Source organism: Alligator mississippiensis, chromosome 12, assembly GCF_030867095.1.
Source record: "Alligator mississippiensis isolate rAllMis1 chromosome 12, rAllMis1, whole genome shotgun sequence".
Taxonomy (NCBI): Eukaryota; Metazoa; Chordata; order Crocodylia; family Alligatoridae; genus Alligator; species Alligator mississippiensis.
This window is the reverse complement of record NC_081835.1, coordinates 27506686-27650864: the sequence shown is the minus strand read 5'-3', so window position 1 is coordinate 27650864 and position 144179 is coordinate 27506686. Positions and strand designations below refer to the sequence as shown.

The 144179-nt window shown below is 43.4% G+C and overlaps 2 protein-coding genes and 1 long non-coding RNA gene across 4 annotated transcripts; 1 reads left to right on the top strand and 2 right to left on the bottom strand.

Moving 5' to 3' along the window:
* Window positions 1-23329: 23329 nt before the first annotated feature.
* On the bottom strand, window positions 23330-84854 carry WNT7A (Wnt family member 7A). Its single transcript, XM_006267460.3, has 4 exons — window positions 84095-84854; window positions 83413-83639; window positions 64803-65074; window positions 23330-26968 (listed from the first exon to the last, which is right to left on the bottom strand). The coding sequence occupies exons 1-4, from the start codon at window positions 84163-84165 to the stop codon at window positions 26489-26491; spliced, it is 1050 nt and encodes a 349-aa protein (XP_006267522.1). The 5' UTR covers window positions 84166-84854; the 3' UTR covers window positions 23330-26488.
* Window positions 84855-91103: 6249 nt separating this feature from the next.
* On the top strand, window positions 91104-127236 carry FBXW12 (F-box and WD repeat domain containing 12). 2 transcript variants are annotated; one of them, XM_014596597.3, is made up of 10 exons: window positions 110489-110689; window positions 111343-111380; window positions 114209-114372; window positions 115857-115978; window positions 119449-119658; window positions 121372-121536; window positions 122956-123163; window positions 124552-124733; window positions 124819-124946; window positions 126915-127236. In XM_014596597.3, the coding sequence occupies exons 1-10, from the start codon at window positions 110600-110602 to the stop codon at window positions 127012-127014; spliced, it is 1407 nt and encodes a 468-aa protein (XP_014452083.1). In that variant the 5' UTR covers window positions 110489-110599; the 3' UTR covers window positions 127015-127236. The 2 variants fall into 2 exon arrangements, with proteins under 2 accessions (XP_006267520.2, XP_014452083.1); XM_006267458.4 differs by lacking the exons at window positions 110489-110689; window positions 111343-111380 and adding an exon at window positions 91104-91197.
* A 632-nt stretch (window positions 127237-127868) lies between these two features.
* On the bottom strand, window positions 127869-142346 carry LOC109285097 (uncharacterized). Its single transcript, XR_002092764.2, has 3 exons — window positions 142264-142346; window positions 138384-138436; window positions 127869-132107 (listed from the first exon to the last, which is right to left on the bottom strand). It is a non-coding gene; the product is annotated as an uncharacterized LOC109285097 (long non-coding RNA).
* Window positions 142347-144179: the final 1833 nt, after the last annotated feature.

Below are 144179 nucleotides of genomic sequence, written 5' to 3'. Positions count from 1 at the left end.
CACTGGCTAGGGAACCCCAAGAACGAGGAATCCCTCTGCTCCTTTCCCCCCTCCCATTCTGAAAATAGCATTCAGGGTGGGAGGGGGGAGTGGCATTGCTACCCAGACTAAACTGCAGGCTTGCAGCTAGCAGCTGGAATCCCCAAATCCCAGACCCAGGAGCAAACCTCTGTTGGGTCCGGGGGATCATTGCAACTCATAGCACTTCCTGCAAAACACTATGAGTTGTAATGGGAAGCTGGTGTTCTGTCTGCACCCAGGGAGTGTCCCACTGGGAGCTTAAGGCCAGGTACAGACATTACACTTTTACAGGTATAAGTAATCAGAAACTGGTCTATATCCAGACCAGAACAGAAGTTCATCACGTGTAGATTGGTTTAAAGATGACTGAACCCAGTCTAAGATTTGTCCGTCCTACCAAAAAGCAAATATGTGTTCTGTTTGCTACTAAACCACTTTAAAAAAACAGTATAACTTGGATGGATTCTGCCTCAGGCTTTTTGAATGTTTGTACTTAGCCTGAAAGTTTCTAGAAGAGAAAGAAAAAGGGAGGAGGAAGCAAGCAAGCTGGGGAGGGAGCAGTTTGCTGCAGCGAAGATCCAGGCTGGTGTTCTAGAGCCAGAACAGAAAGAGGCTCCCCTCCTAGTTTCTGGGAAAGGAGAGAGGGGTTTTGTTTTCTTTGTTTGTTTACTTAAAGATTAAACTTTGTTTTGAAGAACTGGTCAAGGAGCCCATACGGGAACAAGCTCTGCAAAAGCCAGCAGGCTTAGACACTAGGCCTGTGTGAATAGGGAATTATTTGATTTGGGTTCAGATTCAGCCGATTCGGATGCCAGCAATTTGATTCAGAGCTCCGAATCAGTTTCTCGTTTCAATTCAGCCGAATTGGCTCCGAAGCTTTGGAGCTCATTCAGAGATCTGACCATAGGGTATAATGGGGAATCAATTAAATATCTATAACTTTGTTGTTTTTTGTCTGATTCAGATGAAACTTGCAGGACTGGTAGCCTCTGTTGAGAGCATGAAGTCTACCAAGGTGCAGGAGTTTGAGGGAAACTGCATCCCAAATCCTTACTTGTGTGTGTTAAGCCACAGCAGGGTCAAAACCACAGGAATGGTAGCCCCTGGTAAGGCCACACAGTCTGCCAAGTTTCAAGGAGATAGGTGCAGGGGTTTGGGGGAAACTACATGCCAAGCTGCTGACAGGCAAAACTCATGACATAGATGACCCTGTGTGTGTTAAGGTGCAGTAGGGTGAAAACTGCAGAGATGGTAGCCCCTGGTGAGGCCACAAAGCCTGCCAAGTTTCAAGGAGATAAGTGCAGGGGTTTGGGGAGAACTGCATCTCAAACTGCAGACAAGCAAAACTCGTGACATGGGTGTGTGTTAAGGTGCAGCAGGGTGAAAGCCGCAGGCCTGCTAGCACCTGCTGAGGCCATAAAGCCTGCCAGTTGTCAAGGAGATCAGTGCAGGGGTTCTGGGGCCCTGCACCCTTAGGCAAAACTTGTGACATGGGTGCTTGTGCAACTGACTGTGTCTGTTTTGGGGCAGTTGATTGTCTGTATTGATTATTTCCTCTCCTTAGTCTGTGGTTTTGTAGGCATTAATCTTTGCTTATTAACTTGTTATCTAGTAGCTACTACCTAGCTACTGTGTATTGAGCTGGTCCCTGAGTGAATCATGATTGATTGGTAACACAGTAGCTTAGCAGCCAGGCCTGCAGCACATGTCACGAGTTTTGCCTGTCAACAGCTAGAGGTGCAGTAAGTGCATCCAAGCTTTTTCCAAAATGGTTTGCAACCTCAGATTTTTGCCTGATCTACTACCATTCCTATATTTGCAGGTAGCAGTGATGGTCCATAGAGCTTTTTTCATCTTCAGCTATCCAAAATGCTAGTGCACAACTTGGGACAGACTTTTCCTGGCCTTGTCACTCTCCAGGTGGCCTGAATGCTACCCCAAAGCCAACTCAGAAGTAATGAGCACATAATATCTTCTCTGGAACTCGTTTGCAGGCTTCTGCTATTAATGTTATTACCTTAGAAATCGCTCTCACCTTGTACTCCAGTTTTCAAGTTAGGAATAGTTGAGATGCTTGTGTAGTTGCTCATGGTAAGGCACAGAACTGCAAAACCTGAACTTGTGCAAACTGAGTTTGTCACCCTGCAGAGTGTGATAGTAGACACCTTTGTCTACCAGAGTTTTGGCTTATTTTTTTCCTTCATACTGATAACATGAGGGCATTCTAGCTGCAGGCATTTTCTTGGTTGTGGTAGTCTGAATCTTCTTTCATCCTTGAAGACAATGATTGTGGTCCCAAGATAAACACTCTTCACTCACTCAACTAGTCCCACTCATATCAATGCATAAATGAAGGCTTGCAGAATTAGACTAATTTGATTTTCCAGTCTTTCCATAAATGATTTCAGAGGACTCATAACAGACAGAAAAACTGTCCATTAGGTTCACTGTGTAGCACAATTAACTTTGGAAACGTCAAATTCTTTGTCTGTTGAAGTTCTCCAAGTATTTGCAGTGAGTAGACCTGTTAAAGCAGAACAAATACATGAAACTCCAGGGCTGAACTCTGCTCATGAAAAGAAAGAGATTACTGGCTAGATTTCAATGGGAGAAACTCAGAGATGCCTTTGTAATGTAACTCCTTATTAATGATAGAAACTGAAGAAAAGGAACGTATTGCAAACCACAGAGAGTAACCAATATGGCACTTAAATATAAATGTAGTTTGTGTTATCTGTAACTGAAGAAGGTCATGGAATCTATGATTTACAGTGAGAGCCTCCAGTGCCAACAAATTAGCATCAAAAGCCCTGGCTTGGCATACAGAGAAGGGCAATAACTACAGCATCTGCAAACTGCTCCACAGAGCTGCAAACTTAGGTGAACAGCCTCTTCAAGATTGTGCTCCTTTCACTAAAATGGCCTGGCTCCTGATCACAGACCTTAATGTACCTAAAAGCAGCCAGCTCAGTCTTAAAATCAAATAACAAAAATGGCAATGCCAAGCTAGCCAGTGGGAAACAGAACCGATGCAGTGTAGGCATCAGTGGAGTTGCTGCAAAGAGAAGTGGGTAAGTGAGGTTCCAATAGTGTTTTCATATTTGGATGCTTCTTTGCTTTTAGGACAAGGACAAGAGCAAAGTGAGCCCCAAGGCAGCCGGACTTTTGTGAGGGAGGCAGAAAAAGAACCAGCACAATGTGAGAAGTCTTAATTGCTTCTTCCCCCTTCTGAATAGTCTCAGGGAGTGCTTGGGGAATTAAAAAGGGAAATGAAAAGATTGCAAAATTTACTTCAGTGTCTTTGGATGGTGGGTTTTTTAATGTGTAAGACTGAATGAAGTAGGGAGGAGAAATGTAGCAGAGGAGGAGCTCCACAATGTTCAATCAATCAGCACCTCAACCCCAAACTAATCACCTAAACTATACTTTTTAAGCTCAGCTACATGTTTTTCCTCCTTTGCGTACAATTAAAATGACTCTAATAAATTGTTTCTAATTTAAATATTGCTCGGTGCTGAGTACAGCATCAAGAAAAGAAGGAAGAGGTGGGTGCCTTGTCCAAGCAGTTCAATCTTAAAGCTTATGAATACAGCCCACTGTACTCATACCTATCTACACACGCAATTAGGGCAAAAAAATAAATTCTGGCACAGTTTGTGCCACACTTTATTTGTTTCAAGTGCAACATTTACATTTGTACCCAGGACTGCAGCACGATGAGCCAGAGCAGAGCAGCCCCGGGCTGGCAGGGGGCCTCAGGCGTGAGCTCCAGGTTCTGGGTGGCCGCAATGGGCAGCAAAAGGCCTGGCTGGGGCATACGGATGCTATGGTGTGGGGCTAGCCACAAGGCAGCTCCCACACTGTAGTATCCTCATGCCCCAGCTAGCCCTGGACACCATCAACGCATGCGCTGCAGTGGCATAAATTACTCCTCCACAGGATAGTACTTGTTCCAGACAGTACTATCCTATGGTGGAGTTAATTAATTTACTGTACCCTAATATTAACTCACATGTAAACAGTGACACTTTACTACTGAGCTAATTAGTCAATTCAGCAGTAAAGTGCACGTGTAGATGCACCCACTGACTGATTCTTATCAGTACAGACTAAAGGTGTGGTGGGGATGTTAGGAGGCAGCGATTGTATTCAACTTATGCTCACTTTATGATTCATCTTACCCCTTGAGCCAACTGGTTGGTGCCTGTGGGACACAGCTATAGAGCTATCATTTTTTTTCATGGGAGCAAGGAAGGAACATTCTGTGCAGACTAATTTGCTGCAGTGTAAACCATCACAGTCTGTATTTGCAACACTATTAGATCACAGCAAACCAATTTTCATCACAGTAAGATAGTACTGTTAGGGGCAGGACTGTCTTATAGCGGCAAAAATAACTGTGCCCAAATGCACGTGTAAGCACTGACCCAGGTGAATATTGCACCCTGTCAGCCCAGGCAGCAGGGGACCAGACCCCTGCCTGCCACCTAGACACATGGCTCCACTCTTTGGGCGCTCTAGTGCCCCAGCCAGCCCCTCTGCCACCCAACATTGTCCCCCAGAGCCTGGACCTTAGCCCCAGGAGCCTGCTGCCATCTTGGGCCTGCTCTGCCTCAGCTCAAACAGCTGCTGTCCCAGGCACACTTATAAATGCTGAGCCCAGGAACAGTTAACTCTGGTGCATCATATCACCTTAATGGCACATGTAGATGCACCCAGGGAGGACAAGGAAGTGGAATTCTACCTGGTATTTTTTATGGGGACATGAAGAGAAAGAAGATGCTTTTATCCTTCTGCATGTGCCCATCACACATCCTCATGGCACAGCCAGGAAGTCTGGCCCTCCAGTCACCTGTTTTAACAGTTAATTTGTGGGGAACTTAAATATATTTCTGTTTGTTCCTCCTTAAGCTCAACAATAACACCAAGCTTTTGTATTCAGATGTGACTCAAAAAGAAAAAGAAAAACCAGAGTGATCAGGTCTCATTGAAATAATTATGTTTGTCACAGTATACTCCTCAGGAAACAGCTATGAGCAACCTTAATAACAAGATGCAGTATTGCCATTTGACAGGCAAAGCAGTGTCATTTTATGATAGGACAATTGATACAAGCAGGATCAGTTAGACAGAGAAAATCAAATAAAAAGTGGATTTCCATAATCTCATGTTGGAATAAAAAGGTTTGCTCTAAATGAAAGATTCAGCAGAGTTTTTTTAAATATGAAAGGCTCAACTAAAAACAGTAAAGTTGGTATATCCAAATATAGGCGATCATAAAATATTAGAAATGTAGATTTTCTAACCGAAGATCTTATAATTGAATCAGACTACTTGTAACTATATCAATGACTGATAAGTAATATAACCTACTGTGGTTAACATGTAGGTTTTAAAAGATTTTAATTGTTGGGAAGCAGGGTAATTCATAATTTTGCAAATAATTCCAAATGGGTATTTGGCCATGTTAACAACTGGATAGGTACACTCATACTTATGAGAACCATTTATTTTGGTCAATTAAGAATCAGAAGTTCTAGCTTACAGTGCACATTTGGGTATCTTAAGTTTCTTGTAATATTATTTAGGGACTTTTATGGGTGAAATTCATTCCTTTGTAGAAGGCCATGACACGAGCTATGCACTCCTTAAGCTTTACTCAAAGCTTCATTACTTAGTTACCATTGTCATTAGAAATATATTGGGAGTAGTCTGTTGCTATCGCCCCTCACAGAAGTGAATTTTATCCTAAATGGGCTATATCTGCATATAGTGGCCTGTGCCCACTAACAGTATAAATGCAACCTTTCTTATTGACCTCAAGTAAAGCAAGGTGTAGCTTATATGTTATGTTGTGTATTGTGCACAGCAAATGTCTATGTTGTGCCAGGAATGGGGTATTTAAAATCAGTTTAAAATATATTTGCCAGGTTGCTTAGTGTGATATAAATGTTTTGAAATTAAATGTACCATTTAATATTGTAACTCTGTAAATCAACCTTTGAATGGCCTATTAATCATAATACATTGCATTTCTACATTGTGTATTTCCTCTCCATTTTAAATACTGTCAGGCATGAAGTCACACTTCCTTACAGCAACTTGTAAAAGTTGTAAATATTACTAGTGAAATTTGATTAGCAAATGCAACCATATTTGGTGTTAGCTATGACCTATGGGAGATTTACAGCCTAGAATCATTTTCTATGAAATCAGAGTTTGAATTTTAATGCCTTTTTAGTTCTTGTTACAAGTGTATTCTTCCTGAACTTGTAAGTGTATACTACCAGGGAGGAACCAATGTTAAAATACATCTTGTGATTTTGGCAATTCTGTTTTTGTACATCTGGTTGAGATGTGTTCACAGCTCCATTTCTGAGCTTTTATATAAGACTGTAAATGCTACTAGTTGTTGGATTAGACACATTCCATTGGGTGGAGATGACCTTAATAAGGTTTATTTTGAGGCTGTACCACTCCTTAGAAAGTTTGCTGTGGTGGTGATGGGCTTTACAGTGATTTGCCTACCTAGGAGCTCAGCAATGGTTTCTCAATACACTTATAAACTCATACAGTGAAAACTACAGGCAACCTAAAGCTTCTGTTTTATAGGTCTTAGCCCTCAGAGGCACTGCCTGTCTTTCCCCCTCTAGTTTTCCTGAATCATATAATGTTTTCTGCAAACTGATGGGAAAGCTAATAGATACCTTTTGTTGCTCTCAGGCTTGGGAAATACCAAAGGGGTGTCAACACATCACCCTATGGTGATGTAACAATGCACTATATTGCTGTACAGTATGCGATGGCAATGTAGTGATCATGTGTGTCTACATGTGTTTGCCAGTTACATCACTGTAGTAGCATACTCCCTGGGCATAGTGTGCCACTACAGTGATGTAGCAGCAAAATTTACCCCTGCACCATGAACATGGCACAGTAACCACACATACTGTGCCATGCTTAGTACTTCCAAAGAACAATGCCATAGCAACATCACCATACAGCAGTGTGTAGATGCACCCCAAAAGTATTACAGAAGCCATGAAGCATGCAGATGTGATATTGATGCCCAGTGTGCAGCATGTGTAACTTGAAGTATGTAAAGAATATTCCAGAGGAGAATTGATGGAAATAATGAAAACAGTAGCATTTGGTCCAATGTGATCCTGTCCAAAAGGAAAAGAATCCCATTTTCACAAGTAATTTTACAGGCACCCGTAATAAAGACATCTTTGACAGGGGTGATGGGGTAGAATCAGGCAAAGTATGCCATGCATCTGAAAACAAAAATCAATCCCGCACTCTTCTCCTTAGTTCAGTAGTTCTCAACCTCATTACACCCAAGACAGCTCTCATAAAATGCCAGGTCTTAGTTTTCACTCATTTTTGGACTACAGAAAAATAATAGAGGGCTCCGGTTGCAAAGAACTCAGAAAGACCACAACGGATCGGAATGATTTTGACATAATGAATTCCTATTTGAAATCTCTGAGCACATCCAAATGAGCATGCATGTGTGGTTTGTGACGCCACAGACCTGTCTCCAGTGCCACAAACCTCATGCACTGCACATGCAGGCATTTGCTATGCTGCTAATTTGCAGTGTGGCAGGGTTTTTTGACACCAGGAGATCCTGGTGTCAAAAAAACCTCACCAGACAAAACTGGGACAGTGCATGTGGTGGCACTGTGCATCACTCAAAACCGGAGCCTGACCAGCCAGAGCCCAGGTGCTGGCCCTAGCCTCCCCTACTCCACCTGAGACAATTTGCTGCACACCAAACCACATGTGCACGGGCATTCCCCAGGGACTAATAGCAGCAGCACAACTATGTGCTGCTGCTATTTGTCTCTGAGGAAACGCACGTGTGCACTCATCTGGAAATGCACTCTGAGTTTATGTTGTGAGTAATGTTTGCATACCTAGTGCTGTCCTGTGGGGTCAGGCCAACTCTCAGGATCTCAATATTGTGCTGTTAGACAGGAGGGTGTGACACAATTGCACATATACAAACACACAAATCAATTAGGTGCATACACACACACACTACCAGCTCAGGCACATACATATCCAAACCAGCCTAGGCACATGCATACCTATCACCAATTCAAACACATACACAATACACCAAATTTAGACAGAATCAGTTACCAACACCTGCACATCCAATACACATACATGGATTACTAATTCATATACCATACACACACAATACTATCTATATATGTATATATATATGTGTATTCACTAATTCACACACATACCACCCACCTACACATACACACAGATGAGTTCCTAAGTTGGGTGTTGTGATGTGTAAGTATGTATGTGTTTGGTGTACTTGGGATACCTGGGGAAAGGTTAAGGTAAGAAAGTAGAAGTGTAGGGAGTGAAAGTTGCTAGGAGTGAAAGTCACCTGGACCGGGATTAGAACCAGTAGACTAGAGGGGCCTGGACTGAAGAACTGAGGCTCGGGGGTAACTTTAAGTTAATTGATCTTAATTGATTAAAAGACAACACCCAAAGCCTACAGAACAGGGGAGCGATGCCGGCACAGAGGCTGGGACTGGAGCCAGAGCTACGGGGGAGCTGAAAAGGTAGGTGGGGAGAGGGAAAATAGGACCAAGGGGAAGTGTGGGTGTTAAAGAGGGGCTCTGGGTGTGGGGAGCCAGAGGATAGCTCCAGGGCAGCTAGAGCTCATTTATCCAGGAACCAATTTACATGGGAGGGGTACGTGACTCATACAGTTGCAACATGGGATGCCCAGGCAAAGGACACAAGATGGAGGCTTGACATATAAAATGGAAACTTGACATGACTTTGGTTCACTTACAAACACAGGCCTAAACCATACAATATCCATATGAAACAATAAAAATCAATATGAAAATGATAATAATACAATATACAACAGTAAAAATCAATACAAACCTAATAATAATAATACAATATAAAACAGTGGTTATCCAAAACCAAAAACTTGCCACTAAAATAAAAATGTTAAAGCTTATCCTAAGTCTGAGCTCACTTATACTTATCTATAGGGAATAGAGGGGAGAGAAAAAGTCAGAAATGGTTGGGGAAAGGGAGGGAATGCGTTTTAAAATAAATAAAAAAAAGAAAAACTGGGGGGTTTGCTACACTAGAAGTGCTAACATTGTGTGGTACCCCAAAGCAGTCTTGAAAGGACCTCTAGACACCCCAGCATACCACAGTACCCAGGTTGAAAATCACTGCTTCAGTGTCTCAGATTTGACAAGCAATTTTTTGTAGTACCTAAGGGTAACAGACTAGTACATCAGTCTGCCCCACTGATACAGGCTAATGGCTAATTAGTTTAACATTCTTTTACTTCCACATACTGGATTAAGTATTTAAAGTTTAGGTATATCAGGATGCTTTCATATGTTCCTATGTCTGTATTAACTAATTAATTATCTCATATTCTACATTTAGCTCTAACATTATTTATATTCTACTGCACCCTTGCATGCAGACACAATAAATGTCATTCTGCCTCGGAAACCACTATTTAATCTACCAGGGATGAACCTGTGAAATGTGTCCTCCTATCTACTAAGGTGATTTTATGCGTTTTTTTTCACTGAATTGCTAATAAATCTTTGAAATAACCATTCTCTAACAGAATTCTATGGGGCTCCACTTTTAACCAACCCTGCTTTCAGGCCACTTACTTCTCAGAGTCCTTTATCAGCTCTGACATGGTAATGCCAAAATGGTGAGTGGTCCAAGGTGACAGTGTTACAATCTCATTCTTCATCTTGTTTTATGCTTTAAGAACTCCATTTTCCCCAGTCCTTGGAGAAATTTGTGTCTTCCCAATGACTAGGCAGCATGGTTTTTAGCAAATGTTTTAGGCTCACTTTATTTTATGAACTTAATGGGCAAACTACAGCATTTGCACTCACAGTAATGTGTGATCTTAATGGGTGAATGGCAGTGAATTGTGAGCAAAAACTAATGAAATTGGTGGAATCTGTTCACTAAAATTTGAATTTTGAGGTAAATGCTAGGTTAACAGCCATAATTTAAACCCGGTCAAACAATTGGTCTTCAGGAAAAAGAAAAAGCACCCTGTACTGGTGAGGTAAGGAAGCACTGGCTCAAGGAAGTAATTATATATTATGTGGAAAAAGTCAATTTAAGTGCTCAATAATTTACTTAAGTGGTTTACTTGACTGATGTGTTGTCTTGACCCAATGGGGCATAGTAGCAGACACTAAGTTATGGCATAGTTCCAGCAAAAACAGTGGTCATCATTGTCCAACATAAATCATTAACTACTATCTCATTCCAGGTGTACACAGGTGCTTTAAAAAAAAAGGTGATAAAATTTATGTTTGTAAACATAACTCTGTCAGAACTAATCCTGTTTTGGGCAGATTAAGATGTTGTCCATGCCTCCTTGGTTAGGGAGTATGCATTTTCAGGAAATAATGACCCAAGAATAGAATTAGGTTTTAAATGGCAAACCCTGGATGGCAGGGTTTTGGGTGGTTATTTTTTTTAAATACTGGGCAACCATAAAACAAATTGGTCTGTTTGCTGAAATCTGTGTGCTCCACTCACACAAATGAGAGCGAAGTGAAGAAATCAATGTTGGTGAAGGTCAGGCAGACACTGAGCAAGCATGCTATCCACTGGCACTCATCCCTGGTTCAAAAAGGCTCAATGCCTGAGCCAACTTCACCACTTTCCATGCTCTCCCTTGACTCCGGATCACTATCAGATGTTAGTGGCTTCTTAAAGGTGTTCTTTGGACTCCTACCAGATTTCATACAGTATTCTAGGAAGAGAAAGAGATTTCAATTTGTAGCCATGACAACAAGGCTAGGAAACACCAGCCTTCTCTTTGCTTACTGTACCTGTGATACACAGAGCCCTTTGACTTGGCCTTTTGTTCTATGTACCTTTTCTAAGACATAAGTGAATTTAGTCTGGAGAGCGAAACACTGATAACACTAGCTGTAGGCCATATTATGTTCTCACTGATGTAAATCCAGAGAAGCTCCATTAAAATCAATATTTATTTGCGATTTACACTAGTATAACTGAGATCAGAATTTAGCCCACAGTTTAATTGCTTTATTATGTCTGCCAGTATTCCTGAATCCTGCCCTGCAGTAACTTTGATGTGTCATTACTGTGTTTTCATTGCGCTGAGACTATCAGTTGCAGCAAAGCTTATGGTATTTGTACTTTAACTGCCCAAATGGGAACTATAGTTTCACAGTAGTTTGGGGTCAGAAGGGACCTGAACAGATCATCTAGTCTGACCCGCCACCACTGGCAGGAGCACGTGCTGGGATCACACAACCCCAGACAGGTGTTCGTCCAACTTCTTTTTGAATTTACCCAAGGTAAATTCAAACTATGACGAGACCAATGAAGTATTGATCTGAACCCAGAAATGTTTAAGTGCTAGGCATAGCAACAGGCTAGTAAGCTGCTTGTTCTATCAGATCTTTGCCTTATATCTTCTCTTATATTTGTGATGAGGTAGTGGGTTAGGGTACTCTGGCATTCAGGCTTCATTACAACCTACCTGGGTAATACTTGGTGAGAGCATAAACTGCTATTATAAACTTATGAAATTCAAATAATGCTTAAAGCTTCAATAAAGGAAAATATATTCCTATATATCTTTCTTCCATTAAGCTTTTAAAAATATAATTAATGCTGTGCTACGATTCATATCTATCTGTGTATGCAGTTATACAGCTAACATCGATAGTCAAGATCACCTAAAACCTCAGGAAGGCCTTTCTATTTCAGGTGTAATAGATTAAACCAGTGGTTCTCAACCTTTTTAGACTCAAGAGACTCCTCAGGAAATCCCAGTTCTTATCTTTCACTTATTTTTTGGCTAGAGAAAATAATGGAGCAGTTTTTCTGTTGCAAAGAACCATGGGTGACTGGTGCCGCCTTAGTTGGGGGGGCACGTGCCCCCTCCCAGCGATCAGTCAGCGACTGGGAGGGTGTCTCTCCATAGCTGATCTCACTGACCAGAGGGGTCTTCCCACGGCCAATCTCGCTGACTGTGGGGGCCCACACCCAATCACAAGATGGCTGATTGCTGCAACCAGTCACTGCAGCCGCTTCCAGAACTGGTTGTGGCCGCTTCTGGGAGTGCAACGGCACTCCACTCCCTGGCCAGCACTGGCAGGGGGGCACTGGCGCTCCCACTTCCCCCCCCCCCAGTGCCTAAGCAGCAAGCACAGCCAGTCAGGGGGTGCACCAGCACTCTCAGGAGGTGCACATGCACCCCCGTGCACCCACTATGCATCACTACTGCAAAGAAGTCAGAAAGCCCACAACAGATCAGCATATTCATCAGCATGAAGCACTCTAGATTCCTATTTGAAATTTCTGGGTTTATCTTGTGAATCATGTTTGTGCACCTAACACTGGGAGCATCTACATGGGGCACTACTGCGTAGTAGTTATTGTGCATTTATTTTGTACTTGTATAAGCAAGAGTTACTGTAAAATAGCACTGCCAAATGCTGTTTAAGGGACACTACTACATAGTAGCCTAATACTACTGCACAGTAGCATCTTGGCATGGTTTTTGGCACATGATGCCATTGCACAGTAGTATCAGGCTATTGTGTAGTCAGCATCTTGTGTAGATGTACCCACTGTGTGACAACATCACTCCTTGAAAGGATCTCAAATGTCCAAGGGCGCTGCAACACCCTGGTTGAAAAATCACTGGATTAAATATGCCAAAGCTTTGTGGACCATCTCAAGGCTTTACTATGTACATGGTAAGAGCTAAAAGGTACCTAAACACCCAGTAGTTCGTCCCACACAGCTTCCAGATTACATTGACTTCTCAGTATTTTCGACGAATAGTTGTTTTACAAATATAAACAATGTTGTGGTTACAATATTGCCCTAAATAAATTGCTTAACATAATGAATCTTTTTCATATTGTCCATAGCATTGAATAATTCATAGTGTCATTCATCACCATTCATACGATCTGGCAAAGTAGGTTGTTGCCTATGAAAGCTTAAGACCCTCTGAACCAGCTATTCTCGAAGGTACCACCCAGCAATGCCATCTGCTCAATTTCAGAGTAACACAGCTAATATCTTTATTCATATATATTTTAATTCTCACCTATTTTTATTCTTTTCCTGACTCTTGGTATTAACATTTTTGTATTATTCATTAAGTGGGATCTCTATGGCTAGCTGAGCTTCAGTGGTTCCTGACTACACTTTCAGTCAGATTTTTGCCTTCCCTTTCCCTTGCCTTCACATGGAATAATACATTTCAGCCCCAGTGTGTCCTGGCCTAAGATCTCTGAATGAAAAGGCAGAATTCTGCTATTGTATCAAAGCTGCAGTGACATACATATTTAAAAGTACCTGTCGCAGGGCACCTCAGTGCCTGCTCCTAGAGAGGAGAAACTGCCAGGGAGAGAGAGAGAGAGCCCTGGCATGTCATAACAAGCCCAGCTGAGGGTTGCCAGGGTAACAAGCGCAGCTGCGGGTTGCCGGAGCAACTAAGGGGAGCCAGCTGCCTGTAGGGGGCAGGGCCTGGCCCTTATAAAGCCCAGGGCTGAGGCCAGGCTGGCAGTTCTCTGCCAGCAGCCAGAGAGGCAGGAGTTTCCTCGGCTGAGAGATGGGTAGAAGCCCGATGGCCAGTACAGCTCATGAGAGCTCCGAAGGTTGGAGTAATGGTGCTAAGTTATAGCCAGGCGGCTTACTTTGTAGTGGCTAGGTGCCATAGGTTTTAGCTGTAGCCAGGAGGCTTGCAGTATGTGTTGTGGTTGTTTATTACACCGGAGGCTTGGGTGAGGCTGTAGGGGTTGGAGGAGGCCTCATAGGGACCCCAGACAGTGTGGGGTGCCCTAGCGCCAAGAGGGCGCAGTGTCCTCATACGGGAACCCCAGTGGTATGGGGGCCCCAGTGCCTGAGTGAGGGCGCAGTACTTTAAGGGGGAACCCCAATGGTATGGGGACCCTGGTGCCAGTGAGGGCGCAGCACCAGTGCAGGCGCAGCTTACAGTAAGGCGCGCAACCAGTGGGTTGTGGGCGGGGAACAGAGACCCCGGGTTGTGTGCAGGGTACGTAGACCCCAGCCCCAGAGCGGGGCAGCATTGAGAAGCCCAAGGTGGGCACGGTGAGCCCCAAGGAGAGGGGAGCACCACATTGGACTATTGAGAAGCCCAAGGTGGGCACGGCGAGCCCCAAGGAGGGGGGAGCGCCACATTGGACTATTGAGAAGCCCCAGCATGGGCACGGCGAGCCCTGAAGAGGGGGAGCGCCATAGTAGGAAGCCCAGGACGGGCGCAGCAGACGCCAGCAAGGGCATCACTTGCGGGGTGCATAGACCCCAGCCCCAAGGAGGGGCGATTTACTGAGGAGCCCAAGAGGGCATAGTAGACCTGGGTGAAGGCTAGCACTGCAGAAAAACCCAGGACAAAGGCAAGGTGCTGCGGTTGTCCCCGTCAAAAGGGGATAGCAGCGCGATGAGCCTGTACCAAAGAGGGTAATAGTGCGGTGGGGCCAAAAGACCAGTGGCTCGACAGGAAGTCCCAGATTGGACAAGAGTCCCAGTGAGGGACATTGTGTTAGAGATCCCAGGAAGGGGCACTAGTGTAGACACATACGGGGAAGGCCCAAGAGTGGGCTAGATTATAGAAGAAGGGCCCGGAAAGTGGGCGTGCAGATACACCAACATCTATTACATCTGTGAGGCTTGGGGCGTGGTATTAGAGGTGGTAGGAGCCACGCGTAGCCCATAAGACTAGGGTGACCCAAGGCACCCATGGGTGCAGGATAAGATCCACGAGGGGTCCAGGAGTTTACGTGCCCAAGGAGACGCAAGGCAGCCTCCCGAATCTACTGAACATCAAAGACGTGGCGGGCGAGAAATAGAGGGTGCCCTTGGGCCAAATTGGCATGGAGGAGGGCCTTAAGGAGACCACGGCCCTCCTGAAGGACCCCGCCGTGACAGTACCATTATATTTATGATTTTTACAGATTGGTTGCTTAGAAGTTGAGCCATTTCATAAAATGAGACATTAAACTTCTTTAATCTGAATGAAAACCCTCTCTAAGGTGAATTAATATGGTAGATTGTGTCTTACATTATTAGTCCCTTAAAAGTATGACTATCTGGTAAGATTATGTTCAGAGGAACACATAGTATAACATGGTTCAACTCTTGCTTGGGAGCCAAAAATAAGAAGAGAAAAATAATTCATAAATCACTTGGAAAGTGTAACAGATAAAATGAATTGGTAATAGCATCATTTTATTTTGTGGAAAATCATGGGAATTGTCTGGTAATATAATGAATTAATTTATTTTAAAGAAGGAAATTTTTCACTGTCCTTAGGGAGTTGGGTGCCACACGTGAATTCTCATTAGCAGTGGTGGGCAGACTGTCCCTTAACCCAGTTAAGAGGAGATGAGCAAAACTTCCCTTGTTATTAGGAAAATTCAACTCCAAACTTTCTGGCTCAGGCCCTTTTCTAGTTTTCTTTAACAATGGCTAGTTTTTGCCAACATTAGAGGTATGAGCACACTTTTCCTTTGATATATCGACCAATAATTTTCCCTGCATTATGTATAGTTGGTTACTAAATTATTTTTTCTGCTCTTCACGCATCACTCCTGTGTCACTGGGCATAGGCATCAGATACCCTTCTATAAAGGAGTCCCTGTCCCTCTCAAACACCATAGCAGTGTTTTTTGCTTGAGGAAATAAGTTTCCTTCTTCCAGATAACTGCTTTTCTATAACTGGCATTACGAAGCATGCATTGGAGTAAAAGTTTCTATTGCCTTCCATAGGAGCTGGTAGTAAGAGACCTTATCTGACATCCATACAAGATATACATATATAGTACTTGGTTCAGCAACACCTGGCATCAACTTGAAAATGGACACGTTCATTTAAAAGAGATGGAGACGGACAGAAGAAAAAATAAAACCCTTTTGGCAAAGGACCTCTGTGTAAAACCCAAAACAATGCACAGGAAAAGTGGAGGGTAGTGGTCATGTCCAAATGCTGCAGACAACAAGCTGCTCAGTGGAAAGTGTATTTGTTCTTTCTGTTCAGATCTCATTATTTATTTTCTCTTTTCTTCAGACCTTATGTCTTAGTAATGAATTCCAGGGGGATTTTTGAAGCCCAGTGATATCATGGGTTAAACCTCTTCTCTACTTTTTGAATGTAAATTCTTTTTGACATTCTTACTTATTGCAAAGCATTGACTTTTTTCCTACAACAAAACCAACCGCTATTTGGTTTTGCATAGTTAACATTTTGCTAATGGGTAGCCAAAATTCTCTCAGCAGCTCAACAACATTTTCTAAAGCACACTGGCGTTGTTGTAGCAACTGGTGGCTGATCTGTGAATAAAGCAGATGTCATTGTGGCTGAATAAAGAGAGAACAATCTATCACCCAGCTACTACCACTCCTTCTGCCCAAACAAGTCATCAAAATGACAACTTTGGTACCGTAGTCATCAATTAAGGTCAATGTATCACCTTTACACATCTTGTTATTATAAACTGATGTTATGCTATAAATGTGAAGAATTTCTCAGCTGCTTGCCACTGGTTTTCTCATGGAGGAAGTGAAGATCTGCTGAGGCCCTGACTGTTTGCCAGCTTCCTTTTAGGCTTTGATTGATTTTGTACTTTCATGCAAACTGGTCTGGCCTAAATAAACACAATGTATATCCTGAGAAGTTTTTCTCTTCAGTGTTTAATCTGAATTCAGTTCATGAGGCTTCCAATTAGAGGTGGGCAAGCGTTGAAATATTCTGACTGGTACCCAAATTCAGTACAAAGAGGGAGACAGAAGTAGATAAATTGCCTTTCTAACTTTTCAAAAGGCTCCGATCCAATTTTTTACTTGTTCTCCAAGTCTCACCATTTGTGTGTTCGAGCAGACATGCCTCACATCCTCCTCTTGAGGTAACAGGGAAGAGTGGGCAGTTTGTGAATAGAGAAGTGACAGAATTTAGTACTTCCATCGTGCCTTCCATTTTGAAGAGTTCTTAACAGTTTTACATATCTTTAATGATGTAGCCTCACAGTAAGCTTGTGAGGTAGACAAGCAGCATTGTTCCCATATTATATTTGGAGAACAGGAGCCATTGTGCCTAGTTTTGGCTTACCCAAAGTCACTTGCTGCCAATGCTGGAATTAGTACCCAGACCTCATAACTTATAGGCCTGTTTGTCCTGGTCTAAAGATATTGTTGAAGATGTATTGAAAGGGGAATTTAGACTAGACAAAATCAAATGTCAAGGTTTTATGGCTTCCCCACACAAATGCTTAATGAAGATAGCATTTATTAATCATTATATATTTAGGTTTTGGTGAAGTCATTGTAAAGTATGAGTATCCTATTATCTCAGTTATTGGCATGTTAGGCAATAAGTGAAAGGAGAGCTAAAAAACAAGAAGTCTGAACGTCTGCTTTTAAGTCTCAACATCTATCTATATCTATAGATATAGATATATATAGAAGGGCACAGTCCATCTGTCTGGGTGTCTGTCTGTCCATAACGCTCTTTAAATGTGAATAGCTTGAAAACTGTAAGAGAGAGAACATTTGTGTCTTCAGAGAAATTTCTTTGCTAAACCTTAGCATTTGTTTACTGACCATGTCAGGATGATCCCAGCTCCCAGAACTGCAAAAAAAGTCAGGGGCCAGGGCTGTTTCTACTGAGCTCCTCCTGGGAGAGTGCTGGGAGCCTGGTGTGGCAAGGAGGGCAGAGGGAGGGACCAGCTGAGGAAAAGCAGGAGCTGGGCAGAGGCACAAGGCAGTGGGCAAGCAGCAGCAGCCCCATCCCAACCCCCAAGAAGGGAAAGAGGTGCTCGGGGTGGTACGGAGGAAGCCTTGGGGCGTGGGCAGCTGTTATGAGACACAGAGCTCACCTGCCCTTGCCCTTGCCCTTGCCCTTGCCCAGCAAAGAGGCACACAGGCAGCAGCCGGGCAGCAACTCAGAAAGAAGACTTAGTCCTCGTGTGGTACAATGGACTAAGAGCTGTTAACAGCCAGAAGTGATTTCCAGTGTGTTCAGATTTTGTCATCTGTGTCAGGCCTGTCCATCTGGTGGTCCATGGGCCACATATGTCCCTTGAAGGGTCAGTTTGCAGCCCTGGACTCTTACCTGGCCACCACTCTCCCCATTGCTCCAAGCTTCCCTTCCCTTCTCCAGCTTTTGTGTCCTGCCCTGCCTCCTAGGTGAGGCAGAGCAGTGCAGGGGCAGCACAGGGGTGCACAGGAGGAGTGGGGAGGGAGAGGATACTCATACAGTACAGTCAAGCACAGCAAGCAGGCGAGAGGTGGTATGCCTGCATGCATGCAGCACTGTCAGGGAGTGCACCTATGTGGCCTGGGAAGCACATGAATGTGCATACACACACCCATCCCCTTAGAAGCTGGACAGCCCTGATCTGTGTCAAGCTCTGTCTTGTATCCCTTCGGTACAGAATTCCAGCCCAACACAACCTACAAATATTTTTAATTTTGAAACGGCAAAAATGGGCAAGTGAAATCATCTTTTGATTTCATTATGCCCCACAGGCCACCATGTGGACAATCCTCCCCTAAGCTGTGCAGAGAATCAGTGTAGTCAAGCTACCAGTATACTTGTAAAGCTCATTGTTTGCTGGCCTGCCTGTCTTAAGCAAAGCTCCTACTGACACCCCTCTAATTTACTGAAGTTATTTCTGGCTTCTTTCTGTGAGATCCTAACAGTATCACCTTAGAGATTTCCATGCTATGCTTCTGAGAACACGTTACATGCATGAGATTTTAAAGCTGCACTATAGAGCACTCAAGGAAACCAGTGCAACAAAGTTTGCTTTAATATATCATATGAGATCTTCATGGCTCCCAGGCCCCTTCCTAGCTCCCTGGGCTGCAGGCTGCTGTGAACATTTTGCTGTGAACACCTACTGCTCTACATAAGTAACAACACAAAATAAGGGGAGAAATGGTATAAATGTTGCAGGGAGGGATGTCTATTTTCAAATTCTTACTAGTCTAATGTAATTAAATAGCATGGTACTTTAAAAATGACTATTGATGGTGTGTTTAGAACTAGCCATCAGGAAATTAATAAATATGTGAATAAAGAGATATGAACAATGAGTGCGTGAGTTCACCCGATCTTATTAGTCACACCATCCAGTGCATTTACACTTGTGCATCGTCAAGGTCAGAATTTGGCGCTATTCCTCCATACCTTTCACTACCATATATCGTGTGCAACTGGCCAGATAGCAGGGGGCAGGGGCAGAGGGTTCAGTGACTGGCTCAACACTCCCTCCCCCACTTCTGGAGTCATGACATGGGAGCAGCAGCCAGGGACTTTTTTTAAGTCCCCAAATCAGGTAAGAATTCCCCCTCACCCATTCGCCATCATGCTCAGCAGTACCTCCCCATCCCTTACCTCTTATCCCCTCCTCCCACACCTACTGCTGCCACTGTCCTCAGTTGAGCCATGAGTGGAAAGAGCTCCAGAGCTGCTCCTACCCTGCTCCAACTAGCGAGGAGCCAGACTCAGATGGGGGAAGGAGCAGCAGTGGCAGTGGGCAGGTTTCCCCTCATGACCAGTCCTGCTGGGTGGTCCCCACCAGCCTGGGGTAGGGTGGGAAAACCTGGCTGCTGTGTCCCAGGTTGAGCCTGGCTCCCCAAGCAGTAGCTCCCAGCAGCCTTGAGTGGAGTGGAGCAGGAGAGGCAGGTTCCACAGCAGTGGCAGGGGGTCTCCCATTCCTAAGGCCAGAGGCATAAACAGAGAAGGTAAGGGGGAGGGAGGTGCCACTGAGTAGAGAGGGGAAAGGAGCAGGTGCTGTGTGGGAGGGAGATTCTTACCTAATTCAGGGAGTTAAAAAAAGTCTCTGACTGCTGCTACCATGGCAGTGGTCTTCCCACCCTGGTGGGGTGAGAGAGGCTGGATCAGCCTATGGCATCAGGAGGTTTGGTCATTTGCAAGCATCCAAAATTTTCCTTGTGTATCAAAATTTAAAAAACACCAGAGCTGGTCCACTGTGTTGCTTTAGAATGACATTTCATCCAAGTGCCAAAGTAATCTATGAACTGAATATTGAACTGTAGGTGAAGACAATATTTCCAGACTTGTAATACCGTAATTCCATGAAATTATGGAAGTGCATTGAGATAGGGTACAGGGGTGTAGATTGTAGCTGTGTTGGTCTAAGGACATAGGCAGACAAGGTTTTAAGTTGGTCTAATAAAAGATATCAGGTTCACCCAAAGAACCTTGTCTGCCTTGAGATAGGGTAGATATTTTTGCTTTATGCTTTATCTTTTTCTTTTGTATTGTATTACTGTGCTTCACTGTTCAGGTAATAAGCACACTATGAGCAATTTACAGAGGTAAATTAGACAATTCAACATACACACGTCCCCAAAATTTAAAAACAATATACAAGGGAAATCAAATACTATTCAGGCTATGCACCATAGCAAACAGCACACTGATTGCAAATGCAGGTGAAATTTGATAGTGAAGAATTTTGATGATAGGGAGCTATACACAGTGAATTGATCCCAAAGCACATGCATATATACCTTGTGAAAAACAACTAGTTATTTGGCCCATTCGGCACATTTGTAATTGGTTTTGTGTCCGTGGCCACTGAAATTAACCAGGATCTATGAAGTGGTTTCTAAGGCATGTACTTAACATGACAGGAGGAAACAAGATGAGTTGGTGTGGGAGGTATAAACCACCCTTATTTTTTATTCATTTTAAATCCATGTGTAAACACAAAGGTGCTCACAAGTAAAATTTGTGTTTTGGATGTACCCTTTCTAACCCCACCTCCTTTCTCTCTCTCATGTTTGCATACACACACACAAAGATACCACTGTTTTCTCTTATATTGGTGAAAACCACTCTTCTTTCAGGGGGAAAAAAGACAAATCTTCAATTATTTTTTTCCTACCAAGGGTAATAGTGGCTGACAAAAATACAACCCTCAGAGGTGATATATAAGATAGATATCAGTCTACATTGTAGCCATACTTAAACAGATGAGTATGATTTCTCTGTGAGATACAAATAGTTTGTAGATGCCTGAAATTTCATATCTGGTGTATCTTAGAGGTAACTCTTATGTGCTTCAGTAATTAAGGAGATGGTTATCATGTACATTCCCCTTGCCTTAACCAAATCCGTGAATACACAAGAGCTGGGGCATTGCTACAGCTGCAGAGACATCATCTCTGCTATGCCTCTGGCACCTATGCAAAAAACTTTGTAGATTCAGATTATACATCTTCATTTATTAGCTTCATTACATATCATTAACATTTGTTCCCAGAGTTAACGTTCTCTGCATTTTGTTCATGGTTAGATTATGATTATTGGTATAGTTTCACCTGGAGGAAGATATTCCTGGTGGCTCGTTGGGACATTGCATATTCGGAAAGCTGCTTGAGGCACTCCTATAGTAAGGAAGAGTGTTTTAGAATTTAGGAAAATTATGTAAATTAATTCACTGCCAAGAAGTCAAAATGTATGAGAAATGGAAATATCTGGTGCAATTTCTTAAATATTACAAGCCACATCTCAGCTCGCACTTCATGGAAGTATGCTGGAAAACCAGTAGCTGACAGTTTACACATAGGGTAGAAGCTGATTATTCCAATCCAGACAAGTTTGGAAACATATGTTCAGCAGATTTGTCCTCCTAGCAACAACAGATTTTTGGGTATGTGGTTGTGCAGCTCATCTTATTAGGAGCATACATCTGTGTGTGTATGAATTCTACCTGATCTACACATCAAAGAACTACTCAACACTGCTCACAAAGACACTCTCATGGACCCAGGGGGACAGCCTTCCATCTTCAGCTCCCTCTGTGAAAAAATGAAGTTTATTTCCTACCCGTGTGGACTTTTTACCATCTTGTACCATCTATACTTTTCCCAGAGCCTGACTAGGAAAACTTTGATCCCGGAAGCTTGCAGAAAAGGACAGTTTTCTTGCAATTTCCCAGTTGATCCAATAAAAAGTATCATTTTTGAATCAAGAGTTCTAGTTTTTTGTATGTCTTCTTGTCTCAGACCAACACAGCTACCAAGTACACCTATGCATTGCTTTGTCATTTCACTGATTTGGGTGTCCTTTATGTGCCTACCATAATTACTTAAATATGCAAATATTATCTGAGGTATGTAAGCTGAATTTCCATCCAGACAGAAACTACACCCTACCCCATTTTTAAATGCAACCATGATAACAGGCTTTGCAAAGTGGTTTTGGTTAAAGCAGTTTTATATTTCCCAAAATAGGCCATTAAATCTTAAGCTTATGAGATGCTTCATACATACTTTTTCCTTTTTCTCGTAACTTGGTAAGCTCAGAACAATCTTGCCATTTGCCAAATGAGCCAATTAAGCATACATTTAAGGGAGGTTTTCAGTTTAATTATTACTGTTGAAAGACATGTCTCCATTAGTTGTGTGCAAACATGGCAAAGAAAACTTAGTCATTGATGGATTCTTGTTGTATGCTGGTATTGTACCAAGTATGCAAGCTGACCGAGATCAGGATTGTTACCACCTTTAAAAAGGCCATGGAGTGAAATACTTCAATTAAAGTCCTTTGCAGTTTTCTCTGGATTGCTACAGGTAGCCTTTTAACCCCTTTGAAATAGGCTTCCAATTTTAAAGAGAATAGTGAAACGAAATGTTGTAAAACACAGTGTTGAAACAAATTACGCTGGTTCCAATGTTTTTCTTAACTTTCTTCCTATTTTCAAATATTCAATGTATGTTTGCTTTACGAACATATCCAGGTTATTAATGTGAACATCAATCTGACACTCCGCTCATTTAGCAGAGATAAAAAGATGTATTTTCTATTGAGGGCTGTATTGTTCTTAGCTGTGTGCATTTCACTTTCATTGTGCAGTTCTTCACCAAGTAAAAACAGAGCTCTTCTATTCCTTAAGACAAAGAACAAACTGTTTGGAGAACAAATATCTACAAAATCGTAAATCTTTCTCTTTCTCCCATTTATTCTTTATGCCATTCAAACACATGGCCAATTAACTCCAGATCCAGGATGGACTCAGATGAGCCAGATTTCTCTTATCTGGGAAGACACAGCCAAATCTTCAAACATTTTTAGGAAGCTGCAGCAAGACATTTCCCTCCTTTTTAAAGTTGTATGGTCCTTTTCACATGCGGTAACCCAACTTGAGATTCCACATCCAAAATAAATCACTCTCCTTGTTATGTGGAACACAAAAAATATAGCAAATGTAAGTCAGTGTAAGTCCCCATATTTTTAATGGAAATATTAAATTTATGAGAATATTTCTTTCGAAAAGCATTTAAGAATTGATTACTTGATCTTTTCTAGTTTGCAATAAAAATAAATAGATTTTCATTGTGTATCCAGTTCTTTATTATTGAGTAAAACTGTTTAAAGAAATCTGTCCTTTAAGAGTTAATGTGCTAGTTGTACACTGTGCATCACCTATGCATCAAAATATACAGGAAGCAGCAGTTTTACAGAATACTTTCCTATGGTTGAAAAAAAAACAGACTGCAAAATTAACACTTCATAAAGTAGCAGTAATCAGTGAAGAATGACAAACTTACAACTGTGGTGCGTATCCAGATAGGGAAAACCAATGAATATTATTAAAGAAAAAAATTAACCAAATATGTCAGAGATGTGCATTATTAAACCAGATTGTACAATTGTAATTAACCTCCACATTGCATGTTTTATTGAGTTTTACATTTTGTTATTGAGCTTTAGTACACAGAATTTAGAAATCCAAAAGTATAAACTCATTTTTTAATATACTACTTTAAACTGATTAAATAATGACAAGTCATAAGCTTGAAAGTATACTGTGTTAATTTTATCTGACTTTTACTTTGATATCTCATACTGGTATTTGAATTACTGTAAAACTGCATATTATGTGGTGAGTAGTAGGTTTGGAAAGAAACACTATGTATTCAATCATAATTGTACCTTGTGAGGAGCAGGTATTGCATGGTTTGGGGGTTTTCCTTTTTTATTTTTTTATTTTTAATGAGGGGGATAAAAAAAAAACAAAAAAACAGGCCACATTGAGGCAACTTCTAAAAAATACATTACTGGACCAGAAACCCATAAAAGGGCTTGTAATGCTTCCATTTTTCCTTTTCTCAGCACGGGTCCCAGTCTTGCTGTTCTAACAAAAGCAAAACCTCCAGTTAAGTCGATGGATCAGACCCATTGCTAATCTGCTTATTCTCTATTCATCCCAATATGTATTGCTCTCAGTGGGAGTCACTAAGGAACACAGATAACTACTGAATTTGTTGGTTTCCCTCTTTGTCTGCCCTCTCAAATTACTGGATTGGGTGTGATCTTGCACTTCTCACCTATGGAAGAAGTTGCCCTGTCCCAAACTGTGGAACATGCCATAGCAATTAAGAGCCCCAGCCTCTGTTCCTTACCCAAGGAAACTCACCATTAGAAAGCAAAACTGTCTGGTCAGGCCCCAAAAGGATTAGGTAGGAGCAGAAAGATTCAAAATGGGAGGAATACTTATTTACTTGCAAATGTTTGAGGAAGCTGGAGGCACTAAGAAAGGAAATAAACAGAGACCTTAATGGGGCTTTGGAAAAACAGGTTGTTTAAGGTTTGACTACATGGGGTTTGGGCTTTATAACGCAAGACTTTTTGAGGAAAGAACAAGGCAAATGCCAAAAACTGTTGGACAAAATTGTAAGCTTTGTATCTTATCTGTGAGAATCAGACAATGTGTGTCATGCTAGTTTTTACAGTCATAGTCTACAGTCTTCCATTGATAAAATCAAATTTGACAGTAACACAATATAGAGATTTAACTGACAGCGCACACAGCACATTTGCTAGTCATAATGCCACAGTTTAATGACTGACGCATGTGGGAAGCTAATTCAGATTTTTTTTTCTGAATGGGATAAATGAGCATTCAGTTAATACCAATCATGAATTCAAGCCATGTGACAAAACTGATGCTACATACCCTGTTCTTGTTTTGCATATTCTGCAGATTGAACTACAGAAAAAAGCCAGTTTGTACACACATCCGGAGAGAGAGTTCATTCTGCATTTTTGACACATCTACTAACCACAGCTTGCTGCTGTTCAGTCCACGAACTAATCAACCTTTCTCTGTTAAATAGCCTAAGAGTTACAAATTGAATGCCTGTTCTGAGAAAAAGTACAGGTTATAGAATTATACAAGCAGACATAGTATAAATAAAATATTCATATAAAAATAGTCTCTTACAAAATATACTCTCTTATCCTATGGTTCATTTTCCAAAACGTGGAAGTTTGTCTGGAGTTTCATATTTATTTTTGATGTATTCCAAAGCGGATTTTCATTATGCTCCTTTTTAATTGGAAAAAAAGAGTATTAGTAAAGATATCATAATCTTTACCAGGTTGATGTTTCCAGACAACTAGCAGCAAACAGCAAAAAATATATAAAAGATGCCTGCCTTTGTACTTAAACATCTAGTACTGCAGAAAATATCCTGCAAATCCAACTAGTAGAAATATCCAAGTAAAGAATAATATATACAGCTCCAGTTTTTTCCTTGCCGTATCTACAAAATTATTCCACAAAGAAAGCAAGCTATCTACTTTAATTGCAGAATAGTTCCAAAAATGTTGGTAGAGTTCTTCTTTAATTAAATAAATTAATATTAGTTATCTGAATAAATTGTTAAATATTGCTATTATTCTGCCCAGATGTCCCAATCCCTGTGCTAAAATCTGCAGCACAAAAAAAAAAAAAAAAGAAAGCAGATAAACCAGTGTCTATGGAAAAACGTCAACAGTTCTACTTGCTGTAGCAAACTGTGTGAAATGGAAAGATAGGCAAGACCAGCAGAAGCTTTTCAAAACTGTAGAAACCTAAATCTGCATACTCCACACTCTTCAGTAGCAATCCACACTGGGGTATTGTCCACCCCATTCTGTGCAAAGGCCATTTTTAAGGTTTTGTTTCATTTCTCCCACCCTACCCTGCCCCCTTATTTACGGACACTTGTATATTTAACCATCTTTTTCCAAGCAAAAGCAGTTTCCAAACTTAGAGATATTTCATTTGACTCATGTTCCTTTCATACAGCAGTCAATGCATTAAGCTTTAGAAGTGCAGATTATTTGAGATGATTTCTGTTTCTTGTTCTGTGTGGTAGGTGACTTGCTTAGTTTTTGTTCTTTTTTGGCTGATTTGTACAGGTCTTAAATGTGTATCCACATAAGCACTGAAATACAAGCGGAAAAGACAGGAATTTGTTTGTTATCTTTTGTTCTGGAAGAGAGTAAGTTTTTTTTGCTACAGTCTTGCGTAGGTATGTTGAACTCATGTGCAAATGTATTCATTCCCAGGGATCTAGCTCGTCATCCTCCCCAGCCACACTTTCATTTACAGGTATACACTTCTGTTCTTTCACTGCATGTATTACACTTAACATAGCAGCACCAATGAAATTTACAGTTGCACTGCCATACTCTCGAGTACTGGTGAGTGTTGTAGCCTCGACCACAACACATCAGATCACAGCCATTGGACTGCTGAGCTGTTTTGTTGCACATTCTTCCCTGTGTTCCCACACTGCCAGTGACAGGGTCTTCTTCACAGTAATTTGGAGATTTTTCTATGTACACTAAATCTGTATCCATCGGTTTGCGGTAGGACAACGGCTTCTTTATTTTAAGGAAGGTTGGACGCTTGTTTCGACTTGCCCTCACTGGTTCAACCTGAACTGCTTCATTGTATTTGTCCTTAAGGATGTAACCCAGCTCCCGGAATTTAGGAAGGGTTGTCCAGCATGTTTTAGTAGTACAAGATCCAGATACTCCATGACATTTGCACTCTAATTTCATGTTTTCTTCAAGAATCTAGAATTGAAAGAACACAGAATGAAGCATTAAATGATAGGACTCCATCAAACATGTTGATCTGATAGGATTATAACAATTTTTTGTTCTCAAATGTGCTATTTACCATAACAGCTATTAAAAACAACATAAAAAGCCTTGCCTGCCTACACTGCAGATTGGTTACATAATTGTGTCAGGTATCAAAATCCCACTGATGTCAGCTGCGTTTTGTCTATAGAACAAGCATAACTGCTAATCAGAGAAGAGAACTTTGTGTAACTCTAGAAACTAGCTAGAAAAACAAAAAAATACTGTCTTTACTAAACAAATGTCTTCACCTTGCTTATTACACATTTCTTTAGTGGTATGTCTCCTGGTATGGCTCCTGGTATGTCTGTGTTGCAGTTTAGAAATATGGAGAGTAATTCCCCCCATATATGGAGAGTAAATCCCCCCTCCCCCCCATTACCACTGAGGCCTCCACCCAGGTGGAGCTCATTGCTCCAGCCTCCACCCAGACGGAGCCCCTGGCTCTCGGCTGTGGGGGCTGCCTGGCTCAAATGCAGGCAAATGAGATCAGGAGCAAAGACACCTCCCCTTGTGGAGTGTGCTTCACACTAGAGTCCCTGGAGTGCCAGATAGGGGACCTCCAGGCTGCAGCGCAAAGGCTGCATACCATCAGGGATGGCAAAGAGGAGATCAAGGCCTACCACCAGGCTCTTTGCCTGAAGAATGAGGAGGGAAGAACAAGGAAGGCTAGCAGGACAAGGGCGGACAAAAGAAGTCCCCATGAAGTCCAGCCGGGGGTCGCTTGGACAAAAGTCATTTTTAGCCCCAAGGCAACTTGCACCAGGGTCACCACCCCCTAGAACTTCACAACAGATACGAACCCCTCGCAACATCAGCAGAGCCAGCAGAGTCACCGGCTCCAGCCCTTGAGGAAGGAAAGCGACCAGCAGGCACACATAGGAAGAGATGCAGAGTGGTCCTTGTGAGACACTCCCTCTTGAGGGGAACAGAGGGTCCGATCTGCTTCCCTGACTTTTTAGCCCAGGAGTTCTGCTGCTTCCCAGGGGCCTGTATCCGGGATGTAGCTGAGAGAAAATCCCTAAACTTGTCCGACCCTCTGACCACTACCCCATGCTCCTTATCCATGTAGGCACAAACAACACAGCTCGAAGCAATCCTGGCCAGATCATGAGTGACTACAGGGCTCTGGAGGCTGGGCTCAGAGGGTTGGGGGAAGAGGTGGTTTTCTCCTCAATCCTCCCAGTTACAGGTCATGGGCACAGGAGGGAGAGATGTATCAATGAAGTAAACAGAAGACTGAGGCACTGGTGCCAACACAAAGGCTTTGGTTTCTTCAATCACAGTCCACACCTCAGTGACAGAGGCAGTGGTCTGTTAGGAAGAGATGGCCTCCACCTCACCCCAATGGGAAAGAAGCTTTTTTTGACTGGATTGGCTGACCTGCTTGATAGAGCTTTAAACTAAGATTGCCGGGGGACGGGTAGATAACCAACAGAGCAAGCCCAGGAAGTGACAAACACATAAATCAGCAGGTCAGGAATTGCAATTGAACTTACTCCAACACCAGCCTAAGTACAGGACTCTCCTAAATGCACAAAGAAGCCTAGGGCTTCTGAAGGAAGGCTTAGCTGCTTGTACACAAATGCCAGGAGAATGGGGAGCAAACAGGAGGAATTGACCCTTCTGCTAAGCAATAACAAATATAATCTCATAGGGACAGTGGAGACCTTGTGGGACTCCATCTATTACTGGAACACGGGTATAGATGGCTGTACCTTGTACAGGAGGGACCATGTTGGGAGGAAGGGTGGGGGTGAAGCTCTCTATGTCAAGGAGCAGTACACTTCCATACTAGCTGACATTGGCACCCAAGGAGGGCGACTTGAAACACTCTGGGTTAAAATATAAAGAGAACGTGGTGAAGGGGAATATTACTGTAGGAGTCTATTACAGACCACCTAACCAGGAGGAAGAGCTCGACCATGAATTCTCTGGGGAACTAGCAGAGGCTGCATGCTCTTGGTGCATGGTCATCAGGGATGACTTCAACCACCCTTATATCTGATGGGAAGAGCATTCGGCTAAATCTGATCAGTTGCAAAGTTTTCTCACCTGCATTGACAAGCTCTATCAGCTCAAGATGTCCACAGGCCAACAAGGGGTAAGGCACTGCTAGATCTGGTTCTGGCCAAAGGAGATGATGGTTTGAAAAAGGTTTGAAAAGAAGCTTGCTGACAGTGATCATGAATTGATCACTTTCTCTAGCCATCGCAAAGCTGGCAAATCAGTCAGCAATGCAGAAATCCTCAACTTTAGGAAAGCTGACTTTCATAAGCTCAAGAGGTTAGTTGTTGAGGCCCTGAAAGATCATAATCCCCCTTGGCTCAACAGGGAGCTCATGGACCTCCTGAATCTTAAAAGAAAAGCCTATAAGAGTTGGAAGGTGGGAAATACCTCTAAGGAGGACTATGCATCACTGGCCTGCACCTGTAGGGAGCAGACAAGCCAAGGGAAAAAAACAAGTTCAAACTGACTACAGGAATCCAGGATAATAAAAAGTCCTTCTTCAGATACATGGGAAGTTGAAAGAGAAATAAAGGCAACATTGGACCCCAGCTGAACCAAATGGGGCAGCTGATATTCGACACCCAGGAAAAAACTAATCCCCTTAATGATTACTTTGCCTCAGTTTTTCACCATCCCTAGGGCATCATCCTACCCGACAGGACACAGGATTACAAGGGCACAGGTGACCACATGCCTACATTTGGTGAAGACCTTGTGAGGTAACACCTTGAGAGGCTGGACATCCATAAGTCAGTGGGCCCTGCTGAAATGCACCAATAGTGCTAAAAGAGTTGGCTGACATCATAGTGTGACCAATGGCAAGGATAGTTAGGAACTCATGGTGCTCAGGAGAGGTTTCTGAAGATTGGAAGAGGGCCAATTGTGGTGCCTATCTTTAAGAAAGGAAGTAAAAAAGATCCAGGGAACTACAGGCCAATCAGTTTGACCTCAATCCCTGAAAAGATCATGGAAAAAATTATTAAAGAATCCATCAACAATAGGCTAACAGAAGGCATCATCCTGAGAGACAGCCAACATGGCTTCATTATGGATAGGTTGTGCCTGCCTAACCTCATCTCCTTCTATGACCAGGTGACACATCACCTGGACCAAAGAGGAGAAGCTGACGTCATTTACTTGGATTTCAAAAAACGCCTTTGATTTGGTCTCCCATGATGTCCTCATGACAACATTGGGAACTGCAGCCTCAACAACCTTACGATCTGATGGCTGGGGAACTGGCTCTGTGGTCGGACCCAGAGCATGATGGTTGATGGAGCTGAGCCAACATGGCACATGGTGACCAGTGGCATCCCTCAGGGTTCAATACTTGGATTGGTACCCTTTAACATATTTATAAACAACCTGGATTCAGGTGTCAGAAGTGGACTGGTTAAGTTTGAAGATGACACCAAATTATGGGGAAGTGCAGTCACACTAGAGGATAGGCTGGGGATTCAGGCTGGCTTGGACAGGCTCACAAAGCAAGCAGATCAAAACCCGATGATTTTCAACATAGAGAAATGCAAGGTGCTCCTCCCCAGGAGAAAGAACCCACATCATACCTATAGGCTCGGCAGTGCTACACATTAGCACTATGACTGAAAGAGACTTGGGGGTCATGATTGACCACAAGATGAACATGAGCCACCAATGTGATGCTGCAGCCAGCAAAGCAAATAAAACTCTGGCTTGCATCTACCGATGCATCTCAAGCAAGACCCAAGATGTCATCCTCTCACTTTATTCGGTCTTGGTGAGGCCACAGCTGGAGCATTGCATGCAGTTCTGGGATCCAGGCTTTAAGAAGGACATGGAGAAGCTTGAGAGAGTCTAGAGTAGAGCCATGCACATGATCAGAGGTCAAGAGAGCAGGCCTTGAGGAGGAGCTGAGAGGCATGGGACTCTTCAGCTTGGAAAAGCGTAGGTTCAGGGGGAACTTGGTGACAGCCTATAAATATATTAGGGGTGTACATCAGGATCTGGGAGAATGTCTGTTCACCAGGGCACCCCAAGGGAAGACAAGGTCCAATGGTCACAAGATGCTGAAAGACCATTTTAGACTGGACATAAGGAAAAACTTCTTTACTGTCTGAGTCTCCAGAGTCTGGAATAGACTTTCTCCAGAAGTGGTGCAAGCACCTACTCTGGACACATTCAAGAAGCATTTGGATGATTATCTTTCTGGGGTCATCTGACCCCAGCTGACTTCCTGCCCCTTGTGCAGGGAACTGGACCCGATGATCTCACGAGGTCCCTTCCAGCCAGTCTATGAAATCTATGAAATCCATGAAATAGCATGCCCTTCACCAATGGCATAACAAGCAGAGTTGTAACCTGGGACAAACCCTGCAGGAGAGTGGGAGGGGGGGCACAGGTTCTGAGAGTGAAGGCAAAGAAGGCACAGCAGTCTAGTCCATGCTCGAAACTCCTAAGCAGTCCCCAAGTGAGCTGCTGCTACCACGGCTGCGTGCTCTGCCCACCCCAGCTGTTGCTTTTGAAGCAGCAGCAGTAGCAGCAGCAGCTTTGGACTACTCTGGAGTTCCCAGCATGGGTATATTGCCATGGCACGGATTCCACAGGAATTTCAGCACCCCTCCTAACTTGGTACTGGAGATAAGTGCCCCCCCCCCAACCCCGTTAGCCTACTGTATCTCACTACTACTGTAGGTTCTTCTGCAGAAAAGTTCTATGTACTATATTTTTGGAAAGTACAAGATATAGTTGTATTGAATTACATGAGCCAAGCTGGAAAAATAAATTCTATTCCCAGAAATGGCAGAACACCAGCCAGGTGAAAAATTTCATCAGATTTACCAGGTGCTGATGTACTGACAGACATCCACAGAACAATAATTTCACAGTCGCTCATCATTCTCGAAGTAGTCAGTCATACGAGACATATGGATCACCTAAGAATACTAGCATCATGCCTCAGAGGTCTGTAAATTAATGCTCTAACTATATTCTTATACATTACGTTCCTGAACAGTGAGAAAATAGATTAGATGAATTAAGAGCCATAGTCCAGCAGCCTAAGAATGACAGTCTTTCTTTCAGCCCTATTTTTTTTTTAATTTTTCCATTTTGAGGCTATCAGTGATACAGTTCTCATTTTAATTCAATCCTATTTTCATTCAAGAGGCCAGTTTTGTAGTCTGGTACCATGTCCAGAGTTGCAACCAAAACAGTAGAAGCTTAGCAGACTTGTTCTAACTCTCACACCAATACTCCATCTTGAAATATTAATACTAGACACATTATAGTCTATTGTCTATGTAGCTAGGTGGAGGTTTTTGTTCCCTAAATGCAGTTCACATTTTAAATAGCCTAAATTCCCTTTCAGTTTATTTCATTAACATCCCATTTACAGACAGCAGTCACTGAGAGAATAAATAGTTCCTTTGGAAAGAGCTGAATAAGCTGATGCAATGGATCAACAGTTGAAAGGACTCGTGACATGTGTTGAGCTTGCTGTTCTGTGTGACGTATGGCAATGCCAGCTGGAACTAGCTTAGGAAGTTTTCTGGTCACAGTCAGAGCTGGACACAAGCAATTGGGATAAAAAGAACTGGCTTCATTTTAACATGACACATCAGAATAGTGCTAATCAAACCTAAATGCTATGCGTTTTGTGAGAAGACTGAAAATGCAGCATTAGGTTTTGTATATTTTTATGCTTGAGTTTTGTTTTCCTGATTTCTGGGACCTACTTTGTGCCTTTCTGTAGCAATCAGCTAGAGGTAAATTTAGACTCACACCAAAATCTTCTTCCCCCAATCCCCTCCACCTTCTCTTTTTAATTTGGCCAAATGTAATTTTTAAATGCACTTCCCATCTTATTTCTATGGTCCTTCTTAATCCACTCTTCCTACCTTCAGACCACTAGCCCATTCATAGGTTGCACTCTTGTTTGCCCTTCTTCCTGCTGTTCACTTCTGTTCCAGAATCTGCTAATTCAGCAGAAGACAAATTGTCTCCTTCAGACTTCTCAAAACATAACCCTACTTGTAATCTGAGCCATCTACCTGCCGCAAAGCAAAACTGTGGTAGTGATTTATCACAATGGAGCACTGTGATGGCAGATGCTTGGGTCATTTGTCCTGCACTAAAAAGTATATATAGTGGCAACTTCATGCAGTTGAGTTACCTCAATAACTCATCGGTGCTTTCACAAATTCAAAACAGGAGCTATGTGGCTACTTGGAGAAGTTGCAGTTTCTGTGTTAAGGGTATCTTTCTTTCGGCCCAGACACCACAGTGCATGTCTGCTGCTCAGAGTTCACTTTCAAAAACCTATATTCATCATAATACAAACATTAATCATCTTCAGGGATCCTGGTATTCTGTGATAAAAAAATCGCAAATTCTCCAATAAAACCCCCCAAATCTGTGATTAAAATGAAACACCACTATATATATGTGTGTGTGTATGTGTGTGTTGTGTTTATGTATCAATTGAACACAATATTTTATTGATATATTTACAATTTTAAAGCAATTTGGAAGCCTACCAGTGCCTCAAACACTATAATAAAATAAATTCTAACTACCTATAAATGTTGGTATTTGATTTGGGGTTTTTATATCATGGGAAATCAGAGCTCCCACTGCCTGCTTAGCTCACAGAATGCAGGTCCAGGCCCCTCACTCCCAAGCTACAACCCCCAGCCCTGCTGGTGCCCCTCACTGCCCAACCACAGCCCCTCAGCCATGCTGGTGCCCCCTGCCCCCTACTCACAGCCCCCTGGACCCCAGCCTTGCTGGAGGGGGCCCCTAGCTGCCACAGCAAAGGGCAAAGGGCCCAGGTCCACAGCCCCCTGCCCCCCACAGCAGCACCTGAGCCCCAGCTGCTGCCCATGGGAAGCGGTGACTCCTGCAGCAGAGCAGAGTGCAGAACCCGGGTCCACCACCCTCATGGGCAGCATAGCTGGAGCAGAGCCCATGGCGGGGTGGTACAGGCTGTCTTTTGCAGGCTTGGGGGAAAAGGAGGCAGCTCCCCACCGCTGCATGTGCTCCCGGGGAGCAGAGGAGACCCATGCCCCCCAGATCTGTGTGTGGGGCAGAGGCAAGTGTGGAGGTCGGCTGCACGCTGTGGGCTCAGGCTCGACACCCTACTGCCCTCCCCCAGGGCCTCCACAGCCCCAGGCAGGACCTGGTGTGACAGGACAAAGCAAGGGCAGGTGGGGAAGCTCTTTGCTGCTGCAAGAATTACCCTGGTAACATGCCCCCTAACTGCCCCTCAGCAGCAAGGGGCACAACCCCACACCACCACCCCTGCTGCTGCTGGCCAGGCACGGGGCACCTCACCAGGGTGACATGGGGCTTGCAGCAGCAAGGAGCTTCCATGCCCAGCCCACTCTGCCCTGCTGCACTAGGTCCTACCCACTGGGCTGCAGAGGCCCTGAGGGAGGGCAGCAGGGTGGGGAACTTAAGACCATAATGGGCAACCTGCCCTGCACACAGATCTGGGGGGCACATGCCCCCCATGCACCTCCAGGAGTGCACACAGTGGTGGGGAGCCAACTCCACCCCCCAGGTGAGCCACTCAGGGCCCTGTCCCACTCCCTGCCAGTGCCCTAAGGCCACGTGTTTTGGACCCAGGCCCCGAGCCCTATTCCCCACCCAGCTGGGCAGCATCCCCAGTCCCAGCCCCAGCCTTGACCTTCCCAACTCCCTCCCTCCCTATGGAGGCCTCAATTCCTGTCCCCCCCCCCCCGCTACCTGACCAGACTTACCTGCAAGACCTGCTCTCCAGGCTGCCAGGCTGCCTGTGCCCCTGCCTGAACACCCTCCTCCAACTGCTCCCAGCCCCTTGCAAGCTGAAACTCTGTCAGCCTGCAGAGAGTTCTTTGCAAAACTGCAAAATCTGCAGGTTTATCAATTAAATTGAGAAATCTGTGTTTTTTCTTATCTAAAGGAGAAAATCCACATTTTTCTCTGTTTTTCCATGGAAAATGGAAAATCCGGATCCCTGATCATCTTTCAGGAAAAGTGAGATTTGTTTCTTGAATGATTTAGCCAATGACTGATATTTTTACCTTAGATTGAGAATTGTAACATAGCTTTACATTACTGTATTCAATAGTAAGCAATTGTTGTCACATAAGGGGGCCAGAGGTATCTGAAATATTGTTTGATACCCTGACTAAAGCCAGGAAATGTCTTTCTTCTAAGAGTACTCCAGTGGTGAACACTTATTATAAGGTGTTAGAGAGAAAAATTAAGCTCTTAGCAAGAATGAGGAAATCCTTCAATATTGATAGAGAACAAAGACAGTGGTCTCACCACTTCCACATTGCACTCGCAGCAAATAGCATTATAGAGAAGACTCTGAGGATGAAATTTTGCCCCATTATATGTAAGGGAGAGAAAAAGGTAAACCGTGTTACTTTCTACTGGGAGCAGGAATGTGATGAAGTCCTTGAACAACTTCCAAAATCCCCTGGTTCACATAAGGATGTCATATGAGAAAAACACATTTTCCTAACAAGAACCTTGGTCACATGAGAGATTGGCCATTATGCTACAGACTAATAGCATAAATCTAAAACATATAAAAATACATCAGTTACCAGGTGAACTGATTAGAGATCAAACTATTGTCAGAGCAAGATTTTATTTCAAAAAATTAAACCTGACGTTGAAAAGAGCAATAGATATTGCAGATCTAGTGAAATCTGTACTTTACAAATAAGGCTTAACAACTACTAAAATAACTGATGTTGATCTGATTAACAATGACTATTACAGCCTAAAGACCAGGATAAATAAATGGCAGAGAGTAGGTCTGCTTACAAGATAATATGAAGGTTCAAGCACAAGGATAGTGGTTTTATGCCTGTAATAAGAGCTGCCACTTTTTCAGAGGTGTGATTCTCTAAAAAGAAAATAGATTAAAAACAAACACTTGGAGCATACAGTGATAATAATGTAGCAACAGTTTTTTTGACTAGCTTAATAAATTTACAAAGCAAGGCTGAGTTCGTGAAAGTGGAGATACGTGCAAAAGAAGTGAATTTCAAAATAGATACGGGAGCTGAATACTCCAGTCATAAGATGTAAAATATAAGTGACCACCCAGTATTAAAACTCAGTATGGTTTATGTAAGTAGTATATCTAGAAGTCACATGTGAAAGCCATGTTCACATGTCTGTGAAAAGACAGATTTCACTCAAGTTTTGAAATAATGCAACAGAAAAATCATGTCTGTGTTTGAGGTGAAAAGCAGAGTACAAAGGGGTACATAACTTGTCTATTGAAAAGGTAGTAAAACAAGAGAATGAGATATTAACAGACTGGAATCTGTTGCAGATAAAATAATTGCATTGATGTATATCATGCTGATCCCCCAAAATTATATGCACTACTTAAATATTACTGTGCTGACACAATAAGATCATGCTGAGTTAATATAGACACCACCTGACTCCATAATAAAACCAGATAAATGTACAAGATTGTAATACAGTATAACCTCATAAATCCGGATATCAAATATCCAGAATTCTCAAAAATCCGACACTTTTTCAAACTACACTAGATCAGGGAGTAACAGTGGCCGGTCCCAGAGAAGTGAAGGCAGAAGCTTGCACACAACGGCTGCCACCGCCATCCACCACCCTGAGTCATTGCTCCACGTGTGGCCGCTGCTCCAGGACTGGCTGCCATCCCTCCCCTCCCCCACCCTTCCTATCCCTCTACCCTTGCTCTGGGACCAGCTGTTGCTCTGGTTTCAAAAATCCAGAGTTTTCAAATTTCTGGCAGGTGCTCGGTCCTGAGCATGCCGGATTTATGAGGTTATACTATAAAGCAAAAAAATAAAATGGTAGCAGTTTTTTAAAAACAACTGTGGAGGTCATGGCTATACAATAGTGTGATTATGTGTGGGTGACCAGGTTTGGAGCCCCAGTCGCCAACCTAGGGGGCACGCAAAAAAAATCTGCCGTGGTTGCTACATGGGGCACAGGATGGCCCAGTTACTACAGAATGTAAGATTAGCATCAGCTTGGAAGGTAAACCAAGGGTTTGGGCAGATCCTACTTGATACAGAATGTACAAACCCATGTGCTTTCAACCCTTCCTTTTCTGTATGGACATTTAAGTGACTTTCCCTTGTGGATGCCTTGGCACCAGAGATACACCAAACAGTCATGTTTCAGATCTTTGAGGATCCTGATGGAATAGAAAGAATATTTGATGATCTATGGTTTTGGGTTAAAAATATTATCATAGTCTAGTGGGTGGTAATCTGGAAAAGGTTATATTCCTTAAATTAAAACAGAACAAAATCCAGGTCAAGCTGAACAAGATATATCATGGGGACATCTATTCTGTGATGCCTGACTAGATCTGGAATAGGTATAGGCTTGTAAATGGGAAACTTCAAAACAAGGAAATCACATGAAAGTTCATGTTTGCTAACATATCTAAAAAACTAAATCTTCAATTCATTACAGTTAAGTGATTCACTTAGAAAACTGCTTGAGATCTACTGTACATTAAATGTCACGAAAAGACTGTGCGTCATTGCTACTGCACAGTAACACCACTACTGTGCATTTCGTTAGTACTTCATATTAGAGATAGTAAACTTAATGTGCAGAAGCAACAGAGCATTAATGCTCATGTAGACATGCCCAGTGACTGGGAATCAAATGGGCCAGATTCTATATATTATCAACTGCTGTAGGTCATAGATGTTTCTTCAACATAACTGACCAGTTGTGAATGCCTCTAAATCACCCACTGAAACAGAACTATGTTCAAATCGAAAGCAGGTCTTCGCAATTGCTTTACTGTGTTCGACCATTCAATCACTTGAAATCATATTAACTATATCCTGCTGCAAAATCCTACCAAGAATTTGGAAAATGATCTGACTTCAGAATTGTTAAATTGTAAAACTACTTTTTAAATGTGAAAAGTGAGTTCAGTAAAGAGCTGCTTACACCAGACATTTCAGAAGAAATCCTGAAAATAGGGAACTTTCTGGAAACAGAAGACTGTTTGAAAATGTGTTAAGATGCACTAAATGATCTAACTTTGCAGCTTTAGAGAGTAAGTCTAGATGGATGTGTTAGATTAGGCACAAGTATCTCAAAGAAAAAAAATCCTATGAGGGATAGAGATGCGTATTCTATATGAAGGACATCTTGTCACAGTACTGAACACCATGAGATCAGAAGTCCTAAGCTTAGTACAGGAGGCCCCTCTGCATTAAGAAGTGTACAGAGAGAGCCTAAAACACCCGTTTCTGGCCAGCTATGAATACTGCTATCAAAAGGTAGCTATGAGTGAAGTCTATACGAAGCAATGAAAGAAGTTTTGAAGCACAGTGGTCATCTTTTTCCTAAAGTTAGGAAAGATCTATTTGAATTAAACAGGAAAGACTACCTCTCATGAGTGGACTGCTACTAAACATTTTAGCTGGGCAGTTTCAATATGCATTATTTAGCAATTTAATAACATTTTAAACTGACATTGCATGACAACCTAACTGCACATGATAATAGGACTGGATCAGTTCAGCCAGCATCTTTTGTATACCTGCTTAAACACACCACACCAAGCCTTTCCTCTACATAACCATAAGGTTTGGTGTAAGAAGTCAGTGCAAAATGCAAATTGTGGCAAAGAATAAACAATCAGTATCTAACAAAATGCTTGAACCAAAAACCACAAATCCTTAAGTATCATAATCAGAATAAAGTTAACAAAACACACAGAAATAATACTAGGATAAGACTGCAAAACAGTTATCCCCATTGCAAGGGCAAGGAAAATCCTGGTTCAAATAGAAAGTATCTGGCAACCTACCAAATAAAAGCTATATAGCAGGATCTTGTGTCACTCTTAAGCATCAGGTTTTTTATAGGAATAGAAGACATTTAAAAAGAAATCAAGCATAGTGGTAGTGGTGGAGTGACGTAGCCATGATGGTCCAGGAAGTATGCAAGAGGCAAGGATTTCTGTGGCTGATATCTTTTATTAAATCTTTTATCAACTTCATGGTTAGGATAGACTTAGATAAACTTTTAAATGCAATGCCTTCTTCTTCAGGAGACAAGCATACATTGGCTCACTCATCCCCAATGGTATAAAAAATTATGATAGAAGTAGCATATGCCTAGTATTATGTAAAACACCAAGTGGTTTGTTTGTTTTTTTTAAAGAATAATATTAACTTCTTTGGGATATAAGAATTGTAATAAATAATCAAACTTCATCAAAAATTATCTGTTTCCCTCAGACAAATTATTTCTCCCTGGGCCTATCTGGTCACCCCCTTATGTGCTTAAACATTAAGACTGTTAGTCCTCGGAGTTTTTTCCTAGTTAATGGATTTAATCTTTTGGAAACTATTACTTAAATATTTGTTTGCATGCTATCCTGCAACAGTCAGGTGCAGAGAGTTCTTTTTTTTATTTTTTATTATTTTAGCCATTTTATATATATTGTCCTCAAATATCAGTTTTCCCCTTCCCTTTACGTTATGGAAAATAACCCATTCATAATAGCTGATTTTCCAAGTACACCATCTTTTTCTCTGTTATCCAAAAAAGGTTCAAGAAATTAATTAGGACTATGTAAATATATAGTTTCATAGTGCTTAGGGTCAGAAGGGACCTAAACAGATCATCAGGTCTGACCCCCTGCCCCAGGCAGGAACGGGTGCTGGGGTCATATCACCCCAGCCATCTGTCCAGCCTCCTCTTGAAGACCCCCAAGGTAGGAGAGAGCACCACCTCACTTGGGAGCCCATTCCAGAGCCTGGCAGCCCTAACTGTAAAGTAATGTCTCCTGATGTCCAGCCTGAACCTTCTCTAACAATCTGTGGCCGTTACTCCTAGTAACCCCGGGTGGTGCTCAGGGGAACAGAGCCTCCCCCAGTTCTCGCTGGTCCCCCCTGGTGATTTTGTAAACAGCCACCAGATCCCCTCTCAGCCTTCTCTTGTGGAGACTAAATAGGTTCAGGCCCTTCAGCCTCTCTTTGTAGTGCCTGTCCCACTGCCCCTTGACCATACAAGTGGCCCTCCTCTGGACCCGCTCAGTGCTAGCCACATCCCTCCTGAAGTGCGGCACCCAGAACTGGATGCAGTACTCCAACTGTGGCCTGACCAATGCCGCATATAGGGGAAGGATTACCTCCCTGGACCTGCTTGTGATGTAGGTCATACTAGTCCTGTATTGTCATTAGCAGAAACAAATTGAGTAGAATTCTAATTCTAATCTTTTTTCTGAGGGAGATGTTGTTAGAAAAGCATAGTACTTATACATTTTATAGAAAGGCCAGGGCTATGTTGAAAAGAGATGGAACATAAATGAGCAATGCCAAAAAAAACTGGAATGAATATACTGCAAAAATATTTTTGCAACTATTCTACACGTAGCTCTTAATGCTAACACAGATACCCTGCTTTGACTAAGCTTTCTCACATCTAGAGAAACCAAGGAAGCAAGTAGAGACATTACTGATTTATGTTTTAAAGAAGAATTTAAAACAAAGAATGCAATTTTGCAAAAAGAATATGGCCATTCCAAAACAGAGATGGTAAATGACAAAACACCTCATGTTATTTGTGTCAAAACTGTGTAGAATGTCCTCCCTGAATTAATCTTTGGATATGCCATCTTTTCCTTCAATTTGCAGTAGATGATCAGTTCAGGTGTCTAGCCACTTCAGCATCCTGTGGCGAGTAACAGCTACTTCACAGGAAAAAAAACCTCAAATAGCTCATTCTGGCTGCTTGTAAGATAAATTTCTTCAAACCCTTGCTCTGCTCCTAAAAGGTCATTATCAAAATGGCACTATAAAATGCCATTTCCATGGGCATGTCCAGATAAGTGTGCACATGGGCAACTGGTGCCTCCTGAGTCAGAGGGGACACTTGCCCCTCCCCCCACTTCTGGGCCAGTGTGATCAGCCACAGGGGAGCCCTCCCCACCCGGTAGGTGTGATTGGCCATGGGGGAACCGTGGGGTTCACTTCGTCTGGTGCCCGTACTCTCCAGCCAGCGCTCTCAGTGGGGGCACCAGTGCTCTCGCCTGTCCCTCCTGCCCATTGCCTAAGCAGGGAACGCTGCTGTCAGGGGGTGCACATGCACCCCTGTGCACCCCCTACGTGTCACCACTGAGTGTGCATGTGCGGTTTGCCATGCCTCAAAACTGCAAACTGCATGCAGTGCATGTGCAATTATTTGCCGCACTACAAATCTGCAGCATGATGCCAAAATTTCATATCGGAAACTTCCAGTATAAAAAAAAATGCCACAAAAAAAAAGTGGTGTGGTGCACGTTCCAGGAGTGGGCACCGGAGTAAATGGGTTCTCCAGGGTGATGCTCTGGCTACCAGCTATACCTCCACTGCTATACCTGTCAGACCTGACCTTTTATACTTTTCTTCCCCAACCTCACCCCCACCATTTCTGCCCTTTGTCTTCCTAGTTTCCAGCCATTTCCTTTTTCACAGACAGCCTCTTTTCTACCTTGAATTACCACCACTGTAGAGTCTCTCTTATTCATCTTTGGCTTTTTTTCCCCTGCTCCGCCCCTCCCCCTCCCCCCCCCCCCCGGCTCTACCATTTATTTTCCTAATTTCTATCTATTTACATTCTCACTGACATTCTGTCACACTTTTAGTTTCTCTCATCCCTTGGAGTCTCAAAATAACAGAGACTCCCTATGCCTGAAGAAGGGTGACCGTGCCCAAAAGCTTGCTAAGAACTTTTTTCCAACTACTCAGTTGGTCTAATAAAAGATACCACATCTACTCAAAGACCTTGCTGTCCACTGCTTTCAGGGTGCAGACAGAAGAACACCTCCCTGCTGTAGCTGAGAACACCTTGTAGGAAACGTTGTGAGTTACAACAATCCCTGGACCAAACAGAAGCTCACTGTTGGTTCTAGGTGGGAGAAGACTCTAGCTGCAGACTGTAGCCAGTTTCCCCTAGCAATAGCCCCTCCTCCCTCCCAGCCTGTCCCTATTTGTCGAATGGGAAGGGAAAAGGGAGCAGAGGGAGTTCATTCTAGAAGTTCCCCAGCTGGTGCTGGAGGATGGGGTAGGTGAATTGGAGACTCATCACCTCGGGGGGGCTTCAATACACCTGCCCCTCCCTCCAGTGGGGGCTGAAAACCCCCCAGACCAAACTCCCTCTGCTCCCTTTCCTCCCGCCCATTCTGAAAATACCAACAAGCTGGGAGGTGTTCCCCACCTCCTCCAGCATGCCAGGAGCCAGGAGGAGTGGAGCGGGGAAATAGAAGTTTATCCAAAGTGGGGCATTTTGCTACTATTTGTGCTGTGGCAAATGCATGCCCCTGCATGTGGGGATGCACCCTATATCACAAAGATTCCAAGTCAAACTACTCAGTCCTCATTGTTTTTCCCATTGAAGCTCTGTAAACTTAATTCTGGATCTGAGGGTCAGATTAGTTTTCTAAATTTGTATGTCTTTACCAAGCTGCTGCTTTGCACAATTACACCATTAGTTTTATATCTGCAAATCTTAATGTTGATAACTTAGCACATTTGATATGAAATTAGAGACAAGCAGCCATAAAATTCTGTATAGTGCCATGTATGAGAGTAAAACTGCACTTAAAGGTTTTTACTTCTCCCATCATATTTGATAACACACACAAATGGTATCCTAAGACATTTTTACATGTTGTGGGACATGGCACTGGGTGCTTTTAATTAGCAAGCTGTGCTAATTAAAAGCACCTGCGTGTCACATGTATCAGTGTTGCCACGGATCCCTATGCTGAAAAAATGTCAGTGGGGCGCTTTGAACTAAAGCGCATCAGATGTGTTTTATTTCAAAGCACCCCACCACCATTTTGTCAGCATGGAGACGTGCAGAGACACTGATACACATGACACACAAGGCTGCCAGAGTGCATCAATTTCCATGTTCCAGCAGACTCAATTAATGGAGCCTGCTCCAATGTGCTGGATTTCCATTGTGTAGGAGCAGGCGCTCCCGCACGTGGGCAGGAGCCCCAGATTCTTCTGCTTTTCCTTTCTTGTGAACAGATTCTAGTTCTTCCTAGAGAGAACATATTTTTTTCCTTCCTCTATTCACCAAAATGTCATGTAAAAGTAACAATGTAGCCTCTTAGTACCTTTGGAAATGACCTCAGTCAGTAGCCGTAAAGTCTCTTGTTAACACCCTCTCTCTCCTAGTTCACAGCCCTTCTCCATCCCTCCACGCAGACTGTTTGTATTTGCATAGTCTTTTCTTTGATAGTTAGCTCAGTCTGAGTCTGCTTCTTGTTCAGATCTGAAGAGCACTTGATGCCCAAAAGCTTGTCCAACAGCTCTCCTAACTACATATCTGGTCCAATAAAGATATCTCAAAAAATCCTTGCCCCTAGCTCTTTTTGAAATAAATGGTTTTAGTTGCCCAGCACAAGACAGGAATTCACACATATTCTACAAACTGAATGGCCAGTGACTATGCTTTCAGTCTTTTCTGTTAAATCTATGGCAAACTTTTTAACCCACTCTTTTGTTTTCTATCTGTGAGAATTCACCTTGTAACAAAAGCAGCTTGTGATTATACATGCAAGTCTTTTTACACCTATGATGACTACCTAAGTTCCTGTATCAGGAAATGGATTGCAAATTGCTTCTCAATATCACTCTTCTGGCAATAGACCTTTTAAAATGAAGTTGAAAATTAAAACAACATGGCACTTAAAGTAGTTTTAGAAAAAAAAAGTTTTTCTTCCGCCAAACCAGTGCCCATGTTTATCTCTAGTCAGTGGCAAGTGCCAGCCACCCATGAGACTGGCACCTGTTTCTTATTAATGGTCAAACCTATAGACAACAAAATCCATTCCAGCTATTTTCATAGAGAAACTGGAACAATGTTTGGAAATATATCTTTCACTTGCTCTGGATACATTTCAGTTGTTTGCTTTTAAAAATAACCTTATTATCATCTAGATTAAACTAGATCAGTCCAATGCCAAATAAATGTTGTCATGTTGGAAAAACAGCTCTTAAAAATTCAATTTATCAGCTTCTCTTAAGAGCAATTATCTTATGGCTTATTCCGTCTAATTTCAGTGCTGGGTGTATATGGAAAACTACCTGTTTTGCCCTGCTTAAAATGTTTTCAATAACTTTCATCAGATTATCATAGATCCATTCAATACACAATTTCACAATATGTAAAACATAACCCTAGAAATCTGATGTCCTGGTGTCAAAGTGCAATGGAACTATGACATTAGGGATAGCTTGCTTTTATCTCTAGTCAGTGGCAAATGTAATAATTGATGCCCACCTACATTAAACTGTTGGGACTTTATGGATTACAGTATGCAAAGTAAAATAATCTTGTTGTCCTAATGAACTTATCAATTCAGAAAGTGACAGAAACTGACTGGAAAAACAGAGAGTATTATGAAATGATAATACTTTGGGAGAAAATATTATATTATTTAATGCATTTCACTCTAAATGTAGGACCATTCCCTGTGATACATTACAATGATTTCTAAAAAGATAATAGATAACATAATAATGGCAGAAGTGAAGGAAAAGATGACTATGAAAGGGTATGACAAAGAAAGGAAAAATTGTTGAACTTAGATCTAAACATCAACAAAGCAGCTTCTTCCCATTAGATCCACCTTCTTTGATGTGTGTTGACAACTTGAATAGCCTTGAAATAGCTGACCACTGTTACATTTTGTTATCTATTAGAAAGTTAATAAAAGACCATCGTTAAAGTCATTTTTCTCAATGCATCCTTCAAACTAGTATCTTAGGCCTCACTTGATATACAGGTGAAATCCCAATGAAGTCAACAACACCGTATCTGAGTGAAGCTTAAAAGAGAAGGTGCCAAAAGAGGGAATTTTTTTTAAAGGAAAAACGCAATCTTGGGATGCCCATTTAACTTTTTAATTTAGTTCTTATTGTATGAAGTTACCATTACAGTTCCACATTTTCCATTTAGGAACCAGCTGCGCATATTGTTCATAGTGCAATATGTTAATAGTATATCTGAATAAGCCATACTATAATATTATAAGCTCCTCTACAGCCATGATTACGAGAGTAGAATGAGTTAAATGTCTAGTTTATTCAGGTTTTACTACAACCTTCCTGTACCGGGAATCATCTATTAGTATCTCATTGATACTTATCATTGTAATCTTTGTCACAAGGAATGATTCACACTTAATTACTGTGGCAATGAAAACAGGAAATGATACAACTGGAATCCATTATTGTCTCAGTGAGTGTACACAAAGTAAGAAATGTTAGATTGTTGACTCATTCCCATTAAGCTTCATCTGCCTTGTAACTCTCTCCAATTGTAGTCAAACACTTTGAGTTAAGAAGTGTTGGCATTATATGTTAAAGAATCATGAGCAACCCAATTAGATCTCTTTAACAAATGCTTCAGCTGTCAGGAGTAAGGTTTCCAAATAGTGATAGAAACCAAAAGAAAGTCTCACTGGCTTCCAGACAATTCATCAGCAAACACCTCTTATGCAAAATTATACCAAATACTGACAAGGATGCTAGCTGCAAAGCAATATTGCTGTTATTGTTTCTAATCATTCCTAACCAACATCATAACAACATTTTTATAGGTTCACTTAAACTATGCATGCATTGTGAGATAATTAACCACTTAAATTGTTTTCAGAAGATATGTGCTTTCTACCATTCGGCAAATAAAATGGTAGAAAGCACATATCTTCTGAAAACAATTTCCTCCAAATGTCCCCAAAATACAAGTCATTTTTTATTTCTTTTTCTATAATTAAAGCTTTTCACACAATTTTATACTTCTACCTAAATCTTTCAATTTGTGTATTACTACCTAACAGTTTCTTGATGAAGGCTGAATGACCTATCATAAACTGCTGACCTTCGATATCTTCATAACAGTAATTAACCTTCTGAACAAGACAAGATACAAGGTTTCATCACACAATTCACAGTGTTTCTAAATTTCATAATCTAATACCATTTTGCATTTCACATGAAATTGTGAAGTACAACTTTGACCTATTTTTCTCTTAGCTCTACAGTTGACAATTGGGCTAGAGGCAGATATTACACATAAACCAGTTTAAGTGATCAGAAACTGGTTTAAACCTGTAACAGAACAGATGTTCAATGCACATAAACCAATATGAGAATGGCTGAAACCAGTTTGAGATAAACCTGGTTGAATGTAGTATCAGACTTAACTGATTTGGCTCAAACCAGTTTATGCAATGTCTGTCCCAGACCCCTTGCTGGTTTAAGATAAACCAGACACCCACTGCATACTGGCATGCTCTCTGAGATGGGCAGGGCTCTCTGCTCCACAGCAGGGCTGGGCCCTCCCCTCTGCTCCCTGGCTGGAGCTCCAGAGACTGCAGACTGCTTCCCCCCTCCCCTCACCACTCCCTGCTAAGCAGGAATTCCCCCTCCCCTCTGAGAAGGTGTCTGTGTATTAGTTAGCAGACCACATGCTGGCTACCCTCTGCGCTGAATCAACAGGTTGAATCAACAGGCAGAATCAACAAGTAGCCAGTAATGTCCTTCTGTTGTTTTCTTAATTGGGAAATAAACCCTGTTATCAATTCCCTGCTGGGCTAATCACAGTGTCCTGCAAAGCCTAGCCATGCCCCCCTCAGCTCCATGTTGTGGAAGCATGGGTGGGCTGCTCTAGCGTGCCCCCCCTCCCTTCGGCCCTCGGCTTCTAACCTGAGCCACTGCAGGCATGTGCCTGCATTGCTGGGATGTCTGTCCTGTTACAAAACTGATTTAGCCTAGCCAGGTTAGACTAACCGGCAAAGATTGAATCAATTCAGGCTCAGGTTTTTTTAATGTCTTTCCCTAGCCTTAGAAGCTATGTTCCTGGACCAAGTTTTTTTTTCAATGACATCTTTACCCAACTTCTCTCCTCCACTGCTCTGCCTAACACTTCTTCCTTAGGAAAGAATGCCCAATCACCTTTAAGCCTCTCTCTTTCACTTTCTACTGATCTTCCTCTACAAAGATGACATGACCTGAATTCTGTGTCATGGGTTCCAAGTCTACTCCCAACAAAGTCAGGAGACAGGTTTAAGGGCTTGCTGACATATCACAGGGTGCTAATTCTTGACACAAATTTGGCCAGTAAAAATGCTTCTAGATATTCTAGGGGAGCTTTTGTGTAATCCTTTCAACTTTATAGTGTGCAAGTATTTTAGTATCACTGCACAGAATCCCAGCAATATGCATGCACTTTGCTGCAAGTTCATCTTGCCACACGGTGTAGATTCATCATTTTAAATATTTACATTCCCCTATATTATATCTGGGACAATACATCCCTGTTCTCAGATCACTTATAGTTACCAGCAACAAGCACAGCTGGGAGGCTCTATCTCTATATGCTAGCAGCTGCTAAGATTAGTGTACTCATCTTCAGGCCAAGAATTTTAACAAGGAGCTCCTGGCCTGTTGTCAATTAAAATTTCCTCCCATAAGGAAACACAGAATTTCCTAATTCCAAGTATGATACCCAAAGCTTCTTTTTTAATGTGATTCATTTTGTGCTTTGGATTTGCATACAGAAAATTAATTTGTCTTTTTCTTCTAGCAGCTATCCCTACAGGTGATATAAAACATGCTACCATAAGTGTTGATTTGGAATTAAAATATTCTGACACGTTTGTATGTATTAACAAATTTCCTGTGTGCTTATTCCTCAAACCAAACAGTTACAGTCCTTTATTAACAACTGTGACAAGTTTAAGTAGCAACATTTTAATCCATAGTTTAACTTTAAAGTTATAATTATTAGCAGGTTGTAAAAGGTTAATACATGATTAATACATATTTTAATAAATTATTAATCACTTGTTATAGCCTGTTGGTCTAGCAAGTCACTAGTTTCCTTGTAACCATTGGAGATAACCAGGAATCTTGGTTTTCTCTGATTAAAAAAATCCCCAATTTTCAGATTTAAAAGTAACTCAAAATCCAACATTTTTCCACGTTTAAAATGAAATACCATTGTAGGTTACTTTTTTAAATCTGAAAACTTGGAATTTTTTTTTATCAGAGAAAACCAGGATCCCTGGTGATAACTACTTGTTCCATCTTCTACTGGTTTGCTTATAACTACCTATATATGGCTCATGTGTAATAAATATATACATAGCATATATTTATCCCTTATTAACCTTTGGAAACCATTTATAAGGAGAACTTTCCTAAAACCTTAACTTCTTATGAACATTTTAGTCCATATTTGAACGTACAAATTATAGCCCTGATATTAATTTCTAATCATTTAACAGTGTTTGCACCTGTTACTCTCTGTGCATTATATCTGGCAACATAGGTCCATCATTGTCTGTCTATGTAAGCTGTGCTTCTTCACAAGCTCTTAACTACAACTGACTGCAACTGACAATTAATGCTAAGTACTTTGTCCATGTGGTTTGCAGTAAGCATTTTCATAACACAAGACATCACAAATAACAGAGGTCAGAGTACTGTGCTACAAATTTCCTATATGGCTTTGATAACTTAATTTTATTTAGGTAGACTGTTTTAAATTGGCTCAGCTCCACTGATGTGAAATGCCTCTCACATACGCTGAAGTTTCTACTTAGGGCAGCTAAAAAAGTGAGCTAATATCACCTTTGCAAGGTTTTCTGAAAGCTGTAGATGACGTAACTACTGCATAACCTAGCAAGCTGACATTGCCTGTGAATGACAGAGAGCTATGTTTTTTACTTGAGTCAGTCAGAATTTTAAGCTCTCTTACCCAATGCTTGGAAGAACAGCCTTGGATGTATAATGCTTCAGCTAATTTTTTTGTCTGCTCCTCATTCCCAGCCTGGGTTCACATAAAGAAAATGACCCAGGTGTCCCTTTGGTTCTGTTAGCACAAATCACATAGGCTGGGGGGAAAATGAGGTGGGCATTTGCTTGCCTGTTCAGTTTCTGGGAGGTGGGATCTTGTTTTGGTTTGAGGGCTTTTTGGTGCTGGAAGCTCCAGGTTCTATTCCTATTGACAGCCTACACTAAGCATGCATGATACATGTATTTGCATACTAATACGATTCATCTTTCCAAATGCACGTTGAATGATGTAGGACTACACAAGACCCCTTATCTAGTCCACTGCACACTTTATAAGTAAAGTGTAGTACAAAAACCCTTGAAACTAGCATTTCAGAAGGGCCTCATCAAATTATTATTAGTTTGTTAACAACTTGGCTAGCACCACAAGGTCAATTGAAATCTGATAAAAACCCTATTTTGTGGATTTCAGTTTTGAAATGGCCAAAATATCTAAACTGAAGTGCTTTCTTGTTAGACAGCTAAATTCACACTGCTATAAATAAATAAAAGTTAGGGTTGGGAGGGACCTCAGGAGGTCATCTAGTCCAACCCCCAGCTCAAAACAATACCAGGCCCAGCTAGATCATCCCAGCCAAAGCTCTGTCTAGCCAGGTTTTGAAAACCCCCAAGCATGGAGCTTCTACCACCTCTCTAGGTAACCTGGTCCATTGTTTTACTACCCTCCTAGTGAGAAAATTCTTCCTAATATCTAACCTCAACTTCCCTTGCTGCAACTTGAGACCATTGTTCATTGTTCTGTCATCTGCCACCACTGAGACTAGCCTAGCTCCATCCTCTTCTGGACCCCCCCACCAGGTAGTTGAAGACTGTTATTAAATCTCCTCTCAATCTCCTCTTCTCTACATTAAATAAGCCCAGTTCCCCAAGTCTCTCCTCATAAGTCACGTCCCCCAGCCCCCTCACCATTTTTGTCACCCTCTGCTGGACTCTCTCTAATTTATCCACATCCTTTCTGTAGTGGGGAGCCCAAAACTGGACATAGTACTCCAGACGTGGCCTCACCAGTGCTGAATACAGGGGAATAGTTACTTCCCTTGACCTACTGGCAACACCTACCAATACAGCCCAGCATGCCACTAGCTTTCTTGACAACAAGGGCACACTGCTGATTCATATTCAACTTGTGGTCCACTGTAACCCCCAGGTCCTTTTCTGCAGAGCTGCTGCCCAGCCAGTCAGCCCCCAACCTGTACTGGCACATGGGATTGTTCTGTCCTAAGTGCAGAACTTTGTACTGTCTCTATTGAACCACATGAGATTCCTTTTGGCCCAATCCTCCAATTTGTCTAGGTCTCTCTGAACCCTAGTCCTACCCTTCAGAGTATCTACTACACCCCTCAGTTTGGTGTCATTTGCAAACTTGCTGAGGGTGTGCTTTATGCCATCTTCCAGGTCATTGATGAAGACATTGAACAAAATCAGCTCCAGGACTGCTCCCCGGGGTACTCCACTTGATACCAGCTGCCAACTAGACATTGAGCCATTGATTACTGCTCTCTTAGCCTGATGCTTCAGCCAGTTTTCTATCCACCTTACAGTCCATTCATCCATCCCATACTTCCTTAGCTTGCCTGTGACGATGTTGTGAGAGACCGTATCAAAAGCCTTGCTAAAATCAAAGTGCAACACATCTACCAGTCTCCCTGCATCCACCCCATGCCAGTCACCTCGTCATAGAAGGCAATCAGATTGGTCAGGCATTGGTCACCCCTGGTGAATACATGCTGACTTTTCCTAATCACTTTCTTCTCCTCCAAGTGCTTAGAAATAGATTCCTTGAGGATCTGCTCTATGATGTTTCCAGAGACTAAGATGAAGCTGACTGGTCTATAGTTCCCCGGATTCTCATTTTCCCTTTCTTAACTATGTTTGCCCTTTTCCAGTCATCTGGGACCTCTCTTGATTGCCATGAGTTTTCAGAGCTAATGGCCAATAGCTCTGCAATCACATCAGCCAGCTCCCTCAGCACCCTCAGGTGCATCCCATCCGGCCTCATGGATTTATACACATCCAGCTTTTCTAAAGAGTCCCTCAGCTGTTCTTTCACCACTGAGGGCTGCTCACCTCCTCGCCAAATTGTGCTGTCCAGTGCAGCAGTCTGTGAGCTGCCCTTACCTGTGAAGGTGGAGGCAAAAAAGTCATTGAGCACTTCAGCCTTTTTTGCATCCTCTGTCACAAGGTTGCCTCCCCCATTCAGTAAGGGACCCACACTTTCCCTAATCCTCCTCTTCCTACTGACATACTTGTAGAAACCCTTCTTTTTACCCTTCACATCCCTAGCTAGCTGCAACTGCAATTGCACTTTGACCTTCCTGACTTCATCCCTACATGCCCAAGCAATGCTCTTATATTCTTCCCTAGTTATTTCTTCAAGTTTCCACTTCTTATAAACTGACATTTTGTGATTTACATAAGTATATACTTGTGTCTAAACAAGCTTAATGGATTTGAAACACTTTATTTTTGGTTTTGGATTATAAGTGATTTACTGATAACTCAGAAGATCTAATCCAAAGGCCACTGAAGTCAGCTGAAGTCTTTCCTTTGACTTCAGTAAGAATGGGACCAGGCCCACAAAGAAGTGGACTGTATAAACTTTAAAGTAATCCATCGTTTCTACTTGGATGTTGTACCCCCATGCTAACTGAATGGCATATGCCTGCATTAGCAAATGCTGCTAGTACAAAGAGCAAGCCCAAAATGAACTAGAAAACATCTTTCATCTTCCATGTGAAGTTTGTGGCCTAGTTAATGACTTTGTATCACTTAAACAAATTAACCTTAATAGCAAGCATGTACATTTTTGGAATTTGAGATTTTTAGTATTTATTAACAGCACCAAGCCCTTTGTCTTATCAATATTTGTCTGCAGCAGACCAGATTGTCAGCACTAGTAATCAGGCATATGAAATGCATGGTTTGTTCCTAATTCCAGAATCCTCTAAAATTGCAACTGCAGGTAAGTGATGGCATTTATCATTCCTTAATCTTCAGCGTAAATCAGGAATTCAGTTTTCAACCACATGAGATATAAGAGGGAGTTGAAAGCCAAAATACAAGTAGGACCATGCATCACAATTTCTGATTAGCCGAAAGTGGAGGACAAGTGGAATGAAAATTCATTCTTGTGGATTACAGCTCTTGTGCAGTCCAATTCCTTCTCATAATTTAGAATAACATTAATGTTCTCTTTATCTTTACTCTGAGCTTTTGAGAAGATGCAGAGCTTGTCTGTCAAGTTTGGTCTTGTTTTAAGACTATTATCTAAAAGCAGTAGGAAAGCCATAAATAGATCTTTGATCCTTTCAAATACAAACAAAACACTGTGAGAGAGCCCAGGACCTGTAATTTTTTTTCACACATAGGAAATTGCCCAGCATAGTCCTGTCATGTACTGCAAACACTCAACAGGGGTGGGATTTTCACTAATGCTCAGCATTGGCTTAACTTGGCTCCCATTGAAGTGAATGGGAATTTTTACCATTGACCTCAGTGGAAGCAGGGTTCAGTAAATGGTGTGTCTTTTGAAAAATTCCCTTCTTACAAAGAGGAGCTGGATGAGAGCTTGCCAGAAATGATTTGCTGTGTCAACCACTACTGCTCTAGGTTGTCTTCAAGTGTGGTTCCAGTGATCAGCAAACAGGCCCCAGGCAGGGCACTTCAAAGAGAAAATGAATGCACTTTCCCTGAGCAGGATGCCTGCAACATAGCCAGGATAGAAAGGAGTGAGGAGGGTCTAGGCTCAGCTATAATGAGTTGACCTGTCATGAAGGGATTGTGCTGGCACATGTATCTGTTTGGATGGTCCTACAATCCACACCAATTGGCAGTGCAGGAGTGGCTTGCTGGCAGGAGCCTTTTGCCTTTGTTAGAACAAGGCTCTGCCTAGACCATTTTTAGATAAGATGCTAAACTCCAAGTGTTTTTACTGTTTTCCTTTGCCTGGCTTTAACCCAGGTGATATGTTATACCATTTAAATAAGCTTACAAACAACTTGGGGGAAATGTAGGGTTCTTTAATGTGACTACAGATGGGGTTTTTTTTTCAAAATGGTACCTGGTATCAGCAATGGAGTTTCTATTCACTAACACAGATTTGTGTGAACAGAAGTGCGACATGCTGCTTTGGCAATTTACCCTAAAGCATGATTTTCATGGGGGGTTTTGGTGAGTTTATTTTGAGATGGAACTTACTACTTCAAATACGGTCAGGTCTGCCCTCCCTCTTGGACTCCATTGCTGGAAAAGCCTCATCTAGCCAGGATGACTGGATGCTACAATCAGAACCAGTCAGCACACACTTCTCCAACCAGCAGCCATATGCACATGTACAAAAAATGCTCTCTTCATTAGGGAATGAAGGGAAACTAGGCCTCATTCTGTTCTCATGCCAGTGTAAAGCAGGAGAAAGCACACTGAAAGTCAATGAAGTTACACCACCATAAATGAAGCAGCTTTATCAATGGTGATTTTATATCACTTGTGTCTGTGTGATTGAGAGAGAAAATTAATTTACTTGCATATCACATGTGCCTTTTTCCCAGAAATTAAGACACACATCTCCATTTTGGATTGCTAAATGAAGAAACTGATGTCTGCACCAGAATGGAGGCAAGGGGCTGTGGTCAGCTTTGGCTCATTCAGTGCTGAATGCTCTGGCCAGGGCCAACCTTATGAGTGGGCAACGTGGGCAACCACCCAGGACACCATGGTCAGGGGGTCACTGGGGGATGTCAGGGAGGACCCCTCCCCCCCAGCAGCTTTCTACCCCTGCTTCTCCCCGGCTGATCCCCACCCTCCCAGTCCCCGCCTCCAACCACTGCTTAGGAGGAGCCAGGCTGGGCAGTGCAGACAGCCGCAGGAGCAAATTCCCCATCCCCCGGGATGAGGCCAGGGAGACACCACAGCACTGGGGACCAAGCAGGGAATGGAACCACCTGCCCAGGCAGCCACACCCCCACCTCCCCGCATCCCACCTATCCAGGGCTGGTTGCACAGCTGCAGTGGGATGTCACAATTGCTCCTGGCCTCAGTGGTGACTTCACTTGGGCACTTGGGCAGTGGCAGGCCAGGCTGCTAGGTGGCTGCAACATGACAGCTGGGGACAGGGATGAGCCAGGGAAGGCGACCACATGCCTGGGCAGCTGCACTCCCCCTGTCCCTTCCCTCCCCACACTCTGCCTCCCCACCTGCCTCTGCCTGCAGCAGTACTGCTGACTTAGGGGACAGGCAGTGGTGCATGGGTTGGGCACCAGGGCAAGGGTGCTGGGGCAAGGGGGGAGAACACCAAAACACAAGTTCACCCAGGGCACCATTTTCCCTAAGGCTAGCTCTGGCTCTGACCACATGGAGCAGAGGCAGATCACTTCATCAGCATCACTCTCTCATCCCCTGCTATTCTGCAAGTTTAACCCTCTCATAGCCACTGCAAAATTATGGCCTTGAGAGGGTTGACAACAGTAGCTCTGAGTGGGTTAAACCTGCGGAGCAGTAGAAGGAGGGGGAGCGATGCTGACGAGGACACTTCATCCTGGCTCAATGCAGCCAAAATGTTCACCCCTGGCTGAGCTGGTATCATGGCAGGTGAGATTCTGGAAAAATCTTTTTTTACTAAGCCTTCTTATAATAAGGTGTGTGTCTTATTTAAAGGCATGTGGTATATGAATACAGTAAGTATTAAAAGCATTGTTAAGTGCCCAATCTAGTCATGCATGCTGATATGCTGAGAGTGCGTACTAACAAAGATTCAGTTGAATTGTTTTATACCTTTGACATACCTGTAAGACTGGAGATCCTAAAATTTACAGATTGTTGCATACAATGTTTCCAGAAAGCATCCTATGCTTTGCTCGTCAGAGGCCTAGAATCCAACTCTCTTCCTATGTTTTGCAGCACAACACAATGACAGATTCAATCCTAAGGATTGATCCTACTCCTTTCTGGTCAATGAAACTTAGACATTAAGTTCAATATGTTGATATTTCAGGGTTTTACATGACACATTTACCATTCATGATGGAAACCACAAAAGAAAGAAAGAAAAGAAAGTGTTGAGCCCTTTAGTATTAGATGTAGTTATTTTTTGCGCTCCTGTGGCAAAGTGGCTTTCCCTATTCAAAAAACAGTGTCTTTAGATGGCAAGTCTGTATCTTTTGAATGGCTAGAGTCCAACCATGTCTTTGTATATTTGCCTCTCCAAGTAGTGTTACCATCCATACCATTCAGTTCTTTTGGTAAGAACTGAAAAGGAAGTGGAACATAGACTCCTGGAAGATGATGGGCTTAAAATGCTTATAAGCAAAAACAGTTTAACAATAAAGATGACTTCCTTCATATTGAATAGACAACTGTAAAGGGGAAAGTAATTTATCAGCTTCCCCATTAAAGGACATCTGTAATATTAAACCTGGGAGGCTGCTAAAAGCAAAGAGCAGTAGGGTTTTTAAACAAAGTTTACTTTACTATAGGGCATTGTTAAATTCTGAGCTTTAAGAAATGTGGTTGTGCCGCTGATACCTTAATATTACTTGATTGCTGATACCAGAACTATCAAAGCAGCCTCACCCAGTTTTTAATTATTCCCACTATAAGTTGGTCTCCTAGACTCTCTGGAGTCTAAGGTAATTTTCAGCAACTCCAGACACAGGAGAGCATTTATCCTGGGGTATATCCCTTTTAAGACATTCCTTCTAGTGTGACTGTTGAGACAGCTGAATACAAAGTACATATTTTTGGTTACCATGTTAGTCAGTTGTTCTCTGCTCAAAACTCTCTTAGGTCCAGATTGTGGCTGCCCTTATAAGAGGGAGAAAAAGGCTTTTTTCTGTCTTATACATCTCTTGTACACTTATGGTGCAATGACTTATGGTCCCCTGCTATCATTTGTGCTAGCCAAGTAGCATAAATCCTAGATTTCCACTGTGTTGTAGGGGTGAACTCCTATAGATCCCACAGTAGATTTTCAAGTTAAGCTCCCTCAGAAGGGTAGAAGTGAGACTATCCTTCCTCAGGTGCAGCTGTTCCAACTCAAATTGCCTTCCCCCTCCATAACACATCAGAGAGGTGAATCAAGGCTCTAGTTTGGGCAAGAGATGGGGATGGATCAATTGCTAGAACAAGGCTTGAACACTTTAAGTCTAGGTCAGGGCAGTGCTACTTGTCCCTCTGACATTCATGCATCAATTTTACATTTAAATTTATCTACATGGCATTCTATTTTACACCAACACTTTTTTTTCCCAAGCCATTGCTTACTGTTGCATTTACTCATCTTCAAGAGCTTACATTCTGTGCTGTTTCATGCTTTAGTGCAACCATGTTGATCAAAATGTGTGGATGGAGATAGAACCGCTCTCAGTTGCATATTGATAGTTACATTCTTTGCTATAGTGACTGGTGATTCCAGGTCTTTAATGAGAATGGGAAGTGAGTGAAATAGTTACAAATAGCTACAAAGCAGTATCTATGAGGATCCAAACCTATGTCTGAGGTTAAAACCTTTGTTAGATGATAAGAAGGACAGTCTAAAAAGTGGAATAGAACTTCATAATTCTAGGTATCACACAATAGTTTGTTGGCATTCCCTGAAATCCCTCAGTTCCAAGCGTCAAACTTTGATCTCAGCATTACCCAGTTTACGCCTCCTCTTCCCCAAAGAATAGAATAATTAATAAACTGAAAAGTGTACTCTGATAGTTACTTGAACCATTTTGAGATCCACCCTTTATGAGTTTGCACAGTCTTATTTGATAGTCACAGACCCTGTATTATACATGCTCTGAACCTCTTGTAGAAAACTTATTTAAGCTCCTTGAAAAGAAAAAGGAGAATCAAAACATTGGTGATGCAGATGATGATACAGTCACTAGATTAGTATACCAGTGTATGTCTGGAAAGAGAAATATCAAATAAAAGTCCACCTTGATGTGCCCTTGGATTGCAAAAAGCCTTTCTAATGCAGCCTGTGTCATGATTTATATCAATGACTCATAACATGGCGTTATATTTAATGTGATGTAACACTGATGCAAGATGTCATTCATGGAATTTCAATGTCACAGAGAAAGCTAAAGCAATTTGAACCTGTCCTTGCCTTCCAATCAGAATGAAAATGATTAAGGCAGATCACCAAAATGTCTAGGCCCTTTCATACCCACTTTGATCTTCTTGCAGTCCACTGCTGGAATAGCAGTTTTGTTTCCTGAAGAAAAGCAGCCGCCAACTAGTAAATACTATCTACAGTAGGTCTGAATACCTCCGTACATAAGAAGACAAAATTGCTGATTGATGACCCAATTCTATACACATAAAATCACTGTGTTTAACAGAAGTTTTGAGAGCAAATCAGTGATAGGATCATGCTGATAAATCAAAGGGTCTATATAATCTCTATTTCTAACACAGCCATTATTAATTTTCCTAACATTCTTCCTTTGCTATTTGCTTCACATGGAAGTGAATCAGCATTTCAGGAAATACTAATTCAGAGAAGACAATAAGCCTTCATTTCTCAGATTTTGAAGAGAACTACAGGAACCCTCTTAGCAAAAGGAGAAAGGTGCAATAATTTAGGCAATGCTCCAAAAATGGATGGAAGCCAGTGCACACAAACATCCTTCCAAATCTCTCTGATTGTTTTTCTCTGCATCTTTGGTTAAGGAAGAATTCCTGGGAAATCTGCACTGTGCTTCAGGAGCAGCTGGGAGAACTTCTACTATGATAGGGCAGAAAGAAACAGAGATACAAATACTTCCTTTAGCCACATGGATAATAGTTTATCCCTTCATATTAGAAGACTACCATGTTAGCAGATAACTGGTTCTGTGGGACAGATAGCTACTGCTAGTGCTGGGTCTATAGCCTACCAGAGACAAAGATGTTTTATACCAAAAGATTCTAGAATGCACAGGTGCAAATAGACATTTATACATCCTGGGTGCCAATGGTGCATGGCGGTGGCAGCTGCAGCCAGGCTACTGGCAATAGCAGTTAGGCCAGAAAGGCAGGGGCTACTTTCTGTGCCACCACCCTCCAAGTCAGTGCCTCAGGATGGTACCCCAGTCATCTCACCCCTCTCTCAGTTTGAAGCCATCTCCTTGGTTACTCTAGAAGGGGGGTTGTGTGCTGGAAGGGGGGTTGTGTCATATTTGCCATAGCCTGAATATTACTGGGGGTTGGCATCAAAGTTCAATAGCTATGTGTAACAGGGGGCCTTCTTAGGGCCGATCTACCAATGCCCCGCCCACCTGTTCTGGGCCAACCACCTGCCTTCTCGCCTGCCATGCCTTGATGATAATTAATTAGTATGTTAATTAGGCAGGAGGCTGCCCATTTCTTGCCCTGATGCCAGGGGGCGCTATATGTGGCTCCGTTCCTCCCCTACACCACAGCCCAAGCCTTGCAGATGGCATCCATTAGTTGTTAACATCACCGGCCCCACTCTGGACCCCAGAATCCTCCAATCAGGACCCCTCTAAGATCCCACCATTCAGGTGGCCTACTCTGTCCTCATTTGGGGCTGCCTAGCTCCTTGATCTGTTCTCCCTTACAAGCATGGTCCCCCCCCCCGGGACCTTTGGCTACATTGGCCCTGGCCTCATCTCCAGGCCAGTCGGAACCCCAGGCCCTCATCTCTGGGCAACCCTCTCATTGGGTCCCTGGCCCTTTGACCCCTCCGGTCCTGGCCCCAGCATTGACCAGTCGAGGGATTTCGAGTCAGGCTTATGAGTCTATAGCCCTCTCTCTCTCTTGAGTCTGCCTTCCTAACCCTTCTTTTGGATAACCCATCCAGTTGTGCAAGCTAGGGTTATTAAGGTGCCCCAACCCACCTTTCACCAGGGTGGTAACCAGGCTGGCATTTCCTGGGGACTCCCGCACCACTGAAAGGCCCACCAGATCACCCACACCTGGCATGGTGCAGTTTTAGGTCATGCCCAGGACCAGGAGCCTCCAAACTATCCCCTACAGCTCCCGCCCTTGCCTCCAAGATGATACATGAAGCCTTGCAGCACCACCTCCCTTGGAAGCCCATTCCAGATTCTGGTAACCCTTACCGTGAAGACATTCTTCCTGATGTCTAACCTAAATCTGTTCTCTGTCAGTTTGCGGCCATTATTTCTAGTTACTCCAAGGGGTGCCCTGGTCAACAGAGCATCTCCTATATCCCTTGCTGTCATGTCCGCCCCCCCCCCCCCCCCCATGACAGCCACAAGATCATCTCTCAGTCTTCTCTTGCGGAGGCTGAAAAGATTCAGGTCCCTCAATCTCTCCTCGTAGGGCCTTACCTGCAGGCCCCTAAGCATACAAGTGGCCCTCCTCTGGACCCTCTCAAGGTTATCCACATCCCTCCTGAAGTACAGCATCCAAAACTAGATGCGGTACTCCAGCTGCTGCCTCATCAGTGGGGGTGAGAGGAAGTATCACCTCCCTGGACCTGTTTATGATGCACCTGCTAATGCATGATAAAGTGCGGTTTGCTTTACTGATTACTTCATCACGTTGATGACTCATGTTCATCTTGGAGTCAACTATGACTCTGTGATCCCTTTCTGCTACAGTGCTGCTGAGAAGCTCATCCCCCAGCCTGTAAGTGTGCTGGTGATTCCTTCTCCCTAAGTGCAGCACTTTGCATTTCTCCATGTTGAATTGCATCCTATTCTGTTCTGCCCACTTCTCGAACCTGTCCAGATCCACCTAGATTTGTTCCCTGCCCACTAGTGTGCTTACTTTACCCCATAACTTGCTGTCATCCGTGAATTTGGACAGAGTGCTCTCCATGCCCTCATCCAAGTCACTGATGAAGACATTGAACAGTACTGATCTAAGGACCAAAACTTGGGGAGCTCCACTGCCCACATCTTTCCAGGTCAATGCCAACCCACCCACCACCACTCTCTGGGTGCATCCCATTAGCCAATTTGCCACCTACCTGACCGTGTAATTATCTACATCACAGCAGCTCAGTTTATTTATGAGAATAGGATGAGATACCATATTGAAGACTTTCTTAAAATACAGGTAGATGACATTTACCTCATCCCCTGCATCTAAGCATTTTGTGATGTGGTCATAAAAAGAAACAAGGTTAGTCAGGCAGGATCTGCCTGCTATGAACCCATGCTGGTTGCCCTTCTGCATTATTTTTCCTGCTGAACAACCACAAATGTGATTCTTAATAATTTTTTCAAAGGTTTTCCCAAGGATAGAGGTGAGGCTAACTGGCCTATAGTTACCTGGATCCTCCTTCCTCCCCTTCTTGAAAACAGGGACCACGTTGGCCCTTTTCCAATCCTCTGGGACCTGACCTGAGCACCATGAGTGTTCAAACAACTGTGCCAGTGGTTCTGCTATGATGCTGGCCAGTTCCTTCAGTACCTTTGGATGAAGATCATCCAGGCCTGTTGACTTAAACACATCCAGTCCGTTCAAGTGTCCCTTCACTAAGTTGGCACTAACAGTTGGTGGGCTGGTTTTCCTCCTGTGCTTGTATATAATCCAACTGGGAGATTTGTCCTGATCTGTGTTCAGGAATACAGAAGCAAAAAACTCATTGAAGAGCTCAGCTTTGTCCCTCCTATCTGGCACCAATTGCCCTAGTCTGCCCTGTAAGGGTCTTATGTTACCCTGTGCCTTCTTTTTGCTCCCCATATACCTGTAGAAGGACTTTTTGATATCTTTAATTTTTGTTGTCAGCCTAAGATCCATTGCAGCTTTGGCCTTTCTAACTGACTCCCTGCAAGTGTAAGCCAAATAGGTATATTCTGCCTTGGTAGCTTCCAGAGCCTATATGTCTCTTCTTTTGTCCCTAGGCTTTCTTGGATTTCCCTGTTCAGACAAGAGGGTGTCTTGGCCCCTTTCCCCCCTTTCCTGCACAATGGGATTGTCTCCTGTGCCCGAAGGATAGTTCCCTTTAGGAATAGCTACCCTTCCTGGACTTCTATCTCACCAATGCACCTGATCATCAGTGCCTCGCTAACTAATCTCCTGAGCATATTGAAGTTGGCCTTTCTGAAGTATGGCACTTGTGCCCTACTGGTTATCTTTCCCACCCTTCGCCAGATAGTAAATTAAATCAATTGATGGTCACTATCCCCTAGGTTACCTTGTATCTGCAGATACTTGATAGGTTCAGGGGGGGCTAGTTACTATCAGCAATGCATTCTTCTAGAAGTTTTCCAGCATTGGAAATAGCTGAGACAAACAGTCTAGAAACGCATGGCTCTGATATTCCTAGCCTGCTGTGGAATGGGAGGGTTGTAATGTTTGTAGCTATGATGGTCCAGGGTAGGGCTGTCCAAATTCTAAGGGCCCAGGGGCTGCATGCTACGTAAGCTGCACCAACAGGGCTGCATTAGTGTGAGCTATGGGTCCCCAGGCTGCATCCTCCCTGCACTACATATGGGAAGACCCCAAACCACTGCATCATGCGGCAGGCTCCCCTGGTGCCATGGGCTGTGCCACCCTACTCCCTGGGGTGAAAGAAGAAAGCAAAGGTTGACATTGGGGGAAGATTAGAGACCCCAGCTGCTGCAGCCAGAGAGATAGGGGGTGTGAAGGCTGGGTAGAAGCCCAGGGGCTGCACACTAACCCCATGTGAGCTGCACGTGGCCCCTGGGCCACCAACTGGGCAGCCCTGGTCCAGGGAATATAAATGTTCTTATCAAACAAATCCTACCTCATAAAATGCCAGTTTAATTCCAATCTTTAAAATCAACAGATTTCCCCACCTTTATTGCAAGGATACAATGTGCACTTGAAGTGAGATGCAACTGGAGATGGAAAGGGGAGCATCGTGTATGAACTTTCATGGTAAATAGGATGGGGACAAGTGCATAGTGTATGTTTCATAAAGTAGAAATTGTTTGAGGGAATCTTGTGCCTTCTACTGGCAGCATTATCTGAAGGAGAGTTTTTGGAACACCAACGTCCAGAACTTTGAACAGAGGGTGATAGCACAATTGTTCACAGAGTATCGAGCCTCAAGAGCTTGACTAAAGGCTGGGAAGCCAGATTTTCAGAAGGTGGTTAGGTGCCCTAGATGCAGATAGAAGCCTGCCAGACCATTCATGTTAGCTACCCTTTCCCAAATGTTTAAAGTACTGTAGTCTCTGAGGGGGCATCTGAAAGCAAAGCCCAAAGATGGTATCTGTACCACATATCTTCATTCATCCTCTACTGATCTGTGGACATAGAATAACACCTACCCTGCCTTTTACTGAACTTCTATCCAGCTGTACTACTCAAAATTTCAAAAGAAGATCAGTAGTTACACTTCCTAAGGGTTTCAATAACAGGCAAAAAATATTTATATATCAAAAAAGTTTCTGAGCCTACTGAAGAGATGGCAGTTTGCCAAACATAGTCCACAAAGAAGATTGCCAAAGATAGCACACACAATTCTCCTAGATAATAACATATGCTCATTGAAATCTTCCAGACTTGATCTTTTAGGACTCTTTTAGTATATTGTGCACACATTGGTGCTAGATGCAAAGACAAGGAGGGAGGGCTTTTGCTGCATCCCTTCAAAGAGCAACACAAAGCTCACATCTTTTGGGAAGAAGAGATACAGTTGTGGCTGCCTCCCCAACTGGATCCAGGACTTCTGCAGCCCAGTGCCCTGCTGCAGCATCATAGCTATGGCTGCATTTGAACACAAAATCAGTAGCATAAACTGAGGAGAGGGGGTGACAAGGATAGGAGCCCCAGGTCCTGCTCTGTGACAGGGCACAGAAATAGCCACCACTGTGGTGACAGTTGAGCATGCAGCCAAGATCAGCCTGACAAGAGCAGGAAGTGCCCAATGCATTGCAGCTCCCACAGGCGCAGCACTATATGTCTGCATAAAATGACACTCAGGTGTCTAACTAGACAGTTTATTTCTTTACAAAATTCTGAAAACCAGTAACTATAATAGGCAAAGTCTGAGGTTCTTTGCCCTATTCTTCTGCTTCACTAAAACAAGACCCAGAGCCAAACACACTTGCTGCTGGTAAGCCATTTTTAGCTTTTCTTTTATGCCTACCATGAGCTGCACCAGATAGAAGTGGGAATGGGCCTCTTCATAAACCCTCTTCCCCAAGGTATATGAAAAGGTGGAATCTCATATATTCTGAGCTATTTCCTCTGTTACTTTGATGTGGATTCAGTTGGGTAACAGAGGATAATGTAATCCTACATTATGAAAAAACCTAGCGGAATAGAAAGAGACTCTGATAACTTTTCTGTTGTCATGAGTCTGGCAGCCAAGATGCTGTATCTCAGTGCTTTATAGAGTCTAGAAAAATGACTGAAAGTAAGCTCTTTGAACAGTTAGCTCATGAGATATGCCCAGAGAGAGTCTCTGCACTGGAGTACCAGACCCAGGCATCTGGGACACTGAAATCAAAACTCAGCCCAGCCTCTCTATCTGATCATTTCAGCAATAACAAATCTGAGGGAGACTTTTTATTGCTTGTGACAGTAACACTTTTTTTTTCTATCACCCAAGTCCTTGGGTCTCACATTTCAGTGCCAGAGGTGGTGTTAAGGCCTAACTTTTACTGCAACTGCAAAATATTTTAGTGTCTTCATGCTACTTGCCATTTCAGGCAACGCTTATTCAGTTCTGTATCACACCCAGACAACTGCCAAGTTGCATTCAGTTACACAAGGCAAACCCATAATGGTAATGGGATGTCACTGTGGTGAACACTTCTGTTGACAGGAAGGAACAGAATTCATTCCACTCTCTTTAGCTGCCTTGACTCCATAAAACTTAACATTAGTAAAAAGCAGTCAAAATATTTTTGTCCCTGGGGTCAGCAGATAGGACTCTGAACTGAACAGATCTTTTCAATAAAGATAATGTGTCACTTCTATATAATTAATTTTCAGAACAGGACCATGCACACACATGATAACTTAATGTTCAAAGGACCAGAGATTCTGGCCTTTTTTGCCACTGGCCAATATAAAAAAACAACTTCAGGCTATTTCTAACCACATAAGTTAGATCGCCTTTGAAAATGTGCTAGTTTGAAACTCCCCCAAATAACCAGACCACCCTCAAAGATGTAGAGGGCACGGAAAGACCCTTCTTTGACTTGGGTTCTGTGCTAAGGACAGCTCTGCTGGACAGGAGTACAGGCCCTCGATCTTTATTCATTGGCACCTGACAATGGGAAAGCTGAGTTCACTACAATATATCACAAAGGAGGCAACCCAAGAACTGTCAGGATTCCCTGATTTACTGTATATGTTGCAATGTACAAGTTTATGGTTGTTAGTAAGACAAAAATCCAAATGCTCTTTCTGCAGTAATTGTGTGTATAAGCTGCCAAGCTTTGAGAAGTGGTGAGAAACAGCTCCATTTAAGATGATAACCCTGCCTTATAGACACATGTGTTTGTATGCACGCAAGCACACACACACACAATGTTGTATTAAAAAGAGTCAGTTTGTGGTTTGTGCATCTATTCGTCAAGATATTTTTTCCCCTTTAGATGGAGTTCTCTCACAAAGAGCAAGATTTAGACAGTTGGGTTGAAAATGATCCCTTTCAAATGAATGAAGAATTCATGTCTGAACATGAAGAGAATCTGATTCACCCACACAGTAGCAGACAAACTCTTTATCACAAGCACCATTTGACTTTCCAGATGAAACGTTTGTTTGCATTTCCTGTTTTATCACTGTAGAAAGTAACTGTTAGATAAATATTTGATAAACAGATAGTCCCAAAAGCTTGTATAACTTGCATAGGCACTTATTTCTCTACTGTAAAATGGATTGGCCTTAAAGAATTTAGTTCTTATTTTCTACGTGAGTTCTAATCAGACAACTAATCCTAGGTAGGGAATTATCAAGCTGTATTAGAAGATCAGGGAGATACCTACCTTACGGCCTGCCTCATTGTTGTGTAAGTTCATGAGAGTCCTTGCGTTCTGTTTAATCTCCCTTGCATCCACAAATACTTTGGCGAAACCTATTCCATACCGAATATCAGCAGAGCAGCCTCCCCATTTCCATCCTTCCTCTTTATGGTATTGTCCCTGTTTTTCTTTGTCACAACCACAGTCGCTCAAGTTTCCCTGTGTACAGGCAGCAGTGATCGCATGCGCAACTCCAGCAGCAATGATGGCATATGTGAATGCTGCTTCTCTGCTACCTGAAAGTAAAACGGATTGTGAAGACATAGTGCAAGATTTGTGATACAGTAATTTAGAAAAATACATGCAAGTGTGTACACTGCAAACATCAGAAGGTTATTATTAAAAGTACTGCAAATATACAGACATTTCTCTATACATGTACGTACTGATCTGTGTTGATGTTCATCCCTTCTCTAAACCAATAAATCTCTAAGCTACAGTATTTATAAAATGAGATAAGCCCATATATGTATACATGCATCCAGATAGCTGCATGAATACATTTCAAGTTCTTATTGGAGCTGGTTGGATATTTTTGCTAGTTTATGCTTTTTGTAGGAAAGTGCCAATTTGTCAAACTAAAATATTCTTGGAAAGGTTTGGTTTTGGCAAATCTTCCCATTAAAAAAAAGTAAAATTTTGTTGAAACATTCCATTTTGACCTTTTTTAAGTGAAAAAATGTTGGTTTTCAGCTTGAAATAACTTTAATTTAGAAATCAATTTTTTTTCTAAAGAGGTAATATTTTTTAAAAAGACAAAATTAATGCATCTCAAAATTATTTAAACAAAAAGTTTCAAATGGGCCAAAAAAAATTTCTGCTTGTTAGTCCATTAAAATTTTTGCAATAAACCTTGTCTTGATTCAGAATCAGAAAAGAGGCAGGAAAACTGTTTTCTGTCCAGCTCTAGTTAGCACTTCAAAAATAAGATCATGCAACTTTTTCATTAGTGACTCAGACCTTTGAGGATGAAAGGCTGGGGGTCAGACAACTAAGTCAACTGTCAGGAATATTTCCTCCTAATTTTTTTTTCTATTTAAAATGTGTGGTCTACTTATCTTTAAAAAAATGTGGTTTCTAATGAAATGATGATGTCCAAGGAGTGAATTGCAGATGATTTTTTATGTTCTCTGGGTTATTTACATTCAAAATACTCTCAAGGGGAAAGGACCTGTTTAAGATGCAAAGAATTTGTAGGAGTCATCTGTCAGTATATACAAACAGGTGGCTAATTTAAGTAAAACTTTTATTTAATACATTCTTGAGAAAAAGACATAAAACTGAATATTTGGATGCACACATAATGACGGGTGATAGGTTATTATTCATGGGTAAGAGTGCTTCTGCTGTTTCAGGCTTCATGAGAAACCAATTCAGAAAGGAATTCCTTACAGGTTCTTCATTCCTAGCTGCCTTTCTCTTCACATATACAAGCTTGTCTGTAGATCGTTCTTTTCATGAAAAAGTTTTTCCCTATTCCATTACCTGATGGGCATATACATATAACAGAGAGCAAATAACATCAACAATATTCGATAATAGGAAATGTCATGGACATTTAACAGCATCAGTGGTGTTCCCAGTGCCACATTTGCAAACAAACCAGTAGTCAGTTGCCTAAAACAATTTTCATTGTCCTCAGTTAAATAATAAAACAATATATAAGGGAATGTGATTCAACAGAATATCCCCATGGGCTTTGTTGACCTATTAAAATAATAGAATCATAGAAAATTAAGGTAGAAAGGGACCTCAAGAGGTCATCTAGTCCAACCCCAAGGCTCAAGGCCCAAAGCAAGACCATTACCAACTATATCATCCCAGCCAAGGATTTGTCTACCCACGTCTTAAAAACCTCTAAGGATGGAGATTGCACAACCTCTCTGGGTATGCTGTTCCAGTGCTTTACTACTTTCCTAGTGAGAAAGCTTTTCATGATATTTAACCTAACCTTCCCCTGCTGCAACTTGAGACCATTATCTGCCGCCACTGAGAACAGTCTAGCTCCATCCTCTTTGGAACCCCACTTCAGGTAGTTGAAGACTTATTAAATCCCCACTCAGTCTTCTCTTCTCTGGACTAAATGAGGCCAGTTTCCTCAGCCGCTCTTCATAAGTCATATTACTCATAGGGGTGCACAAAGTGGGCACTATTAAATTTGGATTCGGATTTGGCCTGAATTGGGGACAATGATTCGATTCGCTGATTCGATACGGACAAATCTAAAGATTTGATGATGATTCGGAGAATCAGCGATTCAGACATAGATACAGCTTTGAATGTTTTTTCTACATACCTCGAGGTACCAGCACAGCTTGTGAACATTGTCATGCACAGGAGTGTGGGGGGGGCCTCCATGTACTCGGCGACAAACCCAGAAGTAGACCAGAAGTACTTCCTGTCCACTTCTGGGTCCGCTGGGGAACATGCTGGGGGCCCCTCCAGAGCCCCACCCCCTCCCCCGGGCTCAGCAATCAGCTGCAGACCCCGGGTGCCCGCCCAGACCCAGGAGGCACCAGTCACCGAGCCAGGGCGGTATGGGGGGACTCCCCCGTGTGCTTCCTGGTGGACCTGGAAGTGGGCCAAAAGTGCTTCTGGTCCACTTCCAGATCTGCTGCTGAGGGCCCTGGGGAGCCCCCCATGCTCCTGTGGGACACTCCATGCGCCCCAGCATCAAAGCACTCTTGAGCCCCTGCTACCTAGAGGTATGTAGAAAAAACATTTAAAGCTGTCTCTATTGTCTGAATCTCTGAATCTTTCCAAATCTCTCCAAATCGATTTGGAGGGTTCCGATTCAATTTGGAGAGATTAAAGGGTCCTCTGATTTGATTCGGATTCAGAGATTCAGCCACCAAATTGGGTCTAATCTCTGCTGAATTGAATCAGGGACTGAAGCTTCGCACAGCCCTAATTACTCAGCCCTCTAACCATTTTTGTTGCCCTCCACTGGACTCTTTCCATTTTGTCCACATTACTGTTTGGGCTAGCAGTTTGTTATGAAAACTTGAAGTTAGGGACAAGTCTCCAGTATATAGTCTCCAGTTCAGTCATGGCTTTCAGTATCAAAACATTTAATGAGTTGGGCTGCTTCAGGAACTAAAGAACTCCCAAAGAAATAAAGAAGAGAGAAACAAAATCAAATGTATCGAAATATGTTGTTGACTTTAGATAACTTTTGTCAGGTATACACTGAAACATAATGTTAAACACAGTATAAATACCAAGGGCCAATGGGCAGGTGGCTAAATGCTATGACTGGGAAATTGAGACAGAAACACCAGTTTCACTAGAACCAATGTAGCTCTTCCTCCTGTTTGAGACAATCACAGTAAACTGAGTCACTGAGAAATTTCAAGTATGGCTACTAAGGAAGCTGAGCCTCTTGAAAAAGGGAAGCAGAGCAGTAACAGAGGCATTACCTTTCCTTTTGAGTTCACTGAGGCCTAGAGGATTTCCTGAAATTCATAATACATCCCTATAGTAAAATGAGCTCTTAAAGCCTTCCTGCAAGGGACGATGTGTTGGCAACTCTAAGTGGTGAATCTTGAAGAATGTATTGAACAACATTTATTTATTCTGTGAAAGAGAATGTGAGGAAATCTTTAGGCCTAAATTTGTGTGTTTTTGTTTTTCTTTAGTTGCAAAACTTCTAATTCAAGACAGGAACTGTTTTCCCTCGCATAATAAAAAACACCAAGGACCTAATGGTAATCTAAAAAAGACCACTAAAAATCAGAAAATAACTTCATTCAAAATGAGGGAATAACTAGTGTAAGTAAGGTCAGAATCAAATTCTAACTGGTTTTAAAAATGCTAAGAAATACAACTTATTTGAAAAAAGATATAGCCATCTCTTACATATTAAAGGATAGTTATTCATATTGCAAAGAAGACAGGTATCCAGAGGCACAGGCCATGGAACCGGGTGGGTCACCTGGGCCATGGCCCGACCAACTTTTAGCACATTAATTTAGCTAGCTATGCAGTTAAAATTTTTTTACCTGGAATGACAATTGCGCATTTGTGGGTTATATAAATTAACATGCTAAAAGTTGGTCAGGCCATGGCCGAGGTGGCCCACCCCTTTCTGCGGCCAGAGGAATTCACCGCTAGAAGGTGTCAAAGACCTAATGTAGTAGTTATAAAATATCACGCTTGTCATATTTTTAGCTTATTTTTTGCCTAGATGAGTCATCTTCTTGAGCTTCATTACACTTGTTCTACCCTTCAGAATACAAATGATTTTGAAAGATATTCTGGCATTAATATGTGCAATTTTATGTTCATTTACTATTTTTATATGGATTTTGTCATAGTTTCTTCAACCTAACCCTGGTAAATTTACATTCCACTGTAAAGAAGTTGGGCACTCTCACACACCCTGTGCTTCAGGCACCCCTGCTTTCCTCACTCTTGATTATTTTGCACCTTCAGCTTTCCTCGCTGGTGAGCCTGTCATGATGTTGCTGCTTTCCTCACCACCAATTGACACCAATTCCTGTTCCCAGCAGCAATTGCTGGCAGGAAAATTGGCAGCAATCATTGGCAAAAGAAATCAGTGGCAGGGGAAACAATAACAGCAGCTGAAGGGGTGAGAAAGTGGCTAAAGGAGGGGGTGCGTATGCCCCCTCTCAGAGGTTTTCCACCGCTTAAGGGATAGACCCCATAGTTTGGGAAATACTGCTTTAGAAACTGAAAGGGGGCAACAGGGCTTTGTATCCAATCAAGTCAGAGTGGATACAGGCAGTCAACTTTGCTTTAAAAAAGTGGGGGGTTGTCTCTCTATTTATTAATTTAAAAAACATTTTTAACATTTCTGAGCCAGGTTTTGGTAAACTGTATTTGGACAGAAATCAGGTACTCATTAACACACCAAAGTTCTGTTCCTGGCCAGCTTCTGCCCCACATTCATCTTTCCGTGCAACTGTTTGCTGTGGCAAGAATAATGTGTGCAGGACAGGAAGGTGTGGGTCTCAGCACACAACTATGTGGGTCACATCCCCTACACACCCGATGTACATGCTGAAATCCCCTGCAACTCCATTTGTGGAGAGTTCAAACCCATGGAACAAACTTTCATGGGTTTTGAGGAAGGCAATGCTGAACTGGAATAACTCCACACTAACCTACTCCCTCTCACTTGCTCTCAAATTAACTCGCTGTCTTAATTTTCCTGAAAAGGTTTAGCTTCATGAAATGGAGGAAGATGATGCTAGAAGTATCACTGGACAAGTCAAAACCTTTAATGCCAACACAATACCATTATTTCTATTTTTAAATCCTGAGTCCCTGATGATGATAGTATCGCCATGTGCTGCATAGATGGGAACAGTAACTCGGTACATGAGATGAAATGACTACTGGCCTAGAAAAGTGGACTTAAGAAACTAGAATGGAAAAAATATCAGAAAGTCACCTAGGATTTTTTTTTTTAACTACACTCTGTATGTCAGTGCCATCTAGGACATATTTTAATTTCCAGAAAAATCTTAATCTTCATTGACAATTCCCTTGAAACTGTAACTTGATTTACATTTACACAATGACCAAATTAGAAACATATAACTGGGATCCATGAAAAACTCCATCTGCATAAGTGTGGTTGCCTGCATAAGACTTTGCGTATTTCTGGTGAAAGGTGGAGAGCTTCCTACACATGTACAAGAGGTGTAGCTTGTACTGCACTGGCTCTAACTAAAGCATACAACTCCCTTGAAAATGCTTCATTTGTGATGTACAAGCCCCCTAGCAGTGCCAGGCAGATCCCTCTGAGATTCTCCAAGCTGCTGCATTATGGTTGCCTCTTACTACTATAAGGTATCCACAAAGCATTGTGGTACAAAAAATAATAAATACATTTGGCAAAATCAACTTAAGGTAATGGGGGCTGGGGTGTAGTGTATGTACTAATGAAGTGTCCATAGCACAACCCTGTCAGATTCCAACAAATCTGCAAATTCTGCTAAATATCTTGTCACACAAGGACAGGAGAAAGGAAAGGAACTTAAGTCAATGGATATCTTGGAATATTGTCCTACCATCTACTCCTTCTCCTTTACAGAAGTTAATTCAAAGCTAAAGAGAGGGATGGGGGACATTAAGCACATAATGCAGAAATACATAGTAAGAAAATTGTCCTGAAGTCCCCCGACAGGTAGTAACTTGTTCCTGTCTCTTGGCCTATGGCAAACAAGGCCTACAATGGGCAGCAGCTTGAGAATATTGAATTTTAGAAACCTTCAGAAAAATATCTATCTGTGCAAGTAATGGTAGCTCTGGTAATTACATAGGAGATGATCAAGAGCTAACTTTTTCTACGTTCTCCATGCAGTCTTTAGATCAAGATGCACAATACTTGAATAAGTGCTTCATAGCTCTAGGAAGACAGATATTTTTGTGTTATGTTTCATGTTGGCTATACATATTTTAGTTATCTTTGAGGCAATGATTTTTGCGGGTGATATTTTTTTTGGACCAACTGCATAGTTGGGATAATGTTAGACAAGCTTTTTACTTATCTCTCTATTTTTTCTGGACATAATGCATGCATTATGGCTATTGCTAAAATTCCTGCTTACCCACATATCTGTTTGCTTTGATGGAATATTGTTTGGTGTCTATTCCTTCAGAAACCCCTGAACTCCATTATCCTGAAGCACGTGTTAGTGTTTTAATGGAACTCTAGCGCTTCTGAAGACTGTCTTTTGCTGAGGGAATAGATCCTTCTTATCACAGTATCATATCAGTTCCAAGGCTGTCTCTAGTCCTGCCACCAAGGACTGTACAGTTAACATCAGTCACAGGAAATGCTACAGATGCTTATTAGGCATAAAAGGAAACACTGAGATTAGATGAGCAAGTGAAATCATAAATACTACCAGTTCTACCAAGTTCATACTGTATCCTGGGAAATTCCCTCTATCTATTGCTAAATATAAGATCAAATATTCATTGAACAGGAAAACATGCAAAATTCCTTTGTTTGAACAAAATGAATCCATACATAAATAACAATTACCCAGATATCAGTGAGGTGCCTGTACATGAATGCACAGAGCCTGGGAAACAAGTAGGAAGAATTGGAAGTCCTCGTACAGTCATGGAACTATGACAATACTGGAATAACAGAGACTTGGTGGGAGGTTGCTTGACTGGAGCACTGTCATGGATGGGTCCAAACTGTTCAGGAAGAACAGGCAGGGGAGAAAAGGAGGAGGAGTTGCGCTTTAGGTAAAAGAGCCATATAATTGCACAGAGCTCCAGTATGAAACTGGAAATAGGCCTGCTGAAAGTCTCTGGGTTAAAGACAGAGAGAACAATAAGGGTGATATTGTGGTGGGGTCTGCTATATACCACCAGACCAGTAGGAAGTGGTGGACGAGGCTTTCTTCAACCAGTCAGTGGAAGTTTCCCAATCATGGGCCCTGGTTCCTATGGGGGACTTCAATCATCCTGACATCTGCTGGGAGGGCAATACAACAGTGCACAGGCAATCTAAGAAACTTTTAGAGAGTGTTGGGGACAACTTCCTGGTGCAAGTGCTGCAGTGGCCAACTAGGGGCCATGCTTCTCTTGACCTGCTGCTCACAAACATGGAAGAATTGCTGGGGAATGTAGAAGTAGACGGCAACTTAGACAGCACTGACCACAAGATGACTGAGTTCAGGATTCTGAGGAAAGGAAGGATGGAGAACAGCAAAATTAGGACCCTAGACTTCAGAAAAGCAGACTTCAACTCACTCAGGGAACTCATGTGCCAGTCTCAGGGGGGAGCCAGTCTTAGGGGGAGAAGAGTCCAGGAGAGCAGGCTGTACTTTAAAGAAGCCTTACTGAGAGTGCAGGAACAAACCATCCTGATGCACAGGAAGACTAGCAAGTATGGCAGAAGACCAGCTTGGTCTAGCAGGGAACTCTTCAGTAAAATAAGTCAGAAAAAGGAAGTTTATAAAAAGTGGAAACATGGACAAATAAATAGGGAGGAGTATAAGAGCATTGCTCAAGCATGCAGGGATGTAGTCAGGAAGGCTAAAACACAACTGGAGTTGCAGCTGGCAAGGGATGTGAAAGGTAACATGAAGGGTTTCTGAAAGTATGTCAGTAAAAGAGGAGAATCAGGGAAAGTGTGGGTCCCTTACTGAATGAGGGAGGCAACCTTGTGACAGAGGATGCAGAAAAGGCTGAAGTACTCAGAACAGCAGCAAAGTCTCCCTATGCCTGAAGAAGGGTACTTGTCCCCAAAAACTTGCAAAGAATTTTGTCCCAGCTACTCAGTTGGTCTGATAAAAGATATCACATCTACCCAAAGAACCTTGCCTGCCTGAAGTGCTCAATGCCTTTTTCACCTCAGTCTTCACGGGTCTGGTCAGCTCCCAGACAACTGCATCAGGCAGCACAGCTTGGGGAGGGGATGAGCAGCCAGCAGTGGTGAAAAAAATGTTAGGGACTATTTAGAAAAGCTAGATATGCACAAGTACATGGGGCAAGACAGGATGCACCTAAGGGTGCTGAGAGAGTTGACTGATGCAATTGCAGAGATGCTGGCCATCATCTTTGAAAACTGGCTGAATCACCAGGCTGTAATCAATGGCTCAATGTTTGGTTGGCAGCTGGTATCAAGTGGAGTACCCAGGGGAGCAGTCCTGGGGCCAGTTTTGTTCAATGTCTTCATCAATGACCTGGAAGATGGCATAAAGCACACCTTCAGCAAGTTTGCAGATGACACCAAGCTGAGGGGTGTAGTAGATATGCTGGAGGGTAGGGCTAGGGTTCAGAGTGACCTAGACAGATTGGAGGATTGGGCCAAAAGGAATCTCATGAGGTTCAACAAGGACAAGTGCAAAGTCCTGCACTTAGAAAAGAACAGTCCCATGCACCAGTACAGGCTGGGGCCTGACTGGCTGGGCAGCAGCTCTACAGAAACGGACCTGGGGGTTACAGTGGACAATAAGCTGAATATGAGCCAGCAGTGTGCTCTTGTTGCCAAGAAGGCTAACGGCATACTGCACTGCACTGGTAAGAGTGCTGGCAGCAGATCAAGGGAAGTGATTATTCCCCTCTATTCAGCACTGGTGGTACCACATCTGGAGTACTGTGTCCAGTTTTGGGGCCCCCACTACAAATAGGATGTGGATAAATCAGAGAGAGTCCAGCAGAGGACGACAAAATGGTGAGGGGACTGGGGGACATGACTTACGAGGAGAGGCTGAGGAAACTGGGCTTATTTAGTCTAGAGAGGGGATTTAATAGCAACCTTCAACTACCTGAAGTGGGGTTTGAAAGAGCATGGAGCTATACTGTTGTCAGTGGTGGCAGATGACAGAACAAGGAGCAATGGTTTCAAGTTGCAGCAAGGGAAGTTTAGGTTAGATATTAGGATGAACTTTCTCACTAGGACGGTAGTAAAACACTGGAACAGGTTACCCAGAGAGGTGGTGGAATCTCCATCCTTGGAGGTTTTTAAGACAGGACTAGACAGCTTTGGCTGGGATAATGTAGTTGGGGATGGTCCTGCTTTGAGCCTGGGGTTGGACTAGATGACCTCCTGAGGTCCTTTCCAGCCCTAATTTTCTATAATTCCATTAGCTCTATGATAATGAATGTATCCCTTGTTCCGGTGATTAAATAAACAGGAATAAAGCTGTGTCCTATGCTATATATACTATTATAAATAAAACAAGTTAAATGAAAGGTATTTAATCTGGCAGTAAAGAATTTCAAGCTTTCAAGGTTTTTGTGCCTTTTGTGCAATAGCTGATGGCATCACTAATGTCTGAAGCAGAACTTCAATTCATGAGAAGACCAGGATCCTACCCCTTCAGAAGATGAGCTACCATCTCTCTTCAGATTCTAGCTTCCATGATCCTAGACTGCTGTAGGCTTAATTTCCATCCACTATTGCAAGGTGAAACAAAGAACCACCTTTCCACAAGTTAGTAAATGTACAAACCCGTTAGTGTTAGAATTCATTAGTTTGTACTTAAACCTACCTCGGGTAAGCTACACCCTGCATTTTCTTCTTGCCCTGAGTTCCTACTGAAGTCAAGAAATGAGCACCAAATGGGCTTGACACCTACGAGGTACACCTCCACTAACATTTCAGGCTGCACCTTCAGAGCCCTGAACCTGCAAACATGCCTGGGCGCAGTTTTACTCCCATGAGTCAGTGTTTGCAGTATTGTGGTTTCAATTAATTTTTAATTAAGTGAAACCTTTTTTTACAAAATGTTTGCACATTAAGATAATAATCAGGAAACCAGGACAGAATCCTGTAATATGGTGCTGGCTGCCCTTCACTCCCAGTGAGTCAAAAAGAACTGATGGTGCTGAGTAGCTCAGCACCTCTCAGCACCCAGGTATGTTTTTAAATAGTTTGTTCCACATTATCAGCCCTACCATAAATTGCCTAATCTGGGAAATAAAAAAGACAAATTTGTATTTATCTCACTGGAAAACATACATTATATTTTCTGCTATTTAAAGCCAAAGGGTCAGAGAGGGAGTTATCTGCAATGACATGAACTGAAATATATGTTGATTGTGAAAATATAAAGATGGAAAATACAGTCTCCCTTGCCAATTATGTGCCATGACTAACATTACTTCACATTTCTATAGAGGTCATAATTCATATAAAAATGGAGAGCAGAACTCATCTTCTTACTACTTTGGGGTTTACCTCCTTCTTTTCCTTGATAGAATATGGACTTGATTTTTTAAATGTAACACATGTGTTTAACAAATAATGGCAGCTTGTACCACCATGCCTTCCAATTAAGTGTTCAGACCTCTGAGGAGCTGTGTATCCTCAAATCTTCAACTAACTTTAAATAAAATTGAGGACACACCACATAACAGGAACAAATTACAAATATTTAGTCACAATAATTAAGTTGAATTGTTCCTAAAAATGTGAGCATGCATAGGTGCTTGCTGCTTCCCATTACATGAGTCTAGGTTTTATTATGCTTCTTCAGCACAGAAATTTACAATATGATATTCAGAGTCGGGGTACAGCCAGAGATATGGGCCATTTCAGAGGTATTTCCCATTTTAAGTTCATAAAATATTTACTCAAGCTATGAAAGTGCAAAATCATAGCTATAATTGTGGATTTCAGAAAATGAAGTTCCCCCTTTTTAAACATCTTCCCTTCCTATACAGCACTGTATCAGAATGTTATGTGGAGCTGGGTTTGTTTTGAAAAGCCTGTGTAACTGACCCAGCAATGGGTGCTAGTTATTCTGCCTTCTAATGAAATGTAATCTTTTTGTATCTCTAAAACATGTACTCACAAGATACATTTGAAGACAGGTATGAAAGCCTTCTGATGTGAATTCCAACTAAAGTGACCTTGGGGCAATGTTTTATCTTATTGTGACACTGACTACCTAGAAAGATTGACTCTTTGGCATAAAGCAACTGGCTGTTTTTTAGACATTTAGTGCCATATTTCAGCATGGCTTATGCTTTAGCAACAGCAGTTTATTTTCGTTTTATTAAACTTGTTAATTACTGCACCTGCATTACTGTAATGTGCAGAATGTTACCCACAAAAATAGTGGCAGTAGCTGAAAACATAAATGCAAATCCTAACTGCTGAAGGCAATGGCAAAGCTCCCATTAACTTCCATGGGACCTGTATTTGACTATTTTAGTGTATCCTGGGAACTGCCTAGTACCACCAGTTTAAAACCTAGAGAGTGTGTCACTCCTAAACAATGACTATGCTTAATAGTACATAACAATTAAGAAAATTTTGTTAGGATAGCAGCCGTGTCCATTTGATTCCATGGACAATTACATTCTCTCCCTTTTATTTAAAAAAGTAGGAAGCAGGGGCAGAGACACTACCATTCTAACTTTTTCTTTTCTGCAAATTATTTTAGTAAGTTTTTCCTTGGTCTGACATTTGTTCCTTGTAAACCAAAGAATCAAAAACTTCAATTTGTCCCATGAAACTACATTGGAATTGAATGCCAAAAATGTCCTTAATTCTTCTATGATGTATCCTGGGAACATACACATGAAATGATGTAATCTAAAGGGCATTTTCACTCTGAAAAATGTCTGAAGATAGTACCTCCCTTTCTAAACACACCTACCCCTTCCCCTTGGCTTATTGAAAGTCTGACCTGCTAATATTAGCAACAAGATAAGTTTTAGTATATCCTGCTCACTGGGCAAACCCAGTTCAGCTAGAGAAGAACAAGCTGGATTCTTTGCCTTCAGGACATCAGTAAAGGAAATATGTTCTAAATTTTAATTGCTCAGTCAACCAGTTACCATGCGGGCCAACTGTGAATGTAAGGGAGTTAAAATGATTTGGCTTGTAGACTATTTCCCATTCATTGTGAATCATAAAACAAGACTTCACCCTTACACAACCAGAACAACCTTTTCTCCTGTATGGTACTTCCAGTGGACCATATGGGATGCAAATCAACTGCAAATTTGGTCCAGTCAGCAGAGTTAAGGGTACTGCTAGAAGAGAAGCATAGCTAGGTGGTGTGAGTCTCTCTTTAAAAGAACTTCTTTGAGTGCTAATCTCAAATCCTAACATTTAGTCCCTTCTCTGATAAGCTTTTCCATTTACCTTTTCTGACTGATAGTCTCTCTGGATTAAAAAACATTATACAAAATGAAAATAAGTGCTGAACTTGGCCTCTTGTATCCCTCATATCCCAGGTATTTCACTATCGCCTCTAATCCCCCCTGCCTGCTAAAGTTTCACCATTGTATCCAATGATGAAGCTGCACCAGCAATGAATCCTAGGTCCGCATTTTCTAGCATCAGAAAAGCTAAAAGAATGACCCACATACCTGGTAATTATAGACATACGGAGTTCATTTTAGGATGCTATATACCTTTGTTGTGTCATGTCAGAGTGTTCATTGTTTTAGCTTTCTATTTTTCTTATGCCTTTCTAAGTATTCCGCTCTCTTGTGAGATCATTCTGTTTCAAGCCGACAGCCTCCCATGGTCCTCAAGCACTTCCACTGAAATAGTGACTCATTTTTTCTTAGTACTACTAGCATCATGGTCGTGCTCTTTGTCATAGGATTGTGCTAGATGTTATTTAGTAAGAGGGAAGAGGTCCAGAGCTTTGCAGTGAAATTGCTTGAACTCTGCTGTGTAATGTCCGTATTGCAGTGTCTTCAGTTCAAACAGGCATGTGCTGATTTTTTTTCTTCCTGTATTGTATCTAACAAAGGATCTTCACATACTGGGCTGAAATCATTTTTTACTTTGGCCAGATTTCTTACTTCCATTGGGATTGCTTTCACTTTTGCCACATCACAGTGGAAAGGCACAGTCACAGAGGTTTTGCTGACTCAGAAAAAAAAAATTCTTCCTATAGAATTTTGCTTCATAATGGCATTGTCACTTTAAACACCTAAAATACCTGTTCCTTGTGTCCTCACCTCATTGCACTAGTTGGTACTGTCCACTTCTGAGTACAGTCAAATCCCAAGGTGGCCTAGGCCATATTTGTGAAAGTAATTCTCTGCTTATGCCCTGTCATCGGTACTTCAGTTAGCAGGGTCCTATGCACCGCTCAAGGGTTGGGTTGTTGATTCTTCAGTGAAAGGCCTCCATGGTAGAACTTGGTCCATTACTGCCCACATGGACATTTGCTGTTGTAGCCAAAGACTTTTCTGTTTCATCAGGTCTTTGAACCCTACCTATCAATTTCCTGGAACTGATGTCAGCAGAAATTTGTCTTACTGTGAAAATTTGTCCTTGCTTATGCCTGAAGATCCCCAAGTACTGAAATCAGTAGGCAGGCAGGGCGGGGGGCAGAACTGTGCTCTGCTCCACTGCAGCAGCTCCTCCTCCTGCCAGGGGCAGGGGGCTGCAGACCCAAGTCCCTGGGCCTGTAGCTCTGTCAGCTAGGAGCCGCCTCTGGGGGAGCAGGAGTTGTGGGTTTGGGTTTTTATCAGAGAACTTGAGACTTTTTATCAGGAAAAACCAGGATCTCTGATTATGGCAAGATACCCACTATTAGCATCAATAACAAAGTCTCTCTCTCTTTTGAAGGACAAGCTAGACAGTATACCACTATATATGGAACAATATGGTATGCTTCAGAAACCACTAAATGCCATTGTAATAATAATGGAACTTAAGTGGTCACTAGCTATAATCCTTTTTTCCAAACTATGACTGAAGGAAAAATTATCAAAGTAAAATAGGATTTCCTAATAAATTAATTTACAATCAATAATGGCCAGCTCTCATACAGCATTTGTCATCCATAGACAACTGAGGAACAGGGAGAGAAAGTGATTTTTCCAAGGCCATCTAGCCTGCCAGCGGCAAAGCCAAAAACAGAATGACAGGTTTCTTGAGTCCCAAACAAAAGAAAATTAAGTTTGCATTAGTTTGGCTGCACATGCTGAAGATTACCCAATGCAAGGGAAAGTAGTAAAGCAATCAGAGAGACAGATTTGATTTAATCTGTTAGCAAAACCTCCTCTGATATGCATCAGTCATCATCAATATGTAGTCTTTAGGACAACCAACTGTTACAGATTTATACACCTAATTGTTATTCACTTAGTAAATTATCACAAAATTATGTTAGCATTTCTTCCTTGTATACAAGCACTCCCAAGTTGCAATCTCAGGCAGTGCAGTGATAAACCAAGTTACATTACTGTCCCCCTTAGTGTAAGTACATCAGTGCCACTTTCAGGTCAGATCCTAGTCATCTAATCAAGAAAGTGGAATGATGTCATGTGGTCTAATGATTTTATTGCAAGTTTTAATTGTGAAACCATTGGTGTAACATTTTTAAAGAATCATCCAGACTAAAAGACTTAATCAGCCTTCAAAGATTAACTAATATTAAAATATCTTTTATAGTATTTTAATAACATTTTACAGAAGGCATGTCAAAGTATTAAAAATCTAGAGCTCTAGCTGATTGTCATGAGGAAAAATACAAGTAGAAAATATTTTGACCTCAGAATTCATTTGCATTGTTATTAGTGCACTATTTACAATAAGGAGCTATGTTTTGGTTTACAACTTCATGTTGCATATGTCATTTCCCCAATCCTTATCCTTCTGTTTAGGACAAGGTATGTGGGGCTTTCCTTTTTATCTTGCCTTAATTGTGGGCATTAAGTCTGGCCTTTGGCTTTATGAGGTATAGATTGTTGCTCTTTTTAACTCAGTGAAATATTAGCCTAGATTATAGTGAATGGTAATTTATACTTAAGGAGAGAGAAAGGACAGTTGATAAAAGGGAATAGAAAATTGTGAGTAGCTCAGAGGAGTCTTCTAGGAAATAAGTGGTTTTTCTACTTTTTGGTAAAATGATAGTGTCTGTATCAAATGTGCAGTGCTGATAGAGATAGGAAGCCAAGGGAGTCAGGAGACATTCTGTTGCACATTAACAATTATACTAAAGTTAGTAATATTTAGTGGCATTGAATAGTCTTACAATTTTTCACGGAGTTAACTTTGCCATCATAGTTTGCTCTGAAACTAACTTTTCCATTAAAAAGGTCAACACAAAATTGATTTTTATCAGTCTAAAAATCACCTATTTACTAGTTTGGGACAATTTAATAAGATCTCAAAGAGGAAAAAAACACTTTTTGTAAGAAAATTGATTGTATTTTGGTTCATGATGCTGGCAAGGTGAATAAGAAAATGTGTGTGTGATCAAAGTTCAAAAAGGGTACTTATGCACTGTAAGTGAGTTTTGTCCATTATCAATGAACCAAAATCAATCCTGGGGTGAGTTCTGCAGCAAATGGAGTTAGACCAGTAATGAATTTGTCCTGATATGTTCTAATACACTTACCTATATAAGCTTCATAATGGATAGATAGAATATATTAAGAAGTATCACTTCAAGGATGGATCAAAATCCACTTACTTCCTTTAATATTGACTTTCTTTAAGAGTACCTAAATATAACCCACCAACTAAATAATTCAGTTTTGGGGAAAAAAACTGATAGTGTTTATGCAGCAGACCACAATAACTATTCTTTCACGGTCTGATGGACAAAAAAGAAACCCCCTATACATTTTCTATCTACGAATATATAATACACACAGTGTAGGTCATTGCTAAATGAGGTTGGCCCCTATCCTATCAGTTTTCCAAGATGAGCTTTACTGACATCAGTGAGAAATGCCTCAGTAAATCAATGGCAGGAATGAGCTAACTTTATAGAAGTGAAAGCTTTTCAAGGATATTTTCAAAAGCAGCCCTAATTTTGATTCATTCTGCTTGATTCTCAGACATGGGCTTAAATAAATAACTTTTAAGTCTATTTTAGGCTTTTTCCTTGTTTTTATTCTTTATAAGGAAATGAACTTGGGGGAAACTCTCATTCAGTCAGTGCTAAAATCTTTACTTAAACTTCCTAGGGCAAGGAACTTAGACAAGAAGAGCCCATACTGTTACTACTGTGCACCCAGAATGCCTAGCGACTTTGGTGCACTGGGTCTATAATTAAGCTATACTCTCCTGCCCTTGGTCCAGATACAGACAGGGGTGGATTGAGACTAAAGAGAGCCTGGAACCCAATCCAGTCAAAGAACTTTCCTAGAACCAAAGGCCTTGTACAACAAATCAAGAAGCCAGCACCCTATGTAAAAGAGCTCAGGTCAGACATTGCTCCTTTCCTTCATTCTGCTTTTCAGTCGCCCAAAGCACCCATGTTGTTAGCTATTATAGCACTCGCTCACCTCATGGACCATGTATCTAAATATTGGGTCACTGAGCTGCTTCCCAAACCAAGGCTTGGAATCACAGTGCAAGGTCAAGGTCAATCACAGGTCAAGTGCATTTTAAATATATATATTTTGCAATTTTGTAGTTGAAAAAAAAAAACCCCAAGGTGTATTATACAAGAGATAAGCCAAAGCTGGAAACTCACACTGAAACCCTTTGAATGTTTGTGTGGTTTAGGTTTGAATGCTCAGATCAGAAACTGACCCTTAAAGCAGTGATTTGTCACCAGGGTGCCATGGTACCCTGGGATGCCCTGAGATCCTTTCAGGTGTGCTGTGGGGTGACACGCAGTGTTAGTACTGCTGGTGTGCAAACGTGATTCACAGGATAAATCACAGATATTTGGAATAGGAATCCACAGTGTTAACAACATGTTGATCTGTTGTGGTCCTTTTGGAGTTCTTGGCAACAAAAGAATTGATATATTATTTTTCTCTAGTGAAAGATCGGAGTGAAAAGTAAGGACTGGCATTTTCTGAGGAATGCTTTGAGTCCAAAAAGGTTGAGAACCACTGCCAGGACAGGTAATGGTCTGGGGGAGACCCACTTTGGTTTGAATTGGATGGTGCCTGTTGGAGGTCTGGGCAGATCAACAGTTGTTCCTAGACCCGTTTTAAATGGTAGAAACCTGCTTTATATAATGAGAAGACTTGGTAAGACTCCTGCCAACTAGGTTGGCAACTTCTGAGCATGTTTAATTTAGGATCCAGGGCAGGTACAATGGTGCAGATGCACCCTGCTTTGATTCTCTGCTCCACCCCTTTCTATTCAGGCAGCCCTGGGACAGGCAATTGACTTCCTAGCTCATTATCCTCCCCTTAATTCCTGTTAATCTCCCTCCATCCACTCCACAGGTGTTAATGATCTTTATACTTTTTAATGGTCTTGATTTTCCATTATTCAAACTATCCTGTCTTCTGCAATTTTGCTCTCTGTTGGCCATTCCTGGCAGTGTCTTTTTTCTATTTCACAGCCCTGCAGACTGCTTTTAGCTCTAGTTAAAAGCCTTAACTCAGGTGTAGAAATGACTTGACAGTGGAGGCATTGTCAAGAGATCCAGGAAGGCTAGATTGTTTTATGAATATGAATAAAAACCAGTGACACTATCTTTTGACTATTTTAGTTATTCTTTGCCTAGTTTGTTGCGTTTTTAATGGTATATATAATCTAGCAAATCAGTGCAAGTTCCAATATTTATATTAATTTTTGCTTTGATCTTAAATGGAATAACATAGTGCTAGCCCCCTAGCATATTAGTAAAGCTTCTAGTTTCTCTTTAATGGAGAAAAATATAAAATATGTGTTGTGTTAAATGTGATGATATGTCACACCATCTGCCCCTCACCTCACCCCCTTTTTCTTTCCAAAATCTGGGTCTGCCTATGGCTCATAAGATTTCTGGGCCATGGAGCACAAGTCTAGCCTTTATTCAGGACATCTCAGTGCAGCCCTTTACTAGATTCAAAGGTAACTTCTGTGTCTTCAATTATCTGAATGGAGCTCTTGTGTTTAACAGGTAAAGGGGAAACCCTACAGAAAGGCAGGGCATATACAGGTACAGAACAGTGGCTGTGGGAAGGAAGTTGGTGCATTTACCCTGTAAGTGCTTCCCTAAAGCATGGAAACGAGGGGTCCTCTCCAAGGAACATGTGCAGACGGCATGACTTTTGCCAGCCCTCCCGAATGGACAGAGAGCCCGTGCTGGCGGGCACAGACTTTCTTTCCCCAAGGCAGCGTCCGAGTCCGTGACAGGTGGGCTAACACCAATCCCTCCTCCGGCTCCGCGCCTCGCCACAACCCCGGGGAGAGGTGACATACCCACTTTCAGCTCTTTTCCAAACACAGTCCGTTCTCCCAGGGCGGAGCAGTTCCAGCGCCCGTTTCGGAACTGGAATTGACACTCGTTGATTCCCATTTGCGACCCTTCTCCGATCACGATGATGGCATCGGGTCTGCTCTGGCAGATCGCCCTCTGTCTCGGAGCGAGCCCCGGGATCTTGTTACAGATGATGCTGGCCCCCAGAGCCACCACCGAGGAGAACCCCCTGCAACGAGAAGAAGCGGGGAGTGGGCGGGCGGGCGGTGGGACTCAGCGCAGACGCGGCGCGCTGGCCGGATGGATGGATGGAGGGGGCGTGAGGAGCCGGCAGCCGCGTCCTCGCCTCCGAGCGCCTTCGCTGCCTTGCGAGCGCTTTCTAGCCCCGCTCTGCGGGCAGGACGGGGCGCTGCGCGGCCGCCGGGGAGCGCGGCAGAGCCCCAGCCCGTGGGTAAGCGGTGCCCACCCCGGACTAAGGCGGCTGAGCCGGGGTCGCTGTGACTTGTGCAGAATGAAGCCCGGGAGAGCGGGCACGTGGGGCCCGGGGGAGTCAGTGCCCGGGGCGGGGCGGGCTCCTCACCTGCCGCCGGAGAGGCTCCGGCCGAGGAGCCGCTCGGCCCCTGCAGGCGGAGCCCGGCTCGGAGCGGGGCGGCGGGGAGCTGGCCCCTGGGCAGCGCCACTTACCCGATCTTGATGTAGACGATGCCCAGGCTCAGGAAGATGTGGAAGATCCAGCGCCTTGCTTTCCTGTTCATAGTCCCGGCTGCCGGGCTCCGATCACGGTGCGAAGCGATGCCCCCCAGCGCCGCCCCGGGCACTGCGACGCCTTTGTAAATCCCCGGAGGCGCTGAGCATAGCCCCGCGGCTGCCGCTGCCCCGTCACTCCGCGTCGGCCGCGGGCGCACGGCGCGGGGCAGCGGGCGGCTCCGGATCGCCCCGGAGGTGCGGTGCGAGGCGCCTGCCGCCGCGGCTCGCTCCTCTCCGGCTCCCGGGGCGTGTCCTGGCGGGGAGGGAGTCGGCCCGCGAGGGGGGGCGGTGGGAGGTGATGGCGGGAGGGCGGGCGGGTCACCTGCCGGGCGCGATCCCCGCGGTCAGGCGAGGAGGGACGGAGCCGCCGCGCCGCTGCCCCGCGAGCCCCGGCGCCGGCTGCCCGGGGCGCGCAGCATTGCCGAGCCGGGGGGCGCTGCCCGGCTCCCGAGGCGCATGGGCACGGGTTGGGCTGGGCCGGGCCGGGCCGGGCTAGGCTGGCCGCACGAGCCGCATGGCTCTGCCCCCACTCCTGCTTCTCGGCTCGCCGCGGGGGGCGGTTCCCTGCCGGCTTTTCCTCCCTGCCCTGCCCTGCCCTGCCCGCCCCGCCGGGGCTGCCGTCGCGCCCTGCCAGGGAGGGGCCCCGCGCGGCCGCTTTCCTGCCCGCTCTGCGGCCCGGGCGGACACTCGGGGCCGCCTTTATGTGTTTGTCACCAGCCCCGACGCTCCTCCCCCTCCGACCTCCCCGTGCCCCCCGCCCCCGGGTCCCCCCGTGCCCGGCGGGTCCCTCCTTATCGCGGGATAACGCCGCGCCGCGCCGCGCCGCGCCGAGGAACGGGAGCCCCGCGCCGTTCAGCACCACTGAGCGCAGCCCTCGGCCCCGGACAATTTAGATCCTATCTGCCCGCAGTAAAGGCAGGCGAGACGAGCCGACAGCCGCCCGAAGAAAAAGCTCATTGTTGCCTCGAGTGCAAGTTGTCGCCCCCCCATTGATTCGCTTAATGACCAAGCCGGGGCCTCGCGCGGCCGCGCCCGGAGTCGCAGCAGGTGTGGCGGGGGTGCCAGGCCCGGGTCTGCCGCTGCCCCGCGGCGCGCAGGGAGCGCGGGGCTTGAGGGCTGTGCGCGGCCGCGCGCGGAACCGAGACGGATGTGGTGACTCTGTTATTATCCACTTCAAATATATCGGCCAGGGAGGTTACCTCCGTGATAACAGGGGTGTGGTGCTGGAATTGTTCTCCCCGGCGTGTTTTTCTGAAAACAAAACCAAACAAAAACCCAATAAACGGGCTGCCTGATTTGGACTGGAAACCTGACCTGAAAGAGCGTTTCCAGCTTGAACGGCCGGGCAGAGAGAAGCCAGGCTAAATATCCCACTAACTCAATGATCCTGTGACAGTGCAGCCAGTGCCTGGCTGCGGCTCTCTCCCTGGCAGGAGCAGGACATGTTTGTGGGCAAGTACAGTCCTAAAACACCTGCACCGCGCGGGACCCCTGCGAGATGATCCACGGAGGGCTACAAGCCCTGAACTGCTTGGTTTCAGCACCAGCACCGCCAGCTGCTCGGACTCGTTTCTGGGGAGGGCGGGTTCAAGCAGAAAGCTCCCGCTGTAAATACATCAGATACATCAGATATTTGGAGGGGGAGGGGGGCCGTTTTCCTTTCCGCGTGTTCCTGCTGTAACAAAAGCGTCATTTTCTATTAGGCATGTTTGGCAATTGGTCCCCGATGGCATGCTTTTTTGGCCATCTTTTCACACCGCCTGTGCCAGAGTGCACGAGGTGGGTGACCATCGCTGCACTTTGTGATCAAAACAAAATAAAATGTGGAAAAAAAACAACCTTTGCCGGCGCAAACTGTACAGAGAGCGCGAGTGTATTTGAAGGGAGAGATGAGCCAAAAGTTTGCTCTGATAACGTCTAGGGATGAACCAAATTAGTTTTCTTTGTAAATGCACCATCTAGTGGCGGTAAATATACCCTGCAGCTAGCCCTCAAATACGGCCTGAGCGCCGGGAGATGAAAGAATCAAAGGTAAAAGCCCGTGGGAACTAGACTTACTTTTGAATAAAACTTGAAAAATCCAGAATTCCGATCATTTAGAAACTTCTGGTAGTGTTTTAAATGATGCACTGAAGTGCCATCAGTTCAGTCTGCCCTGTGCAAGTTATGAACCAAAGATAAAGTTAAGGGCCAAAATGTTCCAAACTGGAAGCCAAAGCTAGTGTTTGGTGTGGCCGTCTAGAAGTTTCATTGGTGTCAATGGGGGCACAGCGCTTCTAAAAATCAGTCCACTTCTGGTGTCTCAGATTAAAAGCTTAACTCTGAGCACATGGGTTAAAACATTTTGGCAATGGTCCCTGCCCCCAAGGCTCTGACGTTCTTAGAGGTTATATATGTTAAGATATACATGTGTCCTGTGCACAAGGCAGCTGCTAATGGCAGATACAATAAAAATGCAGGATAGGTTCTCTTGGGAGAAAAACCTATAGGAAAGGAGGGTTTCAAAGGGATGTAGAAAAGTAGTATTTCAATTTGTGCCCTCATTGAGTCAGATACATGTGGTAAACATGGCAATTCTCACAGTGAGCCCAGACACTAGACGTAATGCTGGGACAGGCATATAACACCATGTATCAGCTTAGCACATGGATCAGCTGGGAGAGGAGAGAGGTATGAGGCTGAGAAGGTGACCACCATGAGTCTGTAGCTCTCCCACCAGCTGTGGGACACTCCTGCTCCTGCTCCCTACAGCCAAAGCCTCAAGCCAGCCCCAACTCTCACCCCCTGCCCGAGTGCCACCAATTGCTGTCACCATTGGCAAGGGACTAGAATGAATTTGATCCCACAGTAGGGCAGTGCCCTCAAAGCACCTAGGACTCATACCCAGGTCTCCTTACCCCTACTACTGACTGCAGTAACAATAAATAATAATACAGTGAGATACCTGGGATTTGAGCAGCTCTTGATAATGGATCTTGGCTTTACATGAGAACAAACATAACCCTAGCCACTCAGTGGAACTACCAACCCTATCACGGATGCCAAACTCTGATACATCAACTGGAAGCCTGGAGTTGCAGTTCTGAAAGTGATTCCTTCCCTTCCATCTGTGTTATCCAAAGGCTTTTTTCCACAAAAGAGTTGTTTAATTTTTTCTTTTTAAAATTGTCTCTTACTCTCTTGCTGCCTTTCATGATTAATAGAGTCACTATTAACTTTCAAAGAGGTACTCCACTTACTTATACCTCTATACTGTACAGTTTTTCTGCATGTAGCTGCCCCTCATCCAAGTGGCAGCAGTTGTTTGCCTGGTAGGTCAGGTTTCCATTGGAAAAGAAATCAGTGATGCCAAGTCAGAGTACTTTTGTAATGTACCGTGTTTTACTGATGCAATATATACAACTGCTCTTGAATGATAGAGGTGGCTACAAAGAGCATGAAGGCAGTGTCAGGAATTTCCAGAGATATCAAGCCAAATCCAGTACCTAGTTCTTACATAGCAATTTGACCCCCAAAATGAGTTTCTAAACATTGGAAAAATCAGGGAGCAATTTAAAATTATCTTTTATAATTCACAGTCCATGCTTTTCCCTAGTATGATATACAAAATAAAATTCAGGAGTTCATGAAGTTCAGTTCATTGTTTGCTTCTTTGCCCCTAATGCTAAAGTCAAGATCCGTTGTTTCATCCAGCTGATATGCACAGCCTGAAAGAAATCTAGGTCGTCTGTTAGGTATCAAAAGATAGGATTGCCTGTGTTAAAACTAAGCACATTTTTGTCCCCATAGGATTCAACACCACAGCAATAAAAACAATTTACTGTGCTGTTGACTGATTTGCTTTTATTCTGTTATTCCAAATATTATCTATTGTGTGAGGGCTATAGATCTAGTTTGCTGAGGTGTCGAAGACAACACATGACTCAAATTGCCCCACTGAATCACTGGCCCTTCTAAAAATCTTCAAAGCCTAATCTGCACTTTTCACTTGTCTTACAATGTATAGATGCACACCATCTTCCTTTATATACTGTTCCTTTTTAGACTGCTTATTTAAGATAACATTTAAGGATCACTCAATAAAAATCAATGCACAGCATTACAATAAAAATGTGCAGCCCTCAAATAGAGCAGAAACTTCTCTGTTAAACCTGTGGACTTCTGGGAAATTTCTGGAAGGACCAGGCAAAAAGGGGGTAAAAAAAAGTGAGAACAAAGAAAGAAATCGGGGGGGGGGGGGGGGCGGGACAGGGGGTAGCAGGGGGAATCAGCAAAGGTTAATCCTACCACAATAAATCATACCTGAAATCATACTTTAAATCATGAGCCTTAAAGCATACCTTAAAAGTAGCCAATAAAAAAAAACCTAGGGTCCATGATTCCCTGGGGAAATGTTCTTCAGATAAAAAAACCTGAATATTGATTATTTATCTAACTGCAGTATGCCCCTGATTGAATTCCCAGAGGCAGAACCAGCATGCCTCAGAGTCCAACAGTAAGAGGCAACAATCAATAGCTTTATTTACTGAAACTGGTGCTGTGAATTTTGTGATGTGCTGACAACAAATACAAATCATAGCAAGTTGTTATCAGGGATACTCAATTCTGTTCTACAGGGACAAGTTAGCAAGGCTGCATTCTGCTAGCTTAATACTTTAGAAACAAAGCTCTAGTCTTCTGTATTAGCTATCCTTCTAGAAAAACACATATTTTAATTCAGCTTCTGGGATGAATACTGCAGTCTGCATGTATGCAGATCATCAGACTAGATGGTTAAAATTGTCTTTCCTTGCCCTAGACTCTATAAAGCTATACCACAGGGCCATGTTCTGTAAAATATACTGGGCTCAGGGTGAGGTAGGCAAGCACTGATGACAGACTGAGACTCATAGGCCGCATCCAGATGAGTGCAGCTGACACTGCAAACCCGTCTGCAGCTCCACACATTGCGCATTCAGGCATTTCCCACACTGTTACCTTGCAGCACGGGGGGAGGAGGAGAGGGATTTTGACCCCTGAAGATCCGGGGGTCAAAAAAACCCAAGCAGAAAAAGAGGGAGGCAGTGCACATGGAGGCAGCGTGCACCGCCGAAAACTGGAGCCTGGGCAGTCAAAGCCATGCTTCAGCTGCTGGCCAGGCTCCAAGATGCAGGAGTGATTGCAGCTTCCCTGGCCCCCAGGACCTCAGGTATGGCTGCTGGGGCCAGCACAGTTGCTGGTCCCAGCCTCCCCAACCCACCTGAGGTAACCTGCTGCATACCAAAGGGCACGTGGCACAGTCATTCCCCAGAGACAACTAGCAGTGGCGCAAGGTTTCCTGCTGCTAGCTGTCCCTAGGGAACCAAACATCTGCGCTTGTCTGGATGCAGCCAGAGGGGCTACATGTTTGGTTCAAGGTCATAGAGACAACGGATATTCATGGATTGGTACTCTTGAGTTTGATTGGCAGCCCTCTCAAGATCATGGCCCTCCTGTCTCTCACACAGAAGACATTCACAGGTCTTAGAAAGCACATCTGGGACAATAGGATGACGAGTTTATTCCATGTATGATATATTCATTCTCTCCATATATTACCCAGAGAATACATTTCCATTTCTTTATTTAGCAGCAACAGCTTTGTCTTGAACAAAGACTAGGCCTAAGTTACACCCTAGAGCCATTCATCACTTGTTGCCACAATGGTGTTTCTATTGTTAATTTCTGTCAGGGTTGCTTTTAGGGGTTAGGCAGTGCAGTGATATAATACACTAATGAGTCAGCCCTGAAAACATGGGCTCAAATATAGATCAAGTCAGAAGAAGGTAGCTGAGACTGGTAGTCTCAGTAGAGTTCTTTTCTGAATGTCTCAGAAAAACCAGACCACAGACAACTATAACGCCGCTCTGCTAAGATAAATTCACTGTTGTTTTTGGTTTCAGGATTGAAATGTGTTGACTAAGCTAAGTAAGGAAACTTGCACAATGCTTGGCTCTCATCAGGGTTATTAATGTCTCATTTTTCATAAGTATGAAGATCCAAAGTTACTGAAGAAATGCAAAAAACATTTTTTTAAAGATGGCTTCTCACATGAGATCATGAGAGAGAATGTGGTTAAAAGTCCATTTTGTAACTATATCCTAGATGCATATACCATCAATACCCCAACTCTGGCTCCCTTTTATCAGGCTAATGATAGCTGCACTGTTTTGTTGTCAAAACATCTCCTGTAATAGTCAGCTTGGAGAGTCCTTTCAGTAGCAGAATTTGAGAGGTTAATACAAAAGCACTCTCCGTATTAAGAGCCTCTTATCTACTAAATGGTTGTTTTAAAAAAATTAAAAACAATAAATAAATAAAATGACAAAGCCTGGTAATTTCCAAGGCCTTCTACTTGTTGCCTGCTGATGTAATATATCACAAGGCTGACAGCCCCAATAACCCTTTGTATCTTGTCATTTTTTTCAGCTGCATGTATAAGGGGGCTGTAAAGCAAATAGTAACAGGCTGTAGATGTGCATTCTGGGATGAGTAAATTATGTAAGATGCTGCTGCAGGTCAGAAATCAGGAAGAACAAGTTTCCTTCACTGTCTGGATTTTCATATCACAGATATCAGGGCTGATGCTGAGGACTAGACCAGTATAGACCTCAGAATCTGAGTATTGCCTGGTTTGGATTTTGGTCATAATATAAACAACAATTCAGATTTTAAAGAATCATATGACTATTCAGTGTCTGAAACAAGACTGAGATATACATCCGAGTGTGCTGAAAGAGTGACTGTGGGTTTTTTGTGCCTTTTGGGAGGTGAACCTATAATAATTCTTCCAGCTCCCAGAGAGCTGAAGGCCCAGGGAATGGCTTGTGGTTTCAGGGGTTAATTCCAAGCCAGAATATAGAATTAGCTCAGGGAGGCACTTGCAGCTGGGAGCTAATTAGGTGCAGCTGAACCTAGTAACTGATCGGCTCCATGCCTTAGAGGAGTTGGGTTACTCCTCAGAGAAGAGACAGGCAGGGAGTTATGCTGATCAGAAGCCAGGAGGAAAAGTCTGGGTAGAGGTAAGAGTTGTCCTGTTTGGTTTTTGTGTTTTGAAGCTTGCTGGCTATGAAGCTGTTTGGAAGGAATGCAAATGGAGATTCTTGCCAAGTTTGTCCCATCATGTTTAAACCCCAGGTCTCTGGGAAGTTGTGTTCAGGTCTGAGCTACCTCATACTCTTCTTATCATTGACCCTGGCTTTGTGTCATTTCTGCTGACTTTATTTTGTACTCTGGAATTGAGTACAACTTGGTGAAGCCATACGTTTCCTACATGAATCAGAGTCTTAGGCAGATCTCTGTTTGAATTAGGGGTTCTTGAGAACCAAAACTGAAAGAAGACTTACCTGATCTGTGCAAACCCAAACTGTACAGCTCTTCTGTTGGCTACTAGAGGTCTTCCTAATTGCTCATAAACTGTGGGTTTGCTATAGCAGAAACTTTTTATTACCTCTAATATACCTTAGGATAGAGAGAAATCTGAATTCCCTTAAGTGATTTTAAAATATAACTTTGGTCTCTTAAGTTCATTATACATTTTTTTTAAACTGTACTCTATTTTTTTAGCATCCATATGGGTTACCACAAATGTTCCTTCCCTAGGTCTCAACTGCATGCACTCCCTAAGGCTTGGTGTCTTTTTAGTTCTTGTGGGGTGGAGTTTCTTCAGATAAGATCTGGGTTACAGCCCTCTGAGTATTACTTTACTTCAGCAAGCCTGTGGCAGGATGGAGCCCAAGAGGTGGCTGTGATGCCCCCTGGTGGCCCTGCAACTCCTGTCCTGTTCTGGCTCTTAAGGTACCCTCCTCCTTCCCTTGCCTGCCCTGCCTTGACATAGATATTGGTTCATGGGAAGGAAGGCTGCCTCTGGGTCCCAAAGCAAGCCCTTGTTCACCATCAGTCAGTGGGTTCCTCCTGAACCCCACCAATCACTGTCCTGCCCTCGGGCACTAGGTGGGACCCTCCTGGCCTATCCACACTTGAATGCATTCATTGCTATAAGGCCTAATTTTGTGGCCTCTGACTTCCCCTACAGCCATGCCTATGCCTCACAGATGTTATCAATCATCACTTAGGTAGGACAGTTTGCCCCCCCAAAAAATGCTATGCCACCTCCAGCCTTTAGACCTTTGTTGGGCATTGCCAGCCTTCACCCAGGTTCTTTAGTCATGCCTTTTTGCCTCAACCCACTGCCCTGGACCTGGCTTCTGAGCTTCAGCCTCAGTCTCTAACTACTTTTTCCACCCTCTCAGGCTACAGGCCCCTGGCCCTCCCCGCTTCAGGCTGCTTCTATCTCCAGGCTTTGGCCTTATCAATCACTGCCTACCTGCGTTGTGAGCCCAGCCTCTCACAGAGACTTTCACAAAACACTATGTATTCCTCTAGCACTATGTGACCTCTTCCCCTTGTAGTCGCCATCAGTCCACCAGTGTAAATGGTGTGAACCCACCAGCTACAACACAAACTATGCCTACACTGAGCCTGAATATAAACCCCAGCTCACGCGCTGCACAACCAAACTTCCCCTTACCCTGGGTCCTATTTCCCTGCAAGCCGTCAGCACTTTATTTGCATTCCCTAGGGCAGCTCAGATGCCAACCAGGCACTCCTCTAGAGCCTTTCTGTTCAGGAGATCTTCTCCCGAAGGCCAGACTGAAGCCCAGTCTCAGGCACTGGCTTTATGTGCCTCTGAAGTCCCATCCCTTCTTGTCAAGTAGTTCTTTCTGCAGGTATTCCTCCTGGGCTGCCTGGAGATCTGCTCCGGAGTTTCTGTGGTTCCCCCCCCCCCGTGCAGCCTATTGCTCTGCAGTCAGCTCTTTCTAAAGTCATAGGAGCTTCTGGCTCCCTGTTACAAGGTCCACCTGGGCTTTGAACCCTTCATTTGATTTCTCCCCCTTCTCCCACTGGAATTTATAACTACAAATGATTGACACACAGGTACCACACAGCCTTCTCAAACAGCATCCTTTAATACTAACCATAGGAATGCATCATTCAGAGACCCAGGTCTAAAATAACAGAGAGAAGCCTAACCATGTGAATAGCACCTAGCATTTAGCTTTCAGCTTAAATATGACAGCTTGCTTGCCTGTAGCTCCTGTTGTCTCCTGGACTGGGTGCACCAACCTCTCCTCATTCTGATTCCTTTTTCTCCCTCGCATTCTTTTTTTAGCCCTCCAGTTGTATAATAGCTTATTTTTCACTTCACTCTGTTTTCTGATTATGACTGTCAGCCTATTATGTTTGCAGGGATGATCCCTATCTGGGCCATCATTTTGACCTTTCTGCTTGGGTTCTTAGAACAAAAAAGATTGTCAATCTCCACGAAAAGCTACCCACTGTAAATAGAAGCATGTATGATATTCATTTTAAAAAATATGTATGTATTCGGAGGTCACCACAGTATGCACTTAGATGCTTGCTATTTTTGTCTCTCTTTTTTTTGTTTGTTTAACTCTGACACTTCCTTTATGTTTATAAATGGACATGGAGGTGAAGAGATGAACTGCCAGAGCAGACTATTTATTGCCGGACAAAGATCTTAAGTACAATGGACCTGATCCAGCAAATCTGAAATGGATCCTGTGCATAATGCAAGAAGGTTGCAGATGCAGGGCTGTTGCATGTATTGTTCTTTGGGGAGTAAACAATGTACTTGCATGAGGCAGCAAGGTGTGTGTTTTGAAGAGAAGAGAAATATGGGTATGGGGTGGAAATCATCCAAATGCAGCCATGGCTGCACTCCAGAAATTGACATCAAACATGGTTTCCACAACCCCATTCAGCTGATGTTGAAAACAGTTGCCCTTCTGCTGTCAACAAGTTCAGCCATGCACAGCACCCACTGTGGTACCTACGAGAGGTTTGTCATGTTTTGGTAAAATGTGTGAACAGTTGGAATTTACCCAACAACTCCCCAGAGTTCAATGGGCAACTGCTTGGGGAGAAGGGTAATGGAGAACTGTATGTAATGCCATTTGTCACAGGAGCAACATGAGCTTTCTGTTACACAAAGCCACCTTGCATATGGTGATGGGCAAACCAGATGGTATGTAGAGGGGTTGGGGAAAAGAGGATTGGAGGGGTGGGGGGATAGGAGTGATCTATTCATTCTCTGGGAGCAATGGGGAAGTCAAATTTTTGCAGGAGGATGAGCCAGTGTGACTGGAGAAGAGGGAGAGAGAAGACTTATTAAAGCAAAGACAGACTTCATTTTTTTTAATTGTCCATCTACAAATCTGACATTAGGCAAATGAGAAATGTTTGAAATATAGCTTCATATATTTTCTTCATTTCAGCCATGGGGGTGAGTGTGGGAGTAGGTGGAAGGGTAATGCAGTACTGTACTGGATTTGTTTTCCAACCAAGTTTGTTCAAACAACCTGTGTTAGCCTCAAGTAACTTTGTCCAGTAAACCAAAACAACTATACTGCATTGAAGGCTACAGGATTCTGCAGTCCTACAAATAACTTCCTACCTCCACATGAGGCCAGGAATTTTCCCCTATTTATATATGTGGAGGTATGTGTTGTTTTTTTTTATCTCATGATGTAAGGCAGAAGAGCTTGCATGCATTATTTCCTTTAAAATTATATAAACACTGCTAATCTATCAAAACATGTGTGTTCTGGAAAATGCTTGACTAAGCTAAAAAGCTAATTTGTGTTTGTGGAAGTGTTACTAGTGTAGATGCTTGATGCATGTCTGTTTACTGTTGGGCCCACTAACATCTTTGGGATGATTTGGTACAGCCCTCCAGTTATAGATTTCCAAATAATAATTGTGAAGTAAATAAAATGAATGGTATCAACCCTATAATTGTAAACTGTGGAGGTCTAATAACATAGAAGAAAACTGATCAAGTTCTAACATGCTTTGTATGACTGGAGATAGAGGCAAACAATATCAGGACACCGCAGAGTACTTTACCAGAAGGGTTGGGGGCAGGGAATAAAACTAGTGCTTTACCAGAAGAGGAATCATGTCAGTTTGACCCGGCTCACCTAGCATTGGTATAGCTCATGTGCTTCAGCTGGGCTTTTTGGTGCTTTTTATCTAATAGCTGATTGAATTGGCTATTGGATAAAAGCACCAAAAAGCCCAGCTGAAGCATGCAAGCTATACAGATGCTGGGCAAGCTGGGTCAAACTAATGTGATTCTTCTTCTGGGCATGTACAGCGCTCAGTGCAAAAGCACACCAAGCTGAAAGTGCTGTTTTGTTTTTGTTTTCCATGTCTGTAAGCAGCCACTATGGCCAAAGGCAGTGAAGAGTAAACAAAAGATATTAGTGCTGAATTTTCACTGTAGTTGAAACTCTTGGCAGAGAGAGCAAGTGGGGAACAACTATGGCCAAACATACATTGTGCTTGTTCCAGAAGAAAAGTGCTTGTTCAGGCATTGGTGCCTGTCCTGGTACAAACCCTAAAAAAGGCTCAGAAGATAAGAAACACTAACAGTTTTGTCTTGGGACATTGTGACATGCCTTAACCATTGTCTCAGGATTGCATTGTTGAATCAGTGGCAGAGGAGCAGCAATACATTCACCTGCTTGCTAAGCCCTGCTTGGAAAGGTGATATGCATGCATTCCAATCCTGGGACTTCTCTGTTCTGGGACAAACATGGGCACAACCTGTCCTGGGATAAATTAAACATCTGTTCCTAGCCTATGTGAAACAGCTAGAACAGTTCGATTTACACACAGCAAAACTAGCAAAGCAACTACCACGAACGGATCGGAACGTTTTGATGAAAAATTTAAGTTTTTGTTTTGTTTTTTTTTTTTTTTCTAAATTGGGAAAGGCCCATCTTTTAGTAATCCCTGTTTAATATCTTTTATTTCCCTCACATTTTGATAACTCCTTTCTTGCCCATGCACTGTATAGAAACTCAGATGAGAATATTTCACATCACACCTCAAAAATTGAAATTTCATATTCTTGTCATACTTTTTTTTTTTTTTCCTGGACAGCCCTTCCTTCTGGTCAGGCTGGACCTCTTCTACAGTCATCTTCCCTGGCTGGTGCTGGAACCTTCTCAAGTGCTAACTTCACTGTAGGGGAACTCTTTAATTAAAAAAAACAAAACAAAAAAACCTCTTAAGATGCTGTTTTTCCACCTTACAGCTTTTAGCTGCTTCAGCACAAGAAAAACATGGGTCAGATGCCTGCCACTCCTCAACCAGCAGTAGGCACTGAATAGGTGGAGGGCAGGTGGTACTGAAGCTACTGATGGTGCTGTTGTAGCAGCTTTCCCCAGTGGTAAGCAGACTGTTTTCTGCCCCCACCACTCCCATTACCACCAATGTCTGCTGCAGTGCATCTGGCTAAAGAGGAGGAAAGGATCACTACATAAAACACAAGGACACTTATTACTGGTTTCAAGGGTCACAGTTTCCAAGGAAGACTTGGAAAAAATAGGGCCTAATAAAAACTTGCAAACCAAGGTTTGCCATGCCCCCACCTTTCATAAGCCCCAAATTTTAAGTAACTTTGGTTGTTGGATTTTGTTTTTGTTTTAGTTTTAGTTTTGGTTTATTTAACCATATCAATGGCTTATTTGTCTCTGCTTTTCTGCTGTCTATCAGGCACACATTCTCTGTCCATGTAAGAAGCAGTAACCCAGCCCTTACAGTAAGGGACACTAAAGACCTTGTATTCCTCTACTATAAAGAAAGAGAACAGGAAAGATTTAGCAGAAGGCCCACAGAAGCATATATGTTATCAGTACTTGACTATAGCACTTCATCTTCTGCAGATCTTTGTTTCCCAGACTCTGACTTCATATTTTAATTAAAAATGTATATTTTTGTAGGAATTTTGAGCCAGTCATGTACCAGAACCACATTGTATGACACTGTGTACCAACACAGAAATGGTGTCTACCTTAGTTTACAACCTTGGTAAAAGAGCAGCAAGAAATGGAAACAAATAAGGAGTGAAAGAAGCAGTGAGATGGTGCTGGTCAGCATGATGGCTGGTGGCCTCAGCCCTCTACCTTATAACCATTACTAGTTTGTTATAGACAACCCTGGAAAGCACAATTTTAAGAACAGTGAAGTGGCTATGTGGATGCTGATGGGGCACTCCCCCAAAAAGGGGTGACTTGAGAAAAAGCACAACAGTCCTGCTTTGAACATTTAACAAGGCTGGTATCCTGGGCCACAACGGGACACGAGTTAGTTTATCAATTTCAAATGAGAGATTATAGGATGGGACTAGTCCACGAAACTTGTAGGGAATTAAGACCAAGTGGCTTATGTTTCATGTGACATAGGAGGAGGAGCCAGCGAATGGATGCAAAGAGAGAGTGAGATGCCAATGATGCGCTAGGAAAACGATTTCTGAGGAAAGAAAAATAGCATGTTTTAGCCACATTTAGCTTGGGGTGAACATGAACATATTCAAGATGTTGGAGAGACTGGAATTTTAGTCTGGCTGGAAGGAGAGAGAATCTGTAATAGAAAGGAAAATCTGTGAGTTGTCTGTGTAGAAATGGTACTTGAATGTTGCTTGTGGAAAGATGAGGTGTACAGGGGAAAAGAGAAGGGGACCAAAGGCAGAGTATGGAGGGCTGCTCGTCCACAAAAAATTAGGTTTTTTATCCCCCCCCAGACAAGCTGGAGCATATTAAAATAGGAGGGCAGATGTCTGACAGGAAGTGGGAAGGTAAATCGAGTGATGAAAAGTTTCTCTCACTTTATCAGCTTTCTCTTGGCAGAAATGGGTGAAATTTTGTAAAATGCTGGGGGGAGGATGGGACAGATTGAGGAATGAGTCAGAGTTGACAAGCATCAGTTAGAATTGTGGACACAGAATTGGAGAAGTATGAAGCCAGGAAGATTATAGAACTAGAGAAATAATTAATTTCTTGTAGGATTTCTGTCAGTGATGTCCTGCAGTGTGAAAAGTGGCACAAATGGATGATGGGGAAGAGTCGGGAAGGACCTTACAATGGGAGATGTGTGAAGCCTGGAGAGAACTGATGATAGTGCTGCTAGAAAGAATTATCAGGAGAGGGATGAAAGCAGATGAGATCCTCAGTATGTGAGAGACTGAATTGTGACAGGCTGCATGATAGGAGAGGGGGCTGGTAAGAGATGGTGGGAGAAAAGGGACTTAGCAAGAGAGAGAGCAGTGTTTGGTGAAGACCAGGTGAAGTGAACAGTCTGAAGAAGATGAACTAGACTGTAGGTTGAATGAAGACGTGATGAAAGGAAACATGTGGCTTAAGTTGGGGATTGAATATGCCATCAGTGTGGAAGATGAAGTTGCTGAGGATGAATATAGGAGATAGCCAGGAACAGAAAATGGAGGGTAAAGCTGATGGGGAGGAGTTGGGTGGATGGTAGATGATAGCATCACGGGAAGAGGAGAGAATTAATGGGATGAGGTGCTGTATGAGAGAAATGGGTTGGGGATATGGGAGGAGCTGAAAGATGTGAAGACTTTGTTCCTGCCTGACTTCTTTTTAGAAGTAAGGTCAGTGTTCCAGAGCAGCAAGTAAAAGAGAAAGAGGAGTTAAGAAAGGTGGCATTGGTGGGAATGGATGAGGCAATGGAGAGGATGCGGATAGGGTTAGGCAAACATCGGTGGAAGTAAGGAAGACACCAAGGAAGATGTAGCTGTAGGATGTGTGCTGTCAGCTCTAGCTCTAGGGAGCTAGAGGAATTGGGATCGACAAGAGAAAAAGACCAGGTAGAGTTGGTGATAACAAGAGTGAGGAAAAACATCACCTGGGGGAGTGGGGAAGGAAGATTGATGCTACAAACAAGGGCTGTAGTGGGTGGGAGCCATAGGTGAGCAGGAGATGGACATTTGCAAAAAATGGAAGAGAACGCATATACCTCAGCTGTGATGTTTGACTTATTGGCATCCTAAAGTGATTTAATGTAAAGAATTAGACTTGCACTGTTTTGACCCTGTGAATTTGAATGCTGTAATTCAAGTCCACTATCTGTATAATTATGATGTGAATAATTCTTTAAACACTGTGAGGATTTGAGGGGAGAGATGTCAAAAAGCTTTTCTCTGAATAACAATGGTAATCCTTCCACTCCTGCCATCAATCACCAAGCTAATATAAAACTAGTGGCATGCTTCCTGTTGGAATATAGTCCATTTCAGAGGCAAAGTGCGCTATTGTTTAATAGCCAGATATTCACTGGCATTGATAAACAGGAGATGGGTTTGCTCACTCTTGCTGCAGCAATTACTCATACTCTGACTTTGGACATGAGGAAAAACAATACTTGCTTCCAGTTGATCATTTATATCTACAGTTTATACAGCATGAGAGCACTAAAAGTGGCTCTGCTGTAAAGGAAACATTTTTTTTCAAACAGCTTATACATTTATTTTGACTCCTAGTAACTGAGAAACTTCAGCATAAATTGAGGGGGTCAATATTTTTCAACTTTTGGGGGTATAATTTATGGGCTATAGTAGGCAATCTTTTCTGGCTGCAGGCTGGAATAACCCATCTCAGGCTAGAGTGTGCCAGTGCTAGGACTGCCACAGCCAGTGTTTATCGTTACTGAAGCCCCACATCTGCAGGCCAGATTCAACTCGTGGGCTGTAGATTTGCCAGTCCCTGGGATGAGGGAACAAACCTGAATGCTTTCAACCTACAATGGCAGTGTACTGCCTTTCTAATGGCTGGCGCACAGTTTTATGCCACACTTGTCCTGGCATTCTTGGTTCTTGATGTTTGGGCATAGACAGCATTCTAAAAATATACCTTGGGAGCTGTTTTGGTGATTACTGTTGTGCTCTTGCACTCTCTCTCTTGCTCCTCCAAGTAGGAAAACATCTATAGTTGTATTACACCATTTCCTGCTCATGCCAGAGTGTGTCTGTGTGTGCATGCATGCACAGATGTATACAACCACACATCCTCTGAGTGTGTTCTCTCTGCTACTACAGCAGCAAGGCAGCAGGCTGTCCAGGATTCAGTGGTACTGACCAAATAAGATAAGGTGGCAAGTGGGGCCAGTAAGGACTACTTTGTTTTGTTTGTTTGTTTGTTTGTTTGTTGGGGGAGGAAGAGGAGCGGGATGCTAATGTGTGTACACATCTCAGCTGTCTTATTGTAACCGAGTATTAGAAATGACTTTTAAAAAAACACACAGACTGCCATACTTGTGTACCTGTAGCCACAGGATTTGTGATGTGCTATCAAGTGTAGTACGTTTTCCAAGTGCTGACTGTTTCAAGTTGGTGAGGGCTGGCAGTGAAAGGGGGGAAAAAAAAGAAAAAAAAAAAAGATTCTTTAGAGTTTACCTTATCTGAGACTGTCATGCATACTCAGGAATTCTGTAGCTCACTTGCCTTGCTTAGCCAAAAGCTAAATGGTTCCAAAGTTTTATTTCCTGGCTTTATAGAAACTGTCTGTCTGTCTTTTATTTATTTTCATTGCATTCTAGTTGTGGGCTAAAAATAGTTTTGACTGTGGTTCTTGTTGCCTATTATGTAACAATTACAAGCTTCCACCCTCTGGGTTTAGAACTGAAGGATGACTCCTTTGGCCAGATCTCTCACTGCTTCTCAACCAGGGTGTTAGGACACCCTGGGATGCCTTGATGTCCTTTCAGAGGTGCTGTGGGATACCTTGCAATGTTAGTGCTGTTAGGTGTGAGAACATGATTCACAAGAAAACCCAGAGTTTTCAAATAGGAGGAATTTGTAGTGTTAAAAACCATTGCATCCTATGTTTTTTTTCTGAGTTCTTTGCAAAAGAATTGCTCTGTTTGTTTTTCTGCAGGCAAAAATGTGAATATTTAAAAAACAAAAACTGGTATTTTCGGAGAGGGGTACCTTGAGTCTAAAGAGATTTGAGAACTACTGGCTTATGCACTTAACACAAATAAATGAAAAGATTTATTCTTCTTGCAGCCCAGGAGAGTCACACTTTTGTTACCTTGGAAGGGCAGTTATCACAGTTAATCCACCCTCCAAGGTTTTTCCTCAGGATAATTATTGTTTCAGTGACTCATCTTGCAGTCCCTGCCCTTCCTTATTCGCACAAAATATCCTACTATCTGCAATATTTCTGGGTCAGGCTCGTGCCACACATGTGACTTCCTCTTGGGCATACAGACAAGAAAAGACCAAGTTAAAGGTCAGGTTTCCCTGGGTTGGCCTACCTAAGTGCAGCTCACAGGCCATTCCAAGTGTTCCTAATAGGATGTTATCAGATCAATGAATATGCTCAGGGCTGCAATAGAGTATCTTTGTAGCATAGAGTTTTTTGGGGGGGGTTTGTCTCTTTAGGGAGGCTGTGAGGGAAACAGTGCTTCTGTTGTTGTGCTGGAAAATTTCACTGCTTCTGTCTTCAGTGGAAAACGGTTATCACTAGCACATCCTGGCATATAATTTGCCTCATTTATTATTGTCTAGTGTTGGTTTAATGCTTATGGTGCATTCCTAAGGTACTTAAAGAGGGTAGTGGTTTTCAAGGAAATGTATTTCATAGAACAAAAAAAATCATAAATATTTTGGCACAAATGAAAACAAGTTTTAACTGAATATGAAAAATATAATCTGAACAGGCCTTAAAATAAGCTTTTGGAGCAACAGTGGGACACGGAGAAGGCAGTGGACAAAGGCAGGCTTGCAAGCTGGAAGAGCCAAGTTTGGTTTCTGTCTCTCACTTGTTTTGTAGTGTCCCTATTGCCTTCTTACAAGCATGTCCATGCTATGGAACTCAGTAAAAGGTTGCATTTTTCATCCAAACGGAATATGCTATGGTATAGGTGTACAGTATATGTTGCCTCATGGGAAAAGGATTTGGCAGAAATGGGGGGAAGATGGAGTCAAGAAGTTAGTCTGCCCTATAAAGAATAAAATAATTTGAGGAAACTGATTTGACAAGTAGAAAACCTTACTCAGGGGCACATCTACACATGTATTTACTCCAGCTTAGATTGACTGTGCAGTAAACTACTGAGCAGTAAGGGTTTGGGGGTAGGCCCATCTCCTGCTCCCCTGTGCAGAGATTAGGGAACAAATTTTGCCTTGGGATCCCTGTTGCCCTGCAGTGCACCCCTGCGGCCACTGGGCAGAGCTCCAGGCTCCAGCTGCAGCTGCCAGCGGCGTGGCAGTCCTCTTTAAAAGGCAGCTTCTTTGTTTGTTCAAGTGAAGCATGGCAAGCACAGAGGCAGCATGTGGCAACTTTGTGCCCACTGTGCCTCCCTGCGCTATGGCTGCTCCAGCCCCTGGCAGCAACTAGCAGCATCCCAAGATCTTGCTGGCCGCTGCAATAACCCTGTTGGCCTGCTGCGCCAACTGTCACCTGGCCCATGGCCATTTCACTCTGCACAGCTGCCGCTGCCAGGAAAACCAACGAGGGGCTGCAGGCTGCCATTGCCAAGGCATCATCCTGAGCCTTTAGCCCTGCCAGCTCTGGGCCCGCCACACCAGGCAGCAGTGGTGGCAAAAACTTGCCCAGCAGACCTGGGATGACTAACAGTGGACAGCCTGCACATGACCCGAGATGCCTTCTGGGACCTGTTCCACCAGCTCTGGCCCCACCTGGAGTGCTAGGACACCTGTTGTGCACCCAGCCCTCCCTGCCAACACCCACCTGGCCCTGACACTGCTGAAGCTGGCCACGCCTGCCAGCCTCCAGTATGTGGGACAGCTGTTCAGCATGGGTAAGGCCACCACTAGGGAGGCCATCCTGGAAGTGTGTGGCACCCTCTAGGATGTACTGCAGACACTGTTTTTGGTGTCCACAATCCCCAGGTAGTGATGGCAGGGGGTTCTATGCACTGTCTTCCCCTGTGTATCGGGGACCTGGACAGGACCCACATACTGGTCGCCTACCCACCTCACGGAGACTGGCCATAGTACAGCTATAGGGGATTCTACTCTATTGGCCTTCAGGCTGTGGTGGACTAGTGTGGGGCCTTTACCCATGTAAGTGCCAGCTGGGCAGGCAGCATGCACAACACTCATGTCTTCAGGAACTCTGGCCTGGTGGGGCAGGGGGAGAGCAGACACTTCATGCCAGGGGTGCTGGACCTGCAGCTGGGCACTATCATGGTCCTGCCCCTGCTCATCAGGGACCCCACCCAAACCCCTGCCAAGCCCACTAAAACTGGTGTCTCAGTTGGACCTATACCCTGGTGGACTGTGCATTTGACTGCCTCAATGGCTGCTGGCATTCTCAATGCCTGCCTCAAGGTCACTTGAGGTCAAGAGCCTCCCCCTAGGTCATCATCACAGCCTGTGTGCTGAATAATATGTGCAAGGACCAGGGAGAGCTATTTCATGAGCCCTGGATGAAGGAGGCATGGTGGGCAGAGGCAGCCTAGCAGTGGACGCACCCCCTGTGGGGACAGTGGCAATAGTGGGTCCCCCTGCTGAGGTACCAGGAGAGCTGTGCACTGGGTGTGGGAGGCTGTAGGGGACTACCTTTTACAGCACTCCCCACTCTAGCCTACCTACCCTGCCACCTATACCCCACCACCCCCCAGCAACACTTGCAGGGCAGGCACGTGTCCAAAGAAGAAACTTCTTTTTTTTTTTTTTATTCCCCACACAGCACGCATCTGTTATCCCTCTCCCCTCCCATGTCAAGACATGGAGCCACTCCACCACCCTCCCCACCTACAAACAATAAAAAAAACCCTCTTCCCAGTGTGAAAACTGTTTACCAAGTCTTTGTTTTGGTGTCCCAGCATGGGGGATGCCCAGGAGCAGGTGGCCAGCACCCTAGCCTGTTGCCATTTCCCACAGCTCATATATCACGGCAACTGCAGAGGGGCTCGCCTAGGGATGACAGTGCCTGGGGCTCTTCTGGGGTGGGTGATTTCCACTCCAACTGGCAGATTCCAGGCCCAGCAGGGTCAGCGTCCAGTCCTGGTGCCCCTCCAGGCAGCTCTGGCTCCAGGCCTGCATGGAGCTGGGGTGAGTAGTGGACTTGAGCCCTGGCAGGTGGCAGGAGACCCAGGGTGGGGGCCAGGTCAAGGGCTCCTTCTGATGGGAGGTGGAAGAGGACCTTCTCCCAGGCAGGGGCCTGCTGTGGGGTGATGGGTGGCTGCCAGGGGGTCTGTAGGGCTAGGGGCAGGGGATGGGCAGCAGCAGGTATGAATGAGACCACCAGTCCCAGGACAGTGTCCAGGGTCTGACAGCCATTGTCTGTGGTCTGCACTGCCCAGTCCAAGATGAGATGCTTTTCCCGTTCCAGGGCCCGGAGCTAGGCCTGGTGCGCCCAGTCCCATGCCTCCTCCCAGGCAATGTCCTCCTTCTACCACCTGTCTTGGAAGTCCAGGTCCTCCTCCCACCACCTCTCCCCCTGGGCTAGGTCTTTTCCTGCCAGGCCCATGTGATCTCTTCCTGCTCCTTTGCCACTGCCACCAGCCACTGGAGGAAGAGGGCCTGGTCCTGCATGCACCTCTGGTACAGTCAGCGCATCTGGAGGGCCCAGCAGTGGATGGCAGCATCCCTGACCCAGTGTCCCTGCTGGACGCTCCCAGCATCAGGATACTGGGAGAGGTGGGCCTGCGGAACCAGGAGACAGAGGCATTTTGTGAGAGTTGGCAACATTTCAGAGAGAGGATGCTCTGCGCTAGGGGCCATGCTCTGCCCAGCCTCAGAGCGGGGGTTGGCCACGCATGGGTGCCCAGGGACCATAGTAAGTAGGGCAGGAAGACCTGGGCCCAGACAGCTGCCAGCCAAGCCCACTCTCCCTGCATGCTCCCCTGGGATCATCAGACTGTTGGGTACTGGCCACAGGCAACCTGCCTCCCCCACCCCATTCCTAGGGCAGGACAGGCCAGACTCCTGGCAACACCTGCTGCTGTAGTTCCAGCCCCTCCTGTCCCACCTCTCCCCCTGCAAGCCAGCCACTCTGTTGTGCTGCCATCTAACCCATGGGGCCTGGGGTCAGGGAGCATGGGATTCCCAGACAACTGGGATGAGGAGCTGGCCATGCCACTGCCCTCCTCACTGGGGGTTTCTCCAGGGAGGTGCCCTGGGGCCAGTTCTCCCCTCCTTTGTGTCCCTGCTGCATCCTGAGCATGCCCTGGCCAGTACACAATGAGCTGTTTGTGAAGGCTGAAGGTTCCTGACCCACTGCACCCTGCTGCTGCTGATTCTTATGGTGCCCCAGGAACACCTGTGTACCTAGTATGGGACCGTGAGCTATAGTGGTGCAGGGGGCAAGCCTGGGCTGCCCTGCAACCTTTACTGCCACCTAGAGGGCTACCTGTGGCAGCATTACACATCCCTGCCCCCCACTACTGAGGAGAACATTGCTGGCAGCAATGTTCCTTGTGAGAGGCATGTGGCTGCCTGGCTGCAGAAGCATAGGCAGCTCAATAAAATTTTGCAGTGTGTCCTGCCTCTCTGCATGTTGTGGGGAGGAAACCGGGGCTAGGACAGCACAAACAGTCAGGCAGAGAAAGGGGCAGGGAGGGCCCTCCCTCCCCCTAGTACAAGGCTTACCATGTGTCTAGGGCTGGCAAGGCTGGTGGCTCAGCGCAGGTCTCCCCATCAGCGATGGCATGTGGTTGTGCCCGGTGTCCTGGTCCTGTGGTACACGACTTATAGGCACTGGGCCATGCTTTCCCCCCCACACCATGGAGTTGCTGGTGCTGTTGGTGGCCAGCGGTGATGTGGCCGGTCATTCCTCGCAGCAGAGTCTAGGACTACACAGCTTCCATGGCAGACACTGGCCAGGATTGCCCAAACTGCTGGTGGTCTGTGCAGCCAGGGAGCTGGGCAGGATAAGATACTGAATGCCCAAGGGTCCCTCCTCTGATGTGTCACTGGAGGGGCCAGGGCAGGGTGAGGGTTCAGGCAGGCCCCTATGCTGGTGAAAATGGCCTGGGTCCTGGGGAGCCAAAATGCCGGGTCAGCTGCCGCATAAAGGTTATGGTCTTGGGCGTGGCCAGATTGACTATTTTTATCAGTCATAGCCACCCACTGTACCCACAAGGTCTTGACCTTTACACAGCACTGCAGTGACCACTGGTCATGCCCTCACTCCTGCATCCCACCCAACAGAGCCTCATAAATCTAGGCATTTGAGCGTGTGGAGGGCACAGGTATGTGCATATGGGTGGTGCTGGGCCTGGATGGAAAGAAGGGTTCCATGCTGGCTCTCTGGGCCCCTCGTGCAGCTGTCCCACTGTTGCTGATCCTGGGTAGCAGCCAGCAGCACCCAGGATAGGGGCATAGCACTGAACTGGCAGTCACATGGCAGAGGCTATGCCCCATAGCAGCTGCAGGCACAGGGCAGGCTATATGGAGCCCTTGGGTGCTGACAGGCTGGCCAGGGGCTGCAGCAGCCTGCAGTAACTGTCCAGCACCTACCTGGCCTGACAGCAGTGCCCTGGCAGCTACAAGGCTATGCAGAGCCAAGCAGCCGTGCAGGCAGACCCAGGCATAGGCATGGATGAATTGGGTGGCTGCCCAGGGCCCAAACAGAAAAGGGGCCTGAAAATAGTAATTTTTTTTCCATTGTCTAAGATTATTATCATCATTATCTCTGGCAAAGCGGGGCCCAATAGTAAAAATCTGTCTGGGGCCACCAGGAATCTAGGTGTGGTACTGAGTGCAGGGCTTGAGACAGGCAGGCACAGCTCAGCTGGGGCCTGCCCGCGGGTGCACCCAGGGCCTGCAGTGACCTCAGGCTGCCTGTGATGTGTGCTCCAGGGCACAAAATGGCTGCAGACTTTTATAGCCTGCAGTCAGGGGCTGCCAGCAAGGCAGTCTAGCCCTGGAGCAAGAGAGGCTCCTAGGCTGCAGCCCTGGGGCGGTCCTCAGACTGGCCTCCTAGTGGCTGGCCAGACCCAGCAGCAAACTTGCTGCTGGTTCACGTCTCCACATGCGTTACTGCACAGTTACTAATCGTGCTTAAATGTGCTACCTGTTGGTAGCAAATTTAACCATGATTAGGGATTTTTACTGCACTGTAAGCACACGTGCATATGTGCATGGTTACTGCGCAGTAAACTAGGCAATGGTGCAGTAAAGTATCTCATGTTGACGCGCCCAGAAGGCTGAGTGTTCTGTTGGGTTTTTTTAACACTAGGGACTACCATATAATACCCAACAACAGAGGACTCTGACCTCCTCCCAAATACCAACAAAATTTATGCACTGTTGCCTTGTTTGGATATCGCTTTACAAAGTCTGCCAGACTGTGTGTTAAATGCTATTTTTCACTGAAATGGAATCATTGTCAAGTAGATTTAATGCAAGTAACCTGGCAAAGGTTTTGTATCACTCAAGCATCAGATTGTCCAAACATTATGTTAAATCAGTCCTCAGTTTTCAGCAGAAGGGTTAATTTATGTGTTTCCTACATACTAAAAACAGCTTGGAGCCTGTGATTTATCTCAAAAGTCTCAGCGGTTCTTTAAAATTAGACATTCTGTTGTTTTAGTACAGCTAAGGCCTTAAAACTAAGAGTACATTCGAGTTAACCCACACGCACAAAGAGAAGTTTCACTGTCATGAGATGTGTGGCAGGTGGCTGGGGATGCCTGCTTCCCTTTTTATGTTCAGACTGTGTTCCTCCTGCCTCTTATCCCTTCAGGTTTGGACAACTCCTGAGATGCAGAGGACTCCTCCAAAGGAGTAATCCTGTATTGTCACTAAAGGGGTGACTCCCATTGTTGGGTTTTCCTATCCAGACTCGGACAGGAACTTTTGCTTCTAAGCAAAGCTCTTTCACCCTGCACTTTTCCATAGTAAAGTACAGCTTAATTAGGCTCTAGAACCACAGACTTTTCTATCTCCCTTCTTCCAAAACTTTCTCCCTTTTGACCTGTTTCTGCTACTTTTGACTTGCTTACTTTTCTTCCCCTTCTGAGACCTGTTTCAACTCCTTTCTTTTTTCTAAAAACCAAAACCAAAGTAAATGTTTATTATGTAAGCAAAGACTTGGTCAGGCCTGCTTCTGCTCTGTTCCATGGAAAGTTTTAGTAAATGGCCTTGTCACTTATATATAAGATACTCCTCATCTTCATTTTAGTAAGCTCCTTATTCTGGGAGGAACAAACTGTCCTTGACTCCCTAGCACATCCAGACAAATTAATTCAGCTACAATTATATTAACCTTTGTATTACCAGATCTTGGCTTAAATTTCTACAGCAAATAACAGTGACACATCTCTCTGTTCCTTTCCTCCCTGCCTGTGATGTCAGACCAAGGCTTTCATTAATTTCTTTCTGTCGTGCAGCACTTCTTGTGTGGTGTTGTTCCAGATAATGTGCATTGGGTTGATTTAAACAGTGAACAGATGAACTTAAACATCTTTGTTATCTACTTGCCTAACTTTTTTTCTCCAGACTTGCTTTATAAGAGCTGTCTTCCTCTGGCATGGTTTAACTCTAGGCCTATGTTGCTGGAACTGGACTATGTGACAGACTTCTAAGGGGGACATGAGAGAGAAGAATGGGAAGATAGAAGATGGAAATATATCCATAGGGGAAGCAACTGAACAGTAGATCTAGGTCAGTGGTTCTCAACCCCATTGGACTCAAGGCATCCCTCAGATAATGCCAGTGTTTAGTTTTCACTTGTTTTTAGACTAGGGAAAAATTACGGAGCAGTTTTTCTGTTGCAAAGAATTCGGCCCACAACAGGTTAGCAAGTTAACACACTGGATTCTCTGAGGTTAGGTTAAATCTCTGGTGTATCTTGTGTGGATCTCAGGATCCCCCAGGGTTCTGCAAACCCATTGAGAATCACTGTTCTAAGGTGTTGGAAAACACCAGGGTGCACCTGCATGCTGCTTTTTTATTCCTGCTACCCCCCAAAGCTTAAAACCAACTGCCTGGCAGTGGCAGCAGCATTTCTAATTGGACATTGCTGAGGAAGTTAATTAACTTCATAGCTCATCATAAACCACAGAATCCCAAGGTCCCATCTAAACATGTCATTCCACAGGTGTTAAGGACCCTATCTTCTTAATAGCCTTGACATACTATGAATCAAGCTATCCTTTGTCTTGCAGTTCTGCCTGTTCACTGCTCCTGGCAATAAAGCTCCTATTTCAAAGCCCTGGAGACAGTGCCACATAGTGACAAAGTTTGGCATCTAGGGCAAAGCCTGCAGCAGCAGCCCGCTCTCACCCTGCATGCAGATACAGGGGGCACATGCTCCCCTCCATGCTTGCCCAGGAGTGCATGAAGCAGTTGGAGCTGCCCTTCCCCCATCCCTGTGCCACCCCCCCCCCCATCTCCCCCCAAAATGAGCTGCTCGTGGCTCCATCCCATACCCCGGCCTGGCTAGGCAGCACCTGTTGGGGCCCCTTTCCTTTGGTGCCTGGGGTGGTTGCCCACTTGGCCCCTTCTTGCTACAGCACTGCTTGCAGATGTGTGTGTGGAGGGGGTGTCTTTTTAACTCATCCCAATGATATGATAATATTTATAGTTGTTAGGGGCTGGAAGGGACCTTACAAGAACATTGGGTCCAGCCCCCTTGCACTTGGGCAGGAAAGATCCCAGCAACGTGGGATCAAGATGCTTTTTGAAGATCACCAGGGCTTGTCTTCTTCCGGGGTGCCTTGGTGAACAGATGCTCCCCCAGGCCCTGACATATGCCCCTAATATACTTATAGGCTGGCACCAAGTCCCCTCTGAGTCTTCTCTTCTCCAGTGATACCTGTTTATATCTTAATCTGAAGCCCTAGGCACTTTGTAAAGTTTCTGGTTTATTTTTACCTGGAGAAAAATGTGTGTTGTCTTTCTATGTGATGAGCCCTCCCCACACCCCACTTCTTCACAATCCTAGATCTGACCATGGGGAGTGTAGGGGGCGTGTGGCAATCTCCACCATCTGGGCAAAGGGCAGTGAGGATTCTTAGTGCCATGCAGGGGCTTCCCTAGGAGGAGACTGAGGAGGCTAGGCCTAGTCACTCTATAAAAGAGATACCTGTGGGGGGACATGATAAGGGTTTACAAAATAGTAAATAATAAATCCCTATTTACTTTCAGTTCACCATTTAGTGTCTCAACACGAGGAGGGGTCACGAGATGAAACTAGCAGGTAGCCCGTTTAACACAAGGAAGGTCTTTTCCCCACAGCCTGTCCCTGGAGTGTGGAAGCGGCTGCAGGGGAAGCTGCTGGGCTTCAAACAGGGCTTGGGCACGTCCCCGCAGGGAAGAGGACTGGTCAGAGCCAGGTCAGTCTGCTTCCGCCCCCACTCCCGTCCCTGCGGGACGCGGGGCAGGACGGCCCCCGGCTCTGGCGCAGGCAGTGCCCCTTGTTGTGACGGGCGGAGCAGAGCGGGGTCAGGGCTGGGCCCCGAGCGGCGGAAAGCGGCGCGGCCCCGGCTCCAGGGCTGGGCGGCGCGAGGCTGCTGCGGCGCCCGCTGGAGGGAGCCCGGCGGCGGCCGCCGCTCACGTGGGCGCGGCTCCTCCTCGCCGCCGGCAGGAAACCTAGGGCAGGAGGAAGCGGCGGCGGCAGCATGGGCCTGGCGCTGCCCCTGGACTGCCTCGTCCACGTCTTCTCCTTCCTGGAGCCTCCCGACCTGCTCCGCGCCGCGCTGGTGGACAAGGTACCGTCTCTGGGCTGCCCCTCCCCCCAACGAGACTGGAGCAGAAATGCCCCCCTGTCCACCCCGCCTCTAGACCGGGGCTGCCCAGCTCCACCCCCAGCGCGGCCGGGACGGACGGGCCCGGCGGGGGCACGGCTCGGCCGGGTGTTGGTGGCGCTGGGGCGGCCCTTAGAGCTCCGGCCGCACTGTCCTGGGTGGTCAAGTCACGAGGCGGGTTTTGCCCCTCTGCCCTGCTGTCGCTGTTCCCAGGCGCAGGCTGATGTGGCGCAGGAAGGGGTATCCACCTATTGCCCCCTCATGAATCTTTTCAGACTCTGGGTTGTGGTTTGCGACCCTTGCTGAGCCCCGCCACAGTCGGAGTGTCAGACCTCTGGCTGCCACTTTATCTGTACAGCTGCTCTTGTAGGAAGTGTAAAATATAACCGGGGCGTTGCTATGACAGTTCCCCAACCAGCCTGTGTGAAATGCTCAACCAAAATGTAAACTCAAAGTGACGGTTGAAAAAAGCAGATGCATGGGACGTTAACTAGAGTTCCCAGCCTGCTGCTCCCCTCGAGGACTGACCTTACTGCACCTTGGATAGGAAAGGAGATGGGACCGATAATGTTTCCTTACCACTCTAAAAACGTGCCTCCGTCTTCCCTTCACAACAGGCATGGAACGAAGCTGCAGACACAACTTCCCTCTGGAGGTAGGTGCCCCCTCCACGTTTCAGTTTACCTCTACCTTGCCATTCATAACTGTTCAGCTCTGGTTCTGAAGCAGCAGAACGCTTTGTGCTCTGTGCACACGGCCGTGGGTGCTGTCCAGGGTTCTTTGCTCAGTCTCTCTTGCTGGCACGTTTCATTATGTTTACGATTTTCATAAATTTACCTACTTCTTTGCCCTTTTTCGGTCACCTTCAGTTCCATTTTTGTCATCTCTTGGGGGGTGGTAGGAAGTCATTGGTCTTGTGAGCCTTTCCTAGGGTCTCCCTCCAATGGAGTTTCAGTAGACTAGTCTTGTGAGGTGCTGTAGAAGTATCTTGAAGTATTGGGTATCTTCATCCATTTCAAGCTCTGAGGAGTGAGGGCACCCAGTCTGTCTCTGGTTTTCCTCTTCAGAAACAGTAAACTGGAGATGTATTCTCTCTGTTACATCCCAGCAAGGGGTTGAAATTCATTTCCTTTAGGGGATGCTCCAAGGACTGACTTGAAACTACATTCACATGGATACGCAGTGACATGTTGTTTGCCTAGATGTTTACTGCTCTGAGAAGACGGTATCTATCTCATCTGATTCTCTTAAGTACATCTGGTACCACAGCAGCAATATAGATAACTAACTAAATTTTTGTTCGCAGCGTTTTATAAATTTTTGCAGGGGTGCTTAACCTTTTGGCCCCACAGGGCCAGGCCTGGGCTGGATGGGGCCCATATGCCCAGATCAGGCTCTGCATGGCTTCAGCTGATCCCCATGTGCAGGATCAGGGCCCAGGCGCTGGGATCAGGGCCCTGCACCGCCCTGCATGCCCAGCATACTGGCTCTCGGCCCACAGGACTCGCACAGACCTGGGGAAAGCTCCAGGGATCAGATGACACAGCACCAGGAGCTGAATCTCACCTGTGGACTAGGGGTTGATCACCTCTGGTCTAATTCTTGACAGTTTCCCCTCAAAATGAGATATTAGCAGTAGGTATGCACCGATAAAGATGTTTTTGGCCGATACTGATGGGCGATTATGTTGGCCAAAACTGATCCGATAGGTGATATGCAGCCTGGCAGCTTGGAGAGCAGCATCTGGCCGGTAAGTCTGTGGAGGGGAAGGGGTGAGGAAGAGGGAAAGGATGTGAGGGAGGAGGGGCAGACTGAGGTCCCCACAATGAGGGCGTGGGGTAGGGCCAGGTGCTGCCCAGCTGGGGCGGGACGGCATGGGACAGAGCCATGGGTGGCTTGTCCAGGGGGTACACGGCAGGGAGAGGCTCCCTACTGGTGTGCACACCCCTGGGGGAGGCATGGGGGGCATGTGTTCCCCCAGATTTGTGTGCGGGACAAGGGTGGGCTGCCTGCTGCAGGCTTGGGACCAGAGGCTTCCAGGCAAGGAGGCTGGGCTGGGGCTGTGCTCAAGGTAGACGGAGGCAGGGTGGGCAGCGGTGGCACTGGTAGAGGGGCTACAGGGTGACTACAGCAAGTTACTATAGCAAGGACTATAGCTACCCCAAAACCCAGCTCCCAGTGCTGTTGCCTCCTGCCCCACCCCTGCCCCCACCCCAAGCACAGCCTCGGCTCAGTCCCCTGCCCCCTTGCCGGGAAGAGGCCGGCACAGCGTCTGGCCCTGAGCCCACAGCAGGCAGCCCTCCCTCACCCCACGCACAAATCTAGGGGGCACATGTCCCCACATGCCTCCCCCAGGGGTGTGCGCAGCAGCAGGGAGCTGCCTCCAGATGAGCAGCCCACGGCTCTGTCCCCCTGCCCTATTCCCTCCCTCACCGTGGGGGCCTCGAAACTGCTTTCCAAGCTGCTGGGCTTCATTCCTGGCCGTGTGCATGCTGCAGCTATATGCACGCACACGGCATCTTTCAGTGACATTATCAGCTACACAAGCCAAAAGAAAAAGATTGCCAGTAATGTCAATTTTCCTTTTATCAGTCCCAATCTAATATGGACTGATATATCGGTGCACCTCTAATTAGCAAGCCAGCTTGGGAAAATTTTTAATGCCATTGAGTATACTCAACACAGCTGCAACTTTTTGATCTGGCACTTACTATGAGCCAAAGAGTTGGTAAATTTTAATGTTTAAGAAAAAATCGTATTCCACTGATCAGGAATTCACAGTTCAGTTCAGGTTGCTGTGAAAGGAGTATTTAACAATACACAGCTGGCCCATGTCATTGCATTGCAATGGCGATGGCAAGGCTGTTTTGAGTGTTTGGACTTTATCAGCCTTCCTTTTGTCCAGATAAATTCTGTGCTGGTCAGGAGTCCCCTTCTAGAGCATGGCAGTGCCTTGGGGGGGTGAAGGGGAAAATGTTTGTGCTTCCTGGGCTATATTGTGCTTATTGCAATTGGTGAGAGTTCACATCAGCTCCAGTAGCACAGAATGGCTTCCTCTCTCTACTTTGCCATTTATTTAATTCCTTGCTGCAAGGGGTTACATTTCCATTCAAACTTCTCTCAACAGTTTCTCCAGTTCAGTAGTTTAAACAGTTTTCATCTTCTGATGTACATTTAATGACCAAAATGGTAGAACATACGAACAATATGTTACTAGCTCAGTGAAAGAAATTTCCTGATTTTCATCCTGTAATATTTAAGGAAGGAAACTTGTTTTACAGCTTGTGAGTGAGTGAAGCCCTTTAAAACCCCACTTCTACATTTTAAATTCTCCACCAAAATAACAGATTGTGCTTTTTATCAAAGACTTTTATTGAGATAGTCAGTGTACCCAGGTAGTAACACTCATTTAAATAAACATTCTGTATTACTATTCTTAACTGTCTCCTATTACTAAACCGATGGCCACCTTTTATTTTATAGAAACATGTGCCTAAACCGTTGGACCTTTTGCAATATCTTAAACCTGACTCCAGGAGTGCAAACATGGAAAAAGTACTACCTCCACCGCTCCAAACTTGAGCAACAAATGACATCAGGACGGCCATCAGCTGATTATACGTGCATACCCATGAGGGGGCATAGTGGTATGTTGTGGGAGTGATAAAAGATTACTTTGCAGTAATCATGGTATTTTGAGGTGCTTTGTCTCAGTGAATCCTACTGCTCGAGAAATCCAGGTGGACAAATATCAAAATAAATTTAGTTTGTTATTTTTTATATAGTAGACACGATAACTTGGAAGGAACCTGAAAGATTTTTGTATGTAGTTTAGAACATGTGTTTTTAGTATGTAAATCCAAAACTTGGAGTTATGTAAATAATTTCTGGGGACTAGGTTTGAAAAAACCTGGCCTTAAGCCTGCATGTTTTCCAGAAAAGTACACAGTCCTGATTTTTCATCCTTTTTTAAGTACTAGGTTCATTCCACAGTAACGCTGTGCAGAAAATACTATAAAAAGATATCTGATTTCAGTTGTTTTTATTAGTTATTTATGCTGTTTAAATAATGTTGTATGGTTCTTTTCTTTTTCCACTGATACCTCAGGGCAAGATACATAAAAGTATTCAGGTGCTTAGCTGTGTTTTTAGGCACCCAAATATGTTTAAAATCTGTCCTATATTCTGTAAGAAGTATTTGTCTAATGTTTTGCAGTACAGCACAAATTATTATATGGTAATGCTAAAGCATGTTAAACAGAACTGTAGATTCCATGGATAGGATATAAATCAATTGTACTTCCATTTAGACAGAAAAAATTAAAGTGAATAACATTTAAACAAAGCTATAAAGGCCACTGATGCATCATATTGGATTTTGTAAATGTGTTCTGGATGTTCTTGTCAAAGGAGTTAAATTAATTGGGCAATTTATATTAATAACATAGGTAGTATGTTAAAAAGTTAATTAGCATTTATCTCAGTAATCCCTTGTCAGAATAAGGCTTAATTAATACAATTTATTTCCCTCCTGCAGATACTCTGTAAGAAAATCTTAAATGTTGCATTGATTTAAATTTATTTTAGGTAACAATATAGGTAACACTGTGTGAATCGAAAGTCAGGAAAAGAAATGGAACATTGCATTTAGACTATTGGTAAATGCATAACACTGGGTGTGTCTACACATTCATTAATGCACAGTAGGTACTGAACATTTAGTTTAGTACTTGCTTAATGAAGTACTAACTAAATGTACAGTAACTAGTTACTGCACAGTAGCGCCGGTGCACATTTTTTTTGTGATGCTTACTGCACAGTAACCTAATAACACTGTGCAGTAGGATATTAGCACAGTTGTTGACGGACATGCTACTGCACAGTAAGCAGTAGATGTGCCCAACGGGGACAGAATATAGTTAACTATGTTGTGAAGGGTAAAATGACACCATTTCAGAAAATTATTTTAGGTTTTTTACTGGTATATATCCTCACTTTGGTCAATGCTATAAGCCTCACAGGCTGAAATGTTTTGCTGAATAGAGGTCTTGCTGTTCTGCTGAGCATTGAATCACTTGGCCTTATTTTAAAGTGGGGTGGTTTTTTTTGTGCTTTTGCTTTTGTTTTGCAGGAAAAATAATGGGCATGGCTTATCTGTCTGACAGTGACCATGTCTTTGGTGCTGGACAGCTGAGGTCTGTTGTCTGCACTGCATCTACTGATGGCACTGTACGAGCTTGGAACGTCCAAGAGGTGAGGCACAGTAAAGCATAGATGTCAAGATAGATAAAAATTGAATTTCTTTAGGTTTAATTAAAAAAAACCCAAACATTTCTGGTTGTCAGACTTTCCTATTTAATTTTGTACTACATGAAGGCCTAAGCACCTTTTAGTTTATTAAATCTATGTCAAACGAAAAAATAAATTTAAACAAATCTACTTGACAGGAGTCCCCCTCAGATTTTAATGGGATCAAATAGAATGTAGGTGTCTCTCTGCATCTCTAGATACCTGAGGGGATTTCCATAAGTATTAAAGGGAATCAATGATCATTGATTTGGATGGGATAGAAACCTCTGGCCTACTTAAATGCCCAGTAGCATTTTTTAAAATACCAAATTCGCTACATATGTACATATCTTCAAAAACCTGGCACAGGGTAACCAGAAATAAATTTATCAATTAAGTAACTACTGTCAAAATGGTTGTTTTTACTAAATCAGTTTCAAATTTAAAATAAGTTTTCAAGAAACTTATTTTTCTTACACATGCAGCACATTCATAATGGTTCTATTAAACTAAGTACAAAAAAACCACTTTCAAGCATTTTCACACTTAATAAAATTCCAATTCTTATCCAGGTGTGGCTGAAGCCATTCTGAAAACAATATTATCTAAGAATTAAGATGTTAGTCACTTATTCATATAACCAGTTTTTACATTTGTGTAAAATGCACATTGTTGCTTAAATTAATCCATGTACACAGAGTATACCTTTCTGGTTAATATGTTTAGCTTTGCTTGGCCCTAGTCAAGGATTTTTGTGGCTCATTATCTTTTGATTGGACTGGACTAATTATGCCAAACAAGGGGAATGGACCTTTCCTTAAGAAAATAATGGATGTACAAATGTAAACCCAAGTTTTAAACAACTGATTTTCACCAGTATTTTGATACCGTTTAGTTTAAAACCACAGTTTATTTTTGTTTGCTTGTTTGGTTTCTTAACAGGTCTTTAAGTAAAGCCTAGCCACCACCATACCTGACTACCATTCTGATCTCCTTCCTGTTGCACTTTCTGTCCTGCTTTCTTCTTCATGCCATGCTCCCTGCACAACCTGCTGTTCTGCTCCGTGCTTCCTACCCTATCTGCTGCTGCGCCATCTGTCCACTTCTTGATCTGCTGTGTGCCACACATAGAAGCTGCCTGTGCTACTTATGGCATGAGTACCACACATTGCCCTCCAACACTCCCACCCACCAATCCAGATATCAGGATTGAACAATATTGAATATTTTTGAAGATTCAGTATTGAACTTTTCAGCTCAAATTTGATTAAATATTTGTGTTGATAGTACTGACCACCCAGATTTTGTTCCGAGTATCACTTGCCTAACTTCATATAGGCAAAGATTGCTTTTTTATATGCATAAAAATATGACAAATTGCTAGAGATTCAGGTTCGTAGTCATTATTCTTCAAGTAGCAAGAGGAAAAACATGATATATAAGGGGGAGTGAAATATCTTCTCTCAGAGATGGACACAGCAGTCAGGAAGGAAGCAAAGAAATCTGGCAGGGTTTGCAAGCAATGTATGTAACAGAATGCTGGAAATATTGAAAGAATATAATATATTATTCATCAGAATTTGTGACTTCGTTCAGTTAATGGATCTGTATCAGATCTTAGATCAGCACTTTGAAAAATGAAGTATTTGCTATTCTGAAAAAGGAAACCTTTTTTCTGCAGTTAAACTTTTTGTTCAACTCGCCAGTCTTGCCCCAACATTAGAGTGAAACATTACAATTTAGTTAAATAGTCACTTTGTTGGTTTCTTGTATGGGTGTTGTGGAAGCTATTCATTGAGTATTTGCATTTAGGTTGGCATCTCTAAAAATGGCTATTATCAAATATTCTTCTTCTAGCAAAGCTAAGCTTATTTATTACCACACAGTTTTGTTCAATTCAGTCTTAAAATATGTGGAGTAAGAAAATCTTTGGCCTATAAATTAAGATCTAGAATTGTATTAAGTGCCCAATTTTAAAGAGAGAAGAGCATTGGAAAACTGCTTAAGTAAATGACTGAATAATGGTACCTAAGAAACTCTCTAATAACAAGTTCTATTATGCATAGTGTTTCCTCTGTCTCCTATGAGGCATTAGCATGTAATAATACTCCTTTTTTATACATTCTTTTAATAAATTTGTGGACACTGACAGTAGTATCAATCCTCTAAGACAGGGTTCTCAAAGTTTGTATGCTGCAGCCTGGCAACCCGTGACCTGGAAGCGGCTGTGGCCCAGCAAACCACAGCCCAGCAGTCACAGCTGACTGCGGTCGGAATTTCCGGCTGGCAGACAGGTGAGGATACCCCCACCTCCCAGGTGGGGGGTGGGCCAAACGCTGTACTGCCATGAGCCCTGCATAAGGAGCTGTGGCCTCTCCACCCACCTCTGAAGGGGGCCGCAGTTTGCCAGTCTGCAGCCACTTCCAGTCCAGCAGCCGATCCACTGCAGCCCAGTACCGGGCCACAGCCCAGGAATTGAGAACCCTTGCTCTAAGAGGCACTGCTGCTTTCTAACTTATGTGTGTCACTGAAATCAGTTAAAGATTTCTATGTAGATTACATCAGGGAATGATTTTGCAGCTGGAATACTTATGCACAATTATCACTGACATCAGTGGATGTAAATAGAGTTTTTGCTGAGGGATTAATTTGGCCACCAGAACGAAATGCTTCAGGAGTGATTTGTAGAAGTATGCTTGCTCCGATTTGATTCTTGTAATCACTTGCCTGTTTCAGAAGCCATTCTCCAGTTTGGCAGAGTGAAATGCAATTGTCAGTTTCTGCTCAGAGACCCAAGCCTCTAGCAAGGTGAGAAGTAGGTTAGAAGTGAGATGAATTGGCAGAGCAAGGTGGGAAATACTACTGTGCAATCTGCCTGCATTGTATACTGCTCTCAAGTGTGTTTTAATCGCACTGCTTGTCCCTTTCTGGGGTTGATGCCCCATAAATTATGGGGAATATCCAAAGAGTACAAGAGAATAAGATTAGACAGACTGTTTCAAGTACCACTTGAAATGTGAGACTCTGCAAAGTCACTGGATGTGATATGGAGGACAAACAAGAATTATGGTCCAAAGGAAGTATCAGGTTCTTTTTGTGATGATGTAATGTTTGGAAGGAGCTTCTTGGCTGCAATTCTGGATTTTTGAAATACACTAGGTTAAGATGAGTCATAATAATTATCCACTGGGGAATGTAAGTTAAAGAATTCCAAAACTGCAAGCAGAACAGAGTAGCTGTTTTGTTAGAAGAAAACTATTTCAAAACAAATATTAGAAAATATAAGGAAAAGTGTTTCTGAAATATGTAACTTAGAATGATGCGAAAGCAAACAATGAAAACAGTTGCATTATTGACAAGTTAAATGTCAGTTAAAATTACCTTAACCCAGTGCCTGGATGGTGGTGGTCGTGGTTGTCTTTTGTGTTGATTAGGGTATACAGATATGGTCAAGTCCCGTACAAGAAATGCCACTTCTGAAAGTTATTACATTACCAAAATACAAGGTAGCAATCACAACAGATGCCCATGGAACTATCAAAGCCTGGCAGGGAGAAACTGGGCAAGAGCTTGCTTCATTCTCCACATCCTCCTCTTCATGCAACTTGGTTACCTACTCAGTGAACAAAAAGCCCTTTCTATTGGTAAGTGGACTTAAGCAACTATGAATTCATGATATAACAAAATTGCATACACGTAGATAACTGGATTAATTTAATACAATAATACACTTGGTACAATTCATTTTGACCACTTGGAAATGTCTAAAATTTGTTGAGATCCTGGACAGAAGAGGTGGGTCATCTAATCCATTCATATCCATGCCATGGTTGTCACCAGAACGTGTTATAATGATTCATCCAGTTGAGTTTCACTTAGCTGTGGGAACTGGGCTGTGACCATCTAACTGAGGAAGTCTTTCCTGAGAGCCCAAATCTTCACAGTCTGTTTTTAATTTCATTAAATTTATTCCTTTATTAATATATCCCTTTGGCTGATCATACTAGAATTATGTATCCTACATTTATGCTGTTCAAATACTTGGAGGACAGCTATCATCTCCTAGTCTCCTCAAGTTCTAGTAATCTTTCTGCTGAAGTCCACTTGCTTTAGCAGAAAGATTACTTATTATTTTTAGTTTCTTTAGTCTCCCTTTAAGTGACTAAACGAGCAAGTGGCATGAAGGACAATAGGTTTTGTGCTTTTTTGCAATGAAGTAAAAAGGGATTTTTACCATGGATGTTTATTTGTGATTATGTAGTGATTATGTTTGTCTGCCCCATAGTGTTAATACCAGCTACCAGCAGGAGAGGGCATGACTTCTGTGCATTCCTGAATTCCCTTTAATTGCTGCAGTCAACAGCAATAGGGTTAAGAAAACTGTCTCTTACAGTATTTTCATATTATAGCATAGTGATTTTGTGTTACTACAGTGGTCCTTTGTATACTGCAGAATTCATCTCCTACATCAAAGTCACTTGAGTTCAATATGTTAACTCATCCTTAGGAAAACACCACTTTCTTGTGCTTATACTGCTCCCAGTATCTTCATTAGGAACTTCTTTCATCACACTGCATACACTGAGGCATTGTTACCTTCACAGGTCTGGCCTGGATGTCACTTGCTGTAAAGGCATGAGTAGAGCTGGGGTGCTGACCATAAAAAAAAAAAAAAAAAAAATCAGCCCCAATTCTATAAACAATCATTACTAAGCACTCTTTGCTTTTGTCTTGTATGAGATGCACTTGAGGATGTGGACAGATGTAACGTGTAAGTGTTCCAAGCATCTCCAAAGTGCTCTGAAAAGTTAGGATACACGTATGCAATCGATGGAGTACTTCAAAGCAAGCACCTCTGCCTCAAAAATGATACTGAAAATATAGAAACATATTTTGAAGCACTGGGTGAATATACATGAGGTACTTACTGTGCATTAGCCTAAAACACTGCACAGTAGTGTGTCACAGTAAAAACTGTGCTAATAGCCTACTGTGCAGTGTTATTAAGCTAATGCGCTGTAAGCGTCACTAAATAACTGCACTGGTGCTACTGCGCAGTAACTAGATACTATGCATTTAGTTAGTACTTTATTAAGTGAATACTAAATTAAATGCATAGTATATAAGGTGCATTAGTCAACATGTAGATGCATCCATTGTTACATACTTTGCACCTTCCATTTGCCTGGTACTGCTTTCAGCTTAATCAGATCGGGCAAAAAATGATTTGTTGGTGTTTTATGAGCACTAAACCTTCAGCATTGCATAACTTTTTTCCTTTGTGGGAGCTGGGATGCTGTAACCATGTGTTGTGTTTTGTTTTGGTTTTTTGTCCCCTCCCCGCTTCCCTTCTTTAGGCAGCCACTGCAGGAGGTGCTGTTTATACATTAGAGGTTCCTAATCTAAATCAAGTGTCATGTATCACAGCATTTCAGAATTCTAAAATTGATCTCTTACTTTGTTCACCTGATAAATTGTGGCTAGTTGCTGGATCTACTGAGAGTGCAGATGTATCTATCAAGGTACAGTATGCTATTCAATCTGATTACACAACTGAGAAGTTAATTTTAAAAAGAAAAAAAAATTGGGTCTGTACAAGTTTGTTCTGTTTCTGATATATTCATGACTTGTAACACACCAAGAGTGTAGAGGATTTTTTTTTTACAAATACTAAATATAAAAAATGTTTATCATGCTGCAAGTACATACGTGAAGTTGCTACTTAGGAGGTACATCTGGAAGTAGTAAGTAGTGAAAACTGGACTAACAGAACTATCAAAGAAATTTCTGCAATAAGGGGAAACGGCTTGTCATATGTGTTCGGTATCTGATGCTTCTAGAGGTTACTGGCACAACTCTCCTTTTCCCCACAAACTGCAACAGAACTTATTTGTTAAGGTAACATTTGCTGTTAACTTTTGAGTATGTTCTCCTCTGAGTGGCTGGGAAGCATTGGTTTCCAGTCTGTGGCTTTAGCATTACTGCCATGCGGATACCCTCAGATTTGGAGACCAAGATCTTCCAGACTGGGGCAACCAGGTCCCCTGGCCCTAGGAACTTCCCTGCATTTATCAGTTAACCTTTATGGCAGAAAGGGAGCTAGAATTCTGGAAGTTCTTATGGAGCCAGAACTAGAAGCTCCCAACTCCATCATGTGGTTGGCAAGACTTGCAACTCTCCATTAACAGTGACATGTTTTCTGATTTGGTTTTGCCATCAAATAAAGGAAGGGGTTTTAAGAATCCCACACTACTGCACCACAGCAGGCAGCTAGTTGAAAAACCCAAGAAGCACATTCTATCTTGATAATACCAGGTTTGTTGTGTGAAAGAAAATACATTATGTTAGTTCCTTGAAATTTGGGGACTTGAAGTTTTCATTGTTTCAGGACAAGTTTTCTGAAGACATGAACTATAACTGTAACTTGAGTTTTCCTGGGCCAGTTCTGAGTTACCAGTCACTTAAATAAGGATAATTTGAACAACAGCATGACTTCAGTAATCTTTGAAAGGTCAGGTTGTTCAAAGGACTGAAAAACATTTACCAGAAGTGTGTTGCAAATAAAGTCAAGTCACTTGATCTCTATTCCCTTATCAGCACTGCTCTAGTAATCTCTTTCTAGTTGACAAGACCTACACTCCTGCAGGCTTTATTTAACACAGCTGCCTAATTCTGGTCAAAAGGAAAGTGGAATTGATGCAGCATGGAGTACAGTAGCTTAGTTGCTGTTCATATTGACACATCTGTTTAAAGGAATGCTTAGCTTCTGGCCTAGCTACTGCTATTTCTCTCACATTTACTTGTTCAATAAATCACTAAAAGAAACTTGTAATCCTGTATAACATATTTTTCTTAATTCTTATACAAGATTTTTATCGTCTTGCACAAGACTTGTCATAGGTAGTGCTGCAGTCTGAAATGGTGTATATTTTCAATATTAGGTGTTTTCTACAGATTGCTTGATTCAACCAACAGAAGACAAATCGCACATATGCACTTCTCTGCCTGTCCGTAAGCATGTTACAGCTTGTTGGTTACCAAAAGAGCCAGCAAGAATAGCAGTAATGCATAAAGATAATGCCTTTCAGATGAATATCACAGTGTTGGACCTAGCAGTCAAGAAATCTAAATATAAATCAGAAATCCTAGGTATGCTTATAACTTACCCTATTTATGTTTCATAGCAGAGGATTCACTTTCTCCTATCTTTTTCTCCTTGGGCCTCTTTACTAGCAATTGATATATTTCCTGCACTATAGTTAAGGATGCAAAACTCCTAATTAAGTCACTCTGGCTGGGGTTGGAGACTTGGCAATTTTGTTCAGTACAAAATCACTTTTTTAATAAAAAGACTGTAAAAGATACAGTATTAGGGACTGAGGCTTCTCTTTGGCTTCCTAGTGGTTTCTAGTTCAACTTCAAGATGCTGACATTTATAAAACACTTGGGTCCTTCCAAACTGAAGACCTCTGTCTTGCCATATTTTATCCAGTAGTCAAAGTAAACTGGGTCACACTAATTGCCAGACTTTCCTGGGAGGAAGTGTCTCAACTCTGGAAATAGTCTCCAAGACTCTACACCACATCCAGTTGACCATTATAGCAGTTGTAAGTTTCTATTAAACTAAACAAGGGTAGAAGCACTATGTTTTCTAATTTTAGAGGAATTGGTCCTTATCTTGCATTTTGGATACAATTTTATACGTGTCTGAGAAAATTTATATTTTAAGTTTTGTTTTGAAGGAGGAAAAGCAGCACTGAAAGCAAGTTACAAAATTAAAGGGAATATTAACAAAACTGATAATATAGATATATTGAAGGCATTTTATTTCTGGTATCTCATTTGAATGTTCCACAGTAACTTGAGATTTCAAGGTCGGGGTGCTCAACCCCTAGTCTGGTACAAATCCAGCCTGTGGAGCTCCCACAGGTGTGGAAAACTGGTAACAGAGGAATAGTTGGAGCATTAATGTTCTCTGTTCCCTATGCTGCCAAATTTCCAGACCTATAAGGAGCCCCCTGAGTGGGATAACATGGCCCTTCATGCCATACTGGGCTGGCACTGGACTGGATCAGGTGGCATGCAAGTCAGATAAGAAATAAGCATGTCTGGATTTGGGCAGCAGTGGCTGGATTAGGTAGCAAAGGTCCAATTCAGGAAGTGTGGGTCTGGACTGGGGCAGTTTATAGCTAGACCCAGCAGCGCAGGTCTGGATTAGGGGGCACGTGACCAGCACTGGAGGCCCTGGTCTGGATTGTGGCATGTGGGATCCAGTCTGTGGACCAACTCAAACCACACTTCTGGTTTGCAAAGGAACGGGTTAGGAACCACTGCTTTAAGATGAATCTGTGCACATCCACCCTGTGCAGATCATGGAACAGAATAGCAGCATCATGCTCAAGAGTTGGTGGGGGGGGCAAGCGGGTTTCTTAACATTCTTTTTTTCAAATGCAATAAATGTGACTGAGATACAAATAACTGCAATACGGAAATCTTTAAGGGGTATTTTTACATGTGTAATGTTGTCTTATGAAAAGCTCAACAGGTCACAAGCTTCACATTACCAGAAAAAAGTTGGAACACATACAGTGTCATGGAGGGGTATGGAACAGAAACCATTCTTATAGGATGTGGGTCAGAGCTGAAGTTATATTCGATCTCTGGGACTCAACTACAATGTTTCCAGGATCACAAGGACACAATTACTTCACTATGGGTGGTATGTATCTCTTTTGTTATTCATCCTTTTTATTGTTTGCTCCACCTTATCTTGACCATATATATGTATTTTTGTAACCTTTAAGGATTCTTTCCGGGTTGTCACATCATCCTTGGATCTCTCTCTCCGTGTATATATGTGGAAAAAAGCAAACCAGGCTTATGCATTACAGAGCCTGTATCAGTTACTAGGAGGATCTCATAAATGGTCAAGGTAATTGAACAACATGTAGGATAAGTTATGGTTTTCTCTTTAAGTATTCTTTACACTAGTATCTTACTAACCTCAATCCTGTATCTTTCTCCCCACATTTGACTAAGCTGTAAGAGGGGGATGTTAAGACATGCAGCAGTCTGCACTCCAACTTTGCCTCTCGCCTACCCTGAATTTTCAGACTGTTTCACTAGACCAGTGATTCTCAGCCAAGGGGCTGCCACACCCTAGGTTGCTATGGCCTGCCACATAAATGTATACTCTTGTTAAGTGTGCAGATATGATTCATAAGATAAATGCAATTATTTGAACTAAGAATCCAGTATTTTAAAAAAACCCAAACCATTGTAACCTGTGGTGGTCTTCTTTGCAACCACTGCTGTATTATCTTTCCATTGTCAAAAAACAAGTGAAAACTTAAGAACTGGCACTTTCTCAGTTTGGCCTTGACTCTAAAAAGATTGAGCCACTGGTTTGTACCATGGCTGTTAAGGTTTTAGTATGTCTGTCTTATGCAAGTACCTGAAAACAACAGGTAGCTAGTGGGATTTATATCTATGGAAAGCTTGCCTTATTTTACAACTTCGATAATTTTGGAAAATCATTTCTTGGGAGTAATGCACGTATAAAAGGCAGAAGTCACCATTTGATCATCAGTAGAAGTCCAGATTGCTGTTTAATCTAAAAACATTTTCCTGTACAGGAAGGATGCTCAACCTCCAGCCTACAAGCCACATTTGGCCTACAAGGCTCCACCAAAAAATAAGGAAATTTGGCAGCAGGGGAGTGGTGGCAATTAATGACCACCCTCCCCAGCTGCCAAATTCCCAAACCCCAAGGGCCAATGGAACAGGTTGGGGCCAAGTTATGTCCCTTTTCCTGTGGGGCTGGCTCAAGCCCCCTTTGCCCCCACCTTGTGGGGCCAGGTCAGACTCCTTTCTACCTGTGGGGCAAGGTTGGGACTGGGCCAGGACCCCTCCATCCCCTTGTGGGATGGGGCTGAAGCAGAGATGCCCCCTACCCCCCCTCTGCATGGCCAGATAGGGCCCTGCCACAAGAGCCCTATTCCAGATTGGGACCAGCAGCTGGATCCAGCCCACAGATGACCTGGGCACTGCTCATTCAGCCCACTGGCCAAAAAGGTTAAGCACCATTGCTGTACAGTAAAGTAAAATGAAGTTACTCACTGAGCTCTGTCAGATGATCAAGCCTAAAGAACACTAACCTGTTATTTAGTGTTTTAAAGTTACCAATAGCTGTATGACTAAATTCAGTCATTACCAGAGCTCCTGATTTTGTTTCCCATGGAAAAACAGAGAAAACACAGGTTTCTCCTTTTAGCAGAGAAACCCATGGATTCCCTGCTTTTGCAAATAGCTCTGCAGGCTGGTTGAGCTCCAGCCTACAAGAGCTATTTACAAACAGGGCAGGAAAACCCCAGCCCTGCCAGAGGGAAAGGGGGAGGAGGAAGGGCAGGGCTTGAGACTCTCTCAGCCACAGCTCTGCCCAGCTCAGCTTCACTCTTCAGTCCTAGTGCCTGTGAGGTAAGCAGGGCTTGCAGGAGGCTGGGGGGTTGTAGTTCATAGCTAGGGGGAGTCAAGAGCTAGCCCCAGCCCCACCCAAGCAGGCAGCAGCAGCAGTGGGAGAGCTGCTGCAGCTGCCTGCTGTTGGGGGCAGGGAGCTGCAGACTTGGGTCCCTGGCCCCGTAGCTCTGGGAGATGGGGGGGCAGCCCTCCAGCAGGGCTGGGGGGCAGGGGCTGTGGGTGGGGGCAATAGATGCGAGTAGGCCAGGGGACTGTTGTGAGGGCAATGAGGGGTACCAGCATGGCTACAGGGGGGCCTGCAGGGGGGTTTTAATTTTAATAATGGATTTTGGGGTTTTTAATGAGAATTTGAGATTCCTTTTTTGTCAGAGAAAACCAGGATCCCTGGTTATTACAAACATTATTTACAATTTTTCCACAACAGGGGCTTTATTGATGTGGCATGTGACAACGTGAGTATCATAGGCGTGGTGGCTAGAGCTGATGAAACAAGTATTTTGCGAGCCTATTCTTTTAACCTTTAATATATTCCTGTTATCCGCCTTCAGGCATCTGCTTTGTACAAAAAATGATACTTTAAAAATCTTCAAGTTGAAAGCATGTGCTAGGACAGCTCCCTTTGTATGTATTCACTGTGGTTACCTTGCAAAGCCTAAACACTGCATGTGTGTGTGGACAAAGTTGCTATAGTTTAGAGTAGTCATGCTGTATTGCTGAGTTTGTGAATTAAAGCTCATCTAAACATGTCCAATGAGATTCTGTTCCTTTTAAGAGATGTTCCTGATTTATTTTTTTTTTAATTTCAATTATGCAGGTTTGTTGCATCTTATAGAGCATTTTTCAACTTGTGTGCTGTGGCCCAAAAGTGGGTTGCAAGAATATATGAAAGGGTCACAAACTTCAAAAATAAATACAAATTTTAAATAATGGATTCTCCTTTAAAGTAGAAAAATGTAGGGAACCGTGGCTTTTCCCTTGCAGGCTTACACAGTTCCAGCCTGTGAAGGGCTGCTTGGGTCCCCCCTGCCCCATAACTGGAGGGCTGTGGCTGGCTACTGACACTTACAAATGGGTCCTGGTACAAAAAAAGGTTAAGAACCACTGCTGTAGAGCAGATTTGTCAAACTCAACCCCTACCTCTGGATCTAGCCCATGAGGTGCCCTGTGGCAGGGAACAACACAGCCATCACTTGTCTCCAGTTAGCAACACCCCCCCAGGGGGAAGGCCCATAGGCCAGATGATGCAACTCCAACTGGACCTAGCCTCTGGGATGCAAGTATGACACCCCTGTTTTAAAATAAAGTATCTTGGGACAGAAGCCTCACTTTCCATTCTACAGAAGGAAGGTCCCACTGAGATAAAGAGACTGACAACTGCTGATTAGAATACAATTTTAATAAGTCAAATATACAGCCATATGAACTCCAGCAATACAATCTAACATATTTCCAATGAGAACAAGGACAAACCAAGACTGAAATAAAATGCAATGTGTCTGCTTTTATAAGCATAATGTGTTTTGAGAAAGGAAGTGTGACATAGATAAAAGATTTACACAACAGCAGTAGTAGTAGAGTATTGGATTACATGCCAACTGTCTTCTGGTAGCATGGGACAGTCCTGCAAGAATTAAAGTTTAATATGTAGTGCAGTTATGAAGTTGTTCGTATATTGGAAGTCTGTGCAAGACCACTACTCCATTCCTTTAGGTTGCTTCTTGAAATTCATGCAGCACTGGATTTGTTTTAATCTGGTTTCAATTCCCCTTCAATCACAGTCATCCCTGTTCAATAGTTAACTTTATGATTTATAGCATCTTTTCAGATCCTTAGGCCAGATGCTATACACATTACTTTGTTTAGAAAAAAAAGCATGCAACTTTCATGGAATTGGCAACAGAAGCTTCAAACAATACCTTTTATAAAAAAAACAAAGTTACCCCTCAACAGATAAGAGGCATTTCCCATATTTGCAAATTCACTCATAGTAGAGATCACTTAAAGTACTAATGTAGTTTGAGAGAATCTTAATCTTGAAGGAGGTTATGTTCATTTCTTTAAGCTATCACAGCACTTACTCTTATGACTATAGCAAGAATTCTGCTTTGTCCTCCAAAAAACAAAAGTCAGCAGCCTTGAGTTTGTTGCTACCACATCCCCTTTTAGTTTCATTAAAACTTAATATGATCAGGAATAGTGGCTTGTCTTATACCATTTCTGTTTTCACATATCAAAGCTGCAGCAGCTTAGACTGAGCCCAAATGGTCCTGTTGTAATAATAAAGCCCTAAGAAAGGCAGCAGGTTGTATAGTTAACTCCGTGTGAGCAAAATCCCTGCCCTAAAACTATGCAACCTACTACCTCTTCCTAGGAGCCCACTGTTTCTTTTGCAGTTCTTCTAGTTAGTGGCTGCACTGTGCAGCAAGTTGTTAATTTTTTTTTTTTTTTTTTTACCAGGTTCTTTTGACTTCCTGTCATGTTTAGAAATGAACAAATTTACATTCATTTACATGGCTAGTCAGTAACAGTGCTTAAACCAGAAACGGAAACATTAGCTCAGATATTTTTAAAGAATCTCAGCTAAATCAACTGTCAAATGCTTGTTTTCAAATGCTTCAGTTTTCACCTTAAACTCTACTCTAATTCCTCAGTTTTAACAGATACTTCAGAAACATTTACCATGTAGTTACTTATCCCATACCAAAAGCTCATCCACGGTTTACATTTGAGATGGTTACCATTCAAAATTGGCTTTTATGCTTCAGCTTGTTCTTTTACTGCTCAAAATTAGAGTCAATATTAGGGCTGTGCGAAGCTTCAGTCCCCAATTTGATTTGGTGGGGATTCGGCCTGATTCAGTGGCCAGATGGCCTAATCAAATCAGAGGACCCTTTAATCTCTCCGAATCAAATAGGAAAGATTTGGATAGACACAGCTTTAGATATTTTGTCTATATACCTCGAGGTACCAGCACAGCACGTGAATGCTGCGATGCTGGGGTGCATGGAACATTCCACAGGAGTGCGGAGGACTCCTAGTGTGCTTGGCAGCAGACCTGGAAGGGGACCAGAAACACTTCCGGGTCCACCAGGAAGCACACTGCCCCGCCTCCACAACTGGTGCCTCTTGGGGCACCTGGGATCCCCCCACCGCCAATCGCCAAGTCAGGGACGGCAGGGGGGTCCCTCAGCAGACCCAGAAGTACTTCCAGTTCATTTCTGGGTTTGCGGCTGAGCATGTGGAGGGCCCCCCTGCACTACTGTGGGACGCCCCATCTGCCCCAGCATTCACAAGCCACACTGGTACCTTGAGGTATGTAGAAAAAACATTTAAAGATGTGTCTATGACCAATCTGCTGATTCTCTAAATCAGCACCGAATCTTCAGATTCAACCAAATTGAATCGGGGGCAGTGATCCAAATTAATCAATCAAATCACTGTCCCCGATTCGGACGAATCCAAATCGAGCAAGGCTCATTTCACACACCCCTACTGAATATATAGAATGATGTTTGAATGCCTGGTTCTTAACAGTTTCCAATAAACTTAAATCAGTGGATCAAAGGGATTGCTCATTTAATGCTATCCGTGTTAACTGAAGGAAGTAATCCCAGCAAAGGTACTGAACTTCATCATCATCTCACCTTACAGATTTGGAAGGTGAAAAAACTTATGCTTAATATTTTCACCCTAAAATGTATTGCTTAAATTCACAAACAGTAGCTGTTGGGCTCCACAGCATTTTAGTGCCCTGCTGAAATGGTGGTATTGAGGCACATGTTTTAACACTCTTGAGCTGACATCAATTTGATGTCTAGACTAGTCATGGAAATTTGAGAGACCTGCAATCAAATTCAGAACCAAGAAGTTGTAGTACTTTTTTTCCCTAGCCAAAAAGATTTTATAGTATTCAAAAGGTATTTCAGGTATTTCTACATACAGAACACTTTCAATTAGATTAAGCAGTGGACCATGCATCTTGAATATACAGCCATGTCACTCACCTTGGATAAGAGTGGTAGTAGTCAAATGCCATGTTAACGTGCAAATCCTAGCCACTTAATGTGGGATCTTAACTTGAATAATCCACTTGCAAGCCAATCTCTGTGGACACCAACTACCATGTAAGAGCTGCAGACTTGTTTTACTCCTCAGGGAAGGCAATAGATTGTATAGTTATCTCCTGAACAGGGTAAAATAACTACCCCACAACTATACAATCTACTACCTCACTCTGATAGAGAAATCTGTACTGTCCTTCCAGAAAATACATCTTAGTTGTACAGCTATTTTTCTTTGAACAACATTACATGGGCACCCACATTAACACTGTCTGCCATTGGTAGTACTGTTGGAAACATAAGCTTAAATTTTCCCCAGAAATCTGGGGGTATCTCCTTTAAACATACTCTTGCACACCTGTTTTCTTCAAGGGGAAGAAAAATTTAACAAAGAACAGTAAAAAGCTGATCCTCATGAGAACAGACATATATAAACTATCACATGCTGTAGTTATATTCATTATGTTTATAAGACCTTTGAAATAGAAATTCTGGACAATGACAATGAACTCCAAATTGAGAAGTTGCCACTGTTGATTTTTCTGCTGCTTTAGGAAAGACAGTAGATTGTATAGTTATCTCCCAGTTGTGGGTATGACCCTAAAACTATACAACCTACTACCTCATCCCACAGTGCAGTCATCTTCATATCTCGGGTGAAGAGAGAACATTTTAGTAAAGACAACTTAGCTGCAAGACAGCATCCACACTGTTTAAACTTTTAATGAACAGCAAGATTCCCCTGCAACCCATGTAACAAATTACCTGAAAAACCAGGAAGATTTTGATTTCAGATTTAAAAATTATACAAACCATTTGGGTCTTAGACCCATCATTTCTGGAAAGAATGTTAGCAAACTGTATGCTGTATTTCACCTAATTCATTTGAGACTGAATTTGTCCCGTAGCTGTGACCATAAATCTGAAAGGAGAAACAAATGTTTATGTAAACACTTCATGTAAACCTGTGTTACTTTTCTGTTTGCATACATTAACAAAATCTAGAACTGCAGGTATGTTGCCATTTTTTTTTTGTTTTAAGTATACCAGCATGAAGTCTTAATGCCTTTAATCCAAATTAAAAATAAAATGTAATACCACAGATGACCAGTGTTTAACTGTCACTGTCATACAGCAAACTAGTTTAAGTAAATACTAAACTTAAATGAAACATCTGCAAAGCAGCATTTCTGTGCTGCTTAGGTCAGCAAGCTGTCGTAGATCAAAAATTAAGTGGATGTCTAGCTCTTTTGAACAGGGACATCTTACTGATAATGCATGCAATGCAACTGATCCAGATTTAAAACCTATAAGCAATAAAATATTTACCAGATACTTGCGTTTCCAACAAGAATTACAGTATATGCATGCTGCTTAGGAAACCAGTGGCTAACAGGCTTCATTAATTCATTGTGCTCCAAATTTAAAGGAGTTTCCATTGTTTAAGAATACTTTAATGTTTCTGAACAAGTTTGAAAAATGCTTAACCACAGTACTAAGAATGAACATACTTGCCAGACAGATGTGACTTAAAATCCCCTTCTTGGCATAAGTACCTTAAAAACAGAGTTGGAAAAGCAAGAAAGCTATTTTGTCATGTTCCCCCCTTCAAACATATCTCAGCAACCTAAAATAGAGCATCTAGCCAGATATGCACTTTTCCTAAACATCGCATTTCTTACAGTCCTGATTACAAGATTCAGACAAGTCTTCAAACAAAGCCTTGATAGAAATGAGAAGCAAGAGCGCCTAATGCATGCTAATGTCCTTGCCAAAAACACAACCCGTGATCAGGTCCATTAATACACAAAAGGATGACGTTATTCCTTCATGAACAGCAAACATAAAAGGAAGAAAAAAAAAGTACTTACAAAACCCTTCAATGCTCCACTCTGGAACCCTCATTTGTACAAATATTGACAATGAATTTTAGCAAATTGCTCTTAAGATCCTGCCAGTGATTGGCAGAAATCCCAGACTTGCTTTCGCTAAACCTTGTGCCTATCAAAACTATCCCCCCCCCTTTTTTTTTTTTTGGTATTCCAGTTCACAGATGGGTAAAAGCAGTTAGTCCTAATGCCCAAAGCAAAAATTGGACTTGGGTAGCATTAGTCAGATAAAGTCAGAAGCCATTATGTAGCACTGGCACAAGGCCTTTTTTAGATTAGCTCACAGGCGGAGATCTTGAGGTCATCCAAACACATCCAAAAAAAATTCAATACAAAAAGGCTAATATCCTTTTTCATGATAGCTGGTGAATGTTCATATAGAAGAGCAAAGGCAAAGTGAAAAGCTGTAGCTGGATTACCTTTATACAAGAAAGACTGATCAAGCCTGCCAGTGTCTTTTCAGCTCAGTGAATCAAGTTATCAGACTGACACAAGCAGCTCTCATGCCTGTAAATAATGGCTCCACTGGATTTTGTGAAATTCAAGATGCATAAATCTGCTTTAATTTCTACAATACTTGAGACCAAAAGACATGCCTAGATTTAGGAAACATCTGAAATATTTGCAAACAGGTGCTATTGTATGGCACCAACGTGAAATGTGCACACAAACTATAAAACAGTACTGGCATAACTGCAAACCTTTTGGTCCAATATGGTAGTCACACAAAGGATACTTTTTAGAATTTGTGGTAAACACTAAGCCAGTAAGTACTGCATTTTTTTTTATTGTGAAAAAGGTTGTGATTTTAAATTTCAGGTAGCAATATATAAACAAAGAATGCAACAGTCAGTTATGTGAATTTAAGAGAAAAAAACTGGGAAGAAGAAAATAGGAACCTACAATTAACTTTCCTTCTCCATAGCCATCTTTTCCTCTATGGCTAGAACAGCTGTAAGTGAGGAGCTACAAATTCTGTTGTACAAAGAAAATAGTTTGTATTTCATCAGAAGAAATACCTCACAATTTCCTGTTCTTAGAGGTACTGCTTCAGTTTAATAGCACATTTGGTCTTGGGATCTTAAAGCACTTCATAAACATTAACAAGACTGCAAATTCCCCCATGGGAAGTAGCATCAGTTCCTCATTTTACAGAGGAGGCAGCCCATAGTCATCATGCTAGAAGTCAGAGGCAGTATGGGAAATAAACCTAACTTCTAACTTACTGTACACTAGCCATTAAAACTATGCTTCCTCATGATAGCGACTGTTTCCCTCCCACTGTCTTTTGACTATTGCAGCATTGCTATCTTACTGTTGCTTTGAAATGGATTTTTTTTATTTCTAATTATTCCCACATACTAATTATGTGAGAGAAATTCATACTGTAGAGGAAGCTTACTATACTATTTTTGAAAATAAGTTTGGCTGAACAAAAACAAGTCCACTTCAAAAACTTCAGAAAAGGATGTTGGCGGCCTTTAAATAGGATTTAACAGGTAGCAGGTATTGAAAATTAATAGAAACACTGCTTTTGAAAGTAATCCAGCATCTTTAAAACTCAGTAAGCAAATCCCTATTGCAAGTAAATTCCTATAAACGTCTTCCAAAAAAGTAGCCTTTCTTCTGAATTCAGATTTCCTCCTCATAACAAAAAAAAATTAAAATTTACTCTAAATGTTCCAGTCCTTCATTTTGTAAGAGCAGAATCTGCAACTCAATTTCTGCAAACTTTCTAAAGGAAATAATTTTATTTATTTTTAATGAAATCTGCTGTTTAATTGTTTTGGATGACTTGAATTTTCTTTCTTGAACAAATACCTTCTCTATATATAAAGGTACGTACTCCTATAAAGAGTAAAAAAAAAAAAAAAAAAAATGGGGAACAATCTACATAGATTCAAATTTGCCATTTTAACTGTGCAGCTGGTAGTTACCTTAGCTAGCTTTGCATAGTAGGTGTGTTACTTCATAAAACACATGCTCACACCTCTAGTTATAGCATTCTTCAAAAAAAAAAAAATTCTGTAGGTCATAGCAAGCACGTCCTGAATGTTTTTAAACCTCCACGTGATAACACTGACTGTATTTTGTCTTGCATGCTATTAAATACTAGTACCCATCAGACAGCAACCTTACAAAAATGTTTCTTCAAATGAAAAGCACGTATGTTTTCTTAGATGATTCACACAACTTCAGTAACATTTGATTGCACTGGTGACAAAATCCAATTAAAGAATTTATGTTCTTTGCCTAAAATTGGTTATGTTCAAGAGCACTACCATCTACAGATACTTTTGATCTACCACTATCGGAATGGGTACACTCTCTCTTTAAAGGTCACCATACTGGTTTTATTATAAAAGCAGTTGGAATTTACCTGCTCATAAAGGGATGAGTTTAAGTTCAGTTCATAAACTCTTTTCTTCATTCAGTACAGCCATAAGAAAACACTCATTAGCTAGCTAGCCACTGGTTAATTTCCAGGTGCTTGTTCCCTTCCTTCAGTAATCTTCGCAACTGTAAAGATGAAGATTGATATCATGCTGTACCTAAAAGGGGCAGAAGGCAAGCTGATTCTTCAACATTTCTTCAATGAAGTTGCATATGGTTAGGGCAGGGGTGGGCAAAATGCAGCCCACCAGGCCATTCTATCTGGCCCGTGGAGCCTCTACAAAATTTAGAAAATGTAATATTTATCTGCTCCTGGCTGCCTGTAATATGGCCCTCAATGGCTTGCCAAAACTCAGTAAGCAGCCCTCGGCCCACAATAATTGCCCGCCCCGGGTTAGTGTGACCACATGTTCTGGTCTGGCTTCTGAGGCTGGTCCCAGCCAGCTTGTGAAAATTAAAATGAGCATCCCAGGTGTGGAGCTCAGAAGCAGAGCAGCACCAAAATTGTAAGGCCTAACAGACAGCAAAACTGCCCTAAAATAGGTTAGCTTGATTAGTGGAATGACCATTAACACTAATTATTAGCTCATTGTGCTTGTTAACACCTGTGAAGTAAAGAGCAATGGGTCATTAATATGCCATTGATTCCCTGCAGCCTGAGGGGTGGAGGGGGAAATGTGTTCCAGATTTCGCATTGTCCCATATTGTCACCCTACTTATGGTCACTACGGTCTACTGCTTTATTCAGCATAAAACTGCTGACCACTAGGGTAAACATATTAAGACTCCCTAACCAAGCCCTAATAATGGTTCCAAACACAAACGAACAGGAATTCAGAGCTTCCTGGTACCCAGCAAGACCAATTCTCAGAAGAGTCTTTTCCCTCCCCTTCTGACTCTAACTTCAGGCCCAAAACCACTTTGGAGGTAGTATTAGTGACTTCTCTTACCTAATTCATTAGTAGCCAAGGACATTTTTACATGTGTTTCTGACACAGCACCATGCTAATTAAAAGTGCCTGCATGCCATGTGTATCAGCAGTGCAATATGTCCATGTGCTGAGAAAATGGTGGCAGTGCACTGTGAACTAAAGCACAAACATGTTTTAGTTCAAAGCAAACCACTGCCATTTTCTCAGCGTGAGGTGTGCTGCGCCACTGATATGTGACACATGAGGCTGTCAAAGCATGCCAATTTGTGTGTTCCAGCAGACTCAATTAATCAAGTCTCCTCCCATGCACTGGATTTCCAGTGTAAGACCAGACTTCCCGCACATGTGCAAGTGCCCTGAAAGTATGACTCCAGCCACCCTCCTCATTACCACTGAAACTCACTTTGCACAGCAGGCCTCCCAAACAACTGCATTCTGATTCCCAATACTAAGATTTTACTGATCATCATTCTGCAAAAAATTACTCCCTGCACAATACCTCCACTTCCAAGTTTCACTCACCTGCAGCATGCACATCCTATTTCCCCCCACCCCGTTACTGCTCAACTTTCCTACACTACCAGGCATATCCTAAACATGTGTACCCTGTGGTCTCCCCTCCCATTACAACTTCCTCTCTCCTGAAAAATAGTATCTTTAGGTAGGCTAGCTACATGTAAAATGACCATGACTTTGAACCTGTGTAAAATTAAAGTGCATTTAATCATCCTTCCTTTTTGCATCCTTTTAAACTGTTCCATCAGGGTTTTCCATTATATTATTAAAGTACCACCACAAATGAGTCTTGATCCTGACTGGCATCTTTGGATACTACTATCACCATTTTGTCATCCATTCATATATAGCATGAATCATTTCTAAAATTATTCTGAAATTTTCAATGAACTGCCAGAACACATTTAAAATGATTAAACTGGCTATACTTACGTGAGGAGCTGATTCTCATTTTCTTTGGAACAAATTATACCAATTTAAGAAACAGATTTTATTTTTGTTATTTATCCATGTTAATTACTAGATTTTGGCATAATACCTGTACGTTGTGCCCACCAAACCATTCTCCCACTTGTTTAAAAAGGAAGGGGGAACTAGCTTCAACCAGTGGTTGCTAAAGTCTCTTAATCCAAACAAAATATAGAATTTTGAAAAATTCTGTTTAAAGAGGCTCCATTTCATTTTATTGCAGGAAGAACAGCTGAAAATGGAACAGACTTTACAGGCAGTTTTAGTAGCTAACTACAAAGATATATGAATGATACCATGCTATAAAATGATTATTCATTCTCAGACTCGAATCTTTACTAGGAAAAAGAAATGTTTAATTGTGTATTATGGAACACTATAGTAATGTACCCTACAATGTTCAATTAAAATTACTTTTTTTCTTTTTTGACAAATGAACTTAACTACAAAATTGCATCTTTTGTCAAGATGCCATCTGGATGACCATACATATTGGCAAGCTGTTTAGTAAATTTTTCAGATTATCAAAAATCTCCACTAAAAAACAAACAAAACCCAAAAACTGTCAGATAAAGCACTTTTCAAACTCACAGAAGAAAAATTCTAAAGCAGGACAAAAACTAAAAATGTTTTGTACTTTTTTTCCCTAATTTAACATTCAGTCAGTAAAGCAGAGGTTGTGTACTCATTTCTTTAGTTTTCTAGAGATGGTAGTCCTGAGGTTTCACACTTAGCAAGCTCACGAGAAGCTGAAAGAGCCACCCAGGGCCTCCAAGATCTTTAGTGTGATAACACCACAGATAAAATTAATTTGCTATTAATCCATGCTTAATCTACCACCAATCTTCCAGTGTATTGAACTCCCATAGGTCAAAAAACAATGTTCTAACCAGGACAAATTTAAATGTCACAATTTAAAACCCATGCAGTTTTGCAGGTGCTTCTAAAAGGGCCACTGTTGTGGGCTATAGAACCTATGCTTTGTCATCCTTATACTTAATACATGTAACTAACAGTGATGCTCTTCTGTTTTTCAAGCACTTTTTCCTTTTATGTTAAAGAAAAGAATACAATTTAACTTCCAAATCTGCAAATTTATTCATGCTTAATATTAAGCATGCAAAAAGCCAGGAAAGTCAAAGAGATAATTTGCATCTACAAACTCAGGACATTAATACCCCATAACACTTTTGTTAACTTCAGTACCCAGAATGAATTGCCTTTAAATTCATTATAATTTAACCTATTCACTGTAATATAAAATTTCCAAGAAGCACTAGTTACAATGCTTACAATCAGATTTAAAAATTAAATTACTTTAGAATCAGGGTGTAGCAACTTAAACTATAGCACCAAAATATCCGTAAATAATGAAAGTGGGAGGAATCAAACTGGCTTATCTAGCTGATGGATACCAATATGACAGAATAACGACCCCAGAGACTGAAGGCCATCAAAAAAGATATAAAGAGGGATAAATTAAAATTGTACAATCTAGCATTTACTGCTCACATGCTTGATTTTCCACCTGAAAGTATTTTTGCATGTAATAAAACAAGGGCATTGTTATAAATCCAAATCTAAATAGATGACTACATGAACACAAGGCACATGCTACTAAATAGAAACTTACCAAGTAAGATCCTTCCTGACTCATGGGAAGAAACTGGTCACTTGCTGTGTAACCTATGGAAAGATAATTTATTCTGTGCTTTCTTTTACAATATGTAAAGCCAACTCAGCTTACCTACCTCTAACTGTTGAAAACACTTCATAAACTTGGAGGACTTTGGAAGCAAAGGCCACATAACCTGAACTGCTGGGTCCAGCATTATCATCAGTAGTGCCAGCAGTAGTTTTAAAACATCTAACTACTCTTAATTCCAGGACTTTGAGTTAATTTATATTTAAAAAGAATTAACTGAATTTTCAGGTACCAGGTTAACTGTGCAGTGCAGATACTGAAACAAGCCTTTCAAAACAGTACTACTATTCCCAATGTCAGAACTTTTCAGTCAAGGCAGCAGGCCTTTACGGGCTGCAGGCTGAATTGTCCCAGTTCAAGTCAGAGGTAGGTGGTGCGTGGACACTGGGACCCAGCTGCCACCACATTTCCCCACAATGTCACATGGAGAATGTCAACAGCCTGCCCACCTGACTAGAGCGGGGACAATTCACCTACTGAAGGCTCATCTCTACAGACCAGATCAAATAGCTCTGCAGGCCATAAGTTGCCAACCCATGAGTTAAACTAAGTCATCTTTGAGAAATCAGTACCATACTTACCAGAATCCAAGATGAATTGAATACGACTCCCCCATAATTAGATTCTGGACATGGAAATGTATAAATCTGTACATTGGAGTCGGGTGCAGCTGCAAGCACCAGAGCAAGGGTAAGTGGCAGAGGCCTGAGGCTGCCAGGGCTAGAAGCAGCACAGGAAGGAGATGGGGGAAGGGGAAAGACAGGGCCCCACAGCTGATGAAGGGGAGGCAAGGGGTGCAGAGGCAACTGCAGCTCAAGCCCTAACCTCAGGGTTCAATTCAGAGCTGGAGCCATAGCAGTTGCCTACCCCCTACCTCATACTCAATTCCAAGATGAGGGGACCCCCCATGTTAAATGGGGAAGACCTAGTCTTGGAATAAAATATAATATACAATTTACATATATTTAGAACTCCCAAACAGAAGCCTGCCATTTTCTTCTTGGGAAAGTGAGGAACCACCTTGAACATGATCTGAAATGTTACAGGGCTGAACCACTCTCATAGAACTAGTTAGTGTCATTTATTGCTATTGGTGGTCATCTTTCATTAAGACCATGTTTCCTAGATGAATGTTTAATATCAGAAATAAACAAAAGATGTATCTGATCTAAATTCCTTTTCAGATTAACCTTATTAAACTTACCTCAGAAGCTACAAACATGCAAGTTAACTGCATGTTTTATTTGAGAGTAAGCTCTTTTTTATAAGGGAAAAAAGGTTCACACATATACCTTTGCTTTCATAATTCTTTCCTCAGACCAACAGCTAAAGAAACAATTTGCTCTTACTAGCAGAGCACCTGTCATGCATATATAATTTTCTAAATTAAGTTTGTGCATCAATATAAATACTGATTAGAAGACTGAATAATTTAACGTTTAACAAGCCATGAAGCTTGCATCCTTAAAGCAGGCACATCATCAGGTAGAGGTGCAGCAATTCATAACACAAATCAAACTCCTCCCATTTATCTTCACAGATCCTGACACTTCCCTTTCAAATTTGTGATCATTCAAATAAGTGATCTTCCAAGTACTAGTTAAAAAGACAAAATTAGAAGATTTTTTTAAGTGGGCACTATAATAAGCATGATTTCTAATGCTGATAAACATACACAAACATGCTTTGGATTATTTAAGCATTGTTTTGCTTACTGCATGCATGATAATTCAATTTTACTAGGAGAACCAAAGCCTCTGACTATGTATCCTTTTGATAGAACAAAATCCCCTTAAGGAGAAACTATTGTTTCAATATGGTTAGATTATGGTTTCAAAGTTTAAATTGATCATATTAAATTGCACAAACTTCAGTATAACCAGTTTAAATGGTTGTTCGATAACTGCCTTTTCTCTACTGTTAAATACACATTTGAACAAGTATGAGAAACAGAGAAAAAGATACTTGCTAAAATCTGGACTCAAGTAAGTCTGTGCAAACATTAATGCAACAAACATTACAACCAAAAGGCGAAGAACATTTTGACCAGAAAAGCCACGTAATAAAAGACTTTATTACTGCAAGGTACCAGTCATTAACCATTGTGTTTCCCCTCTCCTGTTCAGTGTCAGACCATGGAATCTTGACACACTTCACTGTTGTGAAAAATAAGTTCAACAGAAATTAACCCTCAGCATTTCCAAAGTAAAGAAAGAATTGCCCAGCAAAAATGAAATCAAAACATTTTTCTATCTATAGAATTTGATGTAATTTATAGAAAAAACATTATTCTACAAGCACTAGCTGTAAAGTTTATGACCTAGTCGGATTAACAAAAAAGCTACTAAAACACTAAAAACCTGCTTTTTACTTGACATTTCTCTTGGAAAGAACAAATCATTTGTATTGACCTATACATTCAAGCCCCAGGAACCTAACAGCTTCAGAGAAGTGAGGTGTCACGACCTTGAAAATGAGAGGAAATTCTTACTCTTAAGGGAGTCTTTAAACTCTGCCAATTCTCTAACAGGCCCGCTATGAAATGAAGGAGCACAAAACCAAAGGAATGTCAATATGCAAAGCTACAGGCGTACATCTCAAGGATGTTATGCTAAGCTTATGCAAGGCGGCAGCAGAACGACAGCATATAAACATACCAAGCATAATTCTCGCTGTTCACAGTTAAAAAAAAATGCAACTAACAGCTGTGAGCAAGGATGGAAGTTCCCTGGCATCACCTCACCCCATTCAAACAGTACTGCTGACTGGCTACACAGTTAATCCTATCATCAATTCCCTTTCCTTAAACGACTTGGTTGCACTTCTGAGTTACTTCCCTCCTTTCCTGGCTTCATGCCACTAGCTCACCTACTGCTTCACCCCCCCACCCCCCCCTTACCTCCAATTCATCCCTGGAGGCATCTGCCCCCTCCCTTCTCTTCCCCTGCATCCTACCCCCTCCCTCCTACAGAGCGCGGCCCAGCTCTCCAGGCCCCTCGCAGCCCTGCAAGGCTGAGATGCCGTCGGTTAAGGCAAAACGCCGGGGGCTGGAGGCCGGCGGGGCCCGCGCAGACGAACACGTCGGCCCGCGCCTGCAGTCCACTGCGCCGCCTCCCAAGCAGCTGCCGCCCACGGCGCCTTGCGGCCCGGCCCGGGAGGGGGCGTCCGCAGGCGGACACTGCGGCAGGGCGCTCCCAGCCGCCTTCCCCATCTCCCCCGCCCCGGGGAGAGCGAGGGGGGTGGGGGGGGACGCTGCAGGCTGCCCACCCCCCCGCGCCTCAGCGCTGCCAAGGGCACCGGGCAGCCGCGACCCTGCTGGCGGGAGGCCGCGGCCCAGCCACCACCCCTCAGAGGAGGCGCGGGTCTGCTCGGGGGAGCCGGGTCGCGGGGGGCCGAGGCGGCGCCTGCCCCGGGCGCGGGAGAAACGGACCCCCCCCCGGCAGCCAAGGTCTCCCCTGCCCACACACTTGATAGCGGAAATGACGTAGCCAGGCACTGACGGCACCCGCCACCTATAGCAGACGGGCGTTGAGATCAACCGGCCAGTCCGCACCGCCCAGGGGCGGGACTTCCGGGCCTGCAAGTTAGTATGGAGGGCGGGGGGGACCCCTCAATGCGAAAAAAATGTGACTGGGAGAAGATGGCTGAGGCAGCCCCGCCCCGCCCCGCCCAAGCCGCCGGGATCCCGCACGCTGCCCCCCTGCACCAGGCCCTAGTAATACCCGCGCACTTAGGGGCGATAGCCCTGGGAAGGCACCCGCCCTCCCCCCCACGCCACCTCCTCGGGGCCGCGCCCGCAGCCCGCTACCTGCCGCAGGGTGACCCAGAGCAGCGCCCAGGACCCGGATTGAGTCGAGGCCGCCAGTGCCGCCGCTTGATGCAATGCACCACGGGAAGGGACGCGTTGCCCCCCCCCCCCCCCGCGCCGCTCATTGGAGCAGGCGCCCGCGGCCCCGCCCCGCTCCCTGACGGCGAGGAGGGAGGGGGAAAAAGCGACCCGTCGCTCAAGGGGACTCCGGCACTCTCATTGGGGCAGGGATCACGCGGCTCCACCCATTTCGTGGGCTCCTGTTCGTTTATTGAACTACAAGGCGGAGCCCCGCCCCGCCGCCATTTGTGGAGCCCCTCATTGGAGGAAGTGCAGAGGTGGCATCACCTCCACCGCCGGCCCCATTGGGGATGGGTTGAGTCGTCGTTCCCGCCCCCAGGGCCGCGGTTTCGGTGGCCGCTGCTCCGCGTCTGTCGGGGGCGCTCGGGCCCGAGCTGGAGCGCGCGGCCTGGAGCGAGAGGCCCGCCCTGGGCGCCCCGCCCGCCCGCCCGCTCCGTCTGCCCGAGGGTCGCGGCGCTCCGGCCGCGCGGTGCGACCAGGGCCCGAACGGGGCGGCGGGGTCCGAGCTCCGCTCCAGCCGCTGCCAAGGAACCTGCCGGCCACGGACCGCCTGTGCCCCGAGGGGCCAGGATGGAGGCGGGGTGCGCGGAGCCGCCGCCGGGAGCGGAGCAGGGGCAGGATGCTGCTGCCAGAGGAATTGTCACTGCCAGGAGCCCTTTCCTGCCCAAGCCCCGCGCAGTTTGATACAGCGAGGAAAGACCCAAACTCTGAAATCAGGTGTAGATGTCAGGCCCAGTTAGGCCCGAGCCCCTTGCGGCAGTGTCACACCGTGCTTGGCTCCACATGCCTGGGGTCTCTGACCCTCCCTGCCTCCACTGCAACTCCTGCTTTGCTGAGCGCCCAGGGCTGGTGTCACAGGAGCTGCCCCTACCACATGTGGCCCATGTGTTGTGGGTTGGCCAGCCCTGCTTTAGCCCATCCTGACACTGCGGGCAGGTCCTGGATCACAGCTCTAGGTGGGAGCTTCTGCCAGCTGAGGGGGGCAGCGTCCGCTGTGGATGCTGCTGGCAGGTTCTGCATTGGGGCTCCTGAACCTGCCAGCAGCATCCACAGCTGATGTCGCCCACCCACTGGCAGAAGGCCTCGCCCAGGTCTACAGCAGGTGCCACCACATCAAGAGCTGATGCTGGGTGGGAAGAGCCCCACTCACCTGGTACCATGTGATGACTGGAGCCAGAGCTGCCCACAGATCGGATCCAGTAAGCTGGCGGCCACCCACCCACAGGCCAGATTGAACCTGGCAGGCTGGATGTATGGATGGGCTGTATTTTGCCCACTCCTGTTTACTTACTCTGGGGTTCCCAGAGCAATGAGTCAATCCAACTTTTGTCAGAAGATGAAGGGAATTTTGCTAGGGGCACAAATCTTGACATAGCCAGGATCTTTCACCTCTGTAAATTCTGCCCATTGCTTCCCTGTCTACTCGAAGGCATCTGCAAATTCTTCCTCAATAACTTTTGTCCCCTGCTCACTCCAATGAGTACATCCTTTCAATGAGGCTAGGTTCAAGGCAATGTGTATTTCTTTTCTTGCTCCTAATGTTAAGCAATAGCGGCTTTTCTAGTTTGCTGTTTACCTTGACTATAGCAAGGCTTTTAATACGCTCTCCCATAACATTCTTGCAGATAATCTAAGGAAGTATGGGCTGGATGAATGGACTGTAAGGGGGATAGAAAACTGACTGGAGCAGCACTCAGAGGGTAGTAATCAGTGGCTTGATGTCCAGTTGGTAGCCAGTAAAAAGTGGAGTGCCCCAGGGGTCGGTCCTGGGGCCAGTTTTGTTCAATGTTTTCATCAAGAACCTGGAAGATGGCATAGAGCGCACCTTCAACAAG

What these genes read in the sequence shown, in the direction of transcription:
- WNT7A (XM_006267460.3), bottom strand. Translation starts at nt 84,165, where the DNA reads ATGAACAGGAAAGCAAGGCGCTGGATCTTCCACATCTTCCTGAGCCTG. An exon ending in ATCGTCTACATCAAGATCGG is followed by an intron (nt 83,640 to 84,094) that starts GTAAGTGGCGCT and finishes TTCTCGTTGCAG; the next exon opens with GGGGTTCTCCTCGGTGGTGG. An exon ending in ACAATGAGGCAGGCCGTAAG is followed by an intron (nt 26,969 to 64,802) that starts GTAGGTATCTCC and finishes TTTCAATTCTAG; the next exon opens with ATTCTTGAAGAAAACATGAA.
- FBXW12 (XM_014596597.3), top strand. Translation starts at nt 110,600, where the DNA reads ATGGGCCTGGCGCTGCCCCTGGACTGCCTCGTCCACGTCTTCTCCTTC. An exon ending in GCGCCGCGCTGGTGGACAAG is followed by an intron (nt 110,690 to 111,342) that starts GTACCGTCTCTG and finishes CCTTCACAACAG; the next exon opens with GCATGGAACGAAGCTGCAGA. An exon ending in GACACAACTTCCCTCTGGAG is followed by an intron (nt 111,381 to 114,208) that starts GTAGGTGCCCCC and finishes TTTATTTTATAG; the next exon opens with AAACATGTGCCTAAACCGTT.